Source organism: Coregonus clupeaformis, unplaced genomic scaffold (genome assembly GCF_020615455.1).
Source record: "Coregonus clupeaformis isolate EN_2021a unplaced genomic scaffold, ASM2061545v1 scaf0579, whole genome shotgun sequence".
Taxonomy (NCBI): Eukaryota; Metazoa; Chordata; class Actinopteri; order Salmoniformes; family Salmonidae; genus Coregonus; species Coregonus clupeaformis.
In genome coordinates this window covers 69,733-213,911 of record NW_025534034.1, presented here as the reverse complement: position 1 = coordinate 213,911, position 144,179 = coordinate 69,733, and the positions used below count along the sequence as shown (strand labels likewise).

Here is a 144,179-nt window from a genome sequence, read left to right as displayed (position 1 = left end):
TTAATTACACACACCTGGTTCTTATCCCTTCATTAGTCTGTGTATGAGTGTTCCCTCTGCCCCCCTTGTCCTTGTGGGTGATTGTTATTTGTGAGAGTAGTGTAGCTCGGTGGAGCTACTCGCAATTTGTATTGCCAGGGTATATATTTCCCCTGTGCCTGTATGTTGTTGGAGTATCCCATACCATGTATTGCCAGGGTGGATAGTTTCCCCTGTGCCTGATTTCGTGTGTCGCTATCCAGTGCAATTGTGTACGACAGAATAAACTCTGTATTCGGTGATTTACCCTCCTGTGCCTGACTCCTTCTATCACACTCATCACAGCTAGTTATATCGTGTCCAACGTTACTTAACATTACTAAAATTAGCTAGCTAGCTTGGCTAGTGGACTGACTCTGCATTGTTTTCCTAATGATTGAATTTAACATTCTTATGAAAGTATTTTGTTGAACATTTTAACCCTTTGCACTCATTGGATTTGGCCTATCACTAAGCAAAGGACAATAAGCTAAGGTAGGCATAATTTGAAAGCTTGTTCTATTGCCAACATGACTAGGTAAGTTATAAAATACAATATTACAGTGTTGGGCTTTTACAATGCAATTCAGGGAAACCGATTGTAATTTTGTTGCACACAGAAAGGAGCATATAGAATTTTCTTCACAATAGACAAATGTAGGCTCATTTCTGTTCAGAACAACCCATGGTATGACACCATGTCATCTTGTAACTGTACATCAAAAATAGTGATCATAAACGTTGACACTGTATATAATATGCCATTTAGCAGACGCTTTTATCCAAAGCGACTTACAGTCATGTATGCATACATTTTTACGTATGGGTGGTCCCGGGGATCTAACCCATTACCCTGGCGTTAGAAGTGCCATGCTCTACCAATTGAGCTACAGATGACCACATGAGTTTTATGCTATGGAAATGTGAAGTGCTCATTCGGACTTATACAGGTGTTTGACTGACTTGCTCATCTAGCAAAATACATAGTCCTCTTAATTTACAGCATTTCCCTCACTCAGACAACATGAAAATTGAAAAATTTGCCCAATCAGCAGGAGGTATGGGTGAAACTTCTTGTTGAGCTAGGTGCTCAAGTTCAGAACGGCTGTCAGTCAAAACCCATACAGCCAGAGGTCTGACATCATATATAGCATGTTACTGTACAGTCACTGCGTTCCTTATTACATTTGTAAAGTGCTTTTCATTATACAAGAATAATCTCAGAGCATAAAATAAAATTGAAAATTGAGAAATAATAAAAAACAAAAACAAATGGTAGCACTTTACTTGACACCCAGCGTCATAATATGTCATAACGGCTGACATAACTTGTCATAACCTGTCATAATATGGTCATAACATTGTCATGACACATGTATTTAGACCTGTTATGACATATAATAATAATATAATATGCCATTTAGCAGGCGCTTTTATCCAAAGCGACTTACAGTCATGCGTGCATACATGTTGTTTTTTTTGTGTATGGGTGGTACCGGGGATCGAGCCCACTACCTTGGCGTTACAAGCGCCGTGCTCTACCAGCTGAGCTACAGAGGACCACATATATTGTGTTATTTTATGGCTGGTTATGACACCTACATAAGAGTTGCAAAACCCACAATTATTCAAATTGATCATTAAAATTATTATTGTAATTGCGCAGACATTGATGTCAGACATGCAGCTACCCCAATGCTCTGTTGCTGATGACTGGGATGAATGCAAGAGCAGATTTTAGGAGCAGGACAAGACACCTTTTGACTGATGACTGACATAAGGGCATGTACGTGATAGGCCTATCTGGCTTATATGATTATTATGGTCATCAGTCAATGACAGTGTCATAAAGTGTATTTTCTTAGAACAAGTAAAGTGACACAGGATGGTCCTAATGCTTCTTGACAGTGTCATAAATTGCATTTTCATAGTCCAAGTAAAGTGACACAGGATGGTCATAATGCTTCATGCTTTATTTTCTACAGGTTTATTAAAATATGATTGTGAATAATTAATTACAACAACAACAAAGGATTTAAGAAACAAACTTTCAAATTAAAGGAAACTTCTTGGCAGGGAAAAAACACATTTGAATAAATGTGGGATTTGACACTCTTATGTAGGTGTCATAACCAGCCATAAAATAACACAATATACTGTATGTCACAACAGGTGTAAATATATAGGTCATGACAGTGTTATGACCATATTATGACAGGTTATGACACGTTATGTCAGCTGTTATTAAAAATTATGACATGTTTATGACCATGGGTGTCAAGGTGTCAAGTAAAGTGTTACCTTTCAAATGTATTAAATTGAGATTTTGTTTCACTGGCCTACACACAATACCCCATAATATTAAAGTGGAATTATGTTTTTCAAAATGTTTACAAATTAATAAAAAATGAAAAGCTGAAGTGTCTTGAGTCAATAATTATTCAACCCCTCTGTCATGGCAAGCCTAAATAAGTTCAGGAGTAAAAATGTGCTTAATAAGTCACATAATAAGTTGTATGGACTCTGTGTGCAATAATAGTGTTTAACATGATTTTTGAATGACTACCTCATCTCTGTACCCCACACGTACAATTATCTGTAAGGTCCCTCAGTCGAGCAGTGAATTTCAAACACAGATTCAACCACAAAGACCAAGGAGGTTTTCCAATGCCTCACATAGAAGGGCACCTGTTAGTTGATGGGTAAAAAAAAAAAAGCAGACATTCAATACCGCGTTGAGCATGGTAAAGTTATGAATTACACATTGCATAGTGTATCAATACACCCAGCCAACATAAAGATACAGGCGTCCTTCCTAACTCAGTTGCCGGAGTGGAAGGAAACCGCTCAGGGATTTCACCATGAGGCCAATGGTGAGTTTAAAATAGTTAAAGAGTTTAATGGCTGTGATAGAAGAAAACTGAGGATGGATCAACAACATTGTAGTTACTCCACAATACTAACCTAATTGACAGAGTGAAAAGAAGGAAGCCTGTACAGAATAAAATATATTCCAAAACATTCATCCTGTTTGCAACAAGGCACTAAAGCAAAATAAATAAAATTGGCAAAGCAATTTACTTTTTGTCCTGAACACAAAGTGTTATGTTTGGGGCAAATCCAATACAACACATTACTGAGCACCATTCTCCATATTTTCAAGCATAGTGGTGGCTGCGTCATGTTATGGGTATGCTACTAATCATTAACGATAACGGAATGAAGCTAAGCACAGGCAAAATCCTAGACGAAAACCTGGTTCAGTCTGCTTTCCACCAGACACTGGGAGATGAATTCACCTTTCAGCAGAATAATAACCTAAAGCAGAAGGCCAAATCTAAACTGGAGTTGCTTACCAAGAAGACAGTGAATGTTTCTGAATGGCCGAGTTACAGTTTTGACAAATCTGTGGAAATCTATGGCAAGACCTGAAAATGGTTGTCTAGCAATGATCAACAACCAATTTGACAGAGCTTGCTCTGATAAGGGCAAACGTTGCACAATCCAGGCGTGAAAGCTCTTGTTACCCAGATAGACTCACCTGAAACAAAGACCAAATTTCTAACATGCAGTTGACTCACGGTTGAATACCAATGAAGATATTCTAGTGTTACATTTATATATATTTATATTTATTTTTTACAAATGTTCACTTTTTTCTTCCACTTTGACATTAGAGTATTTTGTGTAGATGGTTGACAAAAAATGACAATGAAATCCCTTTAAATCCCACTTTGTAACACAACAAAATGTGGAAAAGTCAAGTGGTGTGAATACTTTCTGATGGCACTGTATATAACCATATCATCGAAGCAACAATCAACATCTAGGAGGAAAGGAAGGCCAGCCGATAAAGATCAGTCTTAAGGCCTGCTTTAAAAGCCCCAGAAGTCTGAACAGCCCTGAGATTGTCAGGAAGGCAGTTCCAAAGGCGTGGTGCGTGGGAGGAAAAGGCCCCCATTGTTCGGAGCCGGGGCCTGGGTGCATGAAGCACCTGGGTGCATGAAGCACCTGGGTGCATGAAGCAGTTTGCCGTGACATGACTGTAGGGTGTGTGGAGGTTTATAAGGGAAGAGTAGATCTGACAGGTAGGCAGGTCCGATGCCATTTAGTGCTTTATAGACCAAGAGGAGAATTTTAAGTACAATTATTTGAGGAACAGGTAGCCAATGGAGGTCAGCAAGGATGGGGGTGATGTGGGCAGACTTTGTTGTTTGCGTCAGAATCCTTGCACCACTGTTTGAAATGAGCTGTAATTTATTAATTAAGTTTGCAGGCAGGCCCCCAAGTACTGCATTCCCATAATACATTCTGGAGAAAACTAATGCATGCATAAGAGATGGTCTTAGGCGGGAGATGTTCTTCAGGTGATACAGAATAATTACGTTTTACAGATGTGGGTATTGAAGAAAAGAGCAGGGTCGAATTTAACACCCAGGTTTGTGATGACTGAGGAGAGAGGAATGATGTGGCCGTCTATGGTATGGCGGATGCTGCAGGAGTTGGTGATCTGCTGGGGGCTGCCTATCAGCATTGCATCTGTCTTGCTGCTGTTGAATTGGAGGAAGTTGTTCTACATCCAAGATTGTACTGTATGTCCTTGTCTATGTTTGATTATGTGTTTTGATGTATGCACCAACATTTTCCCATGGGGATGGTAAAGTAATTGTCTTAAATAGGCCTACATCAATGGAAACATGCTCACATTCTATAGTCTGTGCGTTGCCCCAGGTGATTTTCTTAGGTCAAAATAATTCTAGTAGGTCTAGCCTAAAACTGATCTTTCTGGTTCATCCCCATTGTTTAAGTGAAAGACAGACAATTTATGGCATTTATGGCATTTATGGCAGCCGGGCAAGTTGAGCCTGCTTTGTGGATGCCCCATTAGGCAGGTGATTTTTTTTTAGACCGAATTCCAGTAGTCTGACATTGGTGCTAGAGTGGGGCTTTATTTTTTATCTGCTACACTGAAAGCATGACGTTTGGTCAGCGCGAGCAGAGCACTAGCCACTGTGTCCTATTGTTCTCAGGCGTGAGCCACATGTAAACATCTTGAGAGTAGCACCAGAAAGACATTTTACACTGGAGTAGCGAAATAATAAATAATAGTAGCGTTTCAAGCTATGCAAAATGTATGCATCTGATGTAGCAGGCCAGTAAAACAGATTTTTCTGCTTCCTCCCTGTTGCTTAATGAAGTGACCAACCTTTACGTGGTTTCAAATTATAATGTGGGATTTTAACATCAGAGATTGGACCTTTTAAATGCATATTAACCATAGTTCACTGATAGTTGAAGTCATTTCAATAAAACTGAAACCTCTTTAGCTTCGATTGAAATTGCTAATAATCTGGTTCAGTGAGACCAGCCCAGTCTTTGGGTCCTGAATGATCCTTTTCAACCTCATAATACAAATTTGGATCGCATGTCATGAAGTGGAACTGACAGAATGTAATTGCCTGGGGATGGAAACCTTCCAAGGGGACCTTGTTGAAAAGTGGCAAAACCCTCCTTCTGCGCTAATAAATATAGTGCTGGTTCAACCTAGAACATTTAGGGAACTATTTCCATATGATTTCTGAGTATTTCCAACATGATGTATTCTTATGTATAATATACTTACCTTTTGGTGTTTCACAAACACTAAAATATTAAAGTGTTCAGTGTTTCCAGATTTATATGAAATATGACCTATACTTAATTTTAAAAAATGCTATTAAGTATGTGAAAAAGCAAATGTTCTGTGTTGGAATGGTGTAGGCGTATCCCAACAACAGAATGGTGTGGGTGTATACCTGTCATTAAACATATTAATCCAAGTAGACCACTAATTGGCCAGCTTGACATTATCCTCTATAAATAGCAAGCATTTTTTAAATGGTCTGTTTGAAATAAAAGTTTGGGGTGGGGTTTTTGAAGGTTTTTTTCTCCAATATATGCTTTAGGCACAAATACGACTATAAAGATGAGCCAACAACATTATTTGGGTATGAGTTAACAGAATATTAACTTTTAAAAGTGAGATTTTTGCTGGACAGCTGAAGTCCAGCATCTACAAAAATGTCATAGATCCAATTTAATTTGATGAATTCTAAAACTATTATTATTTCTTAGAAGTACCTCATCTTTTTGATTAGCTACTTGAAGTGATTGTGTCTTAATGTTTGACCTTGTTTGATGTTTTAGATTATTAGCCATTTTAACTCACTTATGCAGGAATTGATGAGCACAGTGCTCATAAAGTAGAGGTAAAACTGCAAGCTTCATAGGATACTGTATTTGCCTCTGTCATTAAGTGTTGCGCACATGGTATTAATGAGGGTGGGAATAGGTGGTCTCATCTTTTAACATCTATTAGAATGTTCATTAAATTATTATTTTTGTTTTGTTTTTTTATACATCAAGGGGTCTTAAAATTCCAAATCAAATAATTAAATTATCTTTGGTACGACCTTCTTAAAACAATTCCATATAGCTTAGTAGAACTTAGTAGGAATACATGCCCACGACACTGATAAGAGAAGGCTGTTTTACAACAAAAAGCTAACACTACTACTGGTACATTATTGTTAGGGTTGGAATATATTCCATTCAAAGTCAGTTGGATGTAAGAATTGAACATGAAATTAGTTGTTAAATACCAATTAATTAAATGTTATCCCTTGATTAGAAACATATTTCTGTGTGTGCTGGATTATTGTTACTTATGTTTGGTTTTGATTGTAGTTAAATTATTCTAGTTAAATTTAGAGTCCAATGCACTTTTGATGACCAATATTAAAATTGTAATTACATTGGCAGGTACAACATAACTACAGTGTGGGTATATGTCAGGGTTGGGGTCAATTACATTTAAATTCATTCTGATTCATTTAGCATTTCAATTATTAAGGGCCATATGCAACTAGGGCAAAGTAATGCTAAAATAATGGATCTAAGGAATATTGCATGGGTGGTAATGAGCATGCAATTAGATGAATACTAAAGAAAGTTAACAAAGGGGGTTATATCAGATAAGTACATTGTGTGCGTGTCTGTATGCATGTGTGATTTCAAAACCATTTACTTATTTTAAAAATGCCACAAAAAGAGAAAAACATTTACAAGACGCTTATATCCAGAGCGACTTAGAGTATTGCATTTTCATACTGGTCCCCCTTGGGAATCAAACCCACAACCCTGGTGATGCAAGCACAATGCTCTACCAACTGAGCTATATAGGACCATGCTCATCCAAAAGGTTGACATGGATCTCTGACTGGTATGCATCGTGGTGTACTCCTCTGCATGACTACAAAGCAAATACAGTGCCTAGTGAAAGTCTACACATCCCTTGCATAGTCTTCACATTTTGCTGCCTTAAAATTTGGATTAAATTGGATTGCACCCCTACAGATCTACACAACCTACTCCACATTTTCAAAGTGAAAGAAAGTTGGATTTTTTTCTTACCCGGAGATGTCTTGATTGCAAATATCTTCACACCCCAGAGTTAATACTTGGTGGAAGCACCTTTGGCAGCCATTATAGCTAGAATCATTTTGAATAATATTCTATCAACTTGCACTATTCTAAGGGCAACATATGTAAATTGTCTTTGTAAAAATTGCTCAAGTTCAGTCAATTTGGGAATCATTGATGGACAGCAATATTCAAACCTTGTCTCTGATTTTCAAGCAAATTTAATTCAGGACTGTGACTAGACCACTCAGGAACACTCAACACCTCTTGGAAAGCCATTCTGGTGTGTCTTTGGCATAAAAATGTGTGTATGGTCTCGCTGAAAAATAAAACTCTATCATGGTTAGGTTTTCAAAAGACTGCATTTTGCATCATCATGACTCCCGAGTGGTGCAGTGATCTAAGGCACTGCATCGCAGTGCTAGCTGTGCCACTAGAGATCCTGGTTCGAGTCCAGGCTCTGTCGCAGCCGGCCGCAACCGGGAGACCCATGGGCGGCGCACAATCGGTCCAGCATCGTCCAAGGTAGGGGAGGGTTTGGCCGGCAGGGATGTGGGTTCGTTTCCCACGGGGTGCCAGTATGAAAAAAAAAAATAAACGTATGCATTCACTAACTGTAAGTCGCTCTGGATAAGAGCGTCTGCTAAATGACTGAAATGTAATTTTAAAAAATGTGGCCAGTGACACTTTGCTTCTTGAAAGTACAATATCTTGAAAACTGGACTTCTGACATGCAAAACAGTTTGGCACTGAATGAAAAGTGGACCAATGATAAAAATACCAAAATATTGTTTTTCAGTGGAGTTTCTCTTTAACTTTTACCTGAGCTTTGCTCCTTTCATATCTATTTTGATCCTGACAAACTCAGCAGTCCCTGCCGATGACAAGCATAACCATAACATGATGCTGCCACCACAATAATTTAAAATACAGAGGGGTTCACTCTCTGTTGTGTTGGATTGGATTTGACCCAAACCTGTTGTTTTTAATTCATGACAAAAAGGTAATGTCTTTGCTGTGTTGTCTTGCAGTATTACTTAATGGCCTTGTTGCAAACAGAATGGATGATTTGTAGTGGATTATTTTTTAAACACAGGCTTCCTTCTTTTCACTTTGTCATACAGACCAGTATTATGGAGTGAATGCAATGTTGTTGATTCCTTTGTATTTTCAAGTATTGTGGTGGCAGCATCATGTTATGGTTATGCTTTTCATCGGCTGGGACTGGGGAGTTTGTCAGGATCAAAATAAATATGGAAGGAGCAAAGCCAAGGTAACAAGTTAGGAAAGAAAACCTGCCTCAGTCTTCTGAAAACCTTACCCTGGGATATAGTTGTATTGTTCCACAGGACAATAACATACATTTTAATTCCAATGACACACCAGAATGGCTTTCCAAGAGGTGTTTAGTGCTCCTGAATGGTCCATTCTTCGTCCTGACTTAAATCTGCTTAAAATAAATCAGAGACGGGGTTTGAATATTGCTGTCCATCAATGATTGATTCCAAACCAAACACAGTATACTGAGCTTGAGCAAAAAAATATATGTAATCCCTTTTTAGATGTAATTTTAAGGCAGCAAAATGTGAAGACTGTGCAAGGGGTGTGTAGACGTTCACTAGCGACTGTGTCTGTGACTTGTGGTATAACCGGTAGGGCAACCGCCTTGTATTAAGGCTGTAAATACGGTCTGAGATTCATATTGAGCATACCTGTGTTCTCCTGTCTGTCATACCGGCATCACAGATCGTAAGGTGATAGAGAGAGGAGACGGTGTATTTTTGGACCTGTTTGACCATCACCTTGTGACCCTTTGGGAGTACAATTTTAAGTTGATTTTATTTATTTATTTCAAGAATTCAGGTGAGTGGAATTTGGCATGGAAGCTACTGAATTTAGTGTAAGAATGCTAGCAAGGATTTACAGATTATTTTGATGTTATAGCATCACTTTATAGAGTTATCTATTATTATCCAACTAATGTCATTTGAAACTCATGATAGTATCTGTGCATTTCATCTTTCCAAACTCATAGTTTTTTATGTGTAAACTTTATACACACACATCTAAACATAAAAAAAAATCAGGTCCACATTTCAAATCCATCAAAACAAATTGAGTAAAACATAAGCAAGTATTTTCATCAAGATGTCATAATTTGGTGATCAAAATAGATATTTGACAGAATTTCATGTGAAATTACAAACCAGTAATAAAGACTCAAACATTGAAATTCCTCTCAAAATCGGTGTTATTTCACCATTTTAGAGAAATGTTTCCTAATCCAATAATACCACATCAAATGATCTTGTCACCAAGTAGCCCTGTGCACAAAACATCGTTCATGTTATCTGTCAAATCAATCAAGGTTACCAAGGACATCAGACATAGGACTATTTCATTATACAGTGACTAGTGAGTCTGTCACATTCGTTGAAGGACGGGACGGACCAAGGCACAGCGTGATATGCATACATGTTTATTTGAAATGAATAAACCACGACAAAACAACAAACTAAACGAAACATGAAGTCCAAGGTACAACAAACAACATACCTCACCAGGAACAAGATCCCACAACCCACTAGTGCCAATAGGCTGCCTAAGTATGGTCCCCAATCAGAGACAACGAGCGACAGCTGCCTCTGATTGGGAACCACACCGGCCAACATAGATCTAGACATACTAGATCTAAACATAGAAAATGCAACATAGAAAATCACAACAAGGAATATACACACCCTGACTCAACATATAAGCGTCCTCTGAGTCAGGGCGTGACAGAGTCTTCACACCCTTTGTATAGTTTTCATATTTTAAAGCCTTAATTATTAATCAACCAACCAAATCAACACTTTCTAAATAAAACATTTTTTACTTTTCTTAAAAAAAAAATATATATATATATATATATATATATATATATATATATATATATATATATACACACACAATTGATAGGTCTTTACACCCCTTGCTGTGGATACATATATATATATATATATATATATATATATATATATATATACTACCGTTCAAAAGTTAGTGGTCGCTTAGCAATTTCCTTGTTTTCCATGAAAACGTACATGAAATTAGTTTGAATAGGAAACATAGCAAAATGCACACGAAATGTAGTCATTAACAAGGTTAGAAATAATGATTTTTTATTGAAATAATAATTGTGTCCTTCAAACTTTGCTTTCTTCAAAGAATCCTCAATTTGCAGCAATTACAGCCTTGCAGACCTTTGGCATTCTAGTTGTTCATTTGTTGAGCTAATCTGAAGAGATTTCACCCCATGCTTCCTGAAGCACCTCCCACAAGTTGGATTGGCTTGATGGGCACTTCTTATGTACCATACGGTCAAGCTGCTCCCACAACAGCTCAATAGGGTTGAGATCCGGTGACTGTGCTGGCCACTCCATTATAGACAGAGTACCAGCTGACTGCTTCTTCCCTAAATTGTTATTGCATAGTTTGAAGCTGTGCTTTGGGTTATTGTCCTGTTGTAGGAGGAAATTGGCTCCAATCAAGCTCCGTCCACAGGGTATGGCATGGCGTTGCAAAATGGAGTGATAGCCTTCCTTCTTCAAGATCCCTTTTACCCTGTACAAATCTCCCACTTTACCACCACCAAAGCACCCCCAGACCATCACATTGCCTCCACCATGCTCGACAGATGGCATCAAGCACTCCACCAGCATCTTTTCATTTGATCTGCGTCTCACAAATGTTACTCTTTATGATCCGAACACCTCAAACTTCGATTCGTCTGTCCATAACACATTTTTTTCCAATCTTCCTCTGTCCAGTGTCTGTGTTCTTTTGCCCATCTTTTATTTTTATTGGCCAGTCTGAGATATGGCTTTTTCTTTGTAACTCTGCCTAGAAGGTCAGCATCCCGGTGTCGCCTCTTCACTGTTGATGTTGAGACTGGTATTTTGCGGGTACTATTTAATGAAGCTGCCAGTTGAGGACCTGTGAGGCGTCAGTTTCTCAAACTAGACACTAATGTATTTGTCCTCTTGCTCAGTTGTGCACCGGGGCCTCCCACTCCTCTTTGTATTCTGGTTAAAGCCAGTTTGCGCTGTTCTGTGAAGGGAGTAGTACACAGCGTTGTACGAGATCTTCAGTTTCTTGGCAATTTCTCACATGGAATAGCCTTCATGTCTCAGAACAAGAATAGGCTGACGAGTTTCAGAAGAAAGTTATTTGTTTCTGGCCATTTTGAGCCTGTAATCGAACCCACAATTGCTGATGCTCCAGATACTCAACTAGTCTCAAGGAGGCCAGTTTAATTGTTTCTTTAATCAGCACAACAATTTTCAGCTGTGCTAACATAATTGCAAAATGGTTTTCTAATGATCATTTAGCCTTTTAAAATGATAAACTTGGATTAGCAAACACAACGTGCCATTGGAACACAGGACTGACTCATTTCCAGCTACAATAGCCATTTACAACATTAACAATGTCTACACTGTATTTCTGCTCAATTTGATGTTATTTTAATGGACGAAAAAATTGATTTTCTTTCGAAAACAAGGACATTTCTAATTGACCCCAAACTTTTGTATATATATATATATATGCAGTGGGGAAACAAAGTATTTAGTCAGCCACCAATTGTGCAAGTTCTCCCACTTAAAAAGATGAGAGAGGCCTGTAATTTTCATCATAGGTACACGTCAACTATGACAGACAAATTGAGATTTTTTTTTAAAGAAAATCACATTGTAGGATTTTTAATGAATTTATTTGCAAATTATGGTGGAAAATAAGTATTTGGTCACCTACAAACAAGCAAGATTTCTGGCTCTCACATACCTGTAACTTCTTCTTTAAGAGGCTCCTCTGTCCTCCACTCATTACCTGTATTAATGGCATCTGTTTGAACTTGTTATCAGTATAAAAGACACCTGTCCACAACCTCAAACAGTCACACTCCAAACTCCACTATGGCCAAGACCAAAGAGCTGTCAAAGGACACCAGAAACAAATTGTAGACCTGCACCAGGCTGGGAAGACTGAATCTGCAATAGGTAAGCATCTTGGTTTGAAGAAATCAACTGTGGGAGCAATTATTATGAAATGGAAGACATACAAGACCACTGATAATCTCCCTCGATCTGGGGCTCCACGCAAGATCTCACCCTGTGGGGTCAAAATGATCACAAGAACGGTGAGCAAAAATCCCAGAACCACACGGGGGGGACCTAGTGAATGACCTGCAGAGAGCTGGGACCAAAGTAACAAAGCCTACCATCAGTAACACACTACGCCGCCAGGGACTCAAATCCTGCAGTGCCAGACATGTCCCCCTGCTTAAGCCAGTACATGTCCAGGCCTGTCTGAAGTTTGCTAGAGTGCATTTGGATGATCCAGAAGAGGATTGGGAGAATGTCATATGGTCAGATGAAACCAAAATATAACTTTTTGGTAAAAACTCAACTCGTCGTGTTTGGAGGACAAAGAATGCTGAGTTGCATCCAAAGAACACCATATCTACTGTGAAGCATGGGGGTGGAAACATCATGCTTTGGGGCTGTTTCTCTGCAAAGGGACCAGGACGACTGATCCGTGTAAAGGAAAGAATGAATGGTGCCATGTATCGTGAGATTTTGAGTGAAAACCTCCTTCCATCAGCAAGGGCATTGAAGATGAAACTTGGCTGGGTCTTTCAGCATGACAATGATCCCAAACTCACTGCCCGGGCAACGAAGGAGTGGCTTCGTAAGAAGCATTTCAAGGTCCTGGAGTGGCCTAGCCAGTCTCCAGATCTCAACTCCATAGAAAATCTTTGGAGGGAGTTGAAAGTCCGTGTTGCCCAGCGACAGCCCCAAAACATCATTGCTCTAGAGGAGATCTGCATGGAGGAATGGGCCAAAATACCAGCAACAGTGTGTGAAAACCTTGTGAAGACTTTTGACCTGTGTCATTGCCAACAAAGGGTATATAACAAAGTATCGAGAAACTTTTGTTATTGACCAAATACTTATTTTCCACCATCATTTGCAAATAAATTCATTAAAAATCCTACAATGTGATTTTCTGGACTTTTTTTCCTCATTTTGTCTGTCATAGTTGACGTGTACCTATGATGAAAATTACAGGCCTCTCTCATCTTTTTAAGTGGGAGAACTTGCACAATTGGTGGCTGACTAAATACTTTTTCCCCCCACTGTATGTATATATATGTATATATATATATATATATATATATATATATATATATATATATATATATATATATATATATATATATATATATTTGTATTTATTTTTATTGTTGGACATTACAGACTGTAAAAACACCAGGAAATCAGCTCCAAGTGATTTTAATTGTGGAAATCTGTTCCTATGTATTCCCACGCATAATAGATAGATACATGTGATCATATACAAATGTGAGCAAGGTGTGGAATTATTGTGTTTTAGTCAAATATTATATCTGTTTGGGATTCTTGCAGTCAAATTGCAGTCTACAAATGATTTGTAATTATGTTCCGGACCCCCGACCATCCGCTCAAGAAAACATTTTGGCCCCCGGCTGAATCTAGTTGATGATCCCTGCTGTACGAGAACATGGCAAACAAATGCACTTTTTGGGGGGTATAAATGCAAAACTTAAGGTTTGGGACAAATCCAACACATCACAGAGTGTATTGTTTTAGCATCATGTTATGTTATGGGTATGCTTGTCACCGTCAGTGACTGGGGAGTTTGTCAGGATCAAAGCAAATTTAAAAAAGGGGGCAAAGCCTAGATAAAAACCTTAGAGGAAAACCTGCCTCAGCCTCACGAAGACACTTACACTGGGATATAATTAAAATTTTTACTCAAATTTTTAGGCCTCATCAGAATGGTGTTGAGTGCTTCTGAGTGGTCTAGTCTAAATCCTAATCCTTAAATAATGTTTGAAAATGTGCATATTGCTGTCCATCAATGATCCCCAACCAACTTGACTGAGCTTGAGCAATTTGAGCAGCTGCCACTTCATTAAAGACATTTTACATTTTAGTCATTTAGCAGACGCTCTTATCCAGAGCGACTTACAGTTGTTGAATGCATACATTATTTTTATTTGTTATTTTTTCATACTGGCCCCCCGTGGGAATCGACCCCACAACCCTGGCGTTGCAAGCGCCATGCTCTACCAACCGAGCTACACGGGGCCCGTTTAAATCTGAAGCCGTTAGATGCTTTTATTACGGGTGACAGGTTTAGTACTCATCACTGCATTCTCTACCAGAAAGTTGGTTGGCCCTTTGATGTCACGTAGGTCGATACATTGCTGTGTTTTCATTTATAACGCCCTTTTACAAAAATTCCCACCTACCTAACATAATTACTAACCTTTAGACATACGACTTACCACACCTGGTCTCAGCAATGGCTAACTCTGGAAATTCCTTCGGTCTCAAGTGAGCTAGGTAAATCAGCTTTTCAGATTTATTCCACCGTATTTGTCGAACATTCTTCAACATTTCCTTAAATTAGATATTTTAGTGCATATAGGTCAATTCAGAAAGCTGATTGACAACCTTATTACTGATGAATGTGTTTGTTTTTTATGACCGTGTTTTCTTTCTACTTCCATTTTGTATTTGATGTGTGCATTTCTGTAATTTCTGTAATTCAGGGCTCATCTGTAAAATAGACTTTGGTCTCCGTATGACCCTGATAAAATAAAGGTTAAATAAATAAACAATAATTGACAAGAACTATGGATAAATATTGCCCCAAGAGTTGTGCAAAGATGGTGTAAACCTTTTAAACATAATTCACAACTGCAATTGCTGCCAATGGTGCTTCCACCAAATATTAACTCTGGGGTGTGAAGACCTACTCAATCAATAAATATTTGTGATTTTTTATGACTGAGAGCTTTCTATAATTTTTCTTTCACTTTGACAGTGTGGAGTTGGCTGTGTAGATCAGTGGGGGAAATCACAATTTAATTAATTGTTAGATTTTGATGTAAGGGAGCTACATTTGAAAACTGTGCAAAGGGTGTGAAGACTTTCACTAGGCCAGTAGTTCTCAAACTTGGGGATGGGATCCCATCTGGGGTCCCCAGATATTTAAATCTGTTATCTTATGAACAAATGAAGATGTGTTACATTGGGAATAAAACACAACCAATGAGAGTCAACTAAGGGTATTTTACACTACTACAAAACACTTTAATGTCATTATTATGTGTTGGCACAACTTGCGGTAGCCTAAAACTGAGCAAATATAAAACACACAGCGTTAACTAGGCAATATCATTTTCCAAATCGGGGTCCCCTGTATTTCATTAGGTGAATTTGGGGTCGCAAGCAGAAAACGTTTGGGAACCCCTGCACCGTAAATAGCATATTTTCTCATGTAGATAGCATGGGAAAATACTCCAAATCACCAAGCAGGCTAAGCAGGAATCCTCACAGTAGTTATGGAAATAAATTATTGTGTGCACTTAACATTCACTAGGCACTAAAGATAGTGAGAGGAGGTGGGTGCTACGTGTCACTTGTCCTCATCATACAGAATATCAAGGGACACCATGTAATAGCACATGTTTTACCCCAGTTTATATAATATTAAACACACAATCTGAAAAAGAAAGGAAATTCACATGAGCGTCACAATGCCTACTTCACCCATGCTCTACCAAGGTTTTCCAGCATACATCTTTGACCTATTAAAGTAGCTATGTTGGTCTATCGAACTTCAAACAATGTGTAGGTAGGTTGCTTAGGACTAAAATATTCTCAAACAGCCTAATTCATACTCTTAGAGGAGGTGCTCCCACAATGTGATTTGTACCGCATGCATACAACATACATGCATGCTTTCCACCTCACACTAAGACATTATAAAAAATAAATACTGTTTTCACTTTGTCATTATGGGGTATTGTGTGTAGCTCAATTGATAGAGCATGGCGCTTGTATCGCCAGGGTAGTGGGTTCGATCCCCGGGACCACCCATACAGAAAAAAAATTATGCGCACATGACTGTAAGTTGCTTTGTATAAAAGTGTCTGCTAAATGGCATATTATTATTATTATTAGATTGATGAAGGAAAAATACAGCCTCGATTACAGCCTTGAGTCTTCTTGGGTATGACTCTACAAGCTTGGCAAACCTGTATTTGGGGAGTTTCTCCCAATCTTCTCTGCAGATCATCTCAAGCTCTGTCAGGTTGGATGGGGAGCGTCGCTGCACAGCTATTTTCAGGTCTCTCCAGAGATGTCCGATCAGGTTCAAGTCCGGGCTTTGGCTGGGCCACTCAAGGACATTCAGAGACTTGTCCCGAAGCCACTCCTATGTTGTCTTGGCTGTGTGCTTAGGGTCGTTGTCCTGTTGGAAGGTGAACCTTCACCCTAGTCTGAGGTCCTGAGCACTCTGCAGCAGGCTTTCATCAAGGATCTCTCTGTATTTTGCTCCGTTCATCTTTCCCTCGATCCTGACTAGTCTCCCAGTCCCTGCCACTGAAAAACATCCCCACAGCATGCTGCTGCCAACACCATGCTTCACCATAGAGATGGTGCCAGGTTTCCTTCAGACGTGACACTTTGCATTCAGGCCAAAGAGTTCAATCTTGGTTTCATCAGACCAGAAAATCTTGTTTCTCATGGTCTTAGAGTCCTTTAGGTGCCTTTTGGCAAACTTTAAGCGGGCTGTCATGTGCTTTTTACTGAGGAGTGGCTTCTGTCTGATCACTCTACCATAAAGGCCTGATTTGTGGAGTGCGCCAAAGATAGTTGTCCTTCTGGAAGGTTCTCCCATCTCCACAGAGGAACTCTGGAGCTCTGTCAGAGTGACCATAGGGTTCTTGGTCACCTCCCTGTCCAAGGCACTTCTCCCCCAAACGGAGCAAAGTACAGAGCGATCCTTGATGAAAGCTTGCTACAGAGTGCTCAAGACCTCAGACTGGGGCGAAGGTTCACCTTCCAACAAGACAATGACCCTAAGCATACAGCCAAGACAACGTAGGAGTGGCTTCGGGGCAATTCTCTGAATGTCCTTGAGTGGCCCAGCCAGAGCCCATACTTGAACCCAATTGAACAACTCTGGAGAGACCTGAAAACAGCTGTGCAGCGACACTCCCCATCCAGCCTGACAGAGCTTGAGATGATCTGCAGAGAAGAATGAGAGAAACTCCCCAAATACAGGTGTGCCAAGCTTGTAGTGTCATACCCAAGAAAACTCGAGGCTGTAATCGCTGCCAAAGGTTCTTCAACAAAGTACTGAGTAAAGGGTCTGAATACTTATTAAAATGCAAATAAATGTAGAAAATGTTTGACATGCGTCTTTCTGGATTTTTTTGTAGTTATTCTGTCTCTCACTGTTCAAATAAACCTACCATTAAAATTATAGACTGATCATTTTTTTGTCAGTGGGCAAACGTACAAAATCAGCAGGGGATCAAATACTTTGTTCCCTCACTGTAATTTCTGTTGCAAGTACTCAGAGTTTAAAAGACATTAGGAAATATGTCCGTAGTGCAAAAAATTACAATAAACATCATTATAATCTGGCAGTGTTTAGTGATTTATTTTGAATCTTTTCCTCAAGAAATGTACTTATAAAGAGTCAACTATTTATGCATTGCTCAGTTTACTAAACTCTAGTTAAATAATCGCATTGTTGAGTAAAAGTTTCAAATTAAATCACACAGGAGATTATGTTTACAATTATTTTGCACTACGAAAATGTCACCCATAGGATCTTAACCATTCAGCTACGAGAAGCCACTAATAATAATCCAATCAATGAATGCCTAGTCACACGAAACAAGTTGAATCAACTGTTGATTGAATATGAGCATTCCTTTTAATCTGAAGTCAACCATAATGGTTTCCAGCTCATTACAGTTTGCCTATTGTATGGCGATCATCAAGGTTATGTTGAGGTTGTTTGACATACCATCAATTTAATCATAGCCAACATGAATGTCCTTATTAGTCCTTAAATCCTTCCGTAAAGTGTATATAATCAAACTCAAAAATCACTGTTCACCCTCTGGATACAATCAATTGGCTATGTGATAGGCTATGTGCACAATATACACTGAACAACAATATAAATGCAACACGTAAAGGGTTGGTCCCATGTTTCATGAGGTGACATTAAAGATCCCAGAAATGTTCCTTAAGCACAAAAAGCTTATTTCTCTCAAATGTTGTTTACATCCCTGTTAGTGAGTATTTCTCCTTTGCCAAGATAATCCATCCACCTGCCAAGTGTGGCATATCAAGAAGTTGATTAAACAGCATGATCATTAGTCAAGTGCACTTTGTGCTGGAGACAATAAAAGGCCACTACAGTTTTGTCACATAACACAATGCCACAGATGTCTCAAGTTTTGAGGGAGCATGCAATTGGCATGCTGACTGCAGGAATGTCCACCAGAGCTGTTGACAGATAATTGAATGTTAATTTCTCTACCATAAGCCACCTCCAAAGTCGATTTGGAGAATTTGGGAGTACGTCCCCCCGCCCAGGACCTCCACATCCGGCTTTTTCAATCACCCGGACAGCTGATGAAACTGTGGGTTTGCAAAACTGAAGAATTTCTGCACAAACTGTCAGAAACCGTCTCAGGGAAACTCACCTGCGTACTCGTCGTCCTCACCAGGGTCTTGACCTGACCGCAGTTCAGCATCGTAACCGAATTCAGTTGGCAAATACTCACCTTCGATGGCCACTGGCTCGGTGAGGAAGTGTGCTCTTCACAGATTAATCCCGGTTTCAACTGTACCGGGCAGATGGCGTCGTGTGGGCGAGCGTTTTGCTGATGTCAACGTTGTGGACAGAGTGCCCAATGATGGCATTGGGGTTATGGTGTGGGCAGGCATCAGCTACAGACAACAGACACAATTGCATTTTATTGATGGCAATTAAATGCAGAGAGATACCTTCACGAGTTCCTGAGGCCCATTGTCGTGCCATTCATCCGCCGCAATCACCTCATGTTTCATCATAATAATGCACGGCCCCATGTTGCAAGGATCTGTACACAATTCTTGGAAGCTGAAAATGTCCCAGTTCTTCCATGCCCTGCCTACTCTCACCAGACATGTCACCTGTTGAGTATGTTTGGGATGCTCTGGATCGACGTGTACGACAGCGTGTTCCAGTTCCCGCCAATATCCATCAACTTCGCACTGAAGAGGAGTAGGACAAAATTCAACAGGCCACAATCAACAGCCTGATCAACTCTATGCGAAGGAGATGTCGCGCTGCAATTGGTGGTCACAACAGATACTGACTGGTTTTCTGATCCACGTCCCTACTTTATTTTAAAGGTATCTGTGACCAACAGATGCATATCTTTATGCCCAGTCATGTGAAATCCATAGATTAGGGCCTAATAAATTTATTTGAATTGACTGATTTCCTTATCTAAATTGTAACTCAGTAAAATCATAGACATTGTTGTATGTTGTATTTATATTTTTGTTCAGTGTAGTTGAAACAAATTGATTATTTCAATATTTCTATTTATGTTATTACATGTAACTGTTTAAAACCCAATCAGGATACTTTTTCTATTGGTGTTCTGTTGTTTGGGGTGGATATATAGCATTTTGACACAAAACATGATTATTTGTCTCTCTAAAATAAAATGACCTTGCAAAATGTTTTAAACAAAATCATGTCTGTTTTTTCACCAGCCCATGTCATGGTACGATGAAAAAATTACATAGATTTATCTCTTTAACAAGATGTGCTTTAATTAATGTCAATTGACAAACATTTCTATAAATGGATATAACGTATCTTGGTATGCACCTCTTCACCTACAGTATGAATATGTTCAATAGCCCGCTTGCACAAATATAAAAAAAATATATACACAAGAATAACTGAATTCAACCAAGATCAAATCTGTGCGATGTTTCAACAGGTGCCACACAAAGACCCACAACTAGAAACAACAACAACAGCTTCAAGGTTTATATTCAATCCTCAAATAATTTCCATCTCAGTGGTAAGGAAGTTTAAATGTTTAGCCTAATATATCACTAAGATAAACATTGCACTTTTATCACTAAAGCATTTTCTACCTCTCCCCATAATGATGTTAAGGCAGCCCTTTTGGGCCAGAATGCTAGCCACAAATTGGCTATCACAGTGGAGAGGTAAGGACTATTTGTGCCAATTTGATGCTGGGGATGACAGAAATAGTCATTACAATGTTGGTTTTGGACCACAGAAGCCCTATAAGCACTTGTGGAGATCTAACAGGATAAGATATGTGTACTTAGTAAGTAATATGGTAATAGCTCTATTTTGTGATACATTTTTCTTGTCATATTGCTTAGACCTATCTCATTATCTCAGATATCTGGAAGTGCAAAGGGTATAGGGACTAATACCCTTTGCAGGGAAGTGACATTGGGTTAACCTAAGATCAGAGAGGAATGTCCTCTACTGGCCCTCCAATACTACTTCTATGTAGCAGCAACCTTATTATCCTAGGGAGTTATCGATTCAGGTACCGACCAGGCCCAACCCTGCTTAGCTTCAGATGAAAGCCAGGAGAGGGATGCAAGGTGATATGTCTGACGGCAAATTATAAACAAAAGAAACAACAACTTCCATCACCTTGAATCTTGATAAATGTTTATATTGTTCTTTGAAGGATGAGGAAGTTAATTGACAACACCTATACCATCAGTCTGGAACTTTCATGCTGTGTAATCAGCAGAATGAGGTTGGCTCTGGAAGCTAAGGCTACTGTCATGGTCAGTCTTGCATTTTACCCCCTATCAAAGATAACTTTAGGATTTGGGGAGCATACCCTGATCCTATACAGTATATTGCTGGTGGCTAACTACACAGAGCAATGCAAACATATCATAAATAGTGCTGAAAAGGGGATGGACGTTAACAAGTTAATGCTTGATTTTCAAAAACGCTAACAACAACTACTCAACTGCTTGACAATAATATCAACTCCAATCAACATCATGCTTTATCAATCATGCACAGAAATGCTCAAACAATAAGCAACTCCTCTCTCACTCTTCTACAAGCATACGATGGATATGTTTGACAGACTCAGACACACCCTAAAGTTATGTCTCTGGAGAACGCAAAACAAAGAGCAGCACACACCTTCACACTCATTTCATTCTCAAGGGAATTTTTTATGTCAAATAATTGCTTTACTTCATAATCTACACTACGAAAATGTTGCTCTACTCTGTTTTTTTTAACAGATGACCAATATAATCAAGGATTGTGCGTAAATCTGAAATTATGATGAATAAGGGTTTACCTTATAGCTGTATCTGCAACAACGATCAACCTAAATTGGATTAAAGTCAAATGAATGCCATTTCCAACAACAGAAATCTCCAAAAGTAGGGATCTAAATGGTCATGACATGAACAATTCATCCATGTTGTCTGTCCACTAGCAATTATGGAACATGATGATTGAGCTTATGTGGTACAATACATTTATGTTTTCCCTTTAAATCTCACTTAAATACACACACACACACACACACACACACCATAACATGATATGCCTATATAGTTTCTAAACATGTAAGATATGGAACGAAAAATGAGGTATCTTAACCAGTGGGCTAAGTGTGTAAACAGATACACATGCAAAATGTTACATATAATGTGCATGAAGCAGAATGTCAAATGATAGATCTAACACTTATAGTAAACCTGATGTCATCCTTCTCTCTTAGGTGGTGGAGATATGTCCAAAATCAAGATGAAAAGGAGAGCTATACTGCTATGTCTAACAGGTAAGAAATGAGAGCAGAACATGCTGGAAAACGTTGGGGTTTAGTTACATAGTTTAAAGAGTGGTGATGACTGTTGTACCAAGGCAGCTACACTTGGCTTTAGCATTGCATTAAACTTATGTGTGATGAATTACTTCCTGATCTTCATTAAAACATGGGTTTAGGACTTGGGTTGAGAGGGTTTATGAGCTCAAGCCCGGGCTTCCGAGGCTTTAGCAACGGTTGTTTTTTGACAAGCCCTGAATCTTTTGACCTGTCCCAAAACCATAATTCATATCTCGAACAGCAAGCGCTAAAATGCATCCGCACGAGAGTCACTGCGGGCACAAATCAAAGGAGTGCAGTACCAAAGACTCAAACAGCAGAGGGTGCAAATCAAATGGGATGAATAGCAAGTTGCATGGTTAAAGCTAAAGTGGCTGTGGCTCCTGGCTCAATCCCCATCATTGTTGCACATGCATCCACTGAAATGTAAACAACTGTAGCATCAGTGTACTTGACACTAATGAAATAGAATGTATCCCCTCTTATGGAATTACACCATAAATACTTTAAAAGGAACAATTCCTAAGGTAAGATATAAAACAAACCAACCCTATCCAGGAGATGGCAATGTTTTGCCTTGATTCATTTGACAACATTATATAATATCAGTTAGCAACAGGGTTGGGGTCAATTCCAATTTAAAGGGTCAGTGCAGTCAAACACGTGATTTTCCTGTATTTTGAAAGACAAAGAACAAAGAGAGTTTGCCCTCCTCTTTGCCAATAACAGCTAGTTTTCAGGTTACATATCCCTCCCATTAGACTCCATCAATTAGGCCCTTCCCACAATTAGTCCCACAATTAAAAAGTGTAAGTAAGATAACTTTGGTCATAAAGTCAGTAGGCAGGTTTTTCACAGAGGAGAGGTCCATTGAGCCCACTCCCATACTGCCGGAGTCTTGTCTGGTGGCACCGGTGGTGTGGGAGGTCGATGCGGAAATCGAGCGGGCGTTACGCACCGACCCTACTCCTCCAGAGTGTCCAGTGGGGCGGACGTACGTTCCGCTCGAGATCCGTGATCGTCTCATATATTGGGCTCATACGTCACCCTCCTCTGGACAAGCCACTCCTGCTGAAAAACAGACATTTCTCTGCCTTGACATACAAGTCATGCTCCAACAGCCTACCCAACACTTGGCGCACCAGGGCTACATGCTCGGCTCGTGTAGAAGAGTACACTAAGATGTCGTCAATGTACACTACCACACCTTGCCCATGCAGGTCTCGGAAGATCTCGTCCACAAAGGCTTGGAAGACTGAAGGAGCATTCATTAACCCGTATGGCATGACGAGATACTCATAATGACCCGAGGTGGTACTAAATGCTGTCTTCCATTCATCTCCTTCCCTAATGCGCACCAAGTTGTAGGCGCTCCTGAGATCCAGTTTTGTGAAGAAACGTGCTCTGCGTAATGATTCAGTCATACTCGCAATCAGAGGAAGGGGATAACTGTATTTGACAGTGACCTGATTGAGACTACGGTAATCAATACACGGGCGCAACCCTCCATCCTTCTTCACAAAAAATAAACTTGAGGACGCAAGGGAAGTGGAGGACCGTATGTATCCTTGTCTCAGGGACTCGGCTATGTATGTCTCCATAGCCGCCGTCTCCTCTTGAGACAGAGGATACACATGGCTCCGTGGAAGAGCCGCACCTGCCTGGAGGTTTATCGCACAATCTCCCCGTCTATGAGGTGGCAATCGCGTCGCCCTAGTCTTGCTGAACACGAGTGCCAAATCCTCATACTCGGGGGGAATGTGCATTGCGGGCACTTGGTTCGGACTCTCCACCGTGGTCGCCCCGACGGGAACACCTAAACATCGCCCGACACACTGGACAGACCATTCCTTGAGAGCCCTCTGTTGCCACGAAATGGTGGGGTCATGGGCGATTAACCAAGGAAGCCCCAGCACCACGGGATACGCAGGAGAGTAGATCAGGTACAATTGAATGATCTCCTCATGACCCCCCTGCGTCTTCATCTTTAGTGGCGCTGTGACCTCCCTAATCAACCCAGATCCCAACGGACGGCTATCTAGGGCATGGACAGGGAAGGGTGCATCAACGGGCAGGAGGGGAATCCCTAACTTAACACAAAATGTACGATCAATGAAATTCCCAGCTGCGCCTGAATCGACTAGCGCCTTATGCTGGGAATGAGATGCAACCTGAGGAAATACTACAGGTATACACAAGTGAACAACAGAGAGCTCTGGGTGAGTTGGGTGCCTACTCACCTGGAATGACTCCCCAGTGCGCGACCTGTTGCCTCGAATCCCCGGAGACCTTCCACAGCACCTAGCCACAGTGTGTCCTCCACGGCCCCTCGGGCTCTCTCTCCTCCTCTCTCTAGCGCCAGCACCCCCGAGCTCCATAGGGCTCGGCTCGGAGGTGCTGGGAGATGGAATGGACGGCCCCAACTCTGGACGTCCGCTGGTGGCCAGCAGGGTATCCAGACGGATTGACATGTCCACCAACTGGTCGAAGGTTAGATTGGTGTCCCTGCAGGCCAACTCTCGTCGAACGTCCTCACGCAGGCTGCACCGATAGTGATCGATGAGGGCCCTCTCATTCCACTCCGCATCCGCCGCTAGAGTCCGGAAGTCCAGGGCGAACTCCTGTGCGCTCCTCTTCCCCTGTCGAAGGTGGAACAGACGCTCCCCCGCCGCTTTACCCTCAGGGGGATGATCGAAAACAGCCCTGAAGCGGAGGGAGAACTCTGCGTAGCTGATGGTGGCGGCGTCTATTCCCCTCCATTCGGCATTGGCCCACTCCAACGCCTTGCCGGAGAGACAGGAGATGGGGGCGGAAACGCTCTCGTATCCCGAGGGCGCCGGGTGTATGGTTGCCAGGTAGAGTTCCACTTGAAGGAGGAACCCCTGACACCCGGCTGCGGTGCCATCATATGCCCTCGGGAGCGAGAGCCGAATCCCACTGGACTCCGGAGCTGGTATGGTGGGGCTGGCCGATGGTGGTGGTAAGGTAGGAGGAGGTGTGGCCACGCCTCCTCGCTCCCATCGGCGCAGGGTGTTCATTACTTCTTGCATGGCAGATCCGAGTTGCTGGATCCTGGCGTCCTGGCAGCTAACCCGATCCTCCAGCGACTCAGTCCACGCCGCTGCTCCTGCTGACTCCATTGTAATGGTGTGTTATTCTGTCACGGTACACTTGTGGATGTGGTGGTGAAGTCAGGCGCAGGACACAGCGGATAAGTCAAAACGACTTTATTGAGACTCAATGAACAACTACAAAATAAATGGCCTCGTACACACAGGAGGCGAACGACTACGCGCAACGCGTAAAATACACTCATACACAAAAGGTACCGAACCTTGACAAACGACAGGTGGACAATAACACACAACTGCAAACAAAACCAAAGGGTAACTTATAGGTGACATAATCAATACAGAAGACGAAACAGGTGCACCAACTTAGACAAGACCAAACAAACATCGAGAACTTCAAGCGGTAGTAGCTAGTACTCCGGGGACGACGACCGCCGAAGCCTGCCCGAGCAAGGAGGAGGAGCAGCTTCGGTGGTATTCGTGACACCTGCATTGTCTTGGCTGTGTGCTTAGGGTCGTTGTCCTGTTGGAAGGTGAACCTTCGCCCCTGTCTGAGGACCTGAGTGCTCTGGAGCAGGTTTTCGTCAAGGATCTCTCTGTACTTTGCTCCGTTCACCTTTACCTAGTCCCTGCCGCTGAAAAACATCCCCAAAGCATGATGCTGCCACCAACATGCTTCACCGTAGGGATGGTGCCAGGTTTCCTCCAGACGTGATGGCTTGGCATTCAGGCCAAATAGTTCAATCTTGGTTTCATCAGACCAGAGAATCTTGTTTCTCATGGTCTGATAGTCCTTTAGGTGCCTTTTGGCAAACTCCAAGCGGGTTGTCAGGTGCCTTTTATTGAGGAGTGGCTTCCGTCTGGCCACTCTAGCATAAAGGCCTAATTGGTGGAGTGCTGCAGAGATGGCAGTACTTTTGGAAGGTTCTCCCATCTCCACAGAGGAACTCTGGAGCTCTGTCAGAGTGACCAAGGGGTTCTTGGTCACCTTCCCGACCAAGGCTTTTCTCCCCTGAATGCTCAGTTGGGCTGGGCGGCCAGCTCTAGGAAGAGTCTTGGTGGTTCCAAACTTCTTCCATTTAAGAATGATGGAGGCCACTGTGTTCTTGGGGACCTTCAATGCTGCAGACATTTTTTGGTACCCTTCCCAAGATCTGCGCCTCATGGCTTGGTTTTTGCTCTGACGTGCACTGTCAACTGTGGGACAATATATAGACAGGTGTGTGCCTTTTCAAATCATGTCCAATCAATTGAATTTACCACAGGTGGACTCCAATCAAGTTGTAGAAACATCTCAAGGATGATCAATGGAAACAGGATGCACCTGAGCTCAATTTCGAGACTCATAGCAAAGGGTCTGAATACTTATGTAAATAAGGCATTTCTGTTTTTTATTTGTAATAAATTTGCTAACATTTCAAAAAACCTGTTTTCACTTTGTCACTATGGGGTATTGTATAGATTGATGAAGAAAACAATTAATTTAATAAATGTTAGAATAAGGCTGTAACGTTAGAAAATGTGGAAAAGGTCAATGGGTCTGAATACTTTATGAATGCACTGTATGTTGGCACATTATTGTTATTAGAATATGGCAAATATTAGTAATTCCTAGTATTCTATCGATGCTGGCTTTTGCGGGCTACCTGAGACATGAAACAGAAAGGTGGGCATACAGATGGTCACCAATTTATTAATGCACAAATTGCCTAAATGGATAATGGAAACACTTCAACCACTTCATTTTTATTTGAAATTCCAGGTGTTTGCAAAAAAGTGTTTTATTTTCAAATCAAATCAAATTTTATTTGTCACATGCTTTGTAAACAACAGGTGTAGACTAACAGTGAAATGCTTACTTACCGGTCCTTTTCCAACAATGCAGAGTTAAAATAAAAATACTACATTTTATAAAAATTATAAATAGTGACACGAGGAATAAATACACAGTGAATAATGAATAGCAATAACGAGTAAAAGTAACATAGCTATATAAAGGGAGTATCAGTACCGAGACGATGTGCAGGGGCACGAGGTAATTAAGGTAGCTATGTACAGTTGAAGTCGGAAGTTTACATACACTTAGGTTGGAGTCATTAAAACTTGTTTTTCAACCACTTCACCAATTTCTTGTTAACAAACTATAGTTTTGGCAAGGTTAGGACATCTACTTTGTGCATGACAATAGTAATTTTTCCAACAATTGTTTACAGACAGATTATTTCACCTATAATTCACTGTATCACAATACCAGTGGGTCAGAAGTTTACATACACTAAGTTGACTGTGCCTTTAAACAGCTTGGAAAATTCCAGAAAATGATGTCATGGCTTTAGAAGCTTCTGATAGGCTAATTGAGTCAATTGGAGGTGTACCTGTGGATGTATTTCAAGGCCTACCTTCAAATTCAGTGCCTCTTTGCTTGACATCATGGGAAAATCAAAATAAATCAGCCAAGACCTCAACAACAAAAAAATTGTACAACTCCACAATTTCCAAACGCCTGAAGGTACCACATTCATTTGTACAAACAATAGTATGCAAGTATAAACACCATGGGACCACGCAGCCGCCATACTGCTCAGGAAGGAGACGCGTTCTGTCTTCTAGAGATGAACGTACTTCGGTGCGAAAAGTGCAAATCAATCCCAGAACAACATCAAAGGACCTTATGAAAATGCTGGAGGAAACAGGTAAAAAAGTATTGATATCCACAGTAAAAACGAGTCCTATATCGACATAACCTGAAAGGCCGCTCATCAAGGAAGAAGCCACGGCTCCAAAACCGCCATAAAAAAGCCAGACTACGGTTTGCAACTGCACTTTTGGACAAAGATCGTACTGTTTGGAGAAATGTCCTCTTTTCTGATGAAAAAAAAAATAGAACTGTTTGGCCATAATGACCATCGTTATGTTTGGAGGAAAATAGATGGCATCATGAGGAAGGAAAGTTATGTGGATATATTGAAGCAACATCTCAATACATCAGTCAGGAAGTTAAAAGCTTGGTCGCAAATGGGTCTTTCAAATGGACAATGACCCCAAGCATACTTCCAAAGTTGTGGCAAAATGGCTTAAAGACAACAATGTCAAGGTATTGGAGTGGCCATCACAAAGTCCTGACCTCAATCCTATAGAAAATATGTGGGCAGAACTGAAAAAGCGTGTGCAAGCAAGGAGGCCTACAAACCTGACTCAGTTACACCAGCTGTGTCAGGAGGAATGGGCCAAAATTCACCCAACTTATTGTGGGAAGCTTGTGGAAGGCTACCCGAAACGTTTGACCCAAGTTAAACAATTTAAAGGCAATGCTACCAAATATTAATTGAGTGTATGTAAACTTCTGACCCACTGGGAATGTGATGAAAGAAATAAAAGCTGAAATAAATCATTCTCTCTACTATTATTCTGACATTTCACATTCTTAAAATAAAGTGGTGATCCTAACTGACCTTAAACAGATAATTTTTACTAGGATTAAATGTCAGGAATTGTGAAAAACTGAGTTTAAATGTATTTGGCTAAGGTGTATGTAAACTTCCGACTTCAACTGTACATATACAGTGCATTCAGAAAGTATTCACACCCCTTGACTTTTTCCACATTTTGTTGTGTTACAAAGTGGGATTAAAATGGATTTGTCATATTTTGTCATCGATCTACACAAAATACTCTGTCATTACAAATATATCTTGATTAGATAAGTACTCAACGCCTTGAGTCAATACATGTTAGAATTGCCTTTGGCAGTGGTTACAAATGTGGATATTTCCCTAAGAGCTTTGCAAACCTGGATTGTCCAATATATGCCCATTATTCTTAAAAACAATTATTCAAGTTGCTTGTTGATCATTGCTAGTCAGCCATTTTCAAGTCTTGCCATACATTTAAAGCTGATTTAAGTCAAAACTGTATCTAGTATGGAGGACCAAATCTGCCATAATTGGAAATGAATAAATACATTCACACATATAGATAAATACATGAATAAACAAATAAATGCACATATAGATCAATAAATGGATGAATGCACACATAAATAGTTAAATCATTATTTAAATAATTAATCCCACTTTATTTCATTTTATTCATTTATATCATTTATTCATTTATTTATGTATTTCTTCCTCCAATATGATAATTAGGGTGTTTCAAGCAAACATATGTGGTTGATATCTAACACACCATTGTTAGATCAAATGCACGTCACGTTGCTCAATTGCATTTGCCTGGGCTGCGTTCAGTATGACAGAACAGTGTGTTCAACGTTTAAAGGCCATGTTTCAAATTAGCACCCCCCCAACAGTAATGTGTAGCGCATATAACTATGTATCAATATGATGTCACCTTTTTTTGTTGAAATTTGAGATAAAATTGATTAAATGCTGCTGTGCATAAAAACACACAAACATAACAAATGGAACATTGTCCTTGCTTGACGTAGAAACAGGTGAACAGTTTTGCAACACTGAGCCATTGACTGCCTGGCTGCACCAGGTGGGAAGAGGAAAGGGAAAGAGGATACCTAGTCAGCTGCACAACTGAATGCATTCAACCGAAATGTGTCTTCCGCGTTTAACCCAACCCCTCTGAATCAGAGAGGTGCGAGGGGCTCTTAGTCGACGTCATCGGCACCCGGGGAGCAGTTGTTGTTGGGGGTTAACTGCCTTGTGCTCAAGGGCAGAACGGTACATTTTTCCACCTTGCCGGCTCAGCAATTCGAACCAGCGACCTTTCGGTTACCGGCCCAATGCTCTTAAGTGGCTGTGTTATTAATGGGTTTCTTTAAACAATAAGGCACTGGACTACAGCCATATAGTTTTGAACTTAGAAGAAGTCCAAGAGACGGGAATAGGCAAGAAGGAGTCATGTCCAGAAAATCATGGTAAGCTAACGTTACTGAGTGTGTATCAAGCTAGCCCATTCTACTGCCAATGTTTGTCTATGGAGATTGCATGGCGGTGTGCTCAATGTTATACACCTGTCAGTAACAGGTGTGGCTAAAATAGCTGAATCCACAAATTTGAAGGGGTGTCCACATACATTTGTATACATATTGTATCTGTGAGATGTAAAGCAAGCAGGACCGTGGCAGGTGTCAGAATCAATGCATGTTGGCTAACTCCAGCTAACTAGACCACTTATTAATCAATAGAATGTATACTTAATTAATAGGGTTGTCATTTAGCTAGCTAGCTACCTAGGTTAATTCTCAACATCGTCCATCTTTGAGCAGTTTGGTTGCAAAATTAGGTCTCAACAATCACAGGCATCTAAGCTAGCAGCTAGCTAACTACAGTCATATACAGTGAGGGAAAAAAGTATTTGATCCCCTGCTGATTTTGTAGGTTTGCCCACTGACAAAGAAATGATCAGTCGATAATTTTAATGATAGGTTAATTTGAACAGTGAGAGACAGAATAACAACAACAAAATCCAAAAAAACACATGTAAACATTTTTTTAAATTGATTTGCATTTTAATGAGGGAAATAAGTATTTGACCCATCTGCAAAACATGACTTAGTACTTGGTGGCAAAACCCTTGTTGGCAATCACAGAGGTCAGACGTTTCTTGTAGTTGGCCACCAGGTTTGCACACATCTCAGGAGGGATTTTGTTCCACTCCTCTTTGCAGATCTTCTCCAAGTCATTAAGGTTTCGAGGCTGACGTTTGGCAACTCGAACCTTCGGCTCCCTCCACAGATTTTCTATGGGATTAAGGTCTGGAGACTGGCTAGGCCACTCCAGGACCTTAATGTGCTTCTTCTTGAGCCACTCCTTTGTTGCCATGGCTGTGTGTTTTGGATCATTGTCATGCTGGAATTACTTCCACGACCCATTTTCAATGCCCTGGCTGAGGGAAGGAGGTTCTCACCCAAGATTTGACGGTACATGGCCCCATCCATCGTCCCTTTGATGCGGTGAAGTTGTCTTGTCCCCTTAGCAGAAAAACACCTCCAAAGCATAATCTTTCCACCTCCATGTTTGACAGTGGGGATGGTGTTCTTGGGGTCATAGGCAGCATTCCCCCTCCTCCAAACACGGCGAGTTGATGCCAAAGAGCTCGATTTTGGTCTCATCTGACCACAAGAATTTCACCCAGTTCTCCTCTGAATCATTCAGATGTTCATTTGCAAACTTCAGACGGCCCTGTATATGTCGTTTCTAGAGCAGGGGGACCTTGTGGGCGCTGCAGGATTTCAGTCCTTCACGGCATAGTGTGTTACCAATTGTTTTCTTGGTGACTATGGTCCCAGCTGCCTTGAGATCATTGATAAGATCCTCCCGTGTAGTTCTGGGCTGATTCCTCACCGTTCTCATGATCATTGCAACTCCACGAGGTGAGATCTTGCATGGAGCCCCAGGCCGAGGGAGATTGACAGTTCTTTTGGGTTTCTTCCATTTGCGAATAATCGCACCAACTTGTTGTCACCTTCTCACCAAGCTGCTTGGCGATGGTCTTGTAGCCCATTCCAGCCTTGTGTAGGTCTACAATCTTGTCCCTGACATCCTTGGAGAGCTCTTTGGTCTTGGCCATAGTGGAGATTTTGGAATCTGATTGATTGATTGCTTCTGTGGACAGGTGTCTTTTATACAGGTAACAAGCTGATATTAGAAGCACTCCCTTTAAGAGTGTGTTCCTAATCTCAGCTCGTTACCTGTATGAAAGACACCTGGGAGCCAGAAATCTGTCTGATTGAAAGGGGGTCAAATACTTATTTCCCTCATTAAAATGCAAATCAATTTATAACATTTTTGACATGTGTTTTTCTGGATTTTTTTGTTGTTATTTTGTCTCTCACTGTTGAAATAAACCTACCATTAAAATTATAGACTGATCATTTTTTTGTCAGTGGGCAAACTTACAAAATCAGCAGGGGATCAAATACCTTTTTCCCTCACTGTAGTTGTGTGGTAAAGAATTCAGGTAAATATTTCAAATATACAGCATATACACCTAATTCAAGGGTTTTTCTTTATTTTTACTATTTTCTACACTATAGATTAATAATGAAGACATCAAAACTATGAAATAATACATATGGAGTCATGTAGTAACCAAAAAAGTGTTAAACAAATCAAAATATATCTTATATTTGAGATTCTTCAAATAGCCACCCTTTGCCTTGATGACAGCTTTGCACACGCTTGACATTCTCTCAACCAGCTTCACCTGGAATGCTTTTCCAACAGTCTTGAAGGAGTTCCCACATATGCTGAGCACTTTTTGGCTGCTTTTCCTTCACTCTGCTGTCCGACTCATCCCAAACCATCTCAATTTGGTTGAGGTCGGAGGATTGTGGAGGCCAGGTCATCTGATGCAGCACTCCATCACTCTCCTTCCTGGTCAAATAGCCCTTACACAGCCTGGAGGTGTGTTGGGTCATTGCCCTGTTGAAAAACAAATGATAGTCCCACGAAGCCCAAACCAGATGGGATGGCGTATCGCTGCAGAATGCTGTGGTAGACATGCTGGTTAAGTGTGCCTTGAATTCTAAATAAATCACAGTGTCACCAGCAAAGCACCCCCACACCATAACACCTCCTCCTCCATGCTTTACGGTGGGAAATACACATGCGGAGATCATCCTTTCACTCACACTGCGTCTCACAAAGACACAGCGGTTGTGTCCTTTGACTCCAGACCAAAGGACACATTTCCACCGGTCTAATGTCCATTGCTCGTGTTTCTTGGCCCAAGTAGGTCTCTTCTTCTCATTGGTGTCCTTTAGTAGTGGTTTCTTTGCAACAATTCGACCATGAAGGCCTGATTCACGCAGTATCCAGTGAACAGTTGATGTTGAGATGTGTCTGTTACTTGAACTCCGTGAAGCAATTTCTGAGGCTGGTAGCTCTAATGAACTTATCCTCTGCAGCAGAGATAACTCTGGGTCTTCCATTCCTGTGGCGGTCCTCATGAAAGCCAGTTTCATCATAGCGCTTGATGGTTTTTGCGACAGCACTTGAAGAAATGTTCAAAGTTCATGACATTTTCCGTAGTGACTGACCTTAAAGTAATGTCTTAAAGTAATGATGGACTGTCACGCCCTGACCTTTAAATGCCTGTTGTTTCTCGTTGGTTTGGTCAGGTTGTTAGTTTCTATGTGTACATTCTATGTTATTGTGGATGTTGGCCGGGTGTGGTTCCCAATCAGAGGCAGCTGTCGATCGTTGTCTCTGATTGGGGTTCATACTTAGGCAGCCATTTTGCCTACCTATGTTGTGGGATCTTGTTTCTGGTTTGGCTTGTGTATGTAGCCATTAGAATGTCACGTTGCGTTTGTTGTTTTTGTCGAGTGTTTACTTCTACTTAGTCTAGCTCCGGTCAGCTGCTCTACTCCAGAGCCAGAGTAGTCCGCTCCACCGGGGTCTAGTTCAGCTCCAGTCAGCGGCTCCACTCCAGTGCCAGAGCAGTCCGCTCCACCGGTGCCTAGTCCGGGTCCGGTCGTCTACTCTCCCACACCAGAGTCCAGACAGGACTTGGTGCATCGCGGGAGGACTGCAGAACCAGAACCAGACGTCAACCCCTCTTCAAGGTCAGGGCCTCCCACACCAGGGTCCAGACAGGGCTTGGTGCATCACGGGAGGATTGCCGGTCCAGGCCCAGACGTCAGCCCCTCTCCAGGGTCGGGGCCTCCCACACCAGGGTCCAGACAGGGCTTGGTGCATTGTGGGAGGACTGAGAGGGGAAGCATCGCACCGGGGTCCAGACCGGACCAGGTGTGCAACGGGGAACCAGAAAAGGAGAGGACAGTAAGGTTGACGTTGCACCCGGACCCTCCCCTAATGAGTCAGGTTTTGCGGCCGGAGTCCGCACCTTTGCGGGGGAGGTACTGTCACGCCCTGGTTTGGTAAGGGTGTGAATATTTATGTGTATATCCAGCATGTGTATATCTATGTTGGCCAGGTGTGGTTCCCAATCAGAGGCAGCTGTCGATCGTTGTCTCTGATTGGGGATCATACTTAGGCAGCCATTTTGCCTACCTATGTTGTGGGATGTTGTTTCTGGTTTGACTTGTGTATGTAGCCATTAGAACTTCACGTTACGTTGCTTTTGTTGTTTTTGTCGAGTGTTTACTTCTTTATTAAACATGTACGCATACCACGCTGCACCTTGGTCTGATCCTTTACACAACGAACGTGACAGGTGGCTATTTGAAGAATCTCAAATAACACTTTTTTGGTTACTACTTGATTCCATATGTGTTATTTCATATTTTTGATGTCTTCACTATTGTTCTACAATGTAAAGAAAAATCCTTGAATGAGTAGGTGTGTCCAAACATTTAACTGGTAGTGTACAATAAAACGTTTGTGTAGCGTATATGTCTCCCTGACATATGTTGGAATACACGTGTGCTGACATAAATAAGATAAACAGTTTTCAACCCTCCAATTTACACTACTTCTGTAGAACTACCCTTACCAATCAAAAACAATTGTACGTATCCCAAATTTGATGCAACATTAGCAACAACTGAAAAATATGAATGATAATTTCCATTCCATTAACAGCACTTGCGGCAACAACAATCCAGACAGCTGTATCAGCACAATCAACCACAGCTGCACCCACAACAAACACAGCTGCTCCAACAACAACCACAGCTGCCACTACAACAACCACAGATATACAGAAAACCACAGCTGCCCCCACAACAACCACAGCTGTCATTACGATGACAACAGCTGCACCAATAACAGCTGCTGAAACTACCACCACGGGTGCCTCCCTGACAAATACAGCTGCAGCCACAACAACCACAGCTGCACCAAAACCAACCACAGCTGTTGCCAAGATAACAACAGCAGCAGACACAGCAACAGCTGCCGCAACAACAACCACAGTGGGTTCAACGACAACCACGTCTGGTACTACGACGACAACAGCTGCACCAATAACATCAACTGATGACACTACAGATATGGATACAACAACCACAGCTGCTCACAAAATAACCACCGCTGCTCCAACAACAACCACAGCTGCCCCTACAACAACAACAGATATACAGACAAACACTGCTGCCCCCACAACAACCACAACTGGTGTTACAATGACAACAGCTGCACCAATAACAACAGCTGCTGAAACTACCACGACAGGTGCCTCCCCGATAACTACAGCTGCTGCCACAACAACCACAGCTGGAGTTACAACAACAAAAGCTGCACCAATAACAACAGCTGCTGAAACTACAGATACGGCTACAACAACCACAGTTGCACTCACAAAAACCACACCTGCTCCCAAAACAACCACAGCAGAACCAACAACAACCACCGCTGTCCCTACGACTACAACAGCAATAACAACAGCTGCTGCAACAATAACCACAGCAGCTCCAACGACAACCACAGTTGGAGATATGACAACAACAGCTGCACCAATAACAACTGCCACTGAAACTACAGATACGGCTACAACAACCACAGGTGCACCCACAACAACTGCAGCAGCCACAACAAAAACAGCTGCCGCAACAACCACAGCAGCTCCAACGACAACCACTGATGGTGTTACGACGACAACAGCTAAGCCAATAACAACAGCTGCTGAAACTACAGATACGGGTACAGCAACCACAGCTTCACCCATGACAACCACAGATGGTGTGACGACGACAAAAGCTGCACCAATAACAACAGCTGTTGAAACTATAGATACAGCTTCATCTACCACAGCTGCACCCATAACAACTCATCCAACGACAACAAAAACTGCAGCTACAACAACCACAAATATACCAACAACCACAGATGCCCCCACTACAACCACAGCTGGTATTACGATGACAACAGCTGCAAAAATAACAACAGCTGCTGAAACTACCACCACAGGTGCCTCCCATACAACTACAGCTGCTGTCACAACAACCACAGCTGCAAAAACATCAACCCCAGCTGTTGCTATGACTACAACAGCAGCAGCCACAACAACAACCACAGCTGCCACACCAACAACCACATCAGCTCAAATGACAACACCAGCTGGTGGTACGACAACAACAACTGCACCAATAACAACAGCTGCTGAAGCAACCACCACAGGTGCCTCCCTGGCAACTACAACTGCTGCTGCAACAACCACAGCTGTCGCTGTCGCTACGACTATGAAAGCAACAACACCAACAACTATGGCAATAACAACAGCAGCTCCAAAGACAACCGCAGCTGGTGTTAGGATGACAACAGCTGCACCAGTGAAAACAGCTGCTGGAACTACATATACGGCTACAACAACCACAGCTAAACCCACACCAACCACAGCGGCTCTCACAACAACAACAGCTGCACGCATGACAACCACAGCTGGTATTACCACGACAACAGCTGCACCAATAACAACATCTGCTGAAGCTACCACAACAGGTGCCTCCCAGACAACTACAGCTGCTGTCCCCAAGACAACCACAGCTGTTATTACGATGACAACAGCTGCACCAATAACAACAGCTGCTGAAGCTACCACAACAGGTGCCTCCCAGACAACTACAGCTGCTGTCACAACAACCATAGCTGCAAAAACATCAACCACAGCTGTCGCTACGACTACAACAGCAGCAGCCACAACAACAACCACAGCTGCCACACCAACAACCACAGCAGCTCCAATTACAACACCAGCTGGTGGTACGACAACAACAACTGCACCAATAACAACAGCTGCTGAAGCAACCACCACAGGTGCCTCCCTGGCAACTACAACTGCTGCTGCAACAACAACAACCACAGCTGTCGCTGTCGCTACGACTACGAAAGCAACAACACCAACAACTACGGCAATAACAACAGCAGCTCCAAAGACAACCGCAGCTGGTGTTAGGATGACAACAGCTGCACCAGTGAAAACAGCTGCTGGAACTACATATACGGCTACAACAACCACAGCTAAACCCACACCAACCACAGCGGCTCTCACAACAACAACAGCTGCACGCATGACAACCACAGCTGGTATTACCACGACAACAGCTGCACCAATAACAACATCTTCTGAAGCTACCACAACAGGTGCCTCCCAGACAACTACAGCTGCTGTCACAACAACCATAGCTGCAAAAACATCAACCACAGCTGTCGCTACGACTACAACAGCAGCAGACACAACAACAACCACAGCTGCCACACCAACAACCACAGCAGCTCAAATTACAACACCAGCTGGTGGTACGACAAAAACAACTGCACCAATAACAACAGCTGCTGAAGCAACCACCACAGGTGCCTCCCTGGCAACTACAACTGCTGCTGCAACAACAACAACCACAGCTGTCGCTGTCACTACGACTACGAAAGCAACAACACCAACAACTACGGCAATAACAACAGCAGCTCCTAAGACAACCGCTGGAACTACATATACGGCTACAACAACCACAGCTAAACCCACACCAACCACAGCGGCTCTCACAACAACAACAGCTGCACGCATGACAACCACAGCTGGTATTACCACGACAACAGCTGCACCAATAACATCTGCTGAAGCTACCACCACAGGTGCCTCCCCAACAAGTAGAGAGGCTGCCACAACAACAACAGCTGCATCAACAACAACCACAGCTGGAGTTAAAACAACAAAAGCTGCACCAATAACAACAGCTGATGAAACTACAGATACGGCTACAACAACCACAGTTGCACACACAACAACCACAGCTGCTCCCACAACAACCACAGCTGCTCCCACAACAACCATAGCTGCATCCAAAACATCCACAGCTGCTCCCACAACAACCACAGCAGCACCAACAACCACAGCAGCACCAACAACCACAGTTTCTCCAACAAAACCAACAAATATACCGACAACAACAGCTGCACCCAAAAAAACAGCTGCTGTAACTACCACCACAGCTGCCTCCCTGGTAACTACAGCTCTTGCCACAACAACCACAGCTACACCAACAACAACCACAGCTGTCGCTACGACTACCAAAGCAACAACACCAACAACTGCCGCAACATTAACAGCAGCAGCTCCAAAGACAACAGCAGCTGGTTTTATGACGACAACAGCTGCACCAAAAACAACAGCTGCTAAAACTACAGATACAGCTACAACAACCACAGCTGCACCCACACCAATCAAAGCTGCTCTCACAACAACCAAGGCTTGCTCCATGACAACCACAGCTGCACCAGTAACAACAGGTGCTGAATCTACCAACACAGTTGCTTCCCTGACAACTACAGCTGCTCCTACAACAATCATATCTGCACCCACAACATCCACAGCTGCTCCCACAACAACCACAGCAGCACCAACAACAACCACAGATATAGCGACAACAACAGCTGCCCCCAAAGCAACCACAGCTGCGCCTAAGACTAATACAGCAACAACGCCAACAACTGCCGCAACAACAACCACAGCAGCAACAACAACAACCACAGCTGGAGTTACGACAACAACAGCTGCACCAATACCAATAGTTGCTGAAATTATAGATATGGTTTCAACTACCACAGCTGTTCCATCAAAAACCACAAATGCAGCTACAACAATCACAGATATACCGAAAACCACAGCTGCCCCCATTACAACCACAGCTGGTGTTATGACGATAACAGCTGCAAAATTAACAACAGCTGCTGAAAATACCAACACTGGTGCCTCCCAGACAATTACATATGCTGCAACAATGATCAAAGCTGCAAAAACATCAACCACAGCTGTCGCTATGACTACAGCAGCCACAACAACAACTGCTGCCTTAACAACAACCACAGCAGCTCCAACGATAACCACAGATGGTGTTACGAGGACAACAGCTGCAAAAACAACAACAGCTGCTGAAACTACCACCACTGGTGCCTCCCAGACAACTACAGTTGCTGCAACAACAACCATAACTGCAAAAACATCAACCACAGCTGTCGCTACGACTACAACAGCAGCAGCCACAACAACAACCACATCTGCCACACCAACAACCACAGCAGCTCCAATTACAACACCAGCTGGTGGTACGACAACAACAACTGCACCAATAACAACAGCTGCTGAAGCAACCACCACAGGTGATTCCCTGGCAACTACAACTGCTGCTGCAACAATAACAACCACAGCTGTCGCTGTCGCTACGACTACGAAAGCAACAACACCAACAACTACGGCAATAACAACAGCAGCTCCAAAGACAACCGCAGCTGGTGTTAGGATGACAACAGCTGCACCAGTGAAAACAGCTGCTGGAACTACATATACGGCTACAACAACCACAGCTAAACCCACACCAACCACAGCGGCTTTCACAACAACAACAGCTGCACGCATGACAACCACAGCTGGTATTACCACGACAACAGCTGCACCGATAACAACATCTGCTGAAGCTACCACCACAGGTGCCTCCCCAACAAGTAGACAGGCTGCCACAACAACAACAGCTGCACCAACAACAACCACAGCTGGAGTTACAACAACAAAAGCTGCACCAATAACAACAGCTGCTGAAACTACAGATATGGCTACAACAACCACAGTTGCACTCACAACAACCACAGCTGCTCCCACAACATCCACAACTGTCCCCAAGACAACCACAGCTGTTATTACGATGACAACAGCTGCACCAATAACAACAGCTTCTGAAACTACCACCACGGGTGCCTCCCTGACAAATACAGCTGCAGCCACAACAACCACAGCTGCACCAAAACCAACCACAACACAACCTAAGATAATAACAGCAGCAGACACAGCAACAGCTGCCGCAACAACAACCACAGTAGGTTCAACGACAACCACGTCTGGTACTACGACGACAACAGCTGCACCAATAACATCAACTGATGAAACTACAGATATGGATACAACAACCACAGCTGCACCCACAACAACCAGAGCTGCGCACACAATAACCACCACTGCTCCAACAACAACCACAGCTGCCCCTACAACAACAACAACAGATATACAGACAAACACTGCTGCCCCCACAACAACCACAACTGGTGTTACAATGACAACAGCTGCACCAATAACAACAACTGCTGAAACTACCATGACAGGTGCCTCCCAAATAACTACAGCTGCTGCCACAACAACCACAGCTGGAGTTACAACAACAAAAGCTGCACCAATAACAACAGCTGCTGAAACTACAGATACGGCTACAACAACCACAGTTGCACTCACAAAAACCACACCTACTACCAAAATAACCACAGCAGAACCAACAACAACCACCGCTGTCCCTGCGACTACAACGGCAATAACAACAGCTGCTGCAACAATAACCACAGCAGCTCCAACGATAACCACAGTTGGAGATATGACAACAACAGCTGCACCAATAACAACTGCCACTGAAACTACAGATACGGCTACAACAACCACAGGTGCACCCACAACAACTGCAGCAGCCACAACAAAAACAGCTGCCGCAACAACCACAGCAGCTCCAACGACAACCACAGATGGTGTTACGACGACAACAGCTAAGCCAATAACAACAGCTGCTGAAACTACAGATACAGATACAACAACCACAGCTGCACCCACAGCAACCACAGCTGCTCCCAGAACAACCACAGCAGCACCAGAAACAACAACCACTGCTCCAACAACAACCACAGCTGCCCCTACAACAACCACAGATATACCAAAAACCAATGGTGCACCCAAAATGACCACAGCTAGCCCCATGACAACCACAGCTGGTGTTACGAAGGCAACAGCTGCACCAATAACAACAACTACCACAGCTGTCGCTACATCTACAACAACACTAACAGCTGCTGCAACAACAACCACAGCTGGTGTTACGATCACAACAGCTGCTGAAACTACAGATACGGGTACAACAAACACAGCTTCACCCATGACAACCACAGATGGTGTGACGACGACAAAAGCTGCACCAATAACAACAGCTATTGAAACTATAGATACAGCTTTATCTACCACAGCTGCACCCATAACAACTCATCCAACGACAACCAAAACTGCAGCAACAACAACCACAAATATACCAACAACCACAGATGCCCCCACTACAACCACAGCTGGTTTTACGATGACAACAACTGCAAAAATAACAACAGCTGCTGAAACTACCACCACAGGTGCCTCCCATACAACTACAGCTGCTGTCACAACAACCACAGCTGCAAAAACATCAACCTCAGCTGTTGCTATGACTACATCAGCAGCAGCCACAACAACAACCACAGCTGCAGCACCAACAACCACATCAGCTCCAATGACAACACCAGCTGGTGGTACGACAACAACAACTGCACCAATAACAACAGCTGCTGAAGCAACCACCAAAGGTGCCTCCCTGGCAACTACAACTGTTGCTGCAACAACCACAGCTGTCGCTGTCGCTACGACTACGAAAGCAACAACACCAACAACTACGGCAATAACAACAGCAGCTCCAAAGACAACCGCAGCTGGTGTTAGGATGACAACAGCTGCACCAGTGAAAACAGCTGCTGGAACTACATATACGGCTACAACAACCACAGCTAAACCCACACCAACCACAGCGGCTCTCACAACAACAACAGCTGCACGCATGACAACCACAGCTGGTATTACCACGACAACAGCTGCACCAATAACAACATCTTCTGAAGCTACCACCACAGGTGCCTCCCCAACAAGTAGAGAGGCTGCCACAACAACCATAGCTGCACCAACAACAACCACAGCTGGAGTTACAACAAAAAAAGCTGCACCAATAACAACAGCTGCTGAAACTACAGATACGGCTACAACAACCACAGTTGCACTCACAACAACCACAGCTGCTCCCACAACATCCACAGCTGTCCCCAAGACAACCACAGCTGTTAATACGATGACAACAGCTGCACCAATAACAACAGCTGCTGAAGCTACCACCACAGGTGCCTCCCAGACAACTACAGCTGCTGTCACAACAACCACAGCTGCAAAAACATCAACCCCAGCTGTTGCTATGACTACAACAGCAGCAGCCACAACAACAACCACAGCTGCCACACCAACAACCACATCAGCTCAAATGACAACACCAGCTGGTGGTACGACAACAACAACTGCACCAATAACAACAGCTGCTGAAGCAACCACCACAGGTGCCTCCCTGGCAACTACAACTGCTGCTGCAACAACCACAGCTGTCGCTGTCGCTACGACTACGAAAGCAACAACACCAACAACCACGGCAATAACAACAGCAGCTCCAAAGACAACCGCAGCTGGTGTTAGGATGACAACAGCTGCACCAGTGAAAACAGCTGCTGGAACTACATATACGGCTACAACAACCACAGCTAAACCCACACCAACCACAGCGGCTCTCACAACAACAACAGCTGCACGCATGACAACCACAGCTGGTATTACCACGACAACAGCTGCACCAATAACAACATCTTCTGAAGCTACCACCACAGGTGCCTCCCCAACAAGTAGAGAGGCTGCCACAACAACAACAGCTGCACCAACAACAACCACAGCTGGAGTTAAAACAACAAAAGCTGCACCAATAACAACAGCTGCTGAAACTACAGAAACGGCTACAACAACCACAGTTGCACTCACAACAACAACAGCTGCTCCCACAACATCCACAGCTGTCCCAAAGACAACCACAGCTGTTATTACGATGACAACAGCTGCACCAATAACAACAGCTGCTGAAGCTACCACAACAGGTGCCTCCCAGACAACTACAGCTGCTGTCACAACAACCATAGCTGCAAAAACATCAACCACAGCTGTCGCTACGACTACAACAGCAGCAGCCACAACAACAACCACAGCTGCCACACCAACAACCACAGCAGCTCCAATTACAACACCAGCTGGTGGTACGAAAACAACAACTGCACCAATAACAACAGCTGCTGAAGCAACCACCACAGGTGCCTCCCTGGCAACTACAACTGCTGCTGCAACAACAACAACCACAGCTGTCGCTGTCGCTACGACTACGAAAGCAACAACACCAACAACTACGGCAATAACAACAGCAGCTCCAAAGACAACCGCAGCTGGTGTTAGGATGACAACAGCTGCACCAGTGAAAACAGCTGCTGGAACTACATATACGGATACAACAACCACAGCTAAACCCACACCAACCACAGCGGCTCTCACAACAACAACAGCTGCACGCATGACAACCACAGCTGGTATTACCACGACAACAGCTGCACCAATAACAACATCTTCTGAAGCTACCACCACAGGTGCCTCCCCAACAAGTAGAGAGGCTGCCACAACAACAACAGCTGCACCAATAACAACCACAGCTGGAGTTACAACAACAAAAGCTGCACCAATAACAACAGCTGCTGAAACTACAGATACGGCTACAACAACCACAGTTGCACTCACAACAACCACAGCTGCTCCCACAACATCCACAGCTGCTCCCACAACAACCATAGCTGCATCCAAAACATCCACAGCTGCTCCCACAACAACCACAGCAGCACCAACAACCACAGCAGCACCAACAAAACCAACAGATATACCGACAACAACAGCTGCCCCCAAAACAACAGCTGCTGTAACTACAACCACAGCTGCCTCCCTGGTAACTACAGCTCTTGCCACAACAACCACAGCTACACCAACAACAACCACAGCTGTCGCTACGACTACCAAAGCAACAACACCAACAACTGCCGCAACATTAACAGCAGCAGCTCAAAAGACAACAGCAGCTGGTTTTAGGACGACAACAGATGCACCAAAAACAACAGCTGCTAAAACTACAGATACAGCTACAACAACCACAGCTACACCCACACCAATCAAAGCTGCTCTCACAACAACCATGGCTGCCCCCATGACAACCACAGCTGCACCAGTAACAACAGGTGCTGAATCTACCAACACAGTTGCTTCCCTGACAACTACAGCTGCTGCCACAACAAACACATCTGCACCAACAACAACCACAGCTGGAGTTACGACAACAAAGGTTGCACCAACAACAATAGCTGCTGAAACTACAGATAAGGCTACAACAACCACAGTTTCACCCACAACATCCACAGCTGCTCCCACAACAACCCCAGCAGCACCAACAACAACCACAGATATAGCGACAACAACAGCTGCCCCCAAAGCAACCACAGCTGCGCCTAAGACTAATACAGCAACAACGCCAACAACTGCCGCAACAACAACCACAGCAGCAACAACAACAACCACAGCTGGAGTTACGACAACAACAGCTGCACCAATACCAATAGTTGCTGAAATTATAGATATGGTTTCAACTACCACAGCTGTTCCATCAAAAACCACAAATGCAGCTACAACAATCACAGATATACCGAAAACCACAGCTGCCCCCATTACAACCACAGCTGGTGTTATGACGATAACAGCTGCAAAATTAACAACAGCTGCTGAAACTACCAACACTGGTGCCTCCCAGACAATTACATCTGCTGCAACAATGATCAAAGCTGCAAAAACATCAACCACAGCTGTCGCTATGACTACAGCAGCCACAACAACAACTGCTGCCTTAACAACAACCACAGCAGCTCCAACGACAACCACAGATGGTGTTACGATGACAACAGCTGCAAAAACAACAACAGCTGCTGAAACTACCACCACTGGTGCCTCCCAGACAACTACAGTTGCTGCAACAACGACCACAGCTGCAAATCCATCAACCACAGCTGTCAGAACGACTACAACAGCAGAAGCAACAACAACAACAGCTGCCGCAACAACAACCACAGCTGGTGTTACGACAATAACAGCTGCAACAACACCAACAACTGCTGAAACTACAGATACGGCTACTACAACCATAGTTGCACCCACACCAACCACAGCGACTCTCACAACAACCATGGCTGCCACCATGACAAGCAGAGCTGGTGTTTTGAGGATAACAGCTGTGCCAGTATCAACATCTGCCGATACTACCACCACAAGTGCCACCCCGACAACTACAGCTGCTGCCACAACAACCACAGATGGATCAACAACAACCACAGCTGGAGTTACGACAACATCTGCACCAATGACAACAGCTGCTGAAACTACATATAAGGATAAAACAACCACAGGTGCACTCACAAAAACCACAGCTGCTCCAACAACAACCACAGCAGCACCAACAACAATCACAGCAGAACCAACAACAACCACAGCAGCACCAACAACAACCACAGCAGCACCAACAACAACCACAGCAGCACCAACAACAACCACAGCTGCACCAACTACAGCCACTGCTGCACCCAAAACAACCACTGCTGCACCCACAACAAAAACAGCTGCACCCACAACAACCACAGCTGCACCCACAACAATCACAGCTGCTCCCACAACAACCAAAGCCGCAACAACAACCACAAAGGCTCCAACAACAACCAAAGCTAATCCAAAAACAACAACATATACACTGACAACAACAGCTGCCCCCAAAACAACCACAGCGGCCCCTACGACAACAATAGCTGGTGTTATGACGACAACAGCTGCACCAATAACAACAGCTGCTGAAACTGCCACCAAAGATGCCTCCCTGGCAACTACAGCTCTTGCCACAACAACCACAGCTGCACCAACAACAACCACAGATGTCGCTACGATTACAAAAGCAACAACATCAACAACTGCCGCAACATCAACAGCAGCAGCTCAAAAGACAACAGCAGCTGTTTTTACGACGACAACAGCTGCACCAATAACAACAGTTACTAAAACTACAGATTTGGCTACAACAACCACAACTGCACCCACACCAATCACTGCTGCTCTCACAACAACCATGTCTGCCCCCTTTACAACCAGAGCTGGGGTTACGACGACAACAGCTGCACCAGTAACAACAGGTGCTGAATCTACCAACACAGTTGCTTCCCCGACAACTACAGCTGCTGCCACAACAAACACAGCTGCACCAACAACAACCACAGCTGGAGTTACGACATCAAAGGTTGCACCAACAACAATAGCTGCTGAAACTACAGATAAGGCTACAACAACCACAGTTTCACTCACAAAAACCAAAGCTGCTCCTACAACAATTATAGCTGCACCAACAACATCCACAGCTACTCAAACAACAACCACAGATATAGCGACAACAACAGCTGCCCCCAAAGCAACCACAGCTGTACCTAAGACTACGATATCAACAACACCAACAACTGCCGCAACAACAACCACAGCAGCAACAATAACAACCACAGCTGGTGTTATGACAATAACAGCTGCACCAATACCAACAGCTAATGAAACTATAGATACGGCTACAGCAAACACAGCTGCTCGAACCACAACCACAGAAGCACTAACAACAACCACAGCAGCTCCAACGACAACCACAGATGGTGTTACGACGACAACAGCTAAGCCAATAACAACAGCTGCTGAAACTACAGATACAGATACAACAACCACAGCTGCACCCACAGCAACCACAGCTGCTCCCAGAACAACCACAGCAGCACCAGAAACAACAACCACTGCTCCAACAACAACCACAGCTGCCCCTACAACAACCACAGATATACCAAAAACCAATGGTGCACCCAAAATGACCACAGCTAGCCCCATGACAACCACAGCTGGTGTTACGAAGGCAACAGCTGCACCAATAACAACAACTACCACAGCTGTCGCTACATCTACAACAACACTAACAGCTGCTGCAACAACAACCACAGCTGGTGTTACGATCACAACAGCTGCTGAAACTACAGATACGGGTACAACAAACACAGCTTCACCCATGACAACCACAGATGGTGTGACGACGACAAAAGCTGCACCAATAACAACAGCTATTGAAACTATAGATACAGCTTTATCTACCACAGCTGCACCCATAACAACTCATCCAACGACAACCAAAACTGCAGCAACAACAACCACAAATATACCAACAACCACAGATGCCCCCACTACAACCACAGCTGGTTTTACGATGACAACAACTGCAAAAATAACAACAGCTGCTGAAACTACCACCACAGGTGCCTCCCATACAACTACAGCTGCTGTCACAACAACCACAGCTGCAAAAACATCAACCTCAGCTGTTGCTATGACTACAACAGCAGCAGCCACAACAACAACCACAGCTGCAGCACCAACAACCACATCAGCTCCAATGACAACACCAGCTGGTGGTACGACAACAACAGCTGCACCAATAACAACAGCTGCTGAAGCAACCACCAAAGGTGCCTCCCTGGCAACTACAACTGTTGCTGCAACAACCACAGCTGTCGCTGTCGCTACGACTACGAAAGCAACAACACCAACAACTACGGCAATAACAACAGCAGCTCCAAAGACAACCGCAGCTGGTGTTAGGATGACAACAGCTGCACCAGTGAAAACAGCTGCTGGAACTACATATACGGCTACAACAACCACAGCTAAACCCACACCAACCACAGCGGCTCTCACAACAACAACAGCTGCACGCATGACAACCACAGCTGGTATTACCACGACAACAGCTGCACCAATAACAACATCTTCTGAAGCTACCACCACAGGTGCCTCCCCAACAAGTAGAGAGGCTGCCACAACAACAACAGCTGCACCAACAACAACCACAGCTGGAGTTACAACAACAAAAGCTGCACCAATAACAACATATGTTGAAACTACATATACGGATAGAACAACCAAAGTTGAACCCACAACAACCACAGCTGCTCCCACAACAACCAAAGAAGCACTAACAACAACAGCTGTCGCTACGACTACAACAGCAACAACACCAACAGCTGTCTCAACAACAACTACAGCAGCTCCAACAACAACCATAGACGGAATTATTAGTACAACAACAGCTGCAAAAATAACAAGAGCTGCTGAAACTACAGATACGGCTTCAACAACCACAGCTGCTCCAACAACAACCACAACTGCTGCAACAACAACCACAGATATACCAACAACAATAGCTGCACCCACAACAACCTTAGCTAACCGCACTACAACCACAGCTGCCCCCACCACAACCGCAGCTAGTGGTAGGACAACAACACTTGCACCAATAAAAACAGCTGCTGAAACTTCCACCACAGGTTCCTCCCCGACAAATACAGCTGCTGCCACAACAACCACAGCTGCACAAACATCAACCACAGCTTTCGCTATGACTACAACAGCAGCAGCCACAACAACATTAGCTGCCGCAACAGCGTCAGCAGCTCCAACGTCGAGAACAGCTTTAAAAACCACAGATATGCCGACAACCACCGCTGCCCCCACAACAACCACAGCTGCCCCCATGATAACTACAGCTGGTGTTACGACGACAACAGCAGGTCCAATAACAGCTGCTGAAACTACAGGTATGGCTACAACAACAACAGCTGCACCCACATCAACAACAGCGACTCTCACAACAACCATGGCTGCCCCCATGACAACCACATCTGGTGTTTTGAGGACAACAGCTGTGTCAATAACAACAGCTGCTGAAACTACAGATAAGGATACAACAACCACAGTTGCAGTCACAAAAACCACAACTGCTCCAACAACCACAGCTGCTCCCATAACAACCAGAGCAGCAGCATCAACAACCACAGCTGCACCCACAACAACCACAGCTGCTCCCACTTTAAACACAGCTGCTCCCACAACAACCACAGCTACTCCAACATCAACCAGAGCTGCTCCAAAAACAACCACAGATATACCAACAACCACTGCTGCCCCTACGATAAACACAGCTGGTGTTACGACGATAGAAGCTGCACCGATAACAACAGCTGCTGAAACTACAACCACAGGTGTCTCACCGACAACTACAGCTGCTGCCACAACAACCACAGCTGTTGCCATGAAAACTACAGCTGGTGTTACGACGTCAACATCAGCACCAATATCAAGAGCTGTTGAACCTACCACCACAGCTGTCTCCCCGACAACTACAACTGCTGCCACAACAACCACAGCTGGACCAAAAACAACCAAAGCAGATCCAAAAACAACCACATCTGGAGTTACAAAAACAACAGCTGCACCAATAACAACAGATTTTGAAACTACATATACGGATAGAACAACCAAAGTTGAACCCACAACAACCACAGCTGCTCCCACAACAACCAAAGAAGCACTAACAACAACAGCTGTCGCTACGACTACAACAGCAACAACACCAACAGCTGTCTCAACAACAACTACAGCAGCTCCAACAACAACCATAGACGGAATTATTAGTACAACAACAGCTGCAAAAATAACAAGAGCTGCTGAAACTACAGATACGGCTTCAACAACCACAGCTGCTCCAACAACAACCACAACTGCTGCAACAACAACCACAGATATACCGACAACAATAGCTGCACCCACAACAACCTTAGCTAACCGCACTACAACCACAGCTGCCCCCACCACAACCGCAGCTAGTGGTAGGACAACAACACTTGCACCAATAAAAACAGCTGCTGAAACTTCCACCACAGGTTCCTCCCCGACAAATACAGCTGCTGCCACAACAACCACAGCTGCACAAACATCAACCACAGCTGTCGCTATGACTACAACAGCAGCAGCCACAACAACATTAGCTGCCGCAACAGCGTCAGCAGCTCCAACGTCGAGAACAGCTTTAAAAACCACAGATATGCCGACAACCACCGCTGCCCCCACAACAACCACAGCTGCCCCCATGATAACTACAGCTGGTGTTACGACGACAACAGCAGGTCCAATAACAGCTGCTGAAACTACAGGTATGGCTACAACAACAACAGCTGCACCTACACCAACAACAGCAACTCTCACAACAACCATGGCTGCCCCCATGACAACCACAGCTGGGGTTTTGAGGACAACAGCTGTGTCAATAACAACAGCTGCTGAAACTACAGATAAGGATACAACAACCACAGTTGCAGTCACAAAAACCACAACTGCTCCAACAACCACAGCTGCTCCCATAACAACCAGAGCAGCAGCATCAACAACCACAGCTGCACCCACAACAACCACAGCTGCTCCCACTTTAAACACAGCTGCTCCCACTTTAAACACAGCTGCTCCCACAACAACCACAGCTACTCCAACATCAACCAGAGCTGCTCCAAAAACAACCACAGATATACCAACAACCACTGCTGCCCCTACGATAAACACTGCTGGTGTTACGACGATAGAAGCTGCACCGATAACAACAGCTGCTGAAACTACAACCACAGTTGTCTCCCCGACAACTACAGCTGCTGCCACATCAACCCCAGCTGCATCAACAACAACTAAAAAAGATCCGAAGACAACCACAGCTGGAGTTACAACAACAACAGCAGCAAAAATAACAACAGCTGCTGAAACTAGAGATACGGCTACAACAACCACAGCTGCACCCACACCAAACACTGCTGTTCTCACAACAACCATGTCTGCCCCCTTGACAACCAGAGCTGGAGTTACGATGACAACAGCTGCACCAGTAACAACAGGTGCTGAATCTACCAACACAGTTGCTTCCCCGACAACTACAGCTGCACCAACAACAACCACAGCTGGAGTTACGACAACAAAGGTTGCACCAACAACAATAGCTGCTGAAACTACAGATAAGGCTACAACAACCACAGTTTCACTCACAAAAACGACAGCTGCTCCTATAACAATCATAGCTGCACCCACAACATCCACAGCTGCTCCCACAACAAACACAGCAGCACCAACAACAACCACAGATATAGCGATAACAACAGCTGTGCCTAAGATTAAGACAGCAACAACGCCAACAACTGCCGCAACAACAACCACAGCAGCAACAACAACAACCACAGCAGGAGTTACGACAACAACAGCTGCACCAATACCAATAGTTGCTGAAATTATAGATATGGTTTCAACTACCACAGCTGTTCCATCAAAACCCACTAATGCAGCTACAACAATCACAGATATACCGAAAACCACAGCTGCCCCAATTACAACCACAGCTGGTGTTATGACGATAACAGCTGCAAAATTAACAACAGCTGCTGAAACTACCAACACTGGTGCCTCCCAGACAATTACATCTGCTGCAACAATGATCAAAGCTGCAAAAACATCAACCACAGCTGTCGCTATGACTACAGCAGCCACAAAAACAACTGCTGCCTTAACAACAACCACAGCAGCTCCAACGACAACCACAGATGGTGTTACGATGACAACAGCTGCAAAAACAACAACAGCTGCTGAAACTACCACCACTGGTGCCTCCCAGACAACTACAGTTGCTGCAACAACGACCACAGCTGCAAATCCATCAACCACAGCTGTCAGAATGACTACAACAGCAGAAGTAACAACAACAACAACAGCTGCCACAACAACAACCACAGCTGCTACAACAACAACCACAGCTGGTGTTAAGACAATAACAGCTGCAACAACACCAACAACTGCTGAAACTACAGATACGGCTACTACAACCATAGTTGCACCCACACCAACCACAGCGACTCTCACAACAACCACGGCTGCCCCCATGACAAGCAGAGCTGGTGTTTTGAGGATAACAGCTGTGCCAATATCAACATCTGCCGATACTACCACCACAAGTGCCACCCTGACAACTACAGCTGCTGCCACAACAACCACAGATGGATCAACAACAACCACAGCTGGAGTTACGACAACATCTGCACCAATGACAACAGCTGCTGAAACTACATATAAGGATAAAACAACCACAGGTGCACTCACAAAAACCACAGCTGCTCCAACAACAACCACAGCAGCACCAACAACAACCACAGCAGAACCAACAACAACCACAGCAGCACCAACAACAACCACAGCTGCACCAACAACAGCCACAGCTGCACCAACAACAGCCACAGCTGCACCCAAAATAACCACTGCTGCACCCACAACAAAAACAGCTGCACACACAACCACCACAGCTGCACCCACAACAATCACAGCTGCTCCCACAACAACAAAAGCCGCAACAACAACCACAAAGTATTCAACAACAACCAAAGCTAATCCAAAAACAACAACATATACACTGACAATAACAGCTGCCCCCAAAACAACCACAGCGGCCCCTACGACAACAATAGCTGGTGTTACGACGACAACAGCTGCACCAATAACAACAGCTGCTGAAACTGCCACCACAGATGCCTCCCTGGCAACTACAGCTCTTGCCAAAACAACCACAGCTGCACCAACAACAACCACAGCTGTCGCTATGACTACAAAAGCAACAACACCAACAACTGCCTCAACATCAACAGCAGCAGCTCAAAAGACAACAGCAGCTGTTTTTACGACGACAACAGCTGCACCAATAACAACAGTTGCTAAAACTACAGATACGACTACAACAACCACAGCTGCACCCACACCAATCACTGCTGCTCTCACAACAACCATGTCTGCCCCCTTTACAACCAGAGCTGGAGTTACGACGACAACAGCTGCACCAGTAACAACAGGTGCTGAATCTACCAACACAGTTGCTTCCCCGATAACTACAGCTGCTGCCACAACAAACACAGCTGCACCAACAACAACCAAAGCTGGAGTTACGACAACAAAGGTTGCACCAACAACAATAGCTGCTGAAACTACAGATAAGGCTACAACAACCACAGTTTCACTCACAAAAACCACAGCTGCTCCTACAACAATCATAGCTGCACCAACAACATCCACAGCTGCTCCAACAACAACCACAGATATAGCGACAACAACAGCTGCCCCCAAAGCAACCACCGCTGTACCTAAGACTACGACAGCAACAACACCAACAACTGCCGCAACAACAACCACAGCAGCAACAATAACAACCACAGCTGGTGTTATGACAATAACAGCTGCACCAACACCAACAGCTAGTGAAACTATAGATACGGCTACAACAACCACAGCTGCTCCAACCACAACCACAACCACAGAAGCACTAACAACAACCACAGCTGTCGCTACGACTACAAGAACACCAACAGCGGCTGCAACAACAACTAAAGCAGCTCCTGGAGTTACGACATCAGCAGCTGCACCAATAACAATAGTTGCTGAAATTATAGATACGGTTTCAACTACAACAGCTGCTCCAACAAAAACCACAAATGCAGCTACAACAACCACAGATATACCGAAAACCACAGCTGCCTACATTACAACCACAGCTGGTGTTATGACGATAACAGCTGCAAAAATAACAACAGCTGCTGAAAATACCACAACTGGTGCCTCCCAGACAACTACAGCTGCTGCAACAACGACCACAGCTGCACCAACAACAAACACAGCTGCACCAACAACAACCACAGCTGCACCCAAAACAACCACAGCTGCACCCACAACAACCACAGCTGCACCCACAACAACCACAGCTGCACCCACAACAACCACAGCTGCACGCACCACAATCACAGCTGCTCCCACAACAACCACAGCAGCAACAACAACAACCACAGCGGCTCCCACAACAACCAGAGCTAATCCAAAAACAACAACATATACACTGACAACAACAGCTGCCCCCAAAACAACCACAGCTGCCCCTACGACAACCATAGTTGGTGTTACGACGATAACAGCTGCTCCAATAACAACAGCTGCTGAAAATACCACCATAAGAAACTCACCGACAACTACAGCTGCTGCCACAACAACCACAGCTGCACCAACAACAACCACAGCTGTTGCCATGAAAACTACAGCTGGTGTTACGACGTCAACATCAGCACCAATATCAAGAGCTGTTGAACCTACCAACGCAGGTGTCTCCCCGACAACTACAGCTGCTGCCACAACAACCACAGCTGCACCAACAACAACCAAAAAAGATCCAAAGACAACCACACCTGGAGTTACAACAACAACAGCTGCAACAATAACAACGGCTGCTGAAACTACAGATACGGCTATAACAACCACAGCTACACCCATAACAACCACAGCAGCACTAGCAGTAACCACAGTTGCTCCAACAACAACCACAGCTGCCCCTAAAACAACCTCAGATATGCCGACAACCACCGCTGCCCCCACAACAGCAACGGCTGCCCCCATGATATCTACAGCTGGTGTTACGACGTCAACAGCAGCACCAATAACAACAGCTCTTGATCCTACCACCACAGGTGTCTCACCGACAACTACAGCTGCTGCCACAACAACCACAGCTGCACCAACAACAGCCACAGCTGTTGCCATGAAAACTACAGCTGGTGTTACGACGTCAACATCAGCACCAATATCAAGAGCTGTTGAACCTACCACCGCAGGTGTCTCCCCGACAACTACAACTGCTGCCACAACAACCACAGCTGGACCAAAAACAACCAAAGCAGATCCAAAAACAACAACATCTGGAGTTACAAAAACAACAGCTGCACCAATAACAACAGATGCTGAAACTACATATACGGATAGAACAACCAAAGTTGAACCCACAACAACCACAGAAGCACTAACAACAACAGTTGTCGCTATGACTACAACAGCAACAACACCATCAGCTGTCTCAACAACCACTACAGCAGCTCCAACAACAACCATAGACGGAGTTATTAGTACAACAACAGCTGCAAAAATAACAAGAGCTGCTGAAACTACAGATATGGCTTCAACAACCACAGCTGCACCCACAACAACCACAGCTGCTCCCACAAAAACCAAATCAGCAACAACAACAACAACCATAGATGCTTCCACAACAACAACAACTGCTGCAACAACAACCACAGATATACTGACAACCACAGCTGCCCCCACAACAACCACAGCTGCCCAAACTACAACCACAGCTGCCCCCACTACAATCGCAGCTGGTGTTAGGACGACAACAGTTGCACCGATAAAAACAGCTGCTGAAACCACCACCACAGGTGCCTCCCAATCGAATACAGCTGCTGCCACAACAACCGGAGCTGCAGAAACATCAACCACAGCTGTCGCTATGACTACAACAGTAGCAGCCACAACAACATTATCTGCCGCAACAACGATAGCAGCTCCAACGATGAGAACAGCTTTAACAACCACAGATATTCCGACAACCACCGCTGCCCCCACAACAACCACAGCTGGTCCAACAACAACCAAAGCTGCTCCAAAAACAACCACATATATACCAACCACCACAGCTGCCCCTACGACAAACATAGCTGGTGTTACGACGGTAGAAGTTGCACAGATAACAACAGCTGCTGAAACTACCACCACAGTTGTCTCCCCGACAACTACAGCTGCTGCCACAACAACCACAGCTGCACCAACAACAACCACAGCTGTTGCCATGATAACTACAGCATGTGTTACGACGTCAACAGCAGCACCAATAACAACAGCTGTTGAACCTACCACCGCAGGTGTCTCCCCGACAACTACAGCTGCTGCCACAACAACCACAGCTGCACCAACAACAACCAAAAAAGATCCAAAGACAACCACACCTGGAGCTACAACTACAACAGCTGCACAAACATCAACCACAGCTGTCGCTATGACTACAACAGCATCAGCCACAACAACATTAGCTGCCACAACAACGATAGCAGCTCCAACGATGAGAACAGCTTTAACAACCACCGCTGTCCCCACAACAACCACAGCTGCCCCCATGATAACTACAACTGGTGTTTCGACGGCAACAGCTGGACTAATAACAGCTGCTGAAACTACATATATGGCTTCAACAACAACAGCTGCACCCACACCAACCACTGCGACTCTCACAGCAACCACAGCTGTCCCCATGACAACCACAGCTGATGTTTTGAGGACAAAACCTGTGTCAATAACAACAGCTGCTGATACTTCCACCACAAGTGCCTCCCCGACAACTACAGCTGCTGCCTCAACAACAACAGATGCACCAACAACAACCACAGCTGCAGTTACGACAACAACAGATGCACCAATAACAACAGCTGCTGAAACTACAGATAAGGATTCAACAAACACAGTTGAACTCACAAAAACCACAACTTCTCCAACAACTACAGCTGCCCCCATAATAACCAGAGGAGCAGCAACAACAACCACAGCTGCACCCACAACAACCACAGCTGCTCCAACGATGAGAACAGCTTTAACAACCACAGATATGCCGACAACCACCGCTGCCCCCACAACAACCACAGCTGCCCCCATGATAACTACAGCTGGTGTTTCGACGGCAACAGCTGGACTAATAACAGCTGCTGAAACTACAGATATGGCTTCAACAACAACAGCTGCACCCACACCAACCATTGCGACTCTCACAGCAACCACAGCTGTCCCCATGACAACCACAGCTGGTGTTTTGAGGACAAAACCTGTGTCAATAACAACAGCTGCTGATACTTCCACCACAAGTGCCTCCCCGACAACTACAGCTGCTGCCTCAACAACAACAGATGCAACAACAACAACCACAGCTGCAGTTACGACAACAACAGATGCACCAATAACAACAGCTGCTGAAACTACAGATAAGGATTCAACAAACACAGTTGAACTCACAAAAACCACAACTGCTCCAACAACCACAGCTGCCCCCATAATAACCAGAGGAGCAGCAACAACAACCATAGCTGCTCCCACCACAACCACAGCTGCTCCCACAACAACCACAGCTGGTCTAACAACAACCACAGCTGGTCCAAAAACAACCACAGATATACCAACAACCACTGCTGCCCCTACAACAAACACAGCTGATGTTACGACGATAGAAGCTGCAACGATAACAACAGCTGCTGAAACTACAACCACAGTTGTCTCCCGGACAACTACAGCTACTGCCACAAAAACCACAGCTGCATCAACAACAACTAAAAAAGATCGAAAGACAACCACAGCTGGAGTTACAACAACAACAACAACAAAAATAACAACAGCTGCTGAAACTTCAGATACGGCTATAACAACAACAGCTACACCCAGTACAACAACAGCAGCTATCATAACAAACACAGCAGCACTAACAATTACCACAGTTGCTCCAACAACAACAACAACTGCCCCTACAACAACCACAGAAATGCAGACAACCACCGCTGCCCCGACAACAACCACAGCTGCCTCCGTTATAACTAAAGCTGGTGTTACGACGACAACATTAGCACCAATAACAACAGCTGTTCAACCTACAACCACAGGTGCCTCCCCGACATCTACAACTGCTGCCACAACAACAACATCTGCACCAAAAACAACAGCTGCTGAAACTACATATACGGATATAACAACCACAGTTGCACCCACAACAACCACTGCTCCTCCCACAACAACCACAGAAGATCTAACAACAACAGCTGTCGCTACAACTACAACAGGAACAAAACCAACAGCTGTCACAAAAAAAACCACAGCAGCTCCAGCAACAACCACAAATGGAGTTAAGACAACAACAGCTGCAAAAATAACAAGAACTGCTGAAACTACAGTTATGGCTTCAACAACTACAACTGCACCCACAACAACCACAACTGCTCCCACAAAAACCAAATCAGCAACAACAACAACCATAAATACTTCCACAACAACAACAACTGCTGCAACAACAACCACAGATATAACGACAACCACAGCTGCCCCCACAACAACCACAGCTGCCCCCACTACAACCACAGCTGCCCCCACTACAACCACAGCTGCCCCCACTACAATCGCAGCTGGTGTTAGGACGACAACAGTTGCACCAATAAAAACAGCTGGTGAAATCACCACCACAGGTGCCTCCCAATCGAACACAGCTGCTGCCACAACAACCATAGCTGCAAAAACATCAACCACAACTGTCGCTATGCCTACAACAGCAGTAGCCACAACAACATTAGCAGCCGCAACAACGACAGCAGCTCCAACGACGAGAACAGCTTTAACAACCACAGATATGCCGACAACCACCGCTGCCCCCACAACAACCACATCTGCCCCCATGATAACTACAGCTGGTGTTACGACAGAAACAGCTGGACTAATAACAGCTGCTGAAACTACAGATATGGCTACTACAACAACAACAGCTGCACCCACACCAACCACAGCTACTCTCACAGCAACCGCAGCTGCCCCCATGACAACCACAGCTGGTGTTTTGAGGACAAAACCTGTGTCAATAACAACAGCTGCTGATACTTCCATCACAAGTGCCTCCCCGACAACTGCAGCTGCTGCCTCAACATCAACAGATGCACCAACAACAACCACAGCTGGAATTACGACAACAACAAATGCACCAATAACAACAGCTGCTCAAACTACAGATAAGGATTCAACAACCACAGTTGAACTCACAAAAACCTCAACTGCTCCAACAACCACAGCTGCCTCCATAACAACCAGAGGAGCAGCAACAACAACCATAGCTGCTCCCACCACAACCACAGCTGCTCCCACAACAACCACAGCTGGTCTAACAACAACCACAGCTGGTCCAAAAACAACCACAGATATACCAACAACCACTGCTGCCCCTACAACAAACACAGCTGATGTTACGACGATAGAAGCTGCAACGATAACAACAGCTGCTGAAACTACAACCACAGTTGTCTCCCGGACAACTACAGCTACTGCCACAAAAACCACAGCTGCATCAACAACAACTAAAAAAGATCGAAAGACAACCACAGCTGGAGTTACAACAACAACAACAACAAAAATAACAACAGCTGCTGAAACTTCAGATACGGCTATAACAACAACAGCTACACCCAGTACAACAACAGCAGCTATCATAACAAACACAGCAGCACTAACAATTACCACAGTTGCTCCAACAACAACAACAACTGCCCCTACAACAACCACAGAAATGCAGACAACCACCGCTGCCCCGACAACAACCACAGCTGCCTCCGTTATAACTAAAGCTGGTGTTACGACGACAACATTAGCACCAATAACAACAGCTGTTCAACCTACAACCACAGGTGCCTCCCCGACATCTACAACTGCTGCCACAACAACAACATCTGCACCAAAAACAACAGCTGCTGAAACTACATATACGGATATAACAACCACAGTTGCACCCACAACAACCACTGCTCCTCCCACAACAACCACAGAAGATCTAACAACAACAGCTGTCGCTACAACTACAACAGGAACAAAACCAACAGCTGTCACAAAAAAAACCACAGCAGCTCCAGCAACAACCACAAATGGAGTTAAGACAACAACAGCTGCAAAAATAACAAGAACTGCTGAAACTACAGTTATGGCTTCAACAACTACAACTGCACCCACAACAACCACAACTGCTCCCACAAAAACCAAATCAGCAACAACAACAACCATAAATACTTCCACAACAACAACAACTGCTGCAACAACAACCACAGATATACCGACAACCACAGCTGCCCCCACAACAACCACAGCTGCCCCCACTACAACCACAGCTGCCCCCACTACAACCACAGCTGCCCCCACTACAATCGCAGCTGGTGTTAGGACGACAACAGTTGCACCAATAAAAACAGCTGGTGAAATCACCACCACAGGTGCCTCCCAATCGAACACAGCTGCTGCCACAACAACCATAGCTGCAAAAACATCAACCACAACTGTCGCTATGCCTACAACAGCAGTAGCCACAACAACATTAGCAGCCGCAACAACGACAGCAGCTCCAACGACGAGAACAGCTTTAACAACCACAGATATGCCGACAACCACCGCTGCCCCCACAACAACCACATCTGCCCCCATGATAACTACAGCTGGTGTTACGACAGAAACAGCTGGACTAATAACAGCTGCTGAAACTACAGATATGGCTACTACAACAACAACAGCTGCACCCACACCAACCACAGCTACTCTCACAGCAACCGCGGCTGCCCCCATGACAACCACAGCTGGTGTTTTGAGGACAAAACCTGTGTCAATAACAACAGCTGCTGATACTTCCATCACAAGTGCCTCCCCGACAACTGCAGCTGCTGCCTCAACATCAACAGATGCACCAACAACAACCACAGCTGGAATTACGACAACAACAAATGCACCAATAACAACAGCTGCTCAAACTACAGATAAGGATTCAACAACCACAGTTGAACTCACAAAAACCTCAACTGCTCCAACAACCACAGCTGCCTCCATAACAACCAGAGGAGCAGCAACAACAACCACAGCTGCTCCCACCACAACCACATCTGCTCCCACAACAACCACAGCTGGTCCAACAACAACCAAAGCTGCTCCAAAAACAACCACAGATATACCAACAACCACAGCTGCCCCTACGACAAACATAGCTGGTGTTACGACGCTAGAAGCTGCACAGATAACAACAGCTGCTGAAACTACCACCACAGTTGTCTCCCCGACAACTACAGCTGCTGCCACAACAACCACAGCTGCACCAACAACAACCAAAAAAGATCCAAAGACAATCACACCTGGAGTTACAACAACAACCGCTGCAACAATAACAACAGCTGCTGAAACTACAGATAGGGCTATGACAACCACAGCTGCCCCTACAACAACCACAGATATGCCGTCTACCACCGCTGCCCCAACAACAGCAACGGCTGCCCCCATGATAACTACAGCTGGTGTTACGTCGGCAACAGCTGGACCAATAACAGCTGCTGAAACTACAGATATGACTACAACAACAACAGCTCCACCCACACCAACCACAGCGACTCTCACAGCAACCACGGCTGCCCCCATGACAACCACAGCTGGTGTTTTGAGGACAAAATCTGTGTCAATAACAACAGCTGCTGATACTTCCACCACAAGTGCCTCCCCGACAACTACAGCTGCTGCCTCAACAACAACAAATGCACCAACAACAACCACAGCTGGAGTTACGACAACAACAGATGCACCAATAACAACAGCTGCTGAAACTACAGATAAGGATTCAACAACCACAGTTGAACTCACAAAAACCACAACTGCTCCAACAACCACAGCTGCCCCCATAACAACCAGAGCAGAAGCAACAACAACCACAGCTGCACCCACAACAACCACAGCTGCTCCTACCACAACCACAGCTGGTCCAACAACAACCAAAGCTGCTCGAAAAACAACCACAGATATACCAACAACCACAGCTGCCCCTACGACAAACATAGCTGGTGTTACGACGCTAGAAGCTGCACAGATAACAACAGCTGCTGAAACTACCAACACAGTTGTCTCCCCGACAACTACAGCTGCTGCCACAACAACCACAGCCACAGCTGTTGCCATGATAACTACAGCTGGTGTTACGACGTCAACAGCAGCACCAATAACAACAGCTGTTGAACCTACCACCGCAGGTGTCTTCCCGACATCTACAGCTGCTGCCACAACAACCACAGCTGCACCAACAACAACCAAAAAAGATCCAAAGACAACCACACCTGGAGTTACAACAACAACAACAACTGCAACAATAACAACAGCTGCTGAAACTTCAGATACGGCTATAACAACCACAGCAGCACTAGCAGTGACCACAGTTGCTCCAACAACAACCACAGCTGCCCCTACAACAACCACAGATATGCCGACAACCACCGCTACCCCCACAACAGCAACGGCTGCCCCCATGATAACTATAGCTGGTGTTACGAGTTCAACAGCAGCACCAATAACAAAAGCTTTTGATCGTACCGCCACAGGTGTCTCACCGACAACTACAGCTGCTGCCACAACAACAAGAGGTGGACCAACAACAACCACGGCTGTGGAGACGACTACAACAGCAGCAGCCACAAGAAGAACAGCTGCCGCAACAACAACCAAAGCAGATCCAAAATTAACCACATCTGGAGTTACAAAAACAACAGCTGCACCAATAACAACAGATGCTGAAACTACATATACGGATAGAACAGCCAAAGTTGAACCCACAACAACCACAGCTGCTCCCACAACAACCACAGAAGCACTAACAACAACAGCTGTCGCGATGACTACAACAGCAACAACACCAACAGCTGTCTCAACAACAACTACAGCAGCTCCAACAACAACCATAGACGGAGTCATGAGTACAACAACAGCTGAAAAAATAACAAGAGCTGCTGAAACTACAGATATGGCTTCAACAACCACAGCTGCACCCACAACAACCAGAGCTGCTCCCACAAAAAGCAAATCAGCAACAACAACCATAGATGCTTCCACAAAAACAACAACTGCTGCAACAACAACCACAGATATACCGACAACCACAGCTGCCCCTACAACAACCACAGCTGGCCCCACTACAACCACAGCTGCTCCGACTACAATCGCAGCTGGTGTTAGGACGACAACAGTTGCACCAATAAAAACAGCTGCTGAAACCACCACCACAGGTGCCTTCCAATCGAATACAGGTGCTGCCACAACAACCACACCTGAACAAACATCAACCACAGCTGTCGCTACGACAACAACAGCAGCAGAGACAACAACATTAGCTGCCGCAACAACGACAGCAGCTCCAACGACGAGAACAGCTTTAACAACCACAGATATGCCGACAACCACCGCTGCCCCCACAACAACCACAGCTGCCTCCATGATAACTACAGCTGGTGTTACGACGGCAACAGCTGGACCAATAACAGCTCCTGAAACTACATATATGGCTACAACAACAACAGCTCCACCCACACCAACCACAGCGACTCTCACAGCAACCACGGCTGCCCCCATGACAACCACAGCTGGTGTTTTGAGGACAAAATCAGCTGCTGATACTTCCACCACAAGTGCCTCCCCGACAACTACAGCTGCTGCCTCAACAACAACAAATGCACCAACAACAACCACAGCTGGAGTTACCACAACAACAGATGCACCAATAACAACTAAAACTACAGATAAGGATTCAACAACCACAGTTGAACTCACAAAAACCACAACTGCTCCAACAACCACAGCTGCCCCTATAACAACCAGAGCAGCAGCAACAACAACCACAACTGCTCTCACCACAACCACATCTGCTCCCACCACAACCACATCTGCTCCCACAACAACCACAATTGCTCCCACAACAACCACAGCTGGTCCAACAACAACCACAGCTGCTCCCACTTTAAACACAGCTGCTCCAACATCAACCAGAGCTGCTCCAAAAACAACCACAGATATACCAACAACCACTGCTGCCACTACGACAAACACAGCTGGTGTTACGACGATAGAAGCTGCACCGACAACTACAGCTGCTGCTACAACAACCACAGCTGCATCAATAACAACTAAAAAAGATCCAAAGACAACCACAGCTGGAGTTACAACAACAACAGCAGCAGAAATAACAACAGCTGCTGAAACTACAGATACGGCTATAACAACCACAGCTAAACCCATTACAACAACATCAGCTCTCATAATAAACACAGCAGCACTAGCAATGACCACAGTTGCTTCAACAACAACCACAACTGCCCCTACAACAACCACATATATGCCGACAACCACCGCTGCCCCCACAACAACCACAGCTGCCCCCATGATAACTACAGCTGGTGTTACGACGTCAACAGCAGCACCAATAACAACAGCTGTTGAACCTACCACCGCAGGTGTCTCCCCGACAACTACAGCTGCTGCCATAACAACCACAGCTGCACCAACAACAACCAAAAAAAATCCAAAGACGACCACACCTGGAGTTACAACAACAACAGCTGCAACAATAACAACAGCTGCTGAAACTACAGATACGGCTATAACAACCACAGCTACACCCATAACAACCACAGCAGCACTAGCGGTGACCACAGTTTCTCCAACAACAACCACAGCTGCCCCTACAATAACCACAGATATGCCGACAACCACCGATGACCCCACAACAGCAACGGCTGCCCCCATGATAACTGCAGCTGGTGTTACGACTTCAACAGCAGCACCAATAACAAAAGCTGTTGAACCTACCGCCACAGGTGTCTCACCGACAACTACAGCTTCTGCCACAACAACAACAGGTGGACCAACAACAACCACAGCAGTGGAGACGACTACAACAGCATCAGCCACAACAAGAACAGCTGCCGCAACAACAACCAAAGCAAATCCAAAAACAACCACATCTGGAGTTACAAAAACAACAGCTGCACCAATAACAACAGATGCTGAAACTACATATACGGATAGAACAACCAAAGTTGAACCCACAACAACCACAGAAGCACTAACAACAACAGCTGTCGCTATGTCTACAACAGCAACAACACCAACAGCTGTCTCAACAACAACAACAGCAGCTCCAACAACAACCATAGACGGAGTTATGAGTACAACAACAGCTGCAAAAATAACAAGAGCTGCTGAAACTACAGATACGGCTTCAACAACCACAGCTGCACCCACAACAACCACAGCTGCTCCCACAAAAACCAAATCAGAAACAACAACAACCATAGATGCTTCCACAACAAAAACAACTGCTGCAACAACAATCACAGATATACCGACAACCACAGCCGCCCCCACAACAACCACAGCTGCCCCCACTACAACCACAACTGCCCCCACTACAATCGCAGCTGGTGTTAGGACGACAACAGTTGCACCAATAAAAACAGCTGCTGAAACCACCACCACAGGTGCCTTCCAATCGAATACAGCTGCTGCCACAACAACCACAGGTGCAAAAACATCAACCACAGCTATCGCTACGACTACAACAGCAGCAAACACAACATTAGCTGCCGCAACAACGACAGCAGCTCCAACGACTAGAACAGCTTTAACAACCACAGATATGCCAACAACCACCGCTGCCCCCATGATAACTACAGCTGGTGTTACGATGACAACATCTGGACCAATAACAGCTGCTGAAACTACAGATACGGCTACAACAACAACAGCTGCACCCACACCAATCAAAGCGACTCTCACAACAACCACAGTTGCCTCATTGACAACCACAGCTGGTGTTTTGAGGACAACAGCTGTGTCAAAAACAACAACTGCTGATACTACCACCACAAGTGCTTCCCCGACAACTACAGCTGCTGCTTCAACATCCACAGATGCACCAAGAACAACCACAGCTGGAGTTACGACAACAACCGATGCACCAATAACATCAGCTGCTGAACCTACAGATAAGGAAGCAACAACCACAATTGCACTCACAAAAACCACAACTGCTCACACAATAACCACAGCTACTACCACAACAACCACAGGTGCTCCCACAACAACAACAGCTGCCCCCACAACAACCACAGCTGCTGCAAAAACAACCACAGATATACCAACAACCACAGCTTCCCCTACAACAACCATAGCTAGTGTTACGACGATAGCAGCTGCACCGGTAACAACAGCTTCTGAAACTACCACCACAGGTGGCTCCCTGTCAACTACAGCTGCTGCCACTCCCACCACAGCTGGACCAACAACAACCAAAAAAGATCCAAAGACATCCACATCTGGAGTTACAACAACAACTTCTGCACCAATAAAAACAGCTGCTGAAACTACAGATACGGCTATAACAACCACAGCTGCACTCACAACAACAACAGCTGCCCCTACTACAACCACAGCTGCCCCCATGATAACTACAGCTGGTGTTACGACGTCAACAGTAGCACCAATAACAACAGCTGTTGAACCTACGACCACAGGTGTCTCCCCAACTACAACAGTAGCAGCCACAACAACAACAGCTGCAGCAACAACAACCAAACCAGATCCAAAAACAACCACATCTGGAGTTACAACAACAGCTGCACCAATAACAACAGCTGCTGAAAATACATATACAGATAGAACAACCACAGTTGTACCCACAATAATCACAGATGCTCCCACAACAACCACAGAAGCACTAACAACAACAGCTGTCGCTAAGACTACAACTGCAACAACACCAACGGCTTTCGCAACAACAACCACAGCAGCTCCAACAACAAACACAGATGGAGTTACGACAACAACAGCTGCAAAAATAACAACAGCTGCTGATACTAATTATACAGCTTCAACAACCACAGCTGCACCCACAACAACCAAAGCTGCTTCCACATTAACCACAGCTGCTCCCACAAAAACCACATCAGCAACAACCAAAGCTGATCCAACAACAACCACAACTGCCGCAACAACAACCACAGATATGAAGACAACCACAGCTGTCCCCACTACAACCACAGCTGGTGTTAGGACGACAAAAGTTGCACCAATAAAAACAGCTGCTGAAACTACCAAAACAGGTGCCTCCCAGACAACTACAGCTGCACCCACAACAACCACAGATGCACAAACATACACCACAGCTGTCACTACAACTACCACAGCAGCAGCCACAACAATATTAGCTGCCGCAATAACGGCAGCAGCTCCAACGACGAGAACAGCTTCAACAACCACATATATGATGACAACCACCGCTGCCCCCACAACAACCACAGCTGTGGCGACAACTACAACAGTTGCACCCACAACAACCACAGCTCCTCCCACAACAACCACAGAAGCACTAACAACAATAGCTGTCGCTACAACTACAACAGCAACAACACCAACAGCTTTCGCAACAACACAAACAGCAGCTACAGCAACAACCACAGATGGAGTTAAGACAACAACAGATGCAAAATTAACAAGACCTGCTGAAACTACAGATACGGCTTCAACAACCACAGCTGCACCCACAACAACCACAGCTGCTCCCACAAAAACAAAATCTGCCACAAGAACAACCATAAATGCTCCCATAACAACAACAAATGCTGCAACAACAACCATAGATATACCAACAACCACAGCTGCCCCCACTACAACCGCAGCTGCCCCCACTACAACCGCAGCTGGTGTTAGGACGACAACAGTTGCACCAATAAAAACAGCTGCTGAAACCACCACCACAGGTGCCTCCCAATCAAGTACAGCTGCTGCCACACCAACCACAGCCGCACAAACATCAACCACAGCTGTCGCTACGACTACAAAAGCAGCAGCCACAATATTAGCTGCCGCAACAACGACAGCAGCTCGAATGACGAGAACAGCTTTAACAACCACAGATATGCCGACAACCACCACTGCCCCCACAACAACCACAGCTGCCCCCATGATTACTACAGCTGGTGTTACGATGACAACAGCTGGACCAATAACAGCTGCTGAAACTACATATACGGCTACAACAACAACAGCTGCATTCACACCAACAACAGCGACTCTCACAACAACCATGGCTGCCCCCACTACAACCACAGCTGCCCCCACTACAACCGCAGCTGGTGTTAGGATGACAACTATAGCTGTGTTTACGACAACCATAGCCCTCCCCACATCAGCCAAAGCTGCTCCCACAACAAGCACAGGTTCCGCCACAACAACCACAGCTGCTCCCAGAATAACCACAGCAGCAACAACGACAACTACAGCTGCTGCTAGAACAGCTTCAACAACCACAGATATGCCGACAACCACCACTTCCCCCCCAACAACCACAGCTGCCCCCATGATAACTACAGCTGGTGTTACGACGACAACAGCAGCACCAATAACAACACCTGTTGAACCTACCACCAAAGGTGTCTCCCCGACAACTACAGCTGCTGCCACAACAACCACTGCAGCGCTAATGACAACTACAGCTGAGGCTACGACAAATACAGATACAGCTACTACAACCACATATGCACACACAACAACCACAGCTGCACCCACAACACCCACAGGTGCCCCCACAATAACCACCGCTGCTGCTACGACAACAACAGCGGTGGCTATATCAAACACAAGTTCACACACAACAACCACAGGTACAGCAATGACAACCACAGCTGCTGCCGCAACAACCACAGCTGAACCAATGGCAAACACTGTAGCACCAATGCCAACTGCAGCTACGACAACTACACATAAAGCTACAACAACCACAGCTGCTGCTACGACAACAACGGCTGCGGCTACAACAACCACAGCTGCACCAACGACATCCACAGGTGCTGAAACAACAACCACAGCTGAACCAACTATAACAACAGCAGCAGCCCCAATGACAACTACAGCAATGACAACTACAGGTATGGCTACAACAACCACAGCTGCACCCACAACAAATACAGCTGCTCACACAACAACCACAGCTGCTCCCACTACAAGCACAGATGTTCCCACCACAACCACAGCAGTATCAACGACAACTACATCTGCAGCTACAACAACCACAGCTATACAAACCACAACCAAAGCAGCACCAATGACAACTACATCTTCGCCTATGACAACTACAGATGTGCCTACAACAACGACAGCTGCTCCCACAGCAACCACAGCAGCACCAATGACAACTACAGCTTCTGCAGCGACAACAACCACAGCTTCCCCCACATTAACCACAGCTGCAGCAATGACAAATGCAGCTCTGGCTACAACTACTACAGATACGGCTACAACAACCACAGCGGCACCCACAACAATCACAAATGCTCCCACAACAACCACTGCTGCACCCACAACAACCACTGTTGCAACCACAACAACCACAGCTGCGCCCACAACAACCACATATGTTCCAACAACAACCACAGCAGCAGTAACCACAAAAACACCTACAGCTATAACAACCAATGCTGCAGTCAAAACTACCACAGCTGCACCCACAACAAAAAAAGCTGCTACTACAACAACTACATCAACCACAGCCATCCCCAGAACAAACTTAGGTGCTCCCACAACAACTATATATTTCCCTTCAACAACCACAGCTGCTCCAACAACAATCACAGCTGCTGCAACACCCACAGCCGCTCCCACAACAACCACAACTGCTGCTATGACAACAACAGCTGCGGCTATGTCAACCAAAAGTTATTCCACAACAACAGCTGCACCAACATCTACCACAGCTGTAGCTACAACAGCTGCTGCTATGACAACAACAGCTGCGGTGACAACAACCACAGCAGCGACAACAACCACAGCTGCACCCACAACAATGACAGCTGCTCCCACAACAAAAACAGCAGCAGTAACCAAATTAACAGCTGTGCCTACAAAAACCAACACAGCAGCCACAACAACCAGAGCTGCTATGAGAACCTCAGCCGCTACCAAAACAACCACATCTTACCCCACAACAAAAACAGCTGCTGCAACGACAACAACAGATGCAGCTACAACAACCATCCCCACAACAACCACAGTTGTTCCTACAACAACCACAGCAGGACCAACAACAACAACAACAACAGCTGCTGCTGCTACGACAATCACATCCGCCCTTACAATAACCACAGCTTCTTCCACATCAACCACAGCTTCCCCCACAACAATTACAGCTGCTGCTATGACCACTAAAGCTCCCACCACAGCTTCTGCTACAACAACCACAGGGGCTCCCATGACAACAACAGCAGCTCCCACTACAACTGTAACTACCACCACAGCTGGCTCTACCAAAACAACAGCAAACCCCAAAAAAAACACAGCTGCTCCCACAACAACCACAGCTGCACTAACAACACCAACAGTTTATGCTACAATAACCAGAGCTGCCACAACAACAACCACAGCTTTTCCCAAAACAATCACTGCTGGACCCACAACAACCACAGCAGCACCAACTAAAACTGCAGTTCCTGTAACAACAATAGTGGCTCCCACAACAACAGCGGCTCGAACAACAACTATAGCAGCTTCTACAACAATCACAGCTGCTCCTACAACAACCACAGCTTACCCCACAACAGCCACTGCTGCACCAACGACAACAACAACCACTGCTATGACAACCATAGCTTTACCTACAACCGCTACAGCTGCCCCCACAACAACCACAGCTGCTGCTACGAGAACTATAGCTGTGGTTACGACAACCACAGCCGTCCCCACAACAGCCAAAGGTGCTCCCACAACAAGCACAGGTTCGGCCACAACAACCACAGCTGCTCCCACAACAACCACAGCAGCAACAATGACAACTACAGCTGCTGCTACGACAACTACAGCTGCTGCTACGACAACCACAGCTTACCCCACAACAACCACTGCTGCACCAACGACAACAACAACCACTGCTATGACAACCATAGCTTTACCTACAACAGCTACAGCTGCCCCCACAACAACCACAGCTGCTGCTACGAGAACTATAGCTGTGGTTACGATAACCACAGCCGTCCCCACAACAGCCAAAGGTGCTCCCACAACAAGCACAGGTTCCGCCACAACAACCACAGCTGCTCCCACACAAACCACAGCAGCAACAATGACAACTACAGCTGCTGCTACGACAACTACAGCTGCTGCTACGACAACCACAGCACCAACAGCTGCCACCACAACAATAACAACACCTGCTGCCACAACAACAATAGCTGCTGTAACTACCACCACAGCTGGCCCTACCACAACTACAGCTAACCCCACAACAACCACAGCTGTTCCCACAACAACCAGAGCTGCTCCCACAACAACCACAGCTTTAACAATGACAACAGCTACCCCCACAACAACAAAGGCTTCTGTAACTAGTAGTAACCACATAACAACCACAGCTGCTCCCACAACAACCAGAGCTGCTCCCAAAACAACCAAAGCAGCTGCACATACGACAACTACAGCTTCTGTTAAGACAACTAATGTGGCTCCAAATACTACTGTTGTCACAACCACTGCATCCACTGACCCTCCAACGTCAAATGAAGGTGTACTTATTTTAAAGTTCCGGATGAGTCGTACATTTTTAGAAGCCTACAAAAATGCACATTCCCTGGACTACCTTACTTTGGCTTTAAATGTCACAACTGAGGTAAATGTTTACCATTAACTTCAACTAAAATATTTAAATGTATATATAAAAACAAATCCTGCCTGAGAGTTATTAGTGCATAGTACATTTCTTTCATCATTGTAATGCTTTGTATGTGTGCTGATATCTTTCTATAGTTGAATCGAGGATACAAAACAATATATCCTGTAATCTTCCTCAGATGTATCATCATCAGTTTCTGGTATGTTCAGTTTTACTTTTAGGTCCATATTTCTATAAATTACTTGCTTAGAAGAAGTCTATTAGTCACATGTTTAGCATTATTTAATAATACTATTACTAATATTACTAACATAACTACGCCTAGCGAACAGTTTTTTTAATTATATGAGAAAAAATTTTTCCATTTTATTTGGAACGTCAAGCCAGAAAAAATTTAACGGGCCTATTTATATAATGAATATGAATTCGGAGGACAGAAATGATTAAATATACAAAAATTAGAACTATCACTAAACGCTTCAGTCATACAAAAGTTATACTTAAATCCGAACTGGTTCTCTAGCAAATTAGTAAGATTGTCTCACCCAATGTTCAAGAAAGGCCTTTTTCCCTTTAAATCAGATTACAACGTCTCACTTTCAGTTATTTGAAAAGGAAATAATCTCCCAAATATCACTATTTCTAAAACAAGCCATAGAAAGTTGGTTGCAATTTCAATTTAATCCTCCAGAAACGACAGAACAAATAATGCAACAAATATTGTGGTTAAACTCAAATATACTAATTGATTAAAAAAAAGTATTTAAAAAAATTTAAAGTATAATCTTCGTAAATGATATCATCGGTAGGACTGGTGGAGTTATGTCGCACATGCAGCTAACAAAAACATGTGGAAATGTCTGCTCTATCCAAAATTACAACCAAATAATTGCAGCATTACCGCAAACATGGAAGAGGAAAGCGGAAGGGAGAAAAAGTAAGAAACTTGTCTGTCGGCCCTGCATTAAAGACCATAATTGGTTAAAGAAAATTGTGATAAATAAAAAAGTATACCAGTTTCATTTAAGGACCAAATAATTGACAGCTGTCCCATATACAGTGGGGAGAACAAGTATTTGATACACTGCCGATTTTGCAGGTTTTCCTACTTACAAAGCATGTAGAGGTCTGTAATTTTTATCATAGGTACACTTCAACTGTGAGAGACGGAATCTAAAACAAAAATCCAGAAAATCACATTGTATGATTTTTAAGTAATTAATTTGCATTTTATTGCATGACATAAGTATTTGATACATCAGAAAAGCAGAACTTAAAATTTGGTACAGAAACCTTTGTTTAAAATTACAGAGATCATACGCTTCCTGTAGGTCTTGACCAGGTTTGCACACACTGCAGCAGGGATTTTGGCCCACTCCTCCATACAGACCTTCTCTAGATCCTTCAGGTTTCGGGGCTGTCGCTGGGCAATACAGACTATTGGGTTCAGGTTTGGAGACTGGCTAGGCCACTCCAGGACTTTGAGATGCTTCTTACGGAGCCACTCCTTAGTTGCCCTGGCTGTGTGTTTCTGGTCGTTGTCATGCTGGAAGACCCAGCCACGACCCATCTTCAATGCTCTTACTGAGGGAAGGAGGATGTTGGCCAAGATCTCGCGATACATGACCCCATCCATCCTCCCCTCAATACGGTGCAGTTGTCCTGTCCCCTTTGCAGAAAAGCATCCCCAAAGAATGATGTTTCCACCTCCATGCTTCACGGTTGGGATGGTGTTCTTGGGGTTGTACTCATCCTTCTTCTTCCTCCAAACACGGCGAGTGGAGTTTAGACCAAAAAGCTCTATTTTTGTCTCATCAGACCACATGACCTCCCATTCCTCCTCTGGATCATCCAGATGGTCATTGGCAAACTTCAGACGGGCCTGGACATGCGCTGGCTTGAGCAGGGGGACATTGCGTGCACTGCAGGATTTTAATCCATGACGGCGTAGTGTGTTACTAATGGTTTTCTTTGAGACTGTGGTCCCAGCTCTCTTCAGGTCATTGACCAGGTCCTGCCGTGTAGTTCTGGGCTGATCCCTCACCTTCCTCATGATCATTGATGCCCCACGAGGTGAGATCTTGCATGGAGCCCCGGACCGAGGGTGATTGACCGTCATCTTGAACTTCTTCCATTTTCTAATAATTGCGCCAACAGTTGTTGCCTTCTCACCAAGCTGCTTGCCTATTGTCCTGTAGCCCATCCCAGCCTTGTGCAGGTCTACAATTTTATCCCTGATGTCCTTACACAGCTCTCTGGTCTTGGCCATTGTGGAGAGGTTGGAGTCTGTTTGATTGAGTGTGTGGACAGGTGTCTTTTATACAGGTAACGAGTTCAAACAGGTGTTCTTAAAGAAAACAGGGCTTCTTAAAGAAAAACTAACAGGTCTGTGAGAGCCGGAATTCTTACTGGTTGGTAGGTGATCAAATACTTATGTCATGCAATAAAATGCAAATGAATTACTTAAAAATCATACAATGTGATTTTCTGGATTTTTGTTTTAGATTCCGTCTCTCACAGTTGAAGTGTACCTATGATAACAATTACAGACCTCTACATGCTTTGTAAGTACGAAAACCTGCAAAATCGGCAGTGTATCAAATACTTGTTCTCCCCACTGTATATTGCAAAATAGTTGTGAAGAGATTTTGGACGTACCGATTCCATGGCAAATGTTTTATAAACTGATAAGCAAAACGATGCTGGATTCAAAACTATATGGCAAATAGAAATGGTGGATGGTGTTACGAGATAGATGGGAGGGGTTGAATGGAGCTGAAGGTTGGGACTAATGACAACTAATAACAACAAGAGAACTAATGTAAAACATACTGTGTCCATAATAAATATATACCGGTATATGTTATAGGTTAAGAACTTTTGTGAAACCGGATGGACATCATGAAAATGATCGGAGAGGTTGAGGGTAGTGGAAGTTCAGGAGTAAAAACAAACAAAATAGAACTATTGTAAAATTGACTGTGTCCATCAAAATTACATCAAATTGATCAGAAATACAGTGTAGACATTGTTCATGTTGTAAATGGCTATTATAGCTGGAAATGGCAACATAGGCGTACAGAGGCCCATTATCAGCAATCATCAGTCCTGTGTTCCAATGGCACGTTATGTTTGCTAATCCAAGTTTATCATTTTAAAAGGCTAATTGATCATTAGAAAACCCTTTTGCAATTATGTTAGCACAGCTGAAAACTGTTGTGCTGATTAAAGAAGCAATAAAACTGGCCTTCTTGAGACTAGTTGAGTATCTAGAGCATCAGCAATTGTGGGTTTGATTACAGGCTCTAAATGGCCAGAAACAAATAACTTTCTTCTGAAACTCGTCAGTCTATTCTTGTTCTGAGAAATGAAGGCTATTCCATGCGAGAGATTGCCAAGAAACTGAAAATCTCATAAAACTGTGTGCTACTCGCTTCATAGAACAGCGCAAACTGGCTCTAACCAGAATAGAAAGAGGATTGGGAGGCCCCGGTGCACAACTGAGCAAGAGGACAAATACATTAGAGTGTCTAGTTTGAGAAACAGACGCCTCACAGGTCTTCAACTGGCAGCTTCATTAAATAGTACCCACAAAACACCAGTCTCAACATCAACAGTGAAGAGGCGACTCCGGGATGCTGACCTTCTAGGCAGAGTTGCAATGAAAAAGCCATATCTCAGACTGGCCAATAAAAAGAAAATATTAAGACGGGCAAAAGAACACAGACACTGGACAGAGAAAGATTGGAAAAAAGTGTTATGGACAGACGAATCGAAGTTTGAGGTGTTCGGATCACAAAAAGAACATTTGTTAGACGCAGACCAAATGAAAGATGCTGGAGGAGTGCTTGATGCCATCTGTCAAGCATGGTGGAGGCAATGTGATGGTCTGGGGGGCGCTTTGGTGGTGGTAAAGTGGGAGATTTGTACAGGGTAAAAGGGATCTTGAAGAAGGAAGGCTATCACTCCATGTTGCAACGCCATGCCATACCCTGTGGACGGTGCTTGATTGGAGCCAATTTCCTCCTACAACAGGACAATGACCCAAAGCACAGCTCCAAACTATGCAATAAATATTTAGGGAAGAAGCAGTCAGCTGGTATTCTGTCTATAATTGAGTGGCCAGCACAGTCACTGGATCTCAACCCTATTGAGCTGTTGTGGGAGCAGCTCACATGGTACGTAAGAAGTGCCCATCAAGCCAATCCAACTTGTGGGAGGTGCTTCAGGAAGCATGGGGTGTAATCTCTTCAGATTACCTCAACAAATTGACAACTAGAATGCCAAAGGTCTGCAAGGCTGTAATTGCTACAAATGGAGGATTCTTTGATAAAAGCCAAGTTTGAAGGACACAATTATTATTTATATTAAAAAACATTATTTCTAACCTTGTCAATGACTACATTTCGTGTGCATTTTGCTATGTTTCCTATTCAAACTCATTTAATGTATGTTTTCATGGAAAACAAGGACATTTCTAAGTGACCCCAAACTTTTGAACGGTAGTGTTTATTTGCGCAAAAAAATATATGGGAGTTTGGAAATGATGCAGACAATTACATTGATGGAAGTTACAATCTATCTGCAATTTTAAAGCTGATCTAACCCCTAATATATATAAACTGTGTATATATATATATATATATAAATAAATAACTACTACTACTACTACTAATAATAATAATAATAATAATAACAATTTTTATCCCATTTCACATTCATTCTATTGCTTTGATTTTTAGGTCTGGTTCTGTGGGTGTGACAACCAATATGATCTTCACAAACCAGTCAGTGGTCCCTAATGTTACAACTATAGAGGAATCCCTCAAGATGTTTATCAACACGTCCACAGTCTTCTTAGACATTATTACTGTCAGTATCAATGCGGGTAAGAATTAATCTGAACACAATATGTATGTAGATTCATACACATGATTGTTTGAATGGATTTTACCCTCTCATTTGTCATCATATTGTTGGTTTTAGTTTTTATTTTGATGCCCACAGCCAAATTACCAGCTCTGATTTCATCAGTTGTAATCAAATCACATCATACTTAAAATAGTGTACCTCATTTAAAAGTGTTTTTATTTCAAAACCATTTAAAACCATGGTAGTCTCTCTTCACAGACAAAAACATTAAAATGGATATGAGCAAAGACAATTCTAGAGCGCTGGTTTTGCTTCACTGATTATTATGATTTTGCTCAGGTGACCGTACAGCTGGCATTTTTTAAATGTTTGGAAGGGGAGAGACTTTGGGGAGGCTTGGCAGAGGCTTTCTTTGTTTTCAGTTTTCCACCCACAAAAAATAAGATTTGAGCAAGCTTTTCTGGTTTAAAGAACAATTTTAATGACATAACATTTATTTAAATGTTTTAATTAATTTTTTCAGAACTCCAGAATAACACGACTACTACTACAACTACCAAAAATATCACAGCCATCCCCACAACAACTACAGCTGAATTAACAACAACCACAGATGCTCCCACAACAACCATAACTGCTCCTAAAACAACCACAGAGGCACCAACGACAACTACAGCTGGGGCAACAACCACAGCCGAAATAAGAACACCCACAGCTAACACCACAACAACCACATCAGCCAAAACGACATCTACAGCTGGGGTAAAAACAATCACAGCTGTCCCCAAAACAACCACAGCTACAACAGCAGCTCAAAGCACCACAGATGCTCATGAAAAAAACACAGTTGATCCCACACCAACCACAGCTGACACTGCAACAACCACAGCTGCTCCCACGACAACCAGCGCAGCACCAACAACAGCTACCGTTGCAGCTGCTCCCACAACAAACATAGCTGCTGCTATGACAACAGCTGCGGCAACAACAAGCGAAGCCGTACCCACAACGACCACAGCTGCACCCACAAAAACCACAGCTGATATCACAACAACCAAAGTTGCTACCACAACAAACACAACTGCACCCAAATCAACCACAGCTCCTCCAACAATAACCACAGCTGATCCCACAACAATCACAGATGTACCAACAGCAACTACAACTCAGGCAACAATCACAGCCATCCTCACAACATCCACAGCTGCTGCCACATCAACAGCCGTCCCCACAACCATCCCAGCTGCCGCAAACACAACCACAGCTTCCCTCATAACAACCACATCTGCTGCTATGACAACAACTGCTAAGGCTACAACAACCACAGCCATCCTCACATCAACCACAGCATCACCCACAACAACAAACACAGCTGTGGCTATGACAACTACAGCTCTGCATACAACAACCACAGCTGCACCCACAACAACAGCTGCTCCCACAAAAACCATAGCTGCTGCTATCACAAAAGCTGCTGCATCAACAACCAAACCCATGCCCACAACAACCACAACTGCTCCTACAACAATGACAGCTTTACCAATGACAAATACTGCTGCGACGACAACAACCACAGCTGCTCCCACAACAACCACAGCTGCGCCCAAAACAACCAGAGCTGCGCCCAAATCAAACACAGCTTCTCCAACAATAATCACAGATGCTCCCACAACAACCACAGAATTAACAATGGCAACTACAGCTGGGGCAACAATCACAGCCGTCCTCACAACAACCACAGCTGAATTTACAACATCTAGAGCTGCTACGAGACCCACTGCTGCACCCACAACAATCACAGAGGCACCAACAACATCTAGAGCTACTACAGCAGCTCACACAACCACAGCCTCTGCTACAACAACAACAACAACAGCTTCGACCACACCCACAGCAACTGCCTCTATAACAATCACAGCTTCGACAACAACAATCATATCTGCAACTATGTCAACAATAGCTGCTGCTACAACAACCACAGCCATCACCACAACAACCACAGCTGCTCCCACAACAACCACAGCTGCTCCCACAACAGCCACAGCTGCACCCACAACAACCACAGCTTCTAAGACAAACACCACAGCTGCTCCCACAACAACCACAGAGGCACCAACGGCAACTACTGCTGGAGCAACAATCACAGACATCCCCACAACAACCACAGCTGCTCGTACAACAATGACAGCTTTACAATCGACTAATACTGTGGAGACAACAACAACAACAACTGCACCAACAACAACCACAGCTGATACGGCAATAACCAAAGTTGCTGCCACATCAACAGATGCGGCTACGACAACTACAGCTGTGTCTGCAACAATAACAGCTGCACCCACAACAGCCAAAGCTGTTCCCACAACAAACATAGCTCATGCTATGACAACAGCTGCGGCAACAACACCAGAAGCCGTGCCCACAACAACCACAACTGCTACCACAACAACTAAAGATTCACCCACAACAACCACAGCTTCTACGACAAACACCACAGCTACTCCCACAACAATCACAGAGGCACCAACGCCAACTACAGCTGGGGCATCAATCACAGCCGTCCTCACCACAATCCCAGCTGCCACAAACACAACCACAGCTTCGCCCATTACAACCACATCTGCTGCTACGACAACAATAGCTGCGGCTACAACCACAGCCATCCTCAAATCAACCACAGCTGCACCCACAAAAACAACAGCTGCTCCCACAATAATAATTGCTGCTGCAATGACAATAGCTGCTGCATCAACAACCGATGCCGTGCCAATAACAACCACAACTGCTCCTACAACAAAGACATCTTTACCAACGACTAATACTGCTGCGACGACAAGAACCACAGCTGCTCCCACAACAACCACAGCTGAACCCACAAAAACAAATACAGCTGTGGTTAAGACAACTACAGCTATGTCTACAACAACCACAGCTGCACCCACAACAACCACAGCTGCTCCCACAACAATCATTGCCGCTGCTATGACAACAACTGTTCCAACAACAACGACAGCTTTACCAACAACTAATACTGCTGCGACGACAAAAACCACAGCTTCTCACACAACAACCACAGCTGCTCCCACAAACAAAAACACAGCTGCGGCTACGACAACTACATATATGTCTACAACAACCACAGCTGCACCCACAACAACCACAGCTGCTCCTACAACAACGACAGCTTTACCAACGACTAATACTTCTGCGACGACAACAACCATAGCTACTCCCACAACAGCCACAGCTGCTCCCACAACAGCCACAGCTGCTCCCACAATAACCACTGAGGCACCAACAACATCTAAAGCAACCACAGCTGCTACAGCAGCTGCCACAACCTCATCTGCTGCTACATCATCAACAGATGCGGCTCCAACCACCACAGCCATCCCCACAACAACCATAGCTGCACCGACAAAAAAATATACAGCTGCGGCTACGACAACTACAGCTATGTCTACAGCAACCACAGCTGCATCCACAACAACCACAGCTGCTCCCACAACAATCATAACTGCTATGACAACAGCTGCTCCTACAGTAACGACAGCTTTACCAACTACTAATACTGATGCGACGACAACAACCGCAACCGTCCCCCCAACAACCACAGCTGCTCAAACAACGACCACAGTTTCTCTAACAAACACCACAGCTGCTACCACAAGTACCACAGAGGCACCAACGGCAACTACTTCTGGAGCAACAATCACAGACGTCCCCACAACAACCACAGCTGATTCCACAACAACCACAGCTGCTCCCACAACAAACACAACTGTGCCCAAATCAACCACAGCTCCTCCAACAATAACCACAGCTGCTCCCACAACAACCACAGATGTATCAACATCAACTAAAGTAGGGGCAACAATCACAGCAGTCTTCACAACAACCACCGCTGCTGCCACATCAACAGCTGTGACTACAATAACTACAGACGTCCCCACAACAATCCCAGTTGCAGCAAAAACAACCACAGCTTCCCCCATAACAACCACATCTGCTGCTACGACAACAACAGCTGCACCCACAACAGCCACATTGGCTATGGCAACAACCACACCTGCTGCCACATCAACAGATGTGGCTACGACAACTACATCTGTGACTACAACAACCACAGCTGCTCCCACAACAAACACAGTTTCTCTGACAAACACCACAGCTGCAACCACAACAACCACAGAGGCACCAACGGCAACTACAGCTGGAGCAACAATCACAAACATCCCCACAACAACCACAGCTGCTCCCACAACAAACATAGTGGCTGCTATGACAACAGCTTCGGCAACAACAAGTGAAGCCTTTCCCACAACAACCACAACAGCTACAGCAGCTCCCACAACCACATATGCTGCTACATCAACAACAGCTGTGGCTCCAACAACCACAGCCATCCCCACAACAACCACAGCCGCACCCAGAAAAACAAGTACAGCTGCGGCTACGACAACTACAGCTATGTCTACAGCAACCACAGCTGCACCCACAACAATGACAGCTGCTCCCACAACAATCATAGCTGATATGACAACAGCTGTTCCTACAACAATGACAGCTTTACCAACGACTAATACTTTTGCAACGACAACAACCACAGCTGCTCCCACAACAACCACAGCTGCACCCACAATAACCACAGAGGCACCAACAACATCTAAAGCAGGGGCTACAACAACCACAGCTGCTACAGCAGCTCCGACAACCACATCTGCTACAACAACAACAACAGCTGCACCGATAACAGCCACAGCTGCTCCCACAACAAACATAGTGGCTGCTATGACAACAGCTGTGGCAACAATAAGTGAAGCTGTACCCACAAAAATCACAAATGATGTTACAACAACAAAATATTTACCAACGACTAATACTGCGGAGACGACAACAACCATAGCTGCACCCACAACAACCACATTGGCTATGGCAACAACCACGCCTGCTGCCACATCAACAGATGTGGCTACAACAACTACAGCTGTGACTACAACAACAACAGCTGCTCCCACAACAAACACAGTTTCTCTGACAAACACCACAGCTGCAACCACAACAACCACAGAGGCACCAACGGCAACTACAGCTGGAGCAACAATCACAAACATCCCCACAACAACCACAGCTGCTCCCACAACTAACATAGTGGCTGCTATGACAACAGCTGTGGCAACAACAAGTGAAGCCGTACCCACAACAACCACAACAGCTCCTACAACAATGACAGCTTTACCAACGACTAACACTGGTGCAACGACAACAGACACAGCTGCTCCCACAACAACCACAGCTGCTCCCACAACAACCACAGCTGCTGCCACAACAACCACAGCTGCTGCCACAACAACCACAGCTGCTCCCACAACAACCCGAGCAGCACCAACAACAGCTAAAGCTGTGATGGCAATAAGAACTATAGCTGCATCTTCAACAACCACAGCTGATTCCACAACAACCATAGCTGCTCCCACAACAAACACAACTGTGCCCAAATCAACCACGGCTCCTCCAACAATGACTACAGCTGCACACACAACAACCACAGATGTACCAACGACAAATAAAGCAGGGGCAACAATCACAGCCATCCTCACAACAACCACATCTGCTCCCACATCAACAGATGTGACTACAATAAATACAGACGTCCCCACAACAATCCCAGTTGCCGCAAAAACAACCACAGCTTTCCCCATAAAAAACACATATGCTGCTACGACAACAACAGCTTCGGCTTCAACAACCACAGCCATCCTCACATCAAACACAGCTTCACCCACAACAACAAACACAGTTGCAGCTACGACAACTACAACTCTGCATACAACAACCACAGCTGCACCCACAACAACAACAGCTGTCCACACAACAAACATAGCTGCTATGACAACAGCTGCGGCAACAACAAACGGAGCCGTGCCCACAACAACCACAGCTGCTCCCACAACAACCAAAGATTTAACAACGACAACTACAGCTGGGGCAACAATCACAGCCGTCCTCACACCAACCCCAGCTGCTGCCACATCAACGACTGGGGCTACAACAACTTCAGCAGTCCCCACAACAATTCCAGCTGCCACAGAAACAACCACAGATTCCCCCATAGCAACCACATCTGCTGCTATGACAACAGCAACTGCTGTTATGACAACCACAACCACAACAACCGCATATGCTCCCACAACTACAGCTGACAAAACAACAACCACATCAGCAGCCACAAAAACTAACAAAGCTGCGGCAACGTCAACTACAGCTACGTCTACAGCAACAACAGCTGCACCCATAACAGCCACAGCTGCTATGACAACAGCTGCTCCTACAACAACGACAGCTTTACCAACGACTAATACTTCTGCGACGACAACAACCATATCTGCTCCCACAACAGCCACAGCTGCTCCCACAATAACCACAGAGGCACCAACAACATCTAAAGCAACCACAGCTGCTACAGCAGCTCCCACAACCACATCTGCTGCTACATCTTCAACAGCTGCGGCTCCAACCACCACAGCCATCCCCACAACAACCATAGCTGCACCCACAAAAACAAATGCAGCTGCGGCTACGACAACTACAGCTATGACTACAGCAACCACAGCTGCATCCACAACAACCACAGCTGCTCCCACAACAATCATAACTGCTATGACAACAGCTGCTCCTACAGTAACGACAGCTTTACCAACTACTAATACTGATGCGACGACAACAACCGCAACCGTCCCCCCAACAACCACAGCTGCTCAAACAACGACCACAGTTTCTCTAACAAACACCACAGCTGCTACCACAAGTACCACAGAGGCACCAACGGCAACTACTTCTAGAGCAACAATCAAAGACGTCCCCACAACAACCACAGCTGATTCCACAACAACCACAGCTGCTCCCACAACAAACACAACTGTGCCCAAATCAACCACAGCTCCTCCAACAATAACCACAGCTGCTCCCACAACAACCACTGATGTATCAACAACAACTAAAGCAGGGGCAACAATCCCAGCAGTCTTCACAACAACCACAGCTGCTGCCACATCAACAGCTGTGACTACAATAACTACAGACGTCCCCACAACAATCCCAGTTGCGGCAAAAACAACCACAGCTTCCCCTATAACAACCACATCTGCTGCTACGACAACAACAGCTTCAGCTACAACAATCACAGCTTCACCCACAACAACAAACACAGTTGTGGCTACGACAACTACAGCTCTGCATACAACAACCACAGTTGCACCTACAACAACAACAGCTGTCCACACAACAAACATAGCTGCTATGACAGCAGCTGCGGCAACAACAACCGGAGCCATGCCCACAACAACCACAACTGCTCCTACAACAACCACAGCTGCTCCATCAATAACCACAGATTCACCAACAACATCTAAAGCAGGGGTTACAACAACCACAGCTGCTACAGCAGCTCCCACAACCACATCTGCTACAACAACAACAACAGCTGCACCGATAACAGCCACAGCTGCTCCCACAACAAACATAGTGGCTGCTATGACAACAGCTGTGGCAACAATAAGTGAAGCTGTACCCACAAAAACCACAAATGATGTTACAACAACAAAATATTTACCAACGACTAATACTGCGGAGACGACAACAACCATAGCTGCACCCACAACAACCACATTGGCTATGGCAACAACCACACCTGCTGCCACATCAACAGATGTGGCTACAACAACTACAGCTGTGACTACAACAACAACAGCTGCTCCCACAACAAACACAGTTTCTCTGACAAACACCACAGCTGCAACCACAACCACAGAGGCACCGACGGCAACTACAGCTGGAGCAACAATCACAAACATCCCCACAACAACCACAGCTGCTCCCACAACAAACATAGTGGCTGCTATGACAACAGCTGCGGCAACAACAAGTGAAGCCGTACCCACAACAACCACAACAGCTCCTACAACAACGACAGCTTTACCAACGACTAACACTGGTGCAACGACAACAGACACAGCTGCTCCCACAACAACCACAGCTGCTCCCACAACAACCACAGCTGCTGCCACAACAACCACAGCTGCACCCACAACAATTACAGCTGCTCCCACAACAACCCGAGCAGCACCAACAACAGCTAAAGCTGTGATGGCAATAAGAACTATAGCTGCATCTCCAACAACCACAGGTGATTCCACAATGACAGCAGCTGCTCCCACAACAAACACAACTGTGCCCAAATCAACCACAGCTCCTCCAACAATAACTACAGCTGCTCCCACAACAACCACAGATGTACCAACGACAAATAAAGCAGGGGCAACAATCACAGCCGTCTTCACAACAACCACATCTGCTGCCACATCAACAGCTGTGACTACAATAACTACAGACGTCCCCACAACAATCCCAGTTGCCGCAAAAACAACCACAGCTTTCCCCATAACAACCACATCTGCTGCTACGACAACAACAGCTTCAGCTACAACAATCACAGCTTCACCCACAACAACAAACACAGTTGTGGCAACGACAACAAACACAGTTGCGGGTAAGACAACTACAGCTCTGCATACAAAAACCACAGCTGCACCTACAACAACAACAGCTGTCCACACAACAAACATAGCTGAAATGACAGCAGCTGCTGCAACAACAACCGGAGCCATGCCCACAACAACCACAACTGCTCCTACAACAACCACAGCTGCTCCATCAATAACCACAGATTCACCAACAACATCTAAAGCAGGGGTTACAACAACCACAGATGCTACAGCAGCTCCCACAACCACATCTGCTGCTACATCAACAACAGCTGCGGCTCCAACAACCACAGCCATCCCCACAACAACCACAGCTGTACCCACAAAAACAAATACAGCAACCAGAGCTGCAACCACAATAACCAGAGCTGCTCTCACAACAATCATAGCTGCTTTGACAACAGCTGCTCCTACAAGAACGACAACTTTACCAACTACTAATACTGATGCGATGACAACAACCACAGCTGCTCCCACAACAACCACAGCTTCACCCAAAACAACCACAACTGCTCCCACAATAACCACATATGCACCAACAACAACTACAGCTGGGGCAACAACCACAACCGTCCCCCCAACATCCACAGCTGCTCAAACAACAAACACAGCTTCTCTAACAAACACCACATCTGCTACCACAACAACCACAGAGGCACCAATGGCAACTACTGCTGGAGCAACATTCACAGACGTCCCCACAACAACCACAACTGAATTAACAACATCCACAGCTGCTCTCCCAACAACCATAGCTGCTGCTATGACAACAGCTGTGGCAACAACAACGGAAGCCGTACCCACAATAACCACAACTGCTCCTACAACAACATCTAATACTGCTGAGACGACAACAACCACAGCTTCACCCACAACAACCACATTGGCTAGAGCAACAACCACGCATGCTGCCACATCAACAGCTGCGGCTACGACAAATGCAGTTGTAACTACAACAACAGCAGCACCCATAACAGCCACTGTGCCCAAATCAAATACAGCTCCTCTGACAATAACCACAGCTGCTCCCACAACAACCAAATATTTAACAATGACAACTACAGCTGGGGAAACAATCATAACCGTCCTCACAACAACCACAGCTGCTGCCACATCAACAGCTGGGGCTACAACAACTATGGCCATCCCCACAACAATCCCAGCTGCACCCACAACAAATAAAGCTGCGATTGCAACTACAGCTGCACCTTCAATAACCACAGCTGCTCCCACAACAACCATAACTGCACCCACAACAACGACAGCTGCTCCCACAACAACAGCTGACACCACAACAACCACATCAGCACCAACGACATCTAAAGCAGGGGCTACAGCAACCACAGCTGTCCCCACAACAATTACAGCTACTACAGCAGCTCACACAGCCACATCTGCTTCTACATTAACAACAGCTACGGCTACAACAACCACAGCCATCCACACAACAACCACAGCTGCACCTTCAACAACCACAGCTGCTCACACAAAAACCACAGCTGCTCCCACATCAACCATAGCTGCTGCTATGACAACAGCTGTGGGAACAACAACCAAAGCCGTGCCCACAACAACCACAACTGATCCTACAACAATGACAGCTTTACCAACGACTAATACTGGTGCACCGACAACAGACACAGCTGCTCCGACAGCAACCACAGCTGAACCCACAAAAACAAATACAGCTGCGGTTAAGACAACTACAGCTATGTCTACAACAACCACAGCTGCACCCACAATTACCACAGCTGCTCCCACAACAATCATTGCCTCTGCTATGACAACAGCTGCTCCAACAACAACGACAGCTTTACCAACAACTAATACTGCTGCGACGACAAAAACCACAGCTTCTCCCACAACAACCACAGCTGCTCCCACAAACAAAAACACAGCTGCGGCTATGACAACTACAGCTATGTCTACAACAACCTTAGCTGCACCCACAACAACCACAGCTGCACCCACAACAATCACAGCTGCTGCTATGACATCAGCTGCTACTACAACAAAGGCAACTTTACCAATGACTAATACTGCTGTGACGACAACAAACACAGCTGCTCCCACAACAACCACAGTCATCCCCACAACAAACACAGCTGCTCCCACAACAAACACAGCTTCTCTCACAAACACCACAGCTGCAACCACAACAACCACAGAGGCACCAACGAAAACTACAGCTGGAGCAACAATCACAAACATCCCCACAACAACCACAGCTGCTCCCACAACAACTATAGCTGATGCAATGACAACAGCTGCAGCAACAAGAGCGGAAGTTGTACCCACAATAACCACAACTGCTGCTACAACATCAAAATATTTACCAACGACTAATACTGTGGAGACGACAACAACCACAGCTGCACCCACAACAACCACATTGGCTATGGCAACAACCACACCTGCTGCCACATCAACAGATGTGGCTACGACAACTACAGCTGTGACTTCAACAACAACAGCTGCACCAATAACAGCCACAGCTGCTCCCACAACAAACATAGTGGCTGCTATGACAACAGCTGCGGCAACAACAAGTGAAGCCGTACCCACAACAACCACAACAGCTCCTACAACAACAACAGTTTTACCAACGACTAATCCTGGTGCAACGACAACAGACACAGCTGCTCCCACAACAAACACAGCTTATCTGACAAACACCACAGCTGCAACCACAACAACCACAGAGGCACCAACAGCAACTACAGCTGGAGCAACAATCACAAACATTCCCACAACAACCATAGCTGCTCCCACAACAACCATAGCTGATGCTATGACAACAGCTGCAGCAACAACAACGGAAGCTGTACCCACAATAACCACAACAGCAAAATATTTACCAACGACTAATAATGCGGAGACGACAACAACCACAGCTGCACCCACAACAACCACATTGGCTATGGCAGCAACCACACCTGCTGCCACATCAACAGATATGGCTACGACAACTACAGCTGTGACTTCAACAACAACAGCTGCACCAATAACAGCCACAGCTGCTCCCACAACAAACATAGTGGCTGCTATGACAACAGCTGCGGCAACAACAAGTGAAGCCGTACCCACAACAACCACAACAGCTCCTACAACAACAACAGTTTTACCAACGACTAATCCTGGTGCAACGACAACAGACACAGCTGCTCCCACAACAACCACAGCTGCAACCACTACAACCACAGCTGCTCCCACAACAACGAAATATTTAACAATGACAGCTACAGCTGGGGAAACAATCACAGCTGTCCTCACAACAACCACAGCTGCTGCCACATCAACAGCTGAGGCTACAACAACTAAGGCCATCCCCACAGCAATCCCAGCTGCACCCACAACAAATAAAGCTGCAATTGCAACAACAACTAGAGCTGCACCTTCAATAAGCACAGCTGCTCCCACATCAACCACATCTGCTCCCACAACAATAGCTGACACCACAACAAACACATCAGCACCAACGACATCAAAAGCAGGGGCTACAGCAACCACAGCTGTCCCCACAACAATTACAGCTACTACAGCAGCTCACACAACCACAACTGCTGCTACATTAACACCAGCTACGGCTACAACAACCACAACCATCCACACAACAACCACAGCTGCTGCCACATCAACAGCTGAGGCTATAACAACTATGGCCATCCCCACAGCCATCCCAGCTGCACCCACAACAACCATAGCTGATGCTATGACAACAGCTGCAGCAACAACAACGGAAGCTGTACCCACAATAACCACAACTGCTGCTACGACAACAAAATATTTACCAACGACTAATAATGCGGAGACGACAACAACCACAGCTGCACCCACAACAACCACATTGGCTATGGCAGCAACCAAACCTGCTGCCACATCAACAGATGTGGCTACGACAACTACAGCTGTGACTTCAACAACAGCTGCACCGATAACAGCCACAGCTGCTCCCACAACAAACATGGTGGCTGCTATGACATCAGCTGCGGCAACAACAAGTGAAGCTGTACCCACAACAACCACAAATGCTGTTACAACAACAAAATATTTCCCAACGACTAATACTGCGGAGACGACAACAACCACAGCGGCACCCACAACAACCACATTGGCTATGGCAACAACCACACCTGCTGCCACATCAACAGATGTGGCTACGACAACTACAGCTGTGACTACAACAACCACAGCTGCTCCCAAAACAAACACAACTTCTCTGACAAACACCAAAGCTGCAACCACAACAACCACAGAGGCACCAACGTCAACTACAGCTGGAGCAACAATCACAAACATCCCCACAACAACCACAGCTGCTCCCACAACAACCATAGCTGATGCTATGACAACAGCTGCAGCAACAACAACTGAAGCCGTACCCACAACAACCACAACTGCTACTACGACAACAAAATATTTAACAACGACTAATAATGCGGAGACGACAACAACCACAGCTGCACCCACAACAACCACATTGGCTATGGCAGCAACCAAACCTGCTGCCACATCAACAGATGTGGCTACGACAACTACAGCTGTGACTTCAACAACAGCTGCACAGATAACAGCCACAGCTGCTCCCACGACAAACATGGTGGCTGCTATAACAACAGCTGCAGCAATAACAAGTGAAGCTGTACCCACAACAACCACAAATGCTGTTACAACAACAACATTTTTCCCAACGACTAATACTGCGGAGACGACAACAACCACAGCTGCACCCACAACAACCACATTGGCTATGGCAACAACCACACCTGCTGCCACATCAACAGATGTGGCTACGACAACTACAGCTGTGACTACAACAACCACAGCTGCTCCCACAACAAACACAACTTCTCTGACAAACACCAAAGCTGCAACCACAACAACCACAGAGGCACCAACGGCAACTACAGCTGGAGCAACAATCACAAACATTCCCACAACAACCACAGCTGCTCCCACAACAACCATAGCTGATGCTATGACAACAGCTGCAGCAACAACAACTGAAGCCGTACCCACAACAACCACAACAGCTCCTACAACAATGACAGCTTTACCAACGACTAATACTGGTGCAACGACAACAGACACAGCTGCTCCCACAACAACCACAGCTGCTCCCACAACAACCACAGCTGCTCCCACAACAACCACAGCTGCTTCCACAACAACCACAGCTGCTCCCACAACAACCACAGCGGCTGCCACAACAACCACAGCTGCACCCACAACAACCACAGCTGCTCCCACAACAACCCGATCAGCACCAACAACAGCTAAAGCTGTAATGGCAATAACAACTATAGCTGCATCTTCAACAACCACAGCTGATTCCACAACAACAGCAGCTGCTCCCACAACAAACACAACTGTGCCCAAATCAACCACGGCTCCTCCATCAATAACTACAGCTGCTCCCACAACAACCACAGATGTACCAACGACAAATAAAGCAGGGGCAACAATCACAGCCGTCCTCACAACAACCACATCTGCTGCCACATCAACAGCTATGACTACAATAACTACAGACGTCCCCACAACAATCCCAGTTGCGGCAAAAACAACCACAGCTTTCCCCATAACAACCACATCTGCTGCTACGACAACAACAGCTTCAGCTACAACAATCACAGCTTCACCCACAACAACAAACACAGTTGCGGCTACGACAACAAACACAGTTGCGGGTACGACAACTACAGCTCTGCATACAACAACCACAGCTGCACCTACAACAACAACAGCTGTCCACACAACAAACATAGCTGCAATGACAGCAGCTGCAGCAACAACAACCGGAGCCATGCCCACAACAACCACAACTGCTCCTACAACAACCACAGCTGCTCCATCAATAACCACAGAGTCATCAACAACATCTAAAGCAGGGGTTACAACAACCACAGATGCTACAGCAGCTCCCACAACCACATCTGCCGCTACATCAACAACAGCTGCGGCGCCAACAACCACAGCCATCCTCACAACAACCACAGCCGCACCCACAAAAACAAATACAACTGCGGCTACGACAACTACGGCTATGTCTACAGCAACCACAGCTGCACCCACAACAACCACAGCTGCTCCCACAACAATCAAAGCTGCTTTGACAATAGCTGCTCCTACAAGAACGACAACTTTACCAACTACTAATACTGATGCGACGACAACAACCACAGCTGCTCCCACAACAACCACAGCTTCACCCACAACAACCACAACTGCTCCCACAATAACCACAGATGCTGCCACAACAACCACAGCTGCACCCACAACAACCACAGCTGCTCCCACAACAACCAAATCAGCACCAACAACAGCTAAAGCTATGATGGCAATAACAAATATAGCTGCATCTTCAACAACCACAGCTGATTCCACAACAACAGCAGCTGCTCCCACAACAAACACAACTGTGCCCAAATCAACAACGGCTCCTCCATCAATAACTACAGCTGCTCCCACAACAACCACAGATGTACCAACGACAAATAAAGCAGGGGCAACAATCACAGCCGTCCTCACAACAACCACATCTGCTGCCACATCAACAGCTGTGACTACAATAACTACAGACGTCCCCACAACAATCCCAGTTGCGGCAAAAACAACCACAGCTTTCCCCATAACAACCACATCTGCTGCTACGACAACAACAGCTTCAGCTACAACAATCACAGCTTCACCCACAACAACAAAAACAGTTGCGGCTACGACAACAAACACAGTCATCCCCACAACAACAAAAGCCGCACCCACAAAAACAAATACAACTGCGGCTACGACAACTACGGCTGCTCCTACAAGAACGACAACTTTACCAACTACTAATACTGATGCTACGACAACAACCACAGCTTCTCCCACAACAACCACAGCTTCACCCACAACAACCACAACTGCTCCCACAAAAACCACAGATGCACCAACAACAACTAAGGCTGGGGCAACAACCACAACCATCCCCCCAAAAACCACAGCTGCTCAAACAACAAACACAGCTTCTCTAACAAACACCACAGCTGCTACCACAACAACCACAGAGGCACCAATGGCAACTACTGCTGGAGCAACATTCACAGACGTCCCCACAACAACCACAGCTGAATTAACAACATCCACAGCTGCTCTCACAACAACCATAGCTGCTGCTATGACAACAGCTGTGGCATCAACAACGGAAGCCGTACCCACAATAACCACAACTGCTCCTACAACAAAATCAGCTTTACCAACGACTAATACTGCTGAGACGACAACAACCACAGCTTCACCCACAACAACCACATTGGCTAGAGCATCAACCACACATGCTGCCACATCAACAGCTGCGGCTACGACAACTGCAGTTGTGACTACAACAACAGCAGCACCCATAACAGCCACTGTGCCCAAATCAAATACAGCTCCTCTGACAATAACCACAGCTGCTCCAACAACAAAATATTTACCAACGACTAATACTGTGGAGATGACAACAACAACAGCTGCACCCACAACAACCACATTGGCTATGGCAGCAACCACACCTGCTGCCACATCAACAGATGTGGCTACAACAACTACAGCTGTGACTTCAACAACAACAGCTGCACCGATAACAGCCACAGCTGCTCCCACAACAACCACATTGGCTATGGCAACAACCACACCTGCTGCCACATCAACAAATGTGGCTACGACAACTAGAGCTGTGACTACAATAACCACAGCTGCTCCCACAACAACCAAATATTTAACAATGACAGCTACAGCTGAAGAAACAATCACAGCCGTCCTCACAACAACCACAGCTGCTGCCACATCAACAGCTGGGGCTACAACAACTATGGCCATCCCCACATCAAGCCCAGCTGCACCCACAACAAATAAAGCTGTGATTGCAACAACAACTACAGCTGCACCTTCTATAAGTACAGCTGCTCCTACAACAACCATAGCTGCACCCACAACAATGACAGCTGCTCCCACAACAACAGCTGACACCACAACAACCACATCAGCACCAACGACATCTAAAGCAGGGGCTACAGCAACCACATCTGTCCCCACAACAATTACAGCTACTACAGCAGCTCACACAACCACATCTGCTTCTACATTAACAACAGCTACGGCTACAACAACTACAGCCATCCACACAACAACCACAGCTGCACCCACAACAACCACAGCTGCTCCCACAACAACCACAGCTGCTCCCACATCAACCATAGCTGCTGCTATGACAACAGCTGTGGCAACAACAACAAAAGCCGTGCCCAAAACAACCACAACTGATCCTACAACAATGACAGCTTTACAAACGACTAATACTGCTGCTCCGACAACAACCATAGCTGCTCCCACAACAATCACAGCTGCAACCACAACAACCACAGTTCCGTCCAAATCAAATACAGCTCCTCTGACTATAACCACAGCTGCTCCCACAACAACCACAAATTTAAGAATGACAGCTACAGCTGGGGTGAAAATCACAGCCGTCCTCACAACAACCAGAGCTGCTGCCACATCAACAGCTGAGGCTACAACAACTATGGCCATCCCCACAACAATCCCAGCTGCACCCAAAACAAATAAATCTGTGATTGCACCAACAACTACAGCTGCACCCACAACAACCACAGCTGCTCCCACAACAACCACAGCTGCTCCCACAGCAACCACAGCTGAACCCACAAAAACAAATACAGCTGCGGTTAAGACAACTACAGCTATGTCTACAACAACCACAGCTGCACCCACAACAACCATAGCTGATGATGTGACAACAGCTGCAGCAACAACAACGGAAGCTGTACCCACAACAACCACAAATGATGTTACAACAACAAAATATTTACCATTGACTAATACTGCGGAGACGACAACAACCACAGCTGCACCCACAACAACCACATTGGCTATGGCAACAACCACACCTGCTGCCACATCAACAGATGTGGCTACGACAACTACAGCTGTGACTACACCAACCACAGCTGCTCCCACAACAAACACAGCTTCTGTGACAAAAATCACAGCTGCAACCACAACAGCTATGTCTACAACAACCACAGCTGCACCCACAACAACCACAGCTGCTCCCACAACAATCATTGCCACTGCTATGACAACAGCTGCTCCAACAACAACGACAGCTTTACCAACAACTAGTACTGCTGCGACGACAAAAACCACAGCCTCTCCCACAACAACCACAGCTGCTCCCACAAGCAAAAACACAGCTGCAGCTACGACAACTACAGCTATGTCTACAACAACCACAGCTGCACCGACAATAACCACAACAGCTCCTACAACAACGACAGCTTTACCAACGACTAATACTGGTGCAACGACAACAGACACAGCTGCTCCCACAACAACCACAACTGCTCCCACAACAACCACAGCTATTCCCACAACAACCAAAGCTGCTGCCACAACAACCACAGCTGCACCCACAACAACCACAGCTGCTCCCACAACAACCCGATCAGCACCAACAACAGCTAAAGCTGTGATGGCAATAACAACTATAGCTGCATCTTCAACAACCACAGCTGATTCCACAACAACAACAGCAGTTACAACAATCACAGCCATCCCAGCTGCACCCACAACAACCATAGCTGATGCTATGACAACAGCTGCAGCAACAACAACGGAAGATGTACCCACAATAACCACAACTGCTGCTACGGCAACAAAATATTTACCAACGACTAATAATGCGGAGACGACAACAACCACAGCTGCACCCACAACAACCACATTGGCTATGGCAGCAACCAAACCTGCTGCCACATCAACAGATGTGGCTACGACAACTACAGCTGTGACTTCAACAACAGCTGCACCGATAACAGCCACAGCTGCTCCCACAACAAACATGGTGGCTGCTATGACAACAGCTGCGGCAACAACAAGTGAAGCTGTACCCACAACAACCACAAATGCTGTTACAACAACAAAATATTTCCCAACGACTAATACTGCGGAGACGACAACAACCACAGCTGCACCCACAACAACCACATTGGCTATGGCAACAACCACACCTGCTGCCACATCAACAGATGTGGCTACGACAACAACAGCTGTGACTACAACAACCACAGCTGCTCCCAAAACAAACACAACTTCTCTGACAAACACCAAACCTGCAACCACAACAACCACAGAGGCACCAACGTCAACTACAGCTGGAGCAACAATCACAAACATCCCCACAACAACCACATCTGCTCCCACAACAACCATAGCTGATGCTATGACAACAGCTGCAGCAACAACAACTGAAGCCATACCCACAACAACCACAACTGCTACTATGACAACAAAATATTTACCAACGACTAATAATGCGGAGACGACAACAACCACAGCTGCACCCACAACAACCACATTGGCTATGGCAGCAACCAAACCTGCTGCCACATCAACAGATGTGGCTACGACAACTACAGCTGTGACGTCAACAACAGCTGCACCAATAACAGCCACAGCTGCTCCCACAACAAACATGGTGGCTGCTATGACAACAGCTGTGGCAATAACAAGTGAAGCTGTACCCACAACAACCACAAATGCTGTTACAACAACAAAACATTTCCCAACGACTAATACTGCGGAGACGACAACAACCACAGCTGCACCCACAACAACCACATTGGCTATGGCAACAACCACACCTGCTGCCACATCAATAGATGTGGCTACGACAACTACAGCTGTGACTACAACAACCACAGCTGCTCCCACAACAAACACAACTTCTCTGACAAACACCAAAGCTGCAACCACAACAACCACAGAGGCACCAACGGCAACTACAGCTGGAGCAACAATCACAAACATCCCCACAACAACCACAGCTGCTCCCACAACAACCATAGCTGATGCTATGACAACAGCTGCAGCAACAACAACTGAAGCCGTACCCACAACAACCACAACAGCTCCTACAACAATGACAGCTTTACCAACGACTAATACTGGTGCAACGACAACAGACACAGCTGCTCCCACAACAACCACAACTTCTCCCACAACAACCACAGCTGCACCCACAACAACCACAGCTGCTCCCACAACAACCCGATCAGCACCAACAACAGCTAAAGCTGTGATGGCAATAACAACTATAGATGCATCTTCAACAACCACAGCTGATTCCACAACAACAGCAGCTGCTCCCACAACAAACACAACTGTTCCCAAATCAACCACAGCTCCTCCAACAATAACTACAGCTGCTCCCACAACAACCACAGATGTACCAACGACAAATAAAGCAGGGGCAACAATCACAGCCGTCTTCACAACAACCACATCTGCTGCCACATCAACAGCTGTGACTACAATAACTACAGACGTCCCCACAACAATCCCAGTTGCCGCAAAAACAACCACAGCTTTCCCCATAACAACTACATCTGCTGCTACGACAACAACAGCTTCAGCTACAACAACCACAGCTTCACCCACAACAACAAACACAGTTGTGGCAACGACAACAAACACAGTTGCGGGTACGACAACTACAGCTCTGCATACAAAAACCACAGCTGCACCTACAACAACAACAGCTGTCCACACAACAAACATAGCTGCAATGACAGCAGCTGCTGCAACAACAACCGGAGCCATGCCCACAACAACCACAACTGCTCCTACAACAACCACAGCTGCTCCATCAATAACCACAGATTCACCAACAACATCTAAAGCAGGGGTTACAACAACCACAGATGCTACAGCAGCTCCCACAACCACATCTGCTGCTACATCAACAACAGCTGCGGCTCCAACAACCACAGCCATCCCCACAACAACCACAGCTGCTGCCACAACAACCAGATCAGCACCAATGACATCTAAAGATGGGGCTACACCAACCACAGCTGTCCCCACAACAACCACAACTACTACAGCAGCTACCACAACCACAGCTGCTGCTAAAACAACAGTCGCTGCGACCACAACAATTACAGTTGTGCCGGCGACAACCACAGCTGCCGCCACAACAACCACAGCTGCTCCCACAATAACTGCTGACACCAAAAAAAACACATCAGCACCAACAACATCTACAGCTGAGGCTACAACGACAACTACAACTGGGGAAACAATCGCACCATTGCTCACAACAACCACAGCTGTATTAACAACATCCACAGCTGATGCCAAGACAAGCACAGCTGCCCTCACAACAACCACAGCTGCTCCCACAACAACCACAGCTGCAACCACTACAACCACAGCTGCTCCCACAACAACCAAAGATTTAACAATGACAGCTACAGCTGGGGTAACAATCACAGCTGTCCTCACAACAACCACAGCTGCTGTCACATCAACAGCTGAGGCTACAACAACTATGGCCATCCCCACAGCAATCCCAGCTGCACCCACAACAAATAAAGCTGCAATTGCAACAACAACTAGAGCTGCACCTTCAATAAGCACAGCTGCTCCAACAACAACCACATCTGCTCCCACAACAACAGCTGACACCACAACAACCACATCAGCACCAACGACATCTAAAGCAGGGGCTACAGCAACCACAGCTGTCCCCACAACAATTACAGCTACTACAGCAGCTCACACAACCACAACTGCTGCTACATTAACAACAGCTACGGCTACAACAACCACAACCATCCACACAACAACCACAGCTGCTGCCACATCAACAGCTGAGGCTACAACAACTATGGCCATCCCCACAGCCATCCCAGCTGCACCCACAACAACCATAGCTGATGCTATGACAACAGCTGCAGCAACAACAACGGAAGCTGTACCCACAATAACCACAACTGCTGCTACGACAACAAAATATTTACCAACGACTAATAATGCGGAGACGACAACAACCACAGCTGCACCCACAACAACCACATTGGCTATGGCAGCAACCAAACCTGCTGCCACATCAACAGATGTGGCTACGACAACTACAGCTGTGACTTCAACAACAGCTGCACCGATAACAGCCACAGCTGCTCCCACAACAAACATGGTGGCTGTTATGACAACAGTTGCGGCAACAAGTGAAGCTGTACCCACAACAACCACAAATGCTGTTACAACAACAAAATATTTCCCAACGACTAATACTGCGGAGACGACAACAACCACAGCTGCACCCACAACAACAGATGTGGCTACGACAACTACAGCTGTGACTACAACAACCACAGCTGCTCCCACAACAAACACAACTTCTCTGACAAACACCAAAGCTGCAACAACAACCACAGAGGCACCAACGGCAACTACAGCTGGAGCAACAATCACAAACATCCCCACAACAACCACAGCTGCTCCCACAACAACCATAGCTGATGCTATGACAACAGCTGCAGCAACAACAACTGAAGCCGTACCCACAACAACCACAACAGCTCCTACAACAATGACAGCTTTACCAACGACTAATACTGGTGCAACGACAACAGACACAGCTGCTCCCACAACAACCACAGCTGCTCCCACAACAACCACAGCTGCTCCCACAACAACCACAGCGGCTGCCACAACAACCACAGCTGCACCCACAACAACCACAGCTGCTCCCACAACAACCCGATCAGCACGAACAACAGCTAAAGCTGTAATGGCAATAACAACTATAGCTGCATCTTCAACAACCACAGCTGATTCCACAACAACAACAGCTGTCCACACAACAAACATAGCTGCAATGACAGCAGCTGCAGCAACAACAACCGGAGCCATGCCCACAACAACCACAACTGCTCCTACAACAACCACAGCTGCTCCATCAATAACCACAGAGTCACCAACAACATCTAAAGCAGGGGTTACAACAACCACAGATGCTACAGCAGCTCCCACAACCACATCTGCCGCTACATCAACAACAGCTGCGGCGCCAACAACCACAGCCATCCTCACAACAACCACAGCCGCACCCACAAAAACAAATACAACTGCGGCTACGACAACTCCGGCTATGTCCACAACAACCACAGCTGCACCCACAACAACCACAGCTGCTCCCACAACAACCAAATCAGCACCAACAACAGCTAAAGCTATGATGGCAATAACAACTATAGCTGCATCTTCAACAACCACAGCTGATTCCACAACAACAGCAGCTGCTCCCACAACAAACACAACTGTGCCCAAATCAACCACGGCTCCTCCATCAATAACTACAGCTGCTCCCACAACAACCACAGATGTACCAACGACAAATAAAGCAGGGGCAACAATCACAGCCGTCCTCACAACAACCACATCTGCTGATACATCAACAGCTGTGACTACAGTAACTACAGACGTCCCCACAACAATCCCAGTTGCGGCAAAAACAACCACAGCTTTCCCCATAACAACCACATCTGCTGCTACGACAACAACAGCTTCAGCTACAACAATCACAGCTTCACCCACAACAACAAAAACAGTTGCGGCTACGACAACAAACACAGTCATCCCCACAACAACAAAAGCCGCACCCACAAAAACAAATACAACTGCGGCTACGACAACTACGGCTATGTCTACAGCAACCACAGCTGCACCCACAACAACCACAGCTGCTCCCACAACAATCAAAGCTGCTTTGACAATAGCTGCTCCTACAAGAACGACAACTTTACCAACTACTAATACTGATGCGACGACAACAACCACAGCTGCTCCCACAACAACCACAGCTTCACCCACAACAACCACAACTGCTCCCACAATAACCACAGATGCTGCCACAACAACCACAGCTTCACCCACAACAACCACAACTGCTCCCACAAAAACCACAGATGCACCAACAACAACTAAGGCTGGGGCAACAACCACAACCATCCCCCCAACAACCACAGCTGCTCAAACAACAAACACAGCTTCTCTAACAAACACCACAGCTGCTACCACAACAACCACAGAGGCACCAATGGCAACTACTGCTGGTGCAACATTCACAGACGGCCCCACAACAACCACAGCTGAATTAACAACATCCACAGCTGCTTTCACAACAACCATAGCTGCTGCTATGACAACAGCTGCAGCAACAACATTGGAAGCTGTACCCACAACAACCACAAATGCTGTTACAACAACAAAATATTTACCATTGACTAATACTGCGGAGACGACAACAACCACAGCTGCACCCACAACAACCACATTGGCTATGGCAACAACCACACCTGCTGCCACATCAACAAATGTGGCTACGACAACTACAGCTGTGACTACACCAAACACAGCTGCTCCCACAACAAACACAGCTTCTGTGACAAAAATCACAGCTGCAACCACAACAACCACAGAGGCACCAACGGCAACTACAGCTGGAGCAACAATCACAAACATCCCCACAACAACCATAGCTGATGCTGTGACAACAGCTGCAGCAACAACAATGGAAGATGTACCACCAACAACCACAAATGCTGTTACAACAACAAAATATTTCCCAACGACTAATACTGCGGAGACGACAACAACCACAGCTGCACCCACGACAACCACATTGGCTATGGCAACAACCACACCTGCTGCCACATCAACAGATGTTGCTACGACAACTACAGCTGTGACTACAACAACAACAGCTGCACCCAAAACAGCCACAGCTGCTCCCACAACAAACATAGTGGCTGCTATGACAACAGCTGTGGCAACAACAAGTGAAGCTGTACCCACAACAACCACATTGGCTATGGCAACAACCACACCTGCTACCACATCAACAGATGTGGCTACGACAACTACAGCTGTGACTACAACAACAACAGCTGCAACGATAACAGCCACAGCTGCTCCCACAACAAACATAGTGGCTGCAATGACAACAGCTGCGGCAACAACAAGTGAAGCCGTACCCAGAACAACCACAACAGCTCCTACAACAACGACAGCTTTACCAACGACTAATACTGGTGCAACGACAACAACCACAGCTGCTCCCACAACAACCACAGCTGCTGCCACAACAACCACAGCTGCACCCACAACAACCACAGCTGCTCCCACAACAACCCGAGCAGCACCAACAACAGCTAAAGCTGTGATGGCAATAACAACTATAGCTGAATCTTCAACAACCACAGCTGATTCCACAACAACCACAGCTGCTCCCACAACAAACCCAACTGTGCCCAAATCAACCACGGCTCCTCCAACAATAACTGTAGCTGCTCCCACAACAACCACAGATGTACCAATGACAAATAAAGCAGGGGCAACAATCACAGTCGTCCTCACAACAACCACATCTGCTGCCAAATCAACAGATGTGACTACAATAAATACAGATGTCCCCACAACAATCCCAGTTGCAGCAAAAACAACCACAGCTTTCTCGATAACAACCACATCTGCTGCTACGACAACAACAGCTTCGGCTTCTACAACCACAGCCATCCTCACATCAAACACAGTTTCACCCACAACAACAAACACAGTTGCGGCTACGACAACTACAACTCTGCATACAACAACCACAGCTGCACCCACAACAACAACAGCTGTCCACACAACAAACATAGCTGCTATGACAACTGCTGCGGCAACAACAAATGGAGCCGTGCCAATAACAACCACAACTGCTCCTACAACAACGACAGCTTTACCAACGGCTAATAATGCTGCAGCGACAACAACCACAGCTGCTCCCACAACAACCACAGCTGCTCCCACAACAACCAAAGATTTAACAACGACAACTACAGCTGGGGCAACAATCACAGCCACCCTCACAACAACCCCAGCTGCTACCACATCAACGGCTGGTGCTACAACAACTTCAGCAGTCCCCACAACAATCCCAGCTGCCACAGAAACAACCACAGATTCCCCCATAGCAACCACATCTGCTGCTATGACAACAACATCTGCTGTTATGACAACCACAACCGCCCCCACAACAACTGCAGATGCTCGCACAACTACAGCTGACATATCAACCACATCAGCACCCACAAAAACAAATAAAGTTGCGGCTACGACAACTACAGCTATGTCTACAGCAACAACAGCTGCACCCATAACAGCCACAGCTGCTATAACAACAGCTGCTCCTACAACAACAACAGCTTTACCAACGGCTAATACTTCTGCGACGACAACAACCATAGCTGCTCCCACAACAACCACAGCTGCTCCCACAATAACCACAGAGGCACCAACAACATCTAAAGCAACCACAGCTGCTAAAGCAGCTCCCACAACCACATCTGCTGCTACATCTTCAACAGCTGCGGCTCCAACCACCACAGCCATCCCCACAACAACCATAGCTGCACCCACAAAAACAAATGCAGCTGCGGCTACGACAACTACAGCTATGACTACAGCAACCAAAGCTGCATCCACAACAACCACAGCTGCTCCCACAACAATCATAACTGCTATGACAACAGCTGCTCCTACAGCAACGACAGCTTTAACAACTACTAATACTGATGCGACGACAACAACCGCAACCGTCCCCCCAACAAAAACAGCTGCTCAAACAACAACCACAGTTTCTCTAACAAACACCACAGCTGCTACCAGAACTACCACAGAGGCACCAACGGCAACTACTTCTGGAGCAACAAACACAGACATCCCCACAACAACCAAAGCTGATTCCATAACAACCACAGCTGCTCCCACAACAAACACTACTGTGCCCAAATCTACCACAGCTCCTCCAACAATAACCACAGCTGCTCCCACAACAACCACAGATGTATCATCAACAACTAAAGCAGGGGCAACAATCACAGCAGCTCCAACAATAACAACAGAGTCACCAACAACATCTAAAGCAGATGCTACCACAACCACAGATGCTACAGCAGCTCCCACAACCACATCTGCTGCTACATCAACAACAGCTGCGGCTCCAACAACCACAGCCATCCCCACAACAACCACAGCCGCACCCACAAAAACAAATACAGCTTCGACAACTACAGCTATGTCTACAGCAAACACAGCTGCACGAACAACAACCACAGCTGCTCCCACAACAATCATAGCTGATATGACAACAGCTGTTCCTACAACAACGACAGCTTTACCAACGACTAATACTTCTGCGACGACAACAACCACAGCTGTTCCCACAACATCCACAGCTGCACCCACAATAACCACAGAGGCACCAACAACATCTAAAGCAGGGTCTACAACAACCACAGCTGCTACAGCAGCTCCCACAACCACATCTAGCACTACATCAACAACAGCAGCGGCTCTAAAAACCACAGCCATCCCCACAACAACCACAGCTGCACCCACAAAAACAAATACAGCAACCACAGCTGCAACCACAACAACCAGTGCTTCTCCCACAACAATCATAGCTGCTTTGACAACAGCTGTTCCTACAAGAACGACAACTTTACCAACTACTAATACTGATGCGACGACAACAACCACAGCTTCTCCCACAACAACCACAGCTTCACCCACAACAACCACAACTGCTCCCACAATAACCACAGATGCACCAACAACAACTAAGGCTGGAGCAACAACCACAACCGTCCCCTCAACAACCACAGCTGCTCAAACAACAAACACAGCTTCTCTAACAAACACCACAGCTGCTACCACAACAACCACAGAGGCACCAATGGCAACTACTGCTGGAGCAACAATCACAGAAGTCCCCAAAACAACCACAGCTGAATTAACAACATCCACAGCTGCTCCCACAACAACCATAGCTGCTGCTATGACAACAGCTGCGGCAACAACAACGGAAGCCGTACCCACAATAACCACAACTGAGCCTACAACAACATCAGCTTTACCAACGACTAATACTGCTGAGACGACAACAACCACAGCTTCACCCACAACAACCACATTGGCTAGGGCAACAACCACACATGCTGCCACATCAACAGCTGCGGCTACGACAACTGTAGTTGTGACTACAACAACAGCAGCACCCATAACATCCACTGTGCCCAAATCAAATACAGGTCCTCTGACAATAACCACAGCTGCTCCCACAACAACCAAATATTTAACAATGACAACTTCAGCTGGGGCAACAATAACAGCCATCCTCACAACAACCACAGCTGCACCCACAACAAATAAAGCTGCGATTGCAACAACAACTACAGCTGCACCTTCAATAAGCACAGATGCTCCCACAACAACCATAGCTGCACCCACAACAACGACAGCTGCTCCCACAACAACAGCTGACACCACAACAACCACATCAGCACCAACGACATCTAAAGCAGAGGCTACAGCAACCACAGCTGTCCCCACAACAATTACAGCTACTACAGCAGTTCACACAACCACATCTGCTTCTACATTAACAACAGCTACAGCTACAACAACCACAGCCATCCACACAACAACCACAGCTGCACCCACAACAACCACAGCTGCTCCAGCTCTGGCAACAACCACAGCCATCCTCACAACTGAAGCAGTTGAAATAACAACATCCACCGTTGCTTCTACGACAACCACAGTTGCCCCCACAGCAACCAGAGCAGCAACAACTACCGTTGCAGCTGAAACAACAACTACAGCTACACATATAACAACAAAAGCTGATCCCAAAACAACCACAGTTGCAACCACAACAACAACAAATTCAGCTGTGGCTACGACAACTGCTGCTTCACCAACAACAATCACAGCTGCTCCCGCAACAACCACAGCTGCTGCTATGACAACAGCTACGACAACAACAACCGAAGCCATGCCCAAAACAACCACAACTGCTCCTACAACAACGACAGCTTTACCAACGACTAATACTACTGCCACGACAACAACCACAGCTGCTCCCACAACAACAACAGTTGCACCAACAACAGCCAAAGCTGCTCAAGCAGCACCAACAACCACCGCTGCTGCCACATCAACAGCTGAGGCTACAACTACAACAGCCGTACCCACAACAACCACAGCTTATCCCACAACAACCACCTCTGCTGCTATGTCAACAACAGCTGCAACTACAACAACCAAAGCTGATACCACAACAACCACAGCTCCTCCAACAACAACCACAGCTGCACCCATGAAATCCACAGTGACACCAATGACAACTACAGCTGAGAAAACATCCACAGCCGTCCCCAAAACAACCACAGATGAATTTACAACATCCACAGCTGCTGCTACAACAATCACAGCTGAATTAACAACATCCACAGTTGCTGCTACAAAAACCGCAGCTGCCCCCACAAAAACAACACCAGCACCAACAACAACTACCGTTGCAGCGGCAACAACAATTACAGCTGCATCTACATCAACCACAGCTGCTGCTACGACAACAACAACTGCGTCTACAACAACCACATCCGTCCCCACTACCACCACAGATGCTGCCACAACAACCACAGCTGCACCAACGACAACCACAGCCGTGACGATGACAACAACAGCTTCATCCACAACAACCACATTTGCTCCCATAACAACCACTGCTGCTCCCAAAACAGCCAAATCAGCAGCAACAAAAATTACAGCTGCGGCTACAACAACCACAGGTTCACCCACAACAACTACTGCTGCACCAATGACAACTACCGTTGCAGCGGCAACAATAACTACAGCTGCATCTACAACAACCACAGCTGATCCCAAAACAACCACAGCTGCTCCCACAACAACCACAGATGCACCAATGACACCTACAGCTGGGCCAAAAACCACAGCTGTCCCCACAACAACCACCGCTGAATTGACAACATCCACAGCTGCTGCTACGACAACCACAACTGCACCCACAACAACGACATCTGCTCTGACAACACACATAGCAGTCCCAACAACAACCAAAGCAGCACCACCAACAACCACAGCTGCTGCTACGACAACAACAGCTGCGGCTACAACAACCACAGCCGTTCACACTACAACCACAGCTGCTGCCACAACAACCACAGCTGCACCAACAACAACCATAGCCGTGATGACGACAACAACAGCTTCATCCACAAAAACCACATTTGCTCCCATAACAACCACTGCTGCTCCCAAAACAGCCACATCAGCAGCAACAACCACGGGTGCACCCACAACAACCACTGCTGCACCAACGACAACTACAGCTGCTCCGAAAACAACCACAGCTGCTCCCACAACAACCACCTCTGGTCACACAACAACCACAGCTGCACCCTCAACAGCAAATTCCACAATACCAATATCAGCACCAATGACATCTACAGCTGGGGCAATAACACAAGTCCCCACTCTTCCTACAAGAAACACAGCAGCACCAACGACAATAACATTTGTGGCGATCACAACTACAGCTGCACCAAAAACAACCACAGCTGCTCCCACAACTGCCAAAGCTGCACCCACAACAGTCACATCTGCTCCCACTACAATCACAGCCGCTGGTACGAAAACCACAGCTGTGGCTACACCAACCACAGCTGTCCCCAAAATGAACACAGCTGTTCCCACAACAACCACATCTGGGGCTACAACAACCACAGATACACCCACAACAACCCCAGCTGCACCAACGACAACTACAGCAGGGGCGAAAACAACTACAGCTGCACCCAAAATAACCACTGCTGGTCACATAACAACCACAGCTACACCCACAAAAACCACAGTTGCTTCCACAACAACCACACCTTCTGCTACATCAACAATAGCTGGGGTTCAAACAACTACAGCTGCCCCAACAACAACCACAGTTGCATTAACAACATCCACAGCATCCACCACAACAACCACAGCAACACCAATGAAAATCACAGCTGCTGCTACAACAACAACAGCTGTTACTTCAAAAACCACAGCCGTCCCTACAATAACCACAGCTGCTCCTGTAACAACCACTGCTGCTCCCACAACAACCAAAGCTGCTCCCACAACAACCGAAGCTCCTCCCACAACAATCACAGCAGCACCAACAACAAAAACTGCTGTGGCAATAACAACTACACCTGCAGCCACAACAACCACAGCTGCTCCCATATCAACTACTGCTAGTCCTGCAACAGCCACTGCTGCTTCTACGACAACTACATCTGTGACTACGACAATCACAGCCGCCCCCAAAACAATCACAGCGTATCCCACAATAACCACATCAGCACCAATGACGACCACAGCTCCTGTTACCACAACAGTTCCTCCCCCGACAACAGCGGCTCCCATAACAACCACATATTCCCTCACAACAACCAAATTTGCTCCTACATCAAACACATCTGCTCCCAGAACAACTGCAGCTTCACCCATATCAACCACAGCTGGTCCCACAACAACCACAGCTGCTGCTACGACAAAAACAGCTGTGGTTACAACAACCACAATAGCACCAACAACAATTACATCTGCGGCTACAACAACCACAACTGCACCCACAACAACCAAAGTAGCCCCAATGACAACCACAGCTGCTGCTATGACAAAAACAGCTGTGGCTACAACAAGCACAGCCGTATCCCCAACAACCACAGCTGCTCCCACAAAAACCACAGCCACTCCCACAACAACCACATCAGCACCAACAACAATTACAGCTGCGGCTACAACAACCACAGGTGCACCCACCAAAACCACAGCTGCACCATCTACAACTACAGTTGCGGCGAAAACAACTACAGCTGCACCCACGACAAAAACAGCTGGGGATACAACAACCACAGCCATTCACACAACAACCACAGCTGCTCCCACAACAACCACAGCCACTCCCACAACAACCACATCAGCACCAACAACAATTACAGCTGCGGCTACAACAACCACAGGTGCACCCACCAAAACCACAGCTGCACCATCTACAACTACAGTTGCGGCGAAAACAACTTCAGCTGCACCCACGACAAAAACAGCTGGGGATACAACAACCACAGCCATTCACACAACAACCACAGCTGCTCCCACAACAACCACAACTGCACACACAACCACCACAGCTGCACCCACAACCACCACAGCTGCACCCACAACCACCACAGCTGCACCCACAACAGCCACAGCTGCACCCACAACCACCACAGCTGCTTCTACATTAACAAAACCTGTGGTTCTAACAACCACAGCCATCCCAACAACAATGACTGTTGCATTAACAACATCCACAGCATCCACCACAACAATTAAAGCAGCCCCAATGACAACCACAGCTGCTGCTACGCAAAAAAATGTTGTGGCTACAACAAGCACAGCTGTACCCACAACAACCACAGCTGTTCCCACAACAACTGCAGCTGCTCCCACAACAACCACAGCAGCACCAACAACAATTACATCTGCGGCTACAAAAACGAAAACTGCACCCACAACAACCACATCTGCTCCTGCTACAGCCACTGCTTCTCCCACAATAAATATACCTGCTCCCACACCAACCACAGTGGTGACAACGAAAACACCTGCGTCACCCACAACAACCACAGCTGCTTCCAAAACAACCACAGCTGCTTCCAAAACAACCACAGCTGCTTCCACAACAACCACAAGTGCTCCCACAACAAATCCAGTTGCTCCCACACCAACCACAGCTGCTCCCAAAACAACCACAGTTTCTGCCACAACAATAACAGCTGCTGATATATCAACAAAAGCTGCCCCCACAACAGCCAGTGCTGCTCCCACAAAAACCACAGCAGCACCAACGACAACTACAGCTGTGGCAACAACAACCACAGGTGCTCCCACAACAACCACAGCTGCACCCACATCAACCAGAGCTGCACCCACATCAACAAGAGTTACTCCCACAACAACCAGAACTGCTCCCACAATAACCACATCAACAGCAACGACAACTATGACTAAAACAACCACACCCTCCCCCACAACAACCACAGCCACTCCCACAACAATCACAGCAGCACCAACAATAATTACATCTGCGGCTACAACAACCAAAGCTTCTCCTGCAACAGCCACTGCTGCTCCAACAAAAACTACATCAGCACCAACAACAATTACAGCTGTAAGTGCACCTACCACAGCTGCACCAACGACATCGTCAGTTGTGGCGAAAACTACTATAGCTGCACCCACATCAACCACAGTTGGTCACACAACAACCACAACTGCACCCACAACCACCACCGTTTTTCACACAACAACCACAGCTATTCCCACAACAACAACAACAGCACGAATGACAACTGCAGCTGGGGCTAAAACAACAACAGCCATTCACTCAACAACCACAGCTGCACCCACAATAGCCACGGTTGCTCCCACAACAACAACAGTTGCACCAATGACAACCACAGCTACTGTAACTACCAGCACAGCTGCCTGCACCACAACTACGGCTACCTCCACAACAACCACAGCTGCCGCCACAACAACAATAGCTGCAGCCACAACAACTTTAGTTGCACCCACAACAACCACAGCTGCTGCAACAACAACCACAGCTGCTTCCACAACAACCATATCTGCACCAACGACAACCACAGTCGCTGCTGTAACTACTGCCACAGCTGCTCCCACAACTACAGCTAACCCCAGAACAACCACAGCTGCATCCACAGATCCCCCACAACCAAATGAGGGGTACCTGGTTCTAGAATTTCGCATTATGCGTGTTTTCATCTCAGCCTACAACAACCCTGAGTCCCAACAGTATAAATATCTGGTTTATAATGTCACAACTGAGGTAATTCACAAATCACCAACACAAATCCAATCTTAAAACCAATGATTATAGCCATTGACCTTAATATTTGGAGAATATAAAGCAATCATTTAAATTAAATCATCCATAAAAATCTTCTGGTTTTCTGCAGTTGAATCGAGGGTACAAGTTGATGTATCCTTTCACTTTCCTGAGATGCATCGTCATACATTTCTGGTGAGTCCATAATTGTTTACAGTCTATTATTTGGCTTTCAATTAAAACTTTTGCTACTGCCTACATACTTTTAGCATCTTCATTAGTTCAGTTTAAAAAAGGTACAGAATACTGTCAACAGAAATACCTATCTAACCACCATCCATCTTCCTCATTACCTTTCATAATTTTAGGAATGGGTCTGTGGGTGTGCAAACCAACTTGATCTTCAAGAACCAGACAGTGGTTCCTACCATTACCAGTGCTGAGGAATCCCTCAAGATGACCATCAATACATCAACCGTCTTCCTGAATGTCATAACTAGCAGTATCATTGCAGGTTAGTGTATGTCCTGAAACAATGGCGTAATACAACATTATATTTTCGGTTATGATAGGTTAAGACATACTTACGAACATAAGAAAAATTACTTACGAAATTTCTCGAAATTTGCCAATTAAAATCGCTGACGTAGTTGCACCTGATGAAACGCTACATGTTAGCTGTTCCCATTACATAACCTGGCACATTTAACCCTATGCTAACCTGACCAGGTGGCAATGATAGTGTCCAGTGACAAATTCTGCATCAGCCAATTACAAATGTTGAAGTAATAGAACACTTTTCCATAAGAGTAACAGAAGTCAAACGATAAAATATTCTAAAACACCCAGAACATTTCAACTGAATGAATTGCTCACAGTGTAGCGAGCCTGGCTCTTGTTAATTTTTGCCGTAAATTCTAATCCCAGGCGAGATATGGTTTTTTGAAATGAAATGTAGAATTACATTTATTTAGTTAGTGTATTGCGAAGGGACATGCAGCAAACACAGAAAATGAAGATAATAAAACCTACTTTTAATGAGGAGCTGCATCTTTCTTCACCCTTGTAGACAGGCACACTGCTAATAATCACGTTTATTAGACCTACGTATATTACATAGACGTGTAGGCCTACACTTAAATGTAGAATATTTTATATGCATTATTATAATCATCCACTTCGTCACGTGTTATTTGAATCGATCATCGTGGACCAGCTGTTGTCATAAACAGTGCCTTCAGAAAGTATCCACATGCCTTGACTTCTTCCACATTTTGTTGTGTTACAGCCTGAATTTAAAACGGATTCAATTTAGATATTCTTTGTCACTGAATGTCAAAGTGGAATTATGTTTTTAGAAATGTTTTCAAATCTATTAAACATGAAAAGCTGAAATGTCTTGAGTCAATAAGTATTCAACCCCTTTGTTATGGCAAGCCTAAATAAGTTCAGGATAAAAAAAATCACATAAGTTGCACGGACTCACACAGTGTGCAATAATAATGTTTAACATGATTTTTTAATGACTACCTCATCTCTGTACCCCACACAATTATCTGTAAGGTCCCTCAGTCGAGCAGTGAATTTCAAACACAGTGCATGTCCAAATACCCAAACTAGCGTACTACATAAACTGCATACTATTCACTCATTGTCGCATCCTATTTAGCATGTAATGTTTATTTAAAAGTATGCAGTATGCTACGGCCACAACGCAGTAGCATCTCCTGATTGGCTGAGTAGGTATGGCGGCGCCGAATGCAGGTAGATTTTTTCCAAATTCAACAGACATGCATCACATTAACCACCCTGATAATAGCTAATTTCCTTTTTGATTAATTTCTCTAAACTCTGAATAGAATAGGAATGGAGTTTAAGGCCTACTCAAGCTGGTTATAGGCAGACTATCACCGTCGATCTATACCATAGTATACCATATATACTGAACAAAAATATACAGTGAGGGAAAAAAGTATTTGATCCCCTGCTAATTTTGTACGTTTGCCCACTGACAAAGAAATGATCAGTCTATAATTTTAATGGTAGGTTTATTTGAACAGTGAGAGACAGAATAACAACAAAAAAATCCAGAAAAAACGCATGTCAAAAATGTTATAAATTGATTTGCATTTCAATGAGAGAAATAAGTATTTGACCCCTCTGCAAAACATGACTTAGTACTTGGTGGCAAAACCCTTGTTGGCAATCAAGATTGAGTCTGTGATTTTGTTGAAGGCAGAGCCAGAGCGCAACGGAGTAGAATTATATTGGCGTGTGTAGCCCACGAGCGGTCTTTTAATCACCCTCTGAGTGAATGCACTTTTCAGATCAGTTTAGATCAGAGCACAGAGCCGCGCATGTGCACATATGTTGATATTCTTTGCTAGTTAGCCAGTTATTATGCCAGTTATAGATAAGTATAGGTCAGCAATGGGGAGTTACTGCTTCCTACAAGAGCACAAAACATGTAGGCTACATTTCAAGCTGTCTTTGAAAAGCCAGTCAGGTAAAAATCGTATGTCTCAATTAAAGGGGCAGTGTTGTATTTTGAGACAGGCTTGAATATGCAAATAAGCCAATAGACAGAGGGGTAGCCTACATTGTCTAATTCTCTGTATGGTAATAATAATTAATAGTATTTTGTAAAGTGGTTTCTTAAATCATACAACACAATGCAATTTACAGTCACCTATTTGGCCCATGGTGTTACAGACCAAGCAAAAAAAGAATTAATATCAAGCCCTTCATAATGTGTAAATGTTTTTTAAAGGCTTATGCAATGTAGGCCTGCATTGAAGACCACATATAGGCTACTGTAGGCTATATCATAGAAATCAAAAGCTATTTCCATGTGAAAATGTTATGGGATTTGCTCTATTGGTTTTGTTGGTAGGCCTACATTATGCTCAAATAGCCACGATAACTACTGTCAAAAACTGTAAGGGTACAGCCTCAGTGTTCACTGTAAACGCACACCAGAAGTTGCACAAAATTCTTACAACGTTAAAACATTTGCTCAGTGCCCCCAAAGATGTGAGGGAACATTGCCTGCTGGATTATTTGAGACGAGCCACCCAGACAGCTGATTAAACTGTGGGTTGGAATAACCTAAGAATTTCTGTACAAACTGTCGGAAACCGTCTCAGGGAAACTCATCTGCGTGCTTGTCGTCCTCACCAGCGTCTTGACCTGACTGCAGTTTGGCGTCGTAACCGACTTCAATGGGCAAATGCTCACCTTCGATGGCCACTGGCACACTGGAGAAGTGTGCTCTTCACAAATGAATCCCAGTTTCACTGTACCGGGCAGATGGTGTCGTGTGGTTTGCTGATGTCAATGTTGTGAACAGAGTGCCCCATGGTGGCATTGGGGTTATGGTATGGGCAGGCATACAGTGGCTTGCAAAAGTATTCACCCACCTTGGCATTTTTCCTATTTTGTTGCCTTACAACCTGGAATTAAAATGGATATTTGTGGGGTTTGTATCATTTGATTTACACAACATGCCTACCACTTTGAAGATGCAAAATATGTTTTATTGTGAAACAAACAAGAAATAATACCAAAAAAATGAAAACTTGAGCGTGCATAACTATTCACCCCCCCCAAAGGCAATACTTTGTAGAGCCACCTTTTGCGGCAATTACAGCTGCAAGTCTCTTGGGGTATGTCTCTATAAGCTTGGCACATCTAACCACTGGGATTTTTGCAAAACTGATCCAGATCCTTCAAGTTAGATGGGTTCCGCTGGTGTACAGCAATCTTTAAGTCAAACCACAGATTCTCAATTGGATTGAGGTCTGGGCTTTGACTAGGCCATTCAAATACATTTAAATGTTTACCCATAAACCACTCAAGTGTTGCTTTAGCAGTATGCTTAGGGTCATTGTCCTGCTGGAAGGTGAACCTCTGTCCCAGTCTCAAATCTCTGGAAGACTGAAACAGGTTTCCCTCAAGAATGTCCCTGTATTTAGTGCCATCCATCATTCCTTCAATTCTGACCAGTTTCCCAGTCCATGTTCTCGTGGTGATGAGAGGTGTTTGGTTTGCGCCAGACATAGCTTTTTCCTTGATTGCCAAAAAGCTCAATTTTAGTCTCATCTGACCAGAGTACCTTCTTCCATATGTTTGGGGAGTCTCCCACATGCCTTTTGGCGAACACCAAACGTGTTTGCTTATTTTTTTCTTCAAGCAATGGCTTTTTTCTGGTCACTCTTCCATAAGGCCCAGCTCTGTGGAGTGTACGGCTTAAAGTGGTCCTATGGACAGATACTCCAATCTCTGCTGTGGAGCTTTGCAGCTCCTTCAGGGTTCTCTTTGGTCTCTTTGTGCCTCTGATTAATGCCTTCCTTGCCTGCGGCTGCTCTCTCTTGGCAGGTTTCTTGTTTTTTTATAACCCAACCCTGATCTGTACTTCTCCACAACTTTGTCCCTGACCTGTTTGGAGAGCTCCTTGGTCTTAATGGTGCCGCTTGCTTGGTGGTGCCCCTTGCTTAGTGGTGTTTTCAGACTCTGGGGCCTTTCAGAACAGGTGTATATATACTGAGATCATGTGACAAATCATGTGACACTTAGATTGCACAATTATGTGACTTCTGAAGGTAATTGGTTGCACCAGATCTTATTTAGGGTCTTCATAGCAAAGGGCGTGAATACTTATGCACGCACTGCTTTTCCGTTATTTATTTTTTTGAATTTTTTGAAACAAGTTATTTCTTTCATTTCACTTCACCAATTTGGACTATTTTGTGTATGTCCATTACATGACATCCAAATAAAAATCCAATTAAATTACAGGTTGTAATGCAACAAAATAGGGAAAATGCCAAGTGGGATGAATACTTTTGCAAGGCGCTGTAAGCTACGGACAACAAACACAATTGCATTTTATCGATGGCAATTTGAATGCACAGACATACCGTGATGAGATCCTGAGGCCCATTGTTGTGCCATTCATCCACCTCCATCACCTCATGTTTCAGCATGATAATGCACGGCCCCATGTCGCAAGGATCTGTACACATTTCCTGGAAGCTAAACATTTTCTTCCGTGGCCTGCATACTCACCAGACATGTCACCCTTTGAGCATGTTTGGGATGCTCTGGATCGACGTGTACGACAGCGTGTTCCAGTTCCCTCCAATATCCATTAACTTCGCACAGCCATTGAAGAGGAGTGGGACAACATTCCAACTCAATGCGAAAGAGATGTGTCGCGCTGCATGAGGCAAATGGTGGTCACACCAGATACTGACTGGTTTTTTGATCCCATGCCCTTACCTTTAAAAAAAAGGTATCTGAGACCAACAGATGCATATTTGTATTCCCAGTCATGTGAAATCCATAGATTAGGGCCTAATGAATTCATTTCAATTAACTGATTTCCTTATATGAACTGTAACTCAGTAAAATCTTTGAAATTGTTTAATGTTGCGTTTGTCTTTGTTCAGTGTAGTTCAGCTATCCTTTTTACAAAGGACTGAAGACAGAAACAGATCATTTGGTTCCATTTCAACATATTTATTGGTGAAATCAAAGTGCCGTAAAAAGTATATATTAGATCAAATAGCCTAGTACACACACCAAAACTTTACAAATGTTGAAATCAAAAGGCCATTGCACAGAAAAACGTGGACAGTCGGGTTTATCACAAACTCAGAACCGCTGAACAGCAACATAATAAACTAAAGCACTGATCATTGGGAACATGATCCATAAATTAAATAATTAAATGGGTAGCCTAGCCAACAAAACGAAAACAATCTGTTCAAATCAAAAGGCCTGATTAACATGACATCAATACGCAGCCACATCTCGAGTGATGCCAACACATTCAGAAATCAAAAGATGTTTCATTATTTAGTTTAAAATAGAAAAATCAGAAATCCACTTTGGGTAAAACATTTTTTAAAGACATTCGAAGATGCAGCCTACGATGCAATAATACTTGTGATCATTTTAAGGAGAACAAAAACTACTTAGCCTACATTTGAGCACCACCGCAGAAGTTTCGGGCAACTTCCCAATTAAGTTTTGTTGTTGGCTACTTGCAGAGAACTAAGGCCCACTTCTTCTAATATATTGTGGAAAAGTGTGCATTGAATTTACATTTACATTTACATCATTTAGCAGACGCTCTTATTCAGAGTGACTTACAAATTGGAGCTTCACCTTATAGCCAGTGGGATAACCACTTTACAATATGTTTTTTTTTCTTCTTTTTTCTTTGGGGTGGGGTAAGGGGGGGTAGAAGGATTACTTTATCCTATCCCAAATATTCCTTAAAGAGGTGGGGTTTCAAGTGTCTCCGGAAGGTAGTGAGTGACTCCGCTGTCCTGGCGTCGTGAGGGAGCTTGTTCCACCATTGGGGTGCCAGAGCAGCGAACAGTTTTGACTGGGCTGAGCGGGAACTGTGCTTCCGCAGAGGTAGGGGGGCCAGCAGGCCAGAGGTGGATGAACGCAATGTCCTCGTTTGGGTGTAGGAACTGATCAGAGCCTGAAGGTACGGAGGTGCCGTTCCCCTCACAGCTCCGTAGGCAAGCACCATGGTCTTGTAGCAGATGCGAGCTTCAACTGGAAGCCAGTGGAGTGTGCGGAGGAGCGGGGTGACGTGAGAGAACTTGGGAAGGTTGAACACCAGACGGGCTGCGGCATTCTGGATGAGTTGTAGGGGTTTAATGGCACAGGCAGGGAGCCCAGCCAACAGCGAGTTGCAGTAATCCAGACGGGAGACGACAAGTGAATGGATTAGGACCTGTGCCGCTTCCTGTGTAAGGCAGGGTCGTACTCTCCGAATGTTGTAGAGCATGAACCTACAGGATCGGGTCACCGCCTTGATGTTAGCGGAGAACGACAGGGTGTTGTCTATGTTCACGCCAAGGCTCTTCGCACTCTGGGAGGAGGACACAACGGAGTTGTCAACCGTGATGGCGAGATCATGGAACGGGCAGTCCTTTTCGGGAGGAAGAGCAGCTCCTTCTTGCCGAGGTTCAGCTTGAGGTGGTGATCCGTCATCCACACTGATATGTCTTCCAGACATGCAGAGATGTGATTTGCCACCTGGTTATCAGAAGGGGGAAAGGAGAAGATTAGTTGTGTGTCGTCTGCGTAGCAATGATAGGAGAGGCCATGTAAGGATATGACAGAGCCAAGTGACTTGGTGTATAGCAAGAATAGGAGAGGGCCTAGAACTGAGCCAGTGGTGAGAGCATGTGGTGCGGAGACAGATTCTCGCCACTCCACTTGGTAGGAGTGACCAGTCAGGTAGGACGCAATCCAAGAGTGAGCCGCGCCGGAGATGCCCAACTCGGAGAGGGTGGAGAGGAGGATCTGATGGTTCACAGTATCAAAGGCAGCAGACAGGTCTAGAAGGACAAGAGCAGAGGAGAGAGAGTTAGCTTTAGCAGTGCGGAGAGCCTCCGTGACACAGAGAAGAGCAGTCTCAGATGAATGACCAGTCTTGAAACCTGACTGGTTTGGATCAAGAAGGTCATTCTGAGAGCGATAGCAAGAGAGTTGGCTAAAGACGGCACGCTCAAGAGTTTTGGAGAGAAAAGAAAGAAGGGATACTGGTCTGTAGTTGTTGACATCGGAGGGATCGAGTGTAGGTTTTTTGAGAAGGGGTGCAACTCTCGCTCTCTTGAAGACGGAAGGGACATAGCTAGCGGTCAAGGATGAGTTGATGAACGAGGTGAGGCAAGGGAGAAGGTCACCGGAGATGGTCTGGAGAAGAGAGGAGGGGATAGGGTCAAGCGGGCAGGTTGTTGGGTGGCCGGCCGTCACAAGTCACAAGATTTCATCTGGAGAGAGAGGGGAGAAAGAAGTCAAAGCATAGGGCAGGGCAGTGTGAGCAGGACCAGCAGTGTCATTAGACTTAACAAACGAGGATCGGATGTTGTCAACCTTCTTTTCAAAATGGTTGACAAAGTCATCCACAGAGAGGGAGGAGGGGGGGAGGGGGACGAGGATTCAGCAGGGAGGAGAAGGTGGCAAAGAGCTTCCTAGGGTTAGAGGCAGATGCTTGGAATTTAGAGTGGTAGAAGGTGGCTTTAGCAGCAGAAACAGATGAAGAAAATGTAGAGAGGAGGGAGTGAAAAGATTCCAGGTCCGCAGGGAGTCTAGTTTTCCTCCATTTCCACTCGGCTGCCCGGAGCCCTGTTTTGTGAGTTCGCAATGAGTCATCAAGCCAATGAGCAGGAGGGGAGGTCCAAGCTGGCCAGGAGGATAGGGGACATAGAGAGTCAAAGGATGCAGAAAGGGAGGAGAGGAGGGTTGAGGAGGCAGAATCAGGAGATTGGAGGGAGAAGGATTGAGCAGAGGGAAGAGATGATAGGATGGAAGAGGAGAGAGTAGCGGGAGAGAGAGAGCGAAGGTTGCGACGGCGCATTACCATCTGAGTAGGGGCAGAGTGAGTAGTGTTGGAGGAGAGCGAGAGAGAAAAGGATACAAAGTAGTGGTCAGAGACTTGGAGGGGAGTTGCAGTGAGATTAGTAGAAGAACAGCATCTAGTAAAGATGAGGTCAAGCGTATTGCCTGCCTTGTGAGTAGGGGGGGGGCGGTGAGAGGGTGAGGTCAAAAGAGGAGAGGAGTGGAAAGAAGGAGGCAGAGAGAAATGAGTGAAAGGTAGACGTAGGGAGGTTGAAGTCACCCAGAACTGTGAGGGGTGAGCCATCCTCAGGAAAGGAACTTATCAAGGCATCAAACTCATTGATGAACACTCCAAGGGAACCTGGATAGCGATAAATGACAAGGATGTTAAGCTTGAATGGGCTAGTGACTGTGACAGCATGGAATTCAAATGAGGAGATAGACAGATGGGTCAGGGGAAAAAGAGAGAATGTCCACTTGGGAGAGATGAGGATTCCTGTGCCACCACCCCGCTGACCAGATGCTCTCGGTGTATGCGAGAACACATGGTCAGACGAGGAGAGAGCAGTAGGAGTAGCAGTGTTTTCAGTGGTAATCCATGTTTCCGTCAGCGCCAAGAAGTCGAGCGACTGGAGGGTAGCATAGGCTGAGATGAACTCTGCCTTGTTGGCCGCAGAACGGCAGTTCCAGAGGCTGCCGGAGACCTGGAACTCCACGTGGGTCGTGCGTGGAGGGACCACCAGGTTAGAGAGGCAGCAGCCACGTGGTGTGAGGCGTTTGTATAGCCTGTGCGGAGAGGAGAAAACAGGGATAGACAGAGGCATAGTTGACAGGCTACAGAAAATGGCTACAATAATGCAAAGGAGATCGGAATGAAATTAACTAAACATCTGGGAAAGCGAGAGAACGGGGCCTCCCTCACTTACGTTTCACTGAAACACCCAAATATAACTCTCCCAACTTCCACCTCAGAAACTATAATTGTTGTAAACTACAGCGGTTCAATGTTTTCTCGGAATAGACTAACTTAGTTTATTCAGCTAGCTAACTTGGTACAGTATTATTCTGTGAAAACCATCCAGGGCACCTAGTCATATGACGCCACAGCCAACTAGCATGCCGGCCTCCAACAACATGGTTTAGCACCAATATTCGGCCACAACAAACCACCAGTGTGTCAACACGCCAAGCAAATCATTCATGTCCGTGTCTAACGTTGTGGGTTAGTCCCGACAGCTTGAGCGAGTCCGTCGTCAACTTATTCAGCCAGTTAGTTAGCTAGAATAGTTAGCATACTAGCTAGCCATTGCTTTCTGCCAACAAAGAAACCCCTCCTCACCCCTACACACAGAGAGAGCCAAGCTAATTCTACTAGATGAAGAGCCGAAATGAGTATAACATCCTGGCATGTAGACTATACTCGTTTTTTGAAATGTTGCATACTATCGAGCATTCTATTTTCGCATACTGAGAATACATTCTGCATGATTGCATTGTGTCCCGCTATTCGTTGATTTCGGTAGCGCAGCTCCATATATAATGGATAGGCTGTTACCAAAGCTGAAATGACATGCGGGCATTTAAAGTACACCACATTTTCGAAATGTTGCATACTATTAAACTTTCATTTTTCGCATAGTCAAACGGCCTACTATTTAGGATGCATGTATGGCTATTCGGACACAGTCACAGATTCAACCACAAAGACCAGGGAAGTTTTCCAATGCCTCAAAAAGAAGGGTACCTATTGGTAAATGGGTAAAAAAAAATACAAAATACAAAAAAAAAGAAAATGACATTGAATATTCCTTTGAGCAAGTTATTAATTACACTTTGGATGGTGTATCAATACACCCAGTCACTACAAAGATACAGGCGTCCTTCCTAACTCAGTTGCCGGAGAGGAAGGAATCCGCTCAAGCATTTCACCATGAGGCCAATGGTGACTTTAAAACAGTTAGAGTAGAATGGCTATGATAGGATAAAACTAAGGATGGATCAACAACATTGTAGTTACTCCACAATAAACCTAGTAGACAAAGGAAAAATAAAGAAGCATGTACGTAATACACATATTCTAAAACATGCATCCTGTTTGCAACAAGGCACTAAAGTAATAGTGCAAAAAATGTGGCAAAGCAACTTTTTGTCCTGAAAAAAAGTTCCACTCTTCATATTTTCAAGCATAGTGGTGGCTGCGTCATGTTATGGGTATGCTTGTAATCATTTAGGACTGGGGAGTTTTTCAGGACAAAAAATTAACGGAATAAGCTGGCAAAATCCTATAGGAAAACCTGGTTCAGTCTGCTTTCCACCAGACACTGGGAGATGAATTCACCTTTCAGCAGGACAATAAAACCTAATACACAAGGCCAAATCTACACTGGAGTTGCTTACCAAGAAGACAGTGATTCTACCTGAGTTGCCAAGTTACAGTTTTCACTTACACTACTCATTCAAGGGTTTTTCTTTATTTTTACTATTTTCTACATTTTAGAATAATAGTGAAGACATCAGAACTATGAAATAACACATATGGAATCATGCAGTAACCAAAAAAGTGTTAAACAAATCAAAAAATATTTTATATTTGAGATTCTTCAAATAGCCACCCTTTGCCTTGATAACAGCTTTGCACACTCTTGGAATTCTCTCAACCAGCTTCATGAGGTAGTCACCTGGAATGCATTTCATTTAACAGGTGTGTCTAGTAAGATGTTAATTTGTGGAATTTCTTTCCTTCTTAATGCATTTTAGCCAATCAGTTGTGTTGTGATAAGGTAGGGGTGGTATACAGAAGATAACCCTATTTGGTAAAAGACCAAATCCATATTATGGCAAGAACAGCTCAAATAAGCAAAGCGAAACGACAGTCCATCATTACTTTACGACATGAAGGTCAGTCAATACGAAACATTTCAAGAACTTTGAAAGTTTCTTCAGTCGCAAAAACCATCAAGCACTATGATGAAACTGGCTCTCATGAGGACCACCACAGGAATGGAAGACCCAGTGTTACCTCTGCTGCAGAGGATAAGTTCATTAGAGTTACCAGCCTCAGAAATTGCAGCCCAAATATAGGCTTCACAGAATTCAAGTCACAGACACATATCAACATCAAATGTTCACAGGGGACTGTGTGAATCAGGCCTTCATGGTCGAATTGCTGCAAAGAAACCACTACTAAAGGACACCAATAAGAAGAAGAGACCTGCTTGGGCCAAGAAATATGAGCAATTGACATTAGACCGGTGGAAATGTGTCCTTTGGTCTGGAGTCCAAATTTGATATTTTTGGTTCCAACCGTCTTGTCTTTGTGAGACACGGTGTGGGTGAACGGATGATCTCTGCATGTGTAGTTCCCACTGCAAAGCATGGAGGAGGAGGTGTTATGGTGTGGGGGTGCTTTGCTTTATTTAGAATTCAAGGAACACTTAACCAGCATGGCTTCCACAGCATTCTACAGCGATGTGCCATCCCATCTGGTTTGGGCCTAGTGGGACTATCATTTGTTTTTCAACAGGTGAAAGACCCAACACACCTCCAGGCTGTGTAAGGGCTATTTTACCAAGAAGGAGAGTGATGGAGTGCTGCATCAGATGACCTGGCCTCCACAATCCACTGACCTCAACCCAATTGAGATGTTTGGGATGAGTCTGACCGCAGAGTGAAGGAAAAGCAGCCAACAAGTGATCAGCATATGTGGGAACTCCTTCAAGACTGTTGGAAAAGCATTCCAGGTGAAGCTGGTTTAGAGAATGCCAAGAGTGTGCAAAGCTGTCATCAAGGCAAAGGGTGGCTATTTGAAGAATATCAAATATAACATGTATTTTGTTTTGTTTAACACTTTTTGGGTTACTACATGATTCCATATTTGCTATTTCATAGTTTTGATGTCTTCGCTATTATTCTAAAATGTAGAAAGTAGTAAAAATAAAGAAAAACCCTTGAAAGTGTAGGTGTGTCCAAACGTTTGACTGGTACTCTAAATATACTTGTAAATCGATGTCAAGACCTGTAAATTGTTGTCTAGCAATGAACAACCAATTTGTATTTATTATGGATCCCCATTAGCTGCTGCCAAGGCAGTTTACAATCCAGGGTTACTCAAAGCAGTTTAGTCTCCTTAACTTGCTCACGTTATTTATTTCTGAATGTAGTGAATGATTTATCCCAAACACAATGCTTTTAGTTTTTGAAATATTTAGGACCAACTTATTTCTTGCCACCCATTCTGAAACTGACCACAGCTCTTTGTTAAGTGTTGCAGTGATTTCACCCTTCCCTATAAGTGTGCAGAAAATCTGTTGTTAATTTAGTTTGAGCTAAAATAGCATCGTATCTGGTCAAACACAATTTTTTCCAAAAGTCTACTAAGGTTTGGTAACAGGCTTAATGGTCGGCAGTAATGAGCCAATAAAGGATGCTTTACTATTATTGGGTAGCGAAATTACTTTTGCTTCCCTCCAGGCCTGAGGGCACACATTTTCCTTTAGGCTTAGATTGAAGAGATGCCAAATAGGAGTGTCAATATAATCTGCTATCACCTCAGTAGTTTTCCATCCAAGTTGTCAGACCCAGGTGGCTTGTCATTGTTGATAGACAACAATACTTTTTTCACCTCTTCCACATCCACTTTACGGAATTCAAAATTACAAGGTTTGTCTTTCATAATTTGGTCATTTATGCATGGATCTGTAGGTTCAGAATTTGTTGTTGGCATGTCATGCCTAAATTTGCTAATCTTGCCAATGAAAAAATCATTAATGTAGTTGCCAATATCAGTGGGTTTTGTAATGAATGAGCCATCTGATTCAATGAAATGGAGCCGAGTTTGCCTTTTTGCCCAAAGTTTCATTTAAGGTTCTCCAAAGCTTTTTACTATCATTCTTTATATAATTTATCATCATTACCGTTTAATAGTACAGTTTCTTCTTCTTTTTGTTCAGATTAGTCACATTATTTCTCAATTTACAGTATGTTTGCCAATTGGCTGTACAGCCAGACTTAATTGCCATCATTTTTGCTTCATCCCTCTCAACCACACACTTTTTCAATTCCTCATCAATCCACAGGGATTTAACAGTTTTTATAGTAATTCTCTTTATGGGTGCATGCTTATTAGTAACTGGAATAAGCAATTTCATAAATGTGTCAAGTAAAGCTTTTGGTTGCTCCTCATTGCACACCACAGACTAGCAAATATTCTTAACATTTTCAACATACTCTTATACACTATATTAGGCCCAGCCTTTGGAACTTTGGTTTTCCTAGATATGGCTACTATATTATGATCACTACATCCAATGGATTTGGATACTGCTTTGTAGCATATTTCTGCAGCGTTAGAAACAATGTGATCAATACCTGTGCTGTTTGTAAATACCCTGGTAGGTTGTCTGATAACTTAAACTAGGTTGCAGGCACAGGTTACAGTTTGAACCTTTTTCTTGAGTGAGCAGATTGAAGAAAACCAGTCAATATTTCGGTCACCCAGAAAATATAAGTCTCTATTGATATCACATACATTATCAAGCATTTCACACATATTATCCATATACTGACTGTTACCACTTGGTGGTCTATAGCAGCTTCCCACAAGAATGGGCTTTAGGTGAGGCAGGTGAACCTGTAGCCATATCACTTCAACAGCATTTGACTTAAGCTTTACGGGAATATGACTCTGAACATACACGGCAAGACCTCCACCATTGGCATTCCTGTTCTTCTGAAGATGTTGAAACCATGTATTGCTACCACTGTGTCATCAAAGGTATTATCTAAGTGAGTTTCAGAGATAGTCAGTATATGAATGTTATCTGTTACTAGCAAGTTATTGATTTTCTTAACCTTGTTTCTTGGGCTATCTTTATCTTGCTTTACTGGGAGGCTTATCAGAGGTAGACATGACAGTGATATTTATGTTTGAGATGAAAGTACAGAGTGAGCTGCACACAGTGGACTTCCTACTAGGGAAAACCACCTCTGTGCTAACAGTATAACTCAGGTTCATGGGCGCATGATTACTGCATACCATAGCTGTAGGATTGACAGAGGCATTCAAGAGAGTTAGAGGGACATCAATTAGGTTACTTATATTATGACTGCTAATGCCCCTGGGACGATGTACATTTGCAGAAGCAGTACGACAACTCAGCGACACAATAGTAGGAATTATCTGAGCAGGGGTCACTGGTAAGTCATTGTCTCAACGCAGCCTTGAAATGCGCAGACACGGTCCTGGAGTCAAGATGATTTGGATGGACTCTGTCATTCCTGTGGAGGATCTTCTTTTTCCAAAAGGTGTCAAAGTAATCTATAAAAGTTATGCCAACAGAACTACAGTAGTCTTTTAGCCAGGTGTGTAATGCCAGTAAACTGCTGAATCTTTCACAGCCGCGGCCAAGCGACGATGCCGGGCCTGAAATAATTGGCAGCTTTTTTTAATCTTTCAGAGCTAGAATCAGTTCTTTAAAATAAATTTTCAGCAGTTCCGAACTAGCCCTTCTAATGTCGTTTGACCCCACATGGACTATGACAGCGTCAGCCCCCGGCAGCTGTCGTAAAATGGTAGGAAGCAGCCTTATAATGTCCTTTACTCGTGCTCCAGGACAGCACAGAGCTGCCGATGACGACAGCTAATGAAATGGCTGAGGAGGTCCGGATGTTCTTTCGCCTCGAGTGGTTTAGAAGACCCCTCAAGGACCGATGGGAGGTGGGGCCTGATGGACCCGAGCCAGCCATACATTCCATCGTGGCTGATGAAGGGGCCGGAGTCTCAGACACCCTCACGGTCCGATGAGGGGGGGAGCTCTGAAGATTTGAACCCAAGGTAGAAGCTACTGTAGAGGAAGACAAAACAGAGGATGAATGCACAGGTACCTCCGGTTCCGATCTCAAAGCGGAAGCCCCCAGGGATGAAGGCGCTGGAACCTCGGGATCCAGGACGGCAAAGCTGTTTTAAGTCTGTATCCGGTCTGGGCTTCCCATCACCAAGGAGACCCCTATTGCCAAAGGCCGCTGCTTTCGACTTCCACGGCGAGTGACTTGCCTCCATGGGTGGTTGGTAGGGTCAAGAATCGGACCATCCACTAAGTCATCCAGAAGCAACCTACTAACTCCATTCTCCAGGGAAGGGGGGGACCCCTTCGGGGAGGGATCCCTGCAGAGCACCGGCCAGTCGGATGTGGAGAGACGACACGGTGGCGACACTGCCACAAGGCCTGAGTGGCATCCAGATACTGGAGTGGAAGAGAAAGTAGGCGGGCGTGGATTCCCCAGTAACTTGTGTAAGTTGTCTACTTGTTTGCTAAGAGTATCCACTTCCCCCCTGTAGTCCTCTGCAAGCAAACAGTTATTACATTGATTGTCCGGACGGTCCACATTGTCCCGGAATAGAGCAAAATAAACACAGCTCCTGCTGCGTTGAAAACGTTTCTTAGTGACCTCTATTTGAAACTACAGGCTAGCTAGCTAGGCTAGCTGGGATTCCGTGTTTCTCTTCTTGACAGGATTTTACTAAAAAGTTTGCTATGAGCTACAGTGGGTTCGCAAGATTGAAGAATTTTGAAAATAATAATGGGAATCAATCAAATCAATGAAATGTATTTATATAGCCCTTTTTACATCAGCAGATGTCATAAAGTGCTATACAGAAACCCAGCCTAAAACCCCAAACAGTAAGCAATGCAGATGTAGAAGCACAGTGGCTAGGAAACACTCCCTAGAATGGCAGGAACCTAGGAGAAACCTAGAGAGGAACCAGGCTCTGAAGGGTGGCCAGTCCTCTTCTGGGTGTGCCGGGTGGAGATTATAAGAGTACATGGCCATTTAAGGCCAGATTGTTCTTCAAGATGTTCATAGATGACCAGCAGGGTCAAATAATAATCACAGTGGTTGTAGGTCAGTACCTCAGGAGTGAATGTCAGTTGGCTTTTCATAGCCGAGCATTCAGAGGTCGAGACAGCAGGTGCGGTAGAGAGAGAGAGAGTCGAAAACAGCAGGTCCGGGACAACGTAGTACGTCCGGTGAACAGGCAGGGTTCACCAGCTGCAGCCAGAACAGTTGAAACTGGAGCAGCAGCACAACCAGGTGGACTGGGGACAGCCAGGAGTCACCAGGCCAGGTAGTCCTGAGGCATGATCCTAGGGTTCAGGTCACCTGGGAGGAGAGGGCGAGGGAGAGAGTATTAGAGGGAGCATACTTAAATTCACAGAGTACACCAGATAAGACAGGATAATTACACGAGATATAACAGACTGACCCTACCCCCCTGGCACATAGACTATTGCAGCCTAGATACTGGAGACTGAGACGGGTGGGTCGGCGGACACTGTGGCCCTGTCTGACAAAACCCCCGGCCAGGGCCAACCAGGCAGGATATAACCCACTCACTTTGCCAAAGCACAGCCCCCACACCACTAGAGGGATATCAACAGACCACCAACTTATTACCCTGAGACAAGGCTGAGTATAGCCCACGAAGATCTCATCCACCGCATGAGCCCGAGGGGGGGCGCAAAACCGGACAGGAAGATCACGTCTGTGACTCAACCCACTTAAGTGAAGCACCCCTCCTAGGGACGGCATGGAAAAGCAGTAGTAAGCCAGTGACTCAGCCCCCGTAATTGGGTCAGAGGCACAGAATCCCGGTGGAGAGAGGGAATCCGGCCAGGCAGAGACAGCAAGGGCAGTTCGTTGCTCCAGTGCCTTGCCGTTCACCTTCGCACCCCTGGGCCAGACTACACTCAATCATAGGACCTACTGAAGATATTAATCTTCAGTAAAGACTTAGAGGTCGAGACCAAGTCTGTGTCTCTCACATGGATAGGCAGATCATTCCATAAAAATGTAGCTCTATGGGAGAAAGCCCTGCTTAGAAATTCTAGGGACAATAAGGAGGCCTGAGTCTTGTGACCATAGCGTAGGACCAAATTGGAGAGATAGGTAGGAGCAAGCCCATGTAATGCTTTGTAGGTTAGCAGCAAAACCTTGAAATCAGCCTTAGCCTTAATAGGAAGCCAATGTAGAGAGGCTAGCACTGGAATAATATGATCCAATCAGGATTCTAGCAGCCGTGTTTAGCGCTAACTTAAGTTTATTTTGTGCTTTATCCGGGTAGCCGGAGAGTAGAGCATTGCAGTAGTCTAATCTAGAAGTGACAAAAGCATGGATGAGCTTTTCTGCATCATTTTTGGACAAAACGTTTCTAATTTTTGCAATGTTACGAAGATGGAAAAGAGCTGTCCTTGAAATATTCTTGATATGTTCGTCAAAAGAGAGATCAGGGTCCAGAGTAATGCCGAGGTCCTTCACAGTTTTATTTGAGACGACTGTACAACCATCAATATTAATTGTCAGATCCAACACAAGAAATGTTGGATAGTTCTTATACTTCTCAATTAGGTTGGAAAAATAGGATGATCGAGCAGTAGTGAGGGCTCTTTGATATTGCACGGTACTGTCTTTCCCAGCTAGTCGGAAGACTTCTAGTTTGGTGGACCGCCATTTCCATTCCATTCCAAGCTTGCTTCAGGGCTCTGGTATTTTCTGTATGCCAGGGAGCAAATTTCTTGTGACAAATGTTTTTTGTTTTAGGGGTGTAACTGCATCTAGGGTATTGCTCAAGGTTACATTAAGATCCTCAGTTAGGTGTTAAACTGATTTTTGTACTCTGACGTCCTTGGGTAGGTGGAGGGAGTCTGGAAGGGCATCTAGGAATCCTTGGTTGGGGTCTGTGCAGATTATTTGTTGCAATTGCAAACGTAATAAAATGGTGGTCCAATAGTCTAGGATTATGAGGGAAAAACATTTAGATCCACAATATTTATTCCACGGGGCAAAACTAGATCCAGCGTATGACTGTGGCAATGAGTAGGTCCGGAGAGACCACTGAGTCGATGATGTCTCCGAAAGCCTTTTGGAGTGGATCTGTGGACTTTTCCATGTGAACATTAAAGTCACCAAAAATTTGAATATTATCTGCCATGACTACAAGGTCCGATAGGAATTCAGGGAACTCAGTGAGGAACGCTGTATACGGCCCAGGAGGCCTGTAAACAGTAGCTTTAAAAAGGTGATTGAGTAGGCTGCATAGATTTCATGACTAGAGCTCAAAAGATGAAAACGCAGTCATTTTTTGGGAGGGGGAATTGAAATTTGCTGTCATAAATGTTAGCAACATCTTTCTAGCTGATTTACACGCTGAAGCTATGTTGTGCTTGGTGACCTCTGACTGTTTCATCCTAACATCGTTGGTGCCGACGTGGATAACAATATTCCTATACTCTCTACACTCGCTAGTTTTAGCCTTAGCCAGCACCATCTTCAGATTAGCCTTTACGTTGGTAGCCCTGCTCCCTGGTAAACAGTGTATGATTGCTGGATGAATCTATTTAAGACTAATATTGCGGGTAATGGAGTCGCCAATGACTAGGGTTTTCAATTTGTCAGCTCTAATGGTAGGAGGCTTCGGCGGCTCAGACCTCGTAACGGGTGGAGGAGAGACCTGAGAAGGCTCGGCCTTTGACTCCGACTCGTTGCTTAATGGAGAGAACCGGTTGAAAGTTTGTCGGCTGAATGAGCGACATCGGTTGAGCATACCGACAGCATTTCTTTCCAGAAGCCTTGAGAAAATTGTCCGGCTGCGGGGACTGTGCGGGGGGATTTATACTACTATCTGTACTTACTGGTGGCACAGACGCTGTTTCATCCTTTCCAACACTTAAATTTCCCTTGCCTAACGATTGCATCTGAAGCTGTGCTTGAAACACGGCTATCCTCACCACAAGGCGATAGTTATCTGCAATTAGATGGCATAGTGTTAATGTTACTACTTAGCTTTTTCGGCTGATGGAGGTCCTGTAGAACCATGTCCAGATAAAGCATCCTGGGTGAAAAAGTTGAATGAAAAAAGTCTAAGACGTTGGTAAATGTATTAAAAGTAAAAACCGAAAAGTTTGGCAGATAGCCAAGGAGCAACAAACAGCACAACAGCATGGAGACAAAATGTTGCACAATCCAGATTTGGAAAGCTCTTAGAGACTTACCTAGAAAGACTCACAACTGTAATCACTGCCAAAGGTGTTTCTACAAAGCATTGACTAAGGGGTGTGAATACTTATGTAAATGAGAGAGGTATCTGTTTTCAATTTCAATAAATTGGCAAATATTTCAAAAAAAAAAAAAAATTATGTTTAATACATTTTGAATTCAGGCTGTAACAACAAAATGTGGAATATGTCAAGGGGTATGAATAATTTCTGTAGGCACTGTATGTGAAAACATGCCTTTTTGATTTCTGTCTAATGTTAGTAGCCAGTAGCCTAGTCAAGGATGCATCATGCACCAGTATGAAAATCTATGCACTCACTAACTGTAAGTCGCTCTGGATAAGAGCGTCTGCTAAATGACTAAAATGTAAATCATGCAATATTGGGACACTACACTTTACAGACCAAGTGGAACAAAAGTAAACTTCATTTTGAGGTTTAAAATATCCTTCTGGTGGCCTAGTTGACCTATTTTAAGAAATGCAATTGGTTGGTGGTCTAAGATCTTTGATGGGCTGATGCAGAATTAAAGGAAATAATCACTGCCACCTGGTCAGGTTAGCATAGGGCTAAATGTAAAGGGAACAGCCAACATGTACCGTATTAATTGGCTGTTGCGCATTTTGAGACAGAGAAAGTTCAACTGAAACTTTTTCTAGTGTTCGTAAGTATGGACCCATACAAACTCTGAGTTAACCCTCTGCTTAAACCTTTTGGAACAACTATAATGGGAAAACATGTCACAATTAGCAATCTATTTTACCACAAGTCACGCGTGCACATTGATATTTATTTGAACAAATATCTTATCAACCAATGAAAGAAGTAGAAGATAGTAGCGCAACAACTAATCAAAGTTCTTAATATAGGTAAACTTGCGCTACAGAGATGGCTAAACCTCCATATTTAACTGTTCCACAAGGTGAAATACAAATATAAAACACATGTACATTTTGTATAAATGTCCTAAATATTTTTCAGTGAAAGCACACGGATGTGCGTGTAACATCAGGGTTGCAAAAATGTACCTTCTGAATTTTGTCAAATTAATGGATGCATGCAAATGTATTCATCCAGCCTTCTCAGACTGGGAGGAACAAGTTCCTTATCTCTGGCTAGACCTTAAAGAGCAGCTGAACCAAAAAAAAAAAACTTATCTGGTTGAACACAGCCTATGTTACATCGATATTAGTCAAACATTGATTCTAGTGTACAATTGACTACAAAGTGTAAATAGCAAAAGTCAATATAAAGAAAATATATAGATTTGCGAGATTTAGGGAAGCTGTTACGTTCCTAGATCCATTGTATATTTGAGGGTTGGGTTTTGATTTTGATCATGCCCCCTTGCCTACTAACACGTGATGGCAATGCCTAGGGATAATTGTCATGCAAAGAGAAACAGCTGAGCTGATTGCGCTCTATCCAATCTTATGGCAGAACCTACAGACAGTGAGACAGACCTGACCACATAATGCAGCGCCTTGGACTTATTTACATTTACTACCATTCAAAAGTTTGGGGTCACTTAGAAATGTCCTTGTTTTTGAAAGAAAAGCAATTTGATTCAGCTGCGGGATCGGGGCACTACCAGTGCAGAGCTTGCTCAGGAATGGCAGCAGGCAGGTGTGAGTGCATCTGCATGCACAGTGAGGCGAAGACTTTTGGAGGATGGCCTGGTGTCAAGAAGGGCAGCAAAGAAGTCACTTCTCTCCAGGAAAAACATCAGGGACAGACTTATATTCTGCAAAAGGTACAGGGATTGGACTGCTGAGGACTGGGGTAAAGTCATTTTCTCTGATGAATCCCCTTTCCGATTGTTTGGGGCATCCGGAAAACACCTTGTCCGGAGAAGAAAGGTGAGCGCTACCATCAGTCCTGTGTCATGCCAACAGTAAAGCATCCTGAGACCATTCATGTGTGGGGTTGCTTCTCAGCCAAGGGAGTGGGCTCACTCACAATTTTGCCTAAGAACACAGCCATGAATAAAGAATGGTACCAACACATCCTCCGAGAGAAACTTCTTCCAACCATCCAAGAACAGTTTGGTGACGACCAATGCCTTTTCCAGCATGATGGAGCACCTTGCCATAAGGCAAAAGTGATAACTAAGTGGCTCGGGGAACAAAACATTGACATTTTGGGTCCATGGCCAGGAAACTCCCCAGACCTTAATCCCATTGAGAACTTGTGGTCGATCCTCAAGAGGCGGGTGGACAAACAAAGACCCACAAATTCTGACAAACTCCAAGCATTCATTATGCAAGAATGGGCTGCCATCAGTCAGGATGTGGCCCAGAAGTTAATTGACAGCATGCCAGGGCAGATTGCAGAGGTCTTGAAAAAGAAGGGTCAACACTGCAAATATTGACTCTTTGCATAAACTTAATGTAATTGTCAATAAAAGCCTTTGACACTTATGGAATGCTTGTAATTATACTTCAGTATACCATAGTTACATCTGACAAAAATATCTCATAACACTGAAGCAGCGAACTTTGTGAAGACCAATACTTTGTTTGACCACGACTGTACAGTGTAGACATTTCTAATGTTGTAAATGTCTATTGTAGCTGGAAATGGAATATCTACATAGGCGTACAGGGGCCCATTATCAGCAACCATCAGTCTTGTGTTCCAATGGCACGTTGTATTTGCTAATCCAAGTTTATCATTTTAAAAGGCTAATTGATCATTAGAAAACCCTTTTGCAATTATGTTAGCACAGCTGAAAACTGTTGTGCTGATTAAAGAAGCAATAAAACTGGCCTTCTTGAGACTAGTTGAGTATCTGGAGCATCAGCAATTGTGGGTTCGATTACAGGATCAAAATGGCCAGAAACAAAGAACTTTCTTCTGAAACTCGTCAGTCTATTCTTGTTCTGAGAAATGAAGGCTGTTCCATGTGCGAAATTTCCAAGAAACTGAAGATCTCGTACAACGCTGTGTACTACTCCCTTCAGCACAAACTGGCTCTAACCAGAACAGCACAAACTGGCTCTAACCAGAATAGAAAGAGGAGTGGGAGGCCCCAGTGCACAACTGAGCAAGAGGACTCACAGGTCCTCAACTGGCAGCTTCATTAAATAGCACCCACAAAACACCAGTCTCAACGTCAACAGTGAAGAGGCGACTCCAGGATGCTGACCTTCTAGGCAGAGTTGCAAAGAAAAAGCCATATCTCAGACTGGCCAATAAAAATAAAATATTCAGATGGGCAAAAAAACACAGACACTGGACAGAGGAAGATTGGAAAAAAGTGTTATGGACAGACAAATCGAAGTTTGAGGTGTTCGGATCACAAAGAATAACATTTTTGAGACGCAGACTAAATGAAAAGATGATGGAGGAGTGCTTGATGCCATCTGTCAAGCATGGTGGAGGCAATGTGATGGTCTGGGGGTGCTTTGGTGGTGGTAAAATGGGAGATTTGTACAAGGTAAAACGGATCTTGAAGAAGGAAGGCTATCACTCCATTTTGCAACGCCATGCCATACCCTGTGGATTACGCTTGATTGGAGTCAATTTTCTGCTACAACAGGACAATGACCCAAAGCACAGCTCCAAAATATGCAATAACTATTTAGGGAAGAAGCAGTCAGCTGGTATTCTGTCTATAATGGAGTGGCCAGCACAGTCACCGGATCTCAACCCTATTGAGCTGTTGTGGGAGCAGCTTGACTGTACGGTACGTAAGAAGTGCCCATCAAGCCAATCCAATTTGTGGGAGCATGGGGTGAAATCTCTTCAGATTACCACAACAAATTGACAACCAGAATCCCAAAGGTCTGCAAGGCTGTAATTGCTGCAAATGGAGGATTATTTGACGAAAGCAAAGTTTGAAGGACACAATTATTATTTATATTAAAAATAATTATTTCTAACCTTGTCAATGACTACATTTCCTATGCATTTTGCTATATTTCCTATTCAAACTAATTTCATGTATGTTTTCATGCAAAGCAAGGACATTTCTAAGTGACCCCAAACTTTTGAACGGTAGTGTAAGACAACATTTTGCCAATGTTATGTTGAAAGAACACTTGGCCGCTAAGCCTTTTATCGAGTGGCCACTTGCTGATGGGACATTTTTGGGAAAAGCTAACAGCTACTATAGCTGTTCCAAAAGGTTTAAGCAGAAGGTTAAAGCAGAGTTCGTAAGTATGGACCCATAGCATTTTTTAAGTTGTCTTGTTCAAGAATCAAATGGGTAAATAGCATTAATTGAAATGACCATTGAATAGCAGAACATATTCCAGATTATGCCTTTAAATGGTTTGTATATAAACATATTTTAGTAGACACATTCATTAATAAACCACTTAATTGCTTCCCTCTTCTTTAAACAGCTACACCAAACATCACCAACACATTGGCTACCACTGCTGGGACAGCTACAACAACTGTTGCAGCAACAACTGTCACAACCAATACTGCCACAGCAAGTACAACCAGCAGTGCAATGTCAAGGAGCAGACCTCTGGATCTGCTCACTTTTCTACTCCCTTTCTCTCTTGTCTATTTCCTTTCAACAGGGCAATGGCTTTTCCAGCGTTAAATTCAAATAGGTTGTAAATATCGTATGAGACAGATAACCTAAACATAGGCCTACTAATACTAATAGCCTTATGAAATGTACTCTTCTATTATCGAGTTGAATGTAATCAATCCAAAATATGTTGATAAAGCACAAAAATATATATCTTTCTGGATTTAATGAGTGAGTGAATGAATGACTAATCCGCACTAAGGAGGGCTAATATGCTGTACACAATTAAGTATACACTTAACCATAGTGAATCATATTAATGTACATTTCTATGTCTCTGTCTTTTCTATGTTATTAGCCAGGCTGAAACATTAAATGTTTGGAAAATAAACAATTGTGTACACAAATAAAAATTTCTGGACACAGGAGATATTCAATATGTCTCTATTTTTTTTCTCACTAAAATGCAACTGTGAGCCTTCACTTCAAAATAGGGAACCTAATTTGGTGTAATAATGACCTATTATACGGTACATTTATTAAGGGGGAATGTGTGTATACTTCAGAATAGGGAACCTTTGTCTGCAAACAAGCATGCATTGGCTATGAGCAAGACCACACTTTAGAATGAGGGACCTTTACTTGAGTATTCTTAGGGTACTCTGCCCCTATCAGTACCTTATTAACAGTGGTGGAAAAAATACCCAATTGTCATACTTGAGTAAAGGTAAGAATACTTTAATAGAGAATGACTCAAGTAAAAGTTAGTCACCCAGTAAAACTACTTGAGTAAAAGTATTTGGTTTTAAATATACTTAATTATCAAAAGTAAACGTAATTGCGAAAATATAGTTAAGCATCAAAAGTAAAAGTATAAATCATTTCAAATTCATTATATAAAGCAAACCAGACGGCATCATTTACTTGTTGTTTTTTTATTTACGGATAGCCAGGGGCATGCTCCAACGCTCATACATAATTTACAAACTAAGCATGTGTTTAGTAAGTCCGCCAGATCCGGGGCAGTAGGGATGACCAGGGATGTTCTGTGTGTGAATTAGACCATTTTCCTGTCCTGCTAAGCATTCAAAATGTAACGGGTACTTTTGGGTGTCAGGGGAAATGTATGGACTAAAAGTACATCATTTTCTTTAGGAATGTAGTGAAGTAAAAGTTGTAAAAAATATAAATAGTTAAAGTACAGATACCCAAAAAACTACATAAGTAGTACTTTAAAGTATTTTTACTTAAGTACTTTACACTACTGCTTATTAAGACTGCATACAGAGTATGTTGCATGTGTAATTTGCAACTTACTAACTATTGATAAGCTTTGATTATGGCAAATAAGGAGGTTACTGGGTCGTTCCACGAAATAAGTGCCTTTTGCGTCCCTATGATATTTTAAGTAGAAATTGTGCACCAATATAGAATTTTAAAAGCCTGTTATGAAGTGCCCTTTAATATAGACCACATTGATAATTAAAATCAAAATGAGTAAACTGCAGCTACCACATAATTTAGGGAGGCCTGGCACTACCTAATTTGTTATTTTATAACTGGGCAAGTCATGCTCGCATAATTGTAGATTGTTTCAGAGATTAACCTTTCTCTAGTTTCAAGTTTCAAGATATTACTGCACTGTCGGAGCTAAAAGCACAAGCATTTCGCTACACCCACTATAACATCTGCTAAACACGTGTATGTGACAAATAGAATTCGATTTGATTTGAAGTTTTAATGTCACATGCACAAGTACAGTGAAATGCCTTTCTTGCAAGCTCTAACCCCAACAATGCAATAATCAATAACAATGTAATACTAAAAATAACAAGGTAGAACAAAAACACACAAGATATCAAAATAAGAAATAAGAACAACACAATAAATTAAGTAAGCATACTATATACAGGGTCAGTTCCAGTACCATATTTACAATGTGCATGGATACTGGATTGATAGAGGTAGATACAGTGGGGAAAAAAAGTATTTAGTCAGCCACCAATTGTGCAAGTTCTCCCACTTAAAAAGATGAGAGAGGCCTGTCATTTTCATCATAGGTACACGTCAACTATGACAGACAAATTGAGAAAAAAAAATCCAGAAAATCACATTGTAGGATTTTTAATGAATTTATTTGCAAATTATGGTGGAAAATAAGTATTTGGTCACCTACAAACAAGCAAGATTTCTGGCTCTCACAGACCTGTAACTTCTTCTTTAAGAGGCTCCTCTGTCCTCCACTCGTTACCTGTATTAATGGCACCTGTTTGAACTTGTTATCAGTATAAAAGACACCTGTCCACAACCTCAAACAGTCACACTCCAAACTCCACTATGGTCAAGACCAAAGAGCTGTCAAAGGACACCAGAAACAAAATTGTAGACCTGCACCAGGCTGGGAAGACTGAATCTGCAATAGGTAAGCAGCTTGGTTTGAAGAAATCAACTGTGGGAGCAATCATTAGGAAATGGAAGACATACAAGACCACTGATAATCTCCCTCGATCTGGGGCTCCACGCAAGATCTCACCCCGTGGGGTCAAAATGATCACAAGAACGGTGAGCAAAAATCCCAGAACCACACGGGGGGACCTAGTGAATGACCTGCAGAGAGCTGGGACCAAAGTAACAAAGCCTACCATCAGTAACACACTACTCCGCCAGGGACTCAAATCCTGCATTGCCAGACGTGTCCCCCTGCTTAAGCCAGTACATGTCCAGGCCCGTCTGAAGTTTGCTAGAGTGCATTTGGATGATCCAGAAGAGGATTGGGAGAATGTCATATGGTCAGATGAAATCAAAATATAACTTTTTGGTAAAAACTCAACTCATCGTGTTTGGAGGACAAAGAATGCTGAGTTGCATCCAAAGAACACCATACCTACTGTGAAGCATGGCGGTGGAAACTTCATGCTTTGGGGCTGTTTTTCTGCAAAGGGACCAGGACGACTGATCCGTGTAAAGGAAAGAATGAATGGGGCCATGTATCGTGAGATTTTGAGTGAAAACCTCCTTCCATCAGCAAGGGCATTGAAGATGAAACGTGGCTGAGTCTTTCAGCATGACAATGATCCCAAACACACCGCCCGGGCAACAAAGGAGTGGCTTCGTAAGAAGCATTTCAAGGTCCTGGAGTGGCCTAGCCAGTCTCCAGATCTCAACCCCATAGAAAATCTTTGGAGGGAGTTGAAAGTCCGTGTTGCCCAGCGACAGCCCCAAAACATCACTGCTCTAGAGGAGATCTGCATGGAGGAATGGGCCAAAATACCAGCAACAGTGTGTGAAAACCTTGTGAAGACTTACAGAAAACGTTTGACCTGTGTCATTGCCAACAAGGGGTATATAACAAAGTATTGAGAAACTTTTGTTATTGACCAAATACTTATTTTCCACCATTATTTGCAAATAAATTCATAAAAAATCCTACAATGTGATTTTCTGGATTTTTTTTTCTCATTTTGTCTGTCATAGTTGACATGTACCTATGATGAAAATTACAGGCCTCTCTCATCTTTTTAAGTGGGAGAACTTGCACAATTGGTGGCTGACTAAATACTTTTTTTCCCCACTGTATGTATAGGGGTAAGGTGACTACGCATCAGGATATATGATAAATAGAATAGGAGCAGCATATATGATTATTGTATGTGAGTGGGTGTGTGTAGAGTCAGCATAAATCTATGTGCATATTATGTGTGTGTGAGCAAATGATGGAGTGAGTGTTTGTATGTGTGTTGAAGTATCAGTGTGTGTAGTGTGTAGGGCCCTGTGAGTGTGCAAAGAAAATGCAAAAATAATAATAAAATACAAAGGTCAAGTCAGTCCATGTAGCCATTTTGTTAGCTATTTAGCAGTCTTGTGGCATGGGGGTAGAAGCTGTCCAGGAGCCTGTTAGTGTCATATTTGATACACCGGTATCACTGGCCATGCAGAAGCAGAGAGAACAGTCTATGGCTTGGGTGGTTGGAGTCTTTAACAATTTTTCAGGCCTTCCTTTCACACCGCCTGATATAGAGGTCCTGGATGGAAGGGAGCTCGGTCCCAGTAATGTACTGAGCTGTCCGCACCACCCTCTGTAGCGACATGCGATTGAAGGCAGTGCTATTGCCATACCAAGCAGTGATGCAGCCAGTCAATATGCTTTCAATGGTACAGCTGTAGAACTTTGAGGATTTGAGGGCCCATGCCAAACCTTTTCAACCTCCTGAGGGGGAAGAGGCGCTGTCGCTGTGTGGACCATTTTAAGTTCTTAGGGATTTGGATACCGAGGAACTTGAAGCTGTAGACCCGCTCCACTGCAGCCCCATTGATGTGGATGGGGGCTGTCTCATCTTTTCCAGTGATCACGCATACCACCATCATGTCGTCAGCAAACTTGATGACAGTGTTGGAGTCATGCGGGGACATGCAGTTGTGGGTGAACAGGGAGTACAGGAGGGGACTAAGCACACACCCCTGTGGGGCCCCCCTGTTGAGGGTCAGCGTGGCGGAGGTGATGTTGTCTACCCTTAATGTGAATGACCTGCAGAGAGCTGGGACCAAAGTAACAAAGCCTACCATCAGTAACACACTACGCCGCCAGGGACTCAAATCCTGCAGTGCCAGACGTGTCCCCCTGCTTAAGCCAGTACATGTCCAGGCCCATCTGAAGTTTGCTAGAGTGCATTTGGATGATCAGGAAGAGGATTGGGAGAATGTCATATGGTCAGATGAAACCAAAATAGAACTTTTTGGTAAAAACTCAACTCGTCGTGTTTGGAGGACAAAGAATGCTGAGTTGCATCCAAAGAACACCATACCTACTGTGAAGCATGGCGGTGGAAACTTCATGCTTTGGGGCTGTTTTTCTGCAAAGGGACCAGGACGACTGATCCGTGTAAAGGAAAGAATGAATGGGGCCATGTATCGTGAGATTTTGAGTGAAAACCTCCTTCCATCAGCAAGGGCATTGAAGATGAAACGTGGCTGAGTCTTTCAGCATGACAATGATCCCAAACACACCGCCCGGGCAACAAAGGAGTGGCTTCGTAAGAAGCATTTCAAGGTCCTGGAGTGGCCTAGCCAGTCTCCAGATCTCAACCCCATAGAAAATCTTTGGAGGGAGTTGAAAGTCTGTGTTGCCCAGCGACAGCCCCAAAACATCACTGCTCTAGAGGAGATCTGCATGGAGGAATGGGCCAAAATACCATTAACAGTGTGTGAAATCCTTGTGAAGACTTACAGAAAACGTTTGATCTGTGTCATTGCCAACAAAGGGTATATAACAAAGTATTGAGAAACTTTTGTTATTGACCAAATACTTATTTTCCACCATAATTAGCAAATAAATTCATTAAAAATCCTACAATGTGATTTTCTGGATTTTCCAAGCTTTAACTTCCTGACTGATCTTGAGATGTTGCTTCAATATATCCACATAATTTTCCTTCCTCATGAAGCCATCTATTTTATGAAGTGCACCAGTGCCTCCTGCGGCAAAGCACCCCCACAGCATGATGCTGCCAACCCCACCACCCCTTCCATAATTTGAGTGTATGTAAACTTCCGACTTCAACTGTAGGTATTATGACCCTTTACTCAGTACTTTGTTGAAGCACATTTTTACAATTTACATTTTAGTCATTTAGCAGACGCTCTTTCCCCGTGGGAATCGAACCCACAACCCTGGTGTCGCAAACGCCATGCTCTTCCAACTGAGCTACACAGGGCCTTTGGCAATGATTACAGCCTTGAGTCTTCTTGGGTTTGACGCTACAAGCTTGGCACACCTGTATTTGGGGAGTTTCTCACATTCTTCTCTGCAGATCCTCTCAAGCTCTGTCAGGTTGGATGGGGAGCGTCGCTGCACAGCTATTTTCGGGTCTCACCAGAGATGTTCAAGTCCAGGCTCCAGCTGGGCCACTCAAGGACATTCAGAGACTTGTCCCGAAGCCACTCCTGCGTTGTCTTGGCTGTGTGCTTAGGGTCGTTGTCCTGTTGGAAGGTGAACCTTCGCCCCAGTATGAGGTCCTGAGCAGTCTGGAGCAGGTTTTCATCAAGGATCTCTCTGTACTTTGCTCCGTTAATCTTTCCCTCGATCCTGACTAGTCTTCCAGTCCTTGCCGCTGAAAAACATCCCCACAGCATGATGCTGCCACCACCATGCTTCACCGTAGGGATGGTGCCAGGTTTCCTCCAGACGTGACGTTTGGCATTCAGGCCAAATAGTTCAATCTTGGTTTTATCAGTCCAGAGAACCTTGTTTCTCATGGTCTGAGAGTCCTTTAAGTGCCCTTTGGCAATCTTCAAGTGGGCTGTCATGTGCCTTTTACTGAGGAGTAGCTTCCGTCTGGCCACTCTACCATAAAGGCCTGATTGGTGGAGTGCTGCAAAGATGGTTGTCCTTCTGGAATGTTCTCCCATCTCCACAGAGGAACTCTGGAGCTCTGTCAGAGTGACCATCTGGTTCTTGTTCACCTCCCTGACAAAGGCCTTTCTCCCCCGATTGCTCAGTTTAGCTGGGCGGGCAGCTCTAGGAAGAGTCTTGGTGGTTCCAAACTTCTTCCATTTAAGAATGATGGAGGCCACTGTGTTCTTGGGGACCTTCAATGCTGCAGACATTTTTTGGTACCGTTCCCAGATCGGTGCATCGACACAATGCTGTCTCGGAGCTCTATGGACAATTCCTTCGACCTCATGGTTTGGTTTTTCCCACATTCAATTTTAATACATTCTAATAAAAATGTAGCCTACTGAACAACTCAGGACACAATATTGATATTCACATTAACTTTCCGCTATGACAGCCTCAAAATTAAGCCAAGGTGAATGGTTAAATGCATGACATTTGCATATCACGTGTGGATTTCAGCATATGAGATTGAGATAAACACCTAGCTAGCTTTCAAACATTTGCTATGGTTACATAAAATCCCTTCAACCGAACAACGTATTCCCTACTTTTTCCTCTGCTTTTTTGCTATGCACTTTTTAACTCTATACTTAGTAACAAACACGAGGTACGCACCACATTTGACTCTAGATCCCATAGCTAGTACACACAAGGTACGCATGCCTAGAAAAAGTATCAACAGTTGAAACAGTTAACGACATCATAGCAACCCAGGCACATATCCAATACATGAATTCTCAAACCGAAGGCAGGTTTAGGTTATCTATCTAGCTAGCTTAGATGTTTGGTTTGGTAGCCAACTAGTTAACGTTACTAGCTAGCCAGCTAGCTAGCTAAGCAGCCATCTATCTAGCTAAAAAAGCAACACTCCCGTCAGCCAAAGTGGTGTATAGAATGAATTGACTTAACTAGACTATAACCTGTATTCAGTTTGAGTATTCTTGCAAATATGTTTTATAATTAACCGTCATCTGTGATTCTAGTTTGCAAATGTTAGCTAGCTACTGTAGATGGCCAAGCTAGCTAACGTGCGCTATTAGCTAGCTAGGTAATGTTAGCTAACTACTGTAGCTAGCTAAGTTACCCTGGTAGCTAACTGTTATCTAACTAGCTATTTGCTACGGTAACATTACAAAACATTTGGTGTCTATTCAATTGTGGTAAAAAAAATGAATTTGGTCGCTTTAAGTACCTACCTTTGTATGTCCATTCTGTCAAACTGAGCTAAAATTATTATCGAGCTAGCTAGCAAACGGCACCAAGCTTGGCAAAAAAAAAGAGGCTAAACCAATCGACTGCTAGCGTCACGACTTCCTCCGAGGTTGCCTCCTCTCCTTGTTCGGGCAGGCTTCGGCGTTCGTCATCACCGGCCTTCTAGCCACTGCCTCTCTTATCCAAAGCGACTTACAGTCATGTGTGCATACATTTTTACGTATGGGTGGTCCCGGGGATCGAACCCACTACCCTGGCGTTACAAGCGCCGTGCTCTACCCTCTGCCCCCTTGTCTTTGTGTGTGATTGTTTATTGTGGAGGAGAGAGAAGCTCGGTGGAGCTCTGTGTATTTTGTATCGCCGGGAATATTCCCTGTGTGCCTTGTATTTTCCAGTGCGCCTGTTTTGCGCACTGGAGTGTTTTTACGCATTACTGCATAACTATGTGGTTCAGAATAAATCCTGTTATTCTGTGATTTACCCTCCTGCGCCTGACTCCTTAAAAATCACCTCATCACAGCTAGATAATAATGAATATTTCGCTTGGAACTAGCTAATGATAATTGATAAGAAGGATACGCCAGTCTAAATGGACAACTTAGGCCAATATGAATGTCAAAACCATATTACTTACCTGCATGCAAAGACTACTTCTGTCATTGTCAGCCTGAGGTGAATGCGAGGAAGAAAATATAAATGGCGGCAAAATCGAAACGTAACTGCTAATCTGTGGGCGGGATCACATTGACTCTAGCAATACTTATAAACACTCTATTCGAATTAACTCTGTGTTTTACCTCTGACTCTAGTGGTCAATATCAGTCACTTAATTCCGGAAATAGTTAAAGCTGCTCTTTTCGAGTCAAATAATAGTAACTCTGCTGTAATGACTCTCCATTATTTTCTGTGCAGTTCATCAAATTTCTGCCCTGCTAGAGCTGCCCGGTCAACTGTAAGTACTGTTATTGTGAAGTGGAAACGTCTAGGAGCAACAACGGCTCAGCCGTGAAGTGCTAGGCCACACAAGCTCACAGAACGGGACCGCCGAGTGCTGTAGCGAGTAAAAATCATCTGTCCTCGGTTACAACACTCTCTACCGAGTTCCAACCTGCCTCTAGAAGCAATGTCAGCACAAGAAATGTTAGTCGGGAGCTTCATAAAATGGGTTTCCATGGCCGAGCAGCCGCACACAAGCCTAAGATGCGCAATGCCAAGCGTTGACTGGAGTGGTGTAAAGCTCGCCACATTGGACGCCACACTGGAGTGAATCACGCTTCACCATCTGGCAGTCCGACGAATCTGGGTTTGGCGGATGCCAGGAGAACGATACTTGCCCCAATGGATAGTGCCAACTGTACAGTTTGGTAGAGGAGGAATAATGGTCTGGTGCTGTTTTTCATGGTTCGGGCTAGGCCCATTAGTTCCAGTGAAGGGAAATCTTAACACTGCAGCATTCAATGACATTCTAGACGATTCTGTGCTTCAAACTTTGTGGCAACAGTTTGGGGAAGGCCCTTTCCTGTTTCAGCATGACAATGCCCCCATGCACAAAATAAAGGTCCATACAGAAATGGTTTGTCAAGATCAGTGTGCCAGACGAGTAAGATGGCGCCTATAGACAGATTTTTAAACTTATAATTCACTGTATCACAATTCCAGTGGGTCAGAAATGTACATACACTAAGTTGACTGTGCCTTTAAAAAGCTTGGAAATTCCAGAAAATGATGTCATGGCTTTAGAAGCTTCTGATAGGCTAATTGACATAATTTGAGTCAATTGGAGGTGTACGTATGGATGTTTTTCAAGGCCTACCATCAAACTCAGAGCCTCTTTGCTTGACATCATGGGAAAATCAAAGGAAATGAGCCAAGACCTCTGACAAAAAATTGTAGACCTCCACAAGTCTGGTTCATCCTTGGGAGCAATTTCCAAACGCCTGAAGGTACCATGTTCATCTGTACAAACAATAGTACGCAAGTATAAACACCATGGGACTACGCGGCCGTCATACCGCTCAGGAAGGAGACACGTTCTGTCTCCTAGAGATTAACGTACTTTGATGTGAAGTGCAAATCGATCCCAGAACAACAGCAAATGACCTTGTGAAGATGCTGGAGGAAACATGTACAAAAGTATCAATATCCACAGTAAAACGAGTCCTAAATCGACATAACCTGAAAGGTCGCTCAGCAAGGAAGAAGCCACTGCTCCAAAACTGCCATAAAAAAGCCAGATTCTTAAAATAAAGTGGTAATCCTAACTGACCTAAGACAGGGAATTTTTACTAGGATTAAATGTATTTGGCTTAGGTGTTGTCACATCCGGGCTCTGGGACTCTATATGTTGAGCCAGGGTGTGGTAATTCTATGTGGTGTATTTCTATGTTGGGAGTTCTGGTTTGTGTATTTCTATGTTGGCCTGAGTGGCTCCCAATCAGAGGCAACTAGTGTCAGCTGTCGTTGGTTGTCTCTGATTGGGAGCCATATTTAAACTGTCTGTTTTCCCTTTGTTTTTGTGGGATCTTGTTCTAGTTAGGTTTGTGTTTGACCGTTGGCTGTCACGTTATCGTGTTAGTTGTTTTGTATCGTGTGTGCACTTTAATTAAATAAAGTATGTTCGCTCAACACGCTGCACCTTGGTCTACTCCATACGACGATCGTGACAGAAGATCCCACCAAAACTGGACCAAGCAGCGTGAAGAGGAGAGAGGAAGGACTTGGGATCAATGGAGTAGGGGTCTCGACTGGGCTAAGCCAAGTGAAGAGCAGAGAGGTTGGAATTGGGAGCAGTGGAGTGAGAGTTGGGCGAGAACCATGGAGGCCTGGTCCACGGGGGAGAGACAAGCCCAGAAAATGTTTAGGGGGGGCTCACGACGGGGCAGCAGGAGGCCGCGATGGAGCGGTCCAGCGGGTTGGCAGAGGAGGCCGCAAGGTTAAGGGGGCCACTGGTCACTAAGGGGAAGGAAAGTGTGGAGGCACGGCGAGAGGTACTGGGGTGTGTTACCAGTCCGGCCGGCCCGTTCCTGATCCCCGCGTAGGGCCAGGGGTGTGTGTCCCCAGTGCGGTCCGGTCTGTTCCTGTTCCTCGCATCGAGCTTGTGGTGCGCGTCGCCAGCTTGGTCCGGCCTGTTCCTGCTCCCCGCATCGAGCCTGTGGTACGCTTCGCCAGCCCGGTCCGGTCCGTTCCTGCTCCCCGCACCAAGTCAGTGGTGCGCTTTGTCAGTCCGGCACGGCCCGTGCCTGCTCCCCGCACCAAGCCTACGGTGTGCGTCGCCAGCCCGGCCCGGCCTGTTCCTGCCCCTCGCACCAAGCCTACGGTGCGCATCGCCAGCCCGGTAAGGCCCGTTGCTGCTCCACGCACCAAGCCTACGGTGCGCGTCGCCAGCCCGGCCCGGCCCGGCCTGTTCCTGCTACTCGCACCAAGCCAGGGGTGCGAGACGTCAGCCTGGTAAGGCCCGTTCCTCCTCCACGCACCAAGCCAGGGGTGCGAGTCGTCAGCCTGGTAAGGCCCGTTCCTCCTCCACGCACCAAGCCAGGGGTGCGTATCGTCAGCCAGGTCCGGCCCGTTGCTGCTCCACGCACCAAGCCAGGGGTGCGCATTGTC

General features: G+C 45.1%; 9 protein-coding genes and 1 pseudogene across 9 annotated transcripts; all 10 read left to right on the top strand.

The window, feature by feature from the left end:
• Positions 1–36,664: 36,664 nt before the first annotated feature.
• LOC121550587 lies at positions 36,665–44,644 on the top strand (annotated as a pseudogene).
• A 1,321-nt stretch (positions 44,645–45,965) lies between these two features.
• On the top strand, positions 45,966–51,999 carry LOC121550588 (mucin-2-like). Its single transcript, XM_041862912.2, has 2 exons — positions 45,966–51,610; positions 51,832–51,999. Exons 1-2 carry the CDS (start codon positions 46,121–46,123, stop codon positions 51,997–51,999), a joined length of 5,658 nt encoding a protein of 1,885 aa, XP_041718846.1. The 5' UTR covers positions 45,966–46,120.
• Positions 52,000–52,295: 296 nt separating this feature from the next.
• Positions 52,296–54,057, top strand: LOC121550589 (mucin-5AC-like). The gene is made up of 2 exons (XM_045216016.1): positions 52,296–53,599; positions 53,929–54,057. The coding sequence occupies exons 1-2, from the start codon at positions 52,532–52,534 to the stop codon at positions 54,055–54,057; spliced, it is 1,197 nt and encodes a 398-aa protein (XP_045071951.1). The 5' UTR covers positions 52,296–52,531.
• Positions 54,058–55,069: 1,012 nt separating this feature from the next.
• On the top strand, positions 55,070–60,057 carry LOC121550590 (mucin-5AC-like; the record flags this gene model as incomplete). The annotated part of the gene is made up of 4 exons (XM_045216015.1): positions 55,070–57,793; positions 57,894–57,961; positions 58,017–58,238; positions 59,796–60,057. Coding segments are annotated over 4 exons (3,276 nt in total), but the record flags the coding sequence as incomplete, so codon positions are not given.
• A 1,450-nt stretch (positions 60,058–61,507) lies between these two features.
• Positions 61,508–70,641, top strand: LOC123485128 (mucin-2-like). Its single transcript, XM_045216014.1, has 3 exons — positions 61,508–69,166; positions 69,633–69,649; positions 69,873–70,641. The coding sequence occupies exons 1-3, from the start codon at positions 61,508–61,510 to the stop codon at positions 70,639–70,641; spliced, it is 8,445 nt and encodes a 2,814-aa protein (XP_045071949.1).
• Positions 70,642–75,797: 5,156 nt separating this feature from the next.
• LOC121550593 (mucin-2-like) lies at positions 75,798–78,723 on the top strand. Its single transcript, XM_045216013.1, has 4 exons — positions 75,798–75,920; positions 76,428–77,905; positions 78,195–78,223; positions 78,360–78,723. The coding sequence occupies exons 1-4, from the start codon at positions 75,803–75,805 to the stop codon at positions 78,721–78,723; spliced, it is 1,989 nt and encodes a 662-aa protein (XP_045071948.1). The 5' UTR covers positions 75,798–75,802.
• Positions 78,724–81,278: 2,555 nt separating this feature from the next.
• Positions 81,279–89,421, top strand: LOC123485127 (mucin-2-like). The gene is made up of 2 exons (XM_045216012.1): positions 81,279–87,518; positions 89,156–89,421. Exons 1-2 carry the CDS (start codon positions 81,311–81,313, stop codon positions 89,419–89,421), a joined length of 6,474 nt encoding a protein of 2,157 aa, XP_045071947.1. The 5' UTR covers positions 81,279–81,310.
• A 251-nt stretch (positions 89,422–89,672) lies between these two features.
• On the top strand, positions 89,673–93,814 carry LOC121550594 (mucin-2-like; the record flags this gene model as incomplete). The annotated part of the gene is made up of 1 exon (XM_041862917.2): positions 89,673–93,814. A coding segment is annotated over exon 1 (4,080 nt), but the record flags the coding sequence as incomplete, so codon positions are not given.
• Position 93,815: 1 nt separating this feature from the next.
• Positions 93,816–106,422, top strand: LOC123485126 (mucin-2-like). Its single transcript, XM_045216011.1, has 4 exons — positions 93,816–97,931; positions 99,923–100,115; positions 104,616–104,954; positions 105,453–106,422. Exons 1-4 carry the CDS (start codon positions 93,962–93,964, stop codon positions 106,420–106,422), a joined length of 5,472 nt encoding a protein of 1,823 aa, XP_045071946.1. The 5' UTR covers positions 93,816–93,961.
• Positions 106,423–107,368: 946 nt separating this feature from the next.
• On the top strand, positions 107,369–133,393 carry LOC123481065 (mucin-5AC-like). Its single transcript, XM_045216025.1, has 4 exons — positions 107,369–109,063; positions 109,194–109,258; positions 109,432–109,577; positions 132,831–133,393. The coding sequence occupies exons 1-4, from the start codon at positions 107,498–107,500 to the stop codon at positions 133,037–133,039; spliced, it is 1,986 nt and encodes a 661-aa protein (XP_045071960.1). The 5' UTR covers positions 107,369–107,497; the 3' UTR covers positions 133,040–133,393.
• Positions 133,394–144,179: the final 10,786 nt, after the last annotated feature.

Excerpts from the sequence above, each read along its gene's own strand:
- LOC123485126 (XM_045216011.1), top strand. The coding sequence starts at position 93,962 with ATGGCAATAACAACTATAGCTGCATCTTCAACAACCACAGCTGATTCC. Across the intron at positions 97,932-99,922 it reads AGCTGCTCCCACAACAACCA|ACGACAACAACCACAGCTGC; the intron begins CAGCTGCTCCCA and ends AATACTGCGGAG. Across the intron at positions 100,116-104,615 it reads AACAGCTGTGGCAACAACAA|TTGCTGCTACAAAAACCGCA; the intron begins GTGAAGCTGTAC and ends CAACATCCACAG.
- LOC123485127 (XM_045216012.1), top strand. The coding sequence starts at position 81,311 with ATGGCAATAAGAACTATAGCTGCATCTTCAACAACCACAGCTGATTCC. Across the intron at positions 87,519-89,155 it reads AACAGCTGCGGCAACAACAA|ACGACAACAACCACAGCTGC; the intron begins GTGAAGCCGTAC and ends AATACTGCGGAG.
- LOC121550593 (XM_045216013.1), top strand. The coding sequence starts at position 75,803 with ATGATCTTCACAAACCAGTCAGTGGTCCCTAATGTTACAACTATAGAG. Across the intron at positions 75,921-76,427 it reads TACTGTCAGTATCAATGCGG|AACTCCAGAATAACACGACT; the intron begins GTAAGAATTAAT and ends TAATTTTTTCAG. Across the intron at positions 78,224-78,359 it reads CGACAACTACAGCTGTGTCT|ATTCACCCACAACAACCACA; the intron begins GCAACAATAACA and ends CAACAACTAAAG.
- LOC121550589 (XM_045216016.1), top strand. The coding sequence starts at position 52,532 with ATGACTACAAAAGCAACAACACCAACAACTGCCTCAACATCAACAGCA. Across the intron at positions 53,600-53,928 it reads CACCAACAACAAACACAGCT|AAACTCACCGACAACTACAG; the intron begins GCACCAACAACA and ends TACCACCATAAG.
- LOC123485128 (XM_045216014.1), top strand. The coding sequence starts at position 61,508 with ATGATAACTACAGCTGGTGTTACGACGTCAACAGCAGCACCAATAACA.
- LOC121550588 (XM_041862912.2), top strand. The coding sequence starts at position 46,121 with ATGTCTGCCCCCTTTACAACCAGAGCTGGGGTTACGACGACAACAGCT. Across the intron at positions 51,611-51,831 it reads CAAATCCATCAACCACAGCT|AGCTGGTGTTTTGAGGATAA; the intron begins GTCAGAATGACT and ends CATGACAAGCAG.
- LOC123481065 (XM_045216025.1), top strand. The coding sequence starts at position 107,498 with ATGACTGTTGCATTAACAACATCCACAGCATCCACCACAACAATTAAA. Across the intron at positions 109,259-109,431 it reads TGCATCGTCATACATTTCTG|GAATGGGTCTGTGGGTGTGC; the intron begins GTGAGTCCATAA and ends TCATAATTTTAG. Across the intron at positions 109,578-132,830 it reads AACTAGCAGTATCATTGCAG|CTACACCAAACATCACCAAC; the intron begins GTTAGTGTATGT and ends TTCTTTAAACAG.